Source organism: Acomys minous, assembly GCF_964271855.1.
Source record: "Acomys minous genome assembly, chromosome: 8".
NCBI classification, from domain to species: Eukaryota; Metazoa; Chordata; class Mammalia; order Rodentia; family Muridae; genus Acomys; species Acomys minous.
This window is the reverse complement of record NC_140489.1, coordinates 35,653,741-35,773,809: the sequence shown is the minus strand read 5'-3', so window position 1 is coordinate 35,773,809 and position 120,069 is coordinate 35,653,741. Positions and strand designations below refer to the sequence as shown.

The window sequence follows — 120,069 nt, the reverse complement described above, 5'->3', positions numbered from 1 at the left end:
TCTAGCTAAAGCAGTGAAGTCCTGGTTCAGCAAGAGAGCCTGTCCCACCAGCCCCCCCCAAAAAAACCTAAAGGGGAAAGTGATAGAAGAAGGAGACCTCTGGCCTCCACATGCACATATACATACATGTACACATGAATACGTACACAGATACCACACGCACACAAAAGTTTTGAAAGACACGATTTCCTTGAGAGGAACGTCACATGCCAGGCTTCATACAGTGTCATGAGCACCTTGCACGGAGCAGGACACTGTTGTCTCATCTCAGGCTCTTTATTCAGTCCAGAGTGATACTGTGTGTTAGAAACACAATGCACACCATCTATGTTTCCAAGGATCTAAATCAAAAGGTAACAGGAAATCAAGTAAAGAACCCCTACTGATAGATTCCATTAGTAAAGTAAAAACAAGGGCCAAGAAGACAGCCAAAAGCACTCGGTTGTAAATTTAGCAAAAGAAGGTACAGAACGGATGCTCCAAACACTATCAAACATGGCTGGAAGAAGTTAGAAGATGGCCAGATAAGTGGAACCACCTCTCACGCTGAAGAAACGAAAGGCTTCACTTTGTAAGCAGGACAAACATTTTGACCACAGTACTTCCCAGGCTGGCCTAAAGATCCAACACTGTTTCTATGATTGGCAAAATGATCCTAAAGTTCACATACAGGGTCAAGGAATCTAGAACAACCGATCTAAAAACAAAACCAAAAACAGAACAGCAGGGACTGAGGAGATAACTCAGTGGTTACAAGCATTCACTGTTCTTCCTGGGGACCCAAGTGTGGCTTACAACCAGCTATGATTTTGTTTTGTTTTGTTTACATTTAAAATTTTTTTTATTTAATTAATTTATTCAGATTACAACTAAACTGTTGTCCCATCACTTATATCCTCCCGTTCCTCCCTCCCTCCTGCTTTCCTCCTACTCCCCTCCCCTGGGTCTAAGACTGAGGGGGCCCTCCTCCTCCACTATATGGTCTTAGGCTATCAAGTCTCATCTTGGTAACCTGCTTATTCTTTCTTTGAGTGCCATCAGGCCACTCCACCAAGGGGAGGTGGTCAAATATGGGGCGCCAGAGTTCATGTCAGTTCCAGGAGAGCCGGTACTCCCTTCTGGCTTGCAAAGACATCTGCACACATCACACACACAGAGTTTCTTAAATAAAGGTAAATATTACTGAAAGGAATAAAGGACCCACATCTCCTGCTTTCAAAACTTACCATAAGGCTGTAATAGTGGAGACAGTGTGAGGATAACAGCCACGGAACAACAGAGCAATAGATCAACAGAAGAGAAATGAGAGTCCAAAAATAAGCCCTGACTTTTACGGTAAATTGATTTTCTACAAGGGTTCCAAGACAATCGAGAAAGTGGGGCGGGGGAGGGGGAAGGGGAATGGGGAGTCATCTCAACAAATGGTGCTGTGCCAGGTAATGGTGCAGGACCCTCTGCCTCATGCTACGTACAGGAATCCGCCCAACAAGGATTCCTGTCTTGGATGCAAGCGCCAGCATTACAAAATTCTTTGTGACCATAGTTAGATGATGGCTCTGAAACCCAAGCAACAAAAGAAAAATGACAAACTGGACTTCACGGAAAATTGAAATTGGACTTCAAAGGACACTTCCCAGAAGTGAGGGACCACAGAAGCGGGGGAGGCTGCAATTAATGTGTCTAACAAAGGCCCTGAATGTATAAAGAACTATGACACGTTGGCAATGAAAGACAACCTCATTTAAAAAGGGATAAGGGGGCCAGGCACGGTGGCACACGCCTTTAGTCCCAGCACTCGGGAGGCAGAGGCAGGCGGACCGCTGTGAGTTCGAGGCCAGCCTGGTCTACAAAGCGAGTCCAGGACAGCTAAGGCTACACAGAGAAACCAAACCAAGCCAAACCAAAACAACAACAAAACCACAACAAGCTACCGCTTTTTGCCCTTAGGATTAGGTCATCAGACAATTAACAAAAGGCACTACAGTTGCATTCGTTTACTTTCCTGTTTTTGCTTTTTGTTGTTGTTTTGGTTTGGGTTTGTTGTTGTTGTTTTTGTTTTTGTTTTCCAAGACAGGGTTTCACTGTGTGGTCCTGGCTGTCATGGAATTTGCTCTGTAGACCAGGCTGGCCTTGAACTCAGAGATCCACCTGCCTCTGTGTGCTCCACCACAGCCAGACTTCATTTACTTTTCTCGTCACTGTGTGCAAATACCTATCAGAAGCAACTCGAGGGAGGATGGGTGTACTCTGACCCCCACTTTAGAGGGTACAGCGAGTCCATCAGCATAAGAAAGACATGGTGGCAGGGCTGGCTCTGGTCCATGGTACCAGGAGCTTTGGGGATGCATTACTTCATCTCAGAAGATAAGGAAGCAGAGAGCTAGACCAACCTAGCACCCTCCAAGCCCACTTGTTCTCTGTACCTGCCCACTAGGCTCCACATTCTAATGGTTCTGCAGTCCCCCATGTCCCCTGTCTTACTTAGGGTTTCTATTGCTGTAAAGAGCGGTCATGACCACAGCAACTCTTGTGAAGGAAAACATTTGACTGGGGCTGGCTTGCAGATTCAGAGTTTTAGTCTATTAGCATCATGGTGAGAAACATGGCGGCATGCAGGCAGACATGACGCTGGTGAAGTAGCTGAGAGTACCACATCCGGGTCAGTAGGCAGCAGGAGGACAGAGAGACGCAGGGCCTAGCTTGAGCTTGTGAAACCCCAAAGCCACCCTCAGTGACGCATTTCCTCCACCAAGGCCACACCTCCTGGTAGTGCCACTCCCTATTGGGGAAGGCAATTTTCATTCAAACCACGGCCCCCTCCAAAGACGTGAGCCAGTTACCACAAGCTGTCTTCCCACCTTTTCACAGTTTCTCAAGTCTGGGTTCAAATAAAGCCATGTCTATTACCTTTGTAGGGGTAAGGGTTGAGCAATCACAGGTGACCCTGAGTCATGTCTAATTAAGTCCCTTGGGTGATTATTGGCAGGACATCCACACATAATCAGAGGATTCACAAAACCTGAAGTTCAAAACAGGGGTCCGTGGAGGACACTTTTCATATGTCTTGGAATGTATTCTTGGGAGACACCATGACCAATACAACTTACAAAATAAAGCATTTAATTTGGCGCTCGCTTATAGTTTCAGAGGGTTAGTCCATGGCCGCCATGGTACGGAGAGTGGACGCAGGCAGGCGAGCATGGCGCTGGAGCAGTAGCTAAGAGCTCACATCTGACCTGAAAGTTGCAGACAGAGAGAGAACGGGCCTGGCTTGGGCTTTGGAAACTTCAGAGCCCACCCCCAATAACTCACCTCCTCCAACAAGGCCACACCTCCTAATCCTTCTTAAACAGTCTCAGGGGGGGCGGGAGGACCACGCATTTCAGCCTATGGGACCATTCTTGTTCAACCTGCTGCAGCGCAAAAACTGTAGCACCCAGAAATTCCTCCTTGACTTCGTATTCAAGACACCTGAACGCATATGCCACCGAAGAAGTCCACACACAAATGCCCATAGCAACATTATTTATAGTAGCCAAAAAATGGAAAACCACCCAAATGTCCATAAAGTTACTGATGATCAATACAATATGGTTGAGTCACACATGATTCAGAGACGCTACTGAATGACCGTGACAAGATGCCTGGCCCCGCAATGCACCCCATGTCACATGGCTCCTGACTTACATGACATTCCCACAACAGGCAAGTGACAGAGACAAAAAGAGGTTGGCAATGGCCTAGAGCACAGAGTTAAGGGAGCAGAACTGGGATTTGAGGAGTGCGGGGATTTTTGTTGAAGTAATAAAAACGTCCTGCAATTGACTCTGTTGACGGCTATGCCCCTTGGCAAGCCTACTAACTAACCATGGAACTGTGTGCTTCCAGTGGGTGCATCCTATTTTTATGGTTGTTGTTTTCCTGCTGGCCTGGAATTTGCTGTGTAGACCAGGGTGGCTCTTGAACTCACAGAGATCCGCCTTCTTCTACCTCCCAGGCGCTAAGGCTAAAGGTGTGCACCATCATGCCAAACAGGACGTTTTCTCTTGATAAGACTGCTAAGATAGTTTAGCTAGCCCAATAGATCCAAAATGTTACTATTTCATTAAACAATCAATATTAAGACGTATATATTATTTAATGTTCTTTTCTTTAATTTTTTTTTCTCTAATTTTGTGTCTGAGTGAGTCTGAGCTCTTGACTGTTGGTGTCAGATCCTGTTGAACTGAAGTTACAGGTAGTTGTGAGATACCCAACATCGCCACTGGGAGCTGAACTCAGGTCCCTCTATAAGAGCAGAGCAGTACTCATTGTTAATCAAACCATCTCCCCAGCCTTCATATTCTCTCTCTCTCTCTCTCTCTCTCTCTCTCTCTCTCTCTCTCTCTCTCTCTCTCCTCCTCCTCCTCCTCCTCCTCCTCCTCTTCTTCTTTTTGTGATGTAGTGTGTAATTTACACTTAATAGTGCATCCCATTTAAACCAACCCCAGTGCAGATGCTTCCTGTTGCATATGGCTAGCAGCTGCCCCATCAGACAGCACAGCTGTAGTTCGTCGAGGAAGATTCTGTGAAGACGGAGCCATCACCAGATTACAGGGACCTTTTTGGTGGTTTTAATCCTGACTCTTCATGGAGTTCCCACCACTATCATGACCAGGCAACTCCAAGGATTTTCACTGAGGCAAGGCAGAGCTAAGACTACCGTTGGGGGAAAGAGGCCCTGGTCCATGAGCCTCCTCTATTGGCTCAGTGTTGACCCCACACAGCCTTTATAACTTTACCACGTGTATATCTCAATTAAAGGGGGGTAATCATAATTCCATTCTCATAGAATCTCTGTGAGGATGGCATGTGATAATAAATGCAATACACCATGTAGAGAGTAGAATTAGCTTTAGAATTAGCTAATTATAAACAACAGCACCGTCATTATTCTGCCTCTCAGCTTTAGCAGAGAGCCTGGCCCACAGCAGACCCCTGGGAAACAGCTACTTCCACAAGGGAATCTGTATGCCACTGGCTGATTCCTGGTTCCTAACTCCAACATGATCATTTCTCCAACACGAACATGGCTCACACCCTCCTACCCCTGGCAGGCATCCTCAGGAGTGTCCACTCACAGCCTGCCTTTGCCCTGCTCAGAGCAAGTGCCTCACTATGGCATCACAGTGAATAGTTAAAGACAGCCTCTGAGCTCTCTAACTCTTCTGTTTTCCTAGACTGTATATCCTTGGCTTCTTCATGTGACAGATTTTCCAACTCTAAGCCTTATTTTTCAGTGTTTTATTGTCCCTCTTAAAATGCAGCAGACTCAACAGGAAAGAGACTTTTATCATCCTGACATTCAGACTGCTTACATGCCTGGCTTTATGATCCAACCATGTTACACTTAGTTCCCGGTGTGCTCATAGCCCTGTCCTGCATTTATATTACCGACTTTTAATTACTAAGTTGTAATTGTATGTCCAGTAGCTGCTACCACCACCCATGCTTTTGCCTAGTGTTATTTTGGCTACCTGTGGCCACTGTGTCTGAGAATATTAAGTGGAAAAGTTCTTGATAAAAACTGTAAGTTCTAAATGGTGCGCTGACCCAAGAAGCATGGTAAAATCTCACACCACCCTGTACCAACCTACACAGGGCTCGAGGCATCCTTATCCAACATAGCCACACTGTATATGGCACCCACCCAATAGTAGCTATTTCAGTTATCAGATCAGCTGTCACGGTATCTCAGTGCGTGTGTTCTGGTGTCCATTATTACATATAAAAATGGCCCAAGGTAGGGGACCAGAGAGCTAACAATGTGTCCTTAAGGTGAAAAGTTCAAAGTACAACATGAGATCTTGAAAGGGACAGAGAGAGAAAATGTATGTAACTTTCATTGTTATAGTAAATTTATTACTGGTTACGATCGTTGTTATCGGTTATTGTTGAAAATCTCGTACTTTGCCTAATTTGTAAATTAGACCTTGTTACAATCACGTGTGTCTTGGGATAAACAGAGTTCAGCACTGACTTCAAAGCCAGGCATCTCTCAGGGTCTTGAAACATGCCCCTGAAAACAAGGAAGACTACAGTACTCCTTAACGCCCACCTCTTGGTGTAAAAGGATTCCATCCAGCACCAATAGACTGGTAGGGCGTCGTCCTTATCCTGGGAAGTCCTCCCACTGCCTTCCAGAGAGGAAGCACTTCTTGCTCTCTAACCTCACAGATGCCTTTCCAAGCATAGAAATCCCTGTGTGCAGAGTGACAGGGCACTAGACCTGAGCCCGCCATTTCGTTCCTGGTAAAGCACACTCTGATTTCAGTCCTTCACGATCTGTCGGAAGCATTTGGCTTCATTTCTCCAAGCCATGCCTAGCCTAGCTGTTGATGCCCTCCACTCTGTGCCACTTTCAGATTTGGTAATAGTTCTTTCTGTCCACAAAGAGCCCAGCTTAGCCAAGAAATCCCAGCTAGAGGAGGAGACACAGGAAGCTAACCCGCCCTGATAAACAGGCCGAAGATCTATGTGGATTCATTTATAGAGGAAGGAAAATGGCTTTCTTCTGCTCTTTTCAGTTCTTTGGCTGAGCTAGGAATTAAAGTGACAAAAAGCGAATTAGCTGACAGGAGAGAGCTCATTTTAATTATGCTCAAAAGTCCCAGAAAAATATGAGACTCTAGGAGAGAAAGTCTGGACTACAGAAGGAGGGGAGATTAGTGGCTGTGGGGACTAACTGAAAGGATGAGGGGAAGAAAGTTGGTGAAAAAAACATTGCCTTGTGGTGTAAGAGTCTCTCAGGTGATTAATGCTATCTAGGAACATCCCTTTAGTGATCCATAAAATCATTTTTGAGACAGAGTCTCTCTGTGTAGACCAGGTGGCCTCAAATTCACAGAGCTCCACCTACCTTTATCTCTTAAGTGCTGGGACTAAAAACCACACATGGCCCTTTAAAAAAAACAATGTGTGTATGTGCACAGGTGTGTGTGTGTGTGTTGTGTGTTGTGTATGTTTGTGGGTTTGTACACACAAGTGCAGTGCCCATGGAGGCCAGAAGAGAACATCAGACCCCTCTGTAGTTGGGGTTACAGGCAGTCATGAGTTGCCAATTTCGGGTGCTGGGAATTGAACTCAGATTCTCTGGAAGAGTGGCAAGTGCTATTAACCACTGAGCCATCTCTCCAGCCCCCAATACACAGCTTTAACTAATAAGTTAGAAACAAAAACCTTTGTTTGTTTTTTTAAAAAGTTTTACTTCATTGTGTGTGGGGGTAGGGGGTAAGAGGGTCAGAAAACAACTTTTGGAGGTTAATTCTCTCCTTCTGCCACGTGGGTTCGGGATCAAACCAGGTGTGCCAGACCTGTTGGCAAGGCTTTTACCAGGCCCAGACGCAAAAATATTTGAAGACAACTTCTCAAAGATACATTGTGTCTGTGGTTTCTCAAAATAACCATCTAATAACCAGTTGGCAGGGCTCCGTGTTCTGAGGTGCCATAGTCTGCTCACTTATGGTCGTATTTCAGGATGTGCTATCCTGAAAGGTAGCATATGGACAAGGGACGTAGGGGTCAAGATCCCAGCAGTGGGATGTGCACTGGGACAGGACAAGGCTCAGGACAGGGTCTGAGAGCCATACTAGTGGAAGATCACCCTCAGTGGAGGTGGAAGGTGGTTCCCAGGGAGAGAAGGGAGCACTCACCAGTCACTCACAGGGGAGTCCCCCACCTCCCCAGGTTTCCAAGATTCCCTCCTATTGTTTAAGCTTACCCTTTGTTTCACTGTTTGTTTTGCTAAGTCCTAAATAGAGTCTGGCAGCTTGTAAGGAAAAAGGATTTTCCTGGATTTAGAAGCTGTTGGGACCATGAAACCCTGTAAAATACCTTGCTCCTTCCTGTCAGGTCCCAATCGCAAATCACTGGGGTTTGGGGTTCAGGCTGAGCACAGGCAGGGGAGAGAAGACTGGGGACATGTTGGTTCTCTCAACCCTTCCGGAAGCACTCTAGTAAAGGTCGCCTTGTGGAAATGCTCCTTCAGTGTTTACTTTTTGATTGCATGTATTCACAGTATAGAAACTGCAGCTCTTTGAAAGACAGGCGGGCTTAGAGATGCAGGTGTCCTGTGACAGGAAACGGAAACTCGGATCTGCCACGTCTGGCTTGGACTCTAAGCTTGTAGCAGGCTACCTTTGTTTTCATTTTGTCTAAAGATGGATGAGAATTCTAAATCTATTAAAGTATTAGAATTATGCAGTAAGCATTAAAAAGAAAGAAAGAAAGAAAGAAAGAAAGAAAGAAAGAAAGAAAGAAAGAAAGAAAAAGAAATAGAGGTCCCGGTGGGTGAGAGGTGTGCCATTCCATTTTGGTGGTACCTGGATGGAACCAAGGGCCTCATATCTGCCAAGATGGTACTCCACCCTAAGCTAAATCTTCAACCCTAACACCTTCTTTAAAAGCCAAAGTTTACACCCAATTACATGGACCTGTAGCGTCTAATTCTTAAAGAGCTTAAGTGGAAGAGGCTGGGACTACAGTCCAGCAGCGGAAGACAGCCAGACCCTATGCCTCACCTCCTAAGAGAAAAAATTATGACGGATATGTGGGGAATTACTGAGTGACTATAAAGACATTTATGGTGTTGCCACCTATCAGTTCATGGTACCATATGCCAGCGAGGCACAATTAGCCATTCCCAGGCTGTGCGTCTATTGGCATGAATTACCATGCATAAGGACATTGGTTTGGTTCAAAGATAAGAGTAGACTTTTCTTTCTTGGCAGAGAGATTTGAGAGAGCAGGAAAGGACACTGATGAAGGCAGTGGTGATGGACAGAGAAGCTGAGGGTCAGGTGTCATCTCCAGTTCATAGAAGACTGGAACTTACAAGAAACTTCTATAATAAGGACATGAAGAGACTGTAAAAAGCATGCCGGTAGCATTTTGGTCAGAGACTTTGGTGTGAGTGAGGCACTGACTTGTAGCAGAGCATGTGGTAATATAGGTCACTGATGGCCCGCCAGGCTTGCCCTGAACATGCAGAAGGACTGGACTCCCTGGCTTTCTTTATTGCCCTCCTATTCTTTGCAACCACAGCTACCTTGTGGACTATTAAGCCCTGCTGTCCTAGCCTTGGGCCTTTGGGATTAACCCTACACCTCGACACATGGACACAAGCTTCAAAAGTAAGTAACCCAAGGCTCTTCTGAAAGAGGAAAGGGAGGTCCCATCCTAGGAACCCCAGGATCCATCCCTAGCACCACATACAAAGGAGGAGGAAAAGAGACAGCAGAAGAGGAAAGGGAGCTAAGCACATCCAACAAGCTAAAACTCTGCCACCCACTTTGCTCACTTGGCAATTGAGAATCTGAGGCGCAGAGTGGGTTAAGGAAGAAACGCTGGCCATCGACACAGCAAGGGCTTCCCTCACAGCCCTTCTGAGGATCATTGTACAGAGCTGCTGGGGGTTGAGTGGACTGGTTTACTGCATTCCCTGGCAGATGGCAATAGAGGAATTTGCAATACAACTATTAATAGAAGCTCTGCATTAGAGAATCGCTAGTGAGCCAACTAATATAGACATTGTCTGGTGATCAGAACTTATGCTGACTCTAGCTGATCCCCCCCCTCTCTCGTGTGTGTGTGTGTGTGTGTGTGTGTGTGTGTGTGTGTGTGTGTGTGTGTGTGTGTGAACGCCAGCAGTGTTTGTTATGTTGAGGACATGTTGGTGATATGCCTTTCTACAGCATTGTTCTATATTCAAAGACTCCTTTGTAGAGGAGCCTGTAGAAGCCTATCCCTGTGGTCCCAGCACTCTGGAGTCCAGCCCAGGCTACATATTGAGACCTTGTCTTTAAACCTAAGGAGGGGATGGGGATAATAATAAGAGATAATTAGCCCACTAAAGTATAAACTTCATTTAAAATTATAATGCAATCAGATTTTGTTTTGTCTGAGACAGGGTGTCACACAACCCAGGCCGTCGTGGTACTCACTGTATAGTCAAGGACAACCTTGAACTCCTGATCTTCCTGCCTCTATCTCCAGTGCTGGAATGACAGGCATGCGCCGCCAAACCTGCCTTATAATCAGATTCTTATATTTATTCATTTGCTCTCTCCCTCTCCGTCTCCCTCTCCCTCCTCGGCCCCCCACCCCCGTGACAAGACAGCTAGTAGAGTTGGTTTGTTCTTCCTACCATGTGGGTCCCAGGAATTTGAACTTGGGTCAAGCAGGCTAGACATCCAGGGTCTTTTCACTGAGGCATGCCTCCAGCCCAGATTCTGAGCAGCACCTGATGGCATTCTGTCCTGCTGGGAAGTGGTTAACACTCCTGAAGCTCCCCCCGCCCACATTCTAACTTTGATGTGCCATGAATCATCTGATGATCTTGTTAAAATGTAGATTTTTTTGATTCAGTCAAACTGGAGCAAGGCCCAGGATTTTGCCTAAGATGATCCCAGCCCAGGTAATGCTTGGCAGCTGGTCTGTGGCCTGTACCGTAACCAGGAGGGCAGACATTCTGCAGAGTCAGCGAGTTTCCAGGCATACACCTAATTCCTCCTTCGACAATATCCTTAGCTATCCATGCGTTGTTTCTAAATCACCTACAGGATTCTTAAGCGGCATGGAGAGTCTGGGGTTTCCACCATTCTAAACATCTTGTGAAACCGAGTAAAGACTCTGTACCACCTCAACCCTCCTGTTGGCCAAGTCCTCCTTTGTACAACCCCAACCCACCTCCTTCTAATCAGTCCCTGCAACCTATCATTTGGTTCTTCCTATTCCTCCCGCCAGGGTAATCCAATCCCAGCATAGGAAACAGCTGCAGCTGTCATGTGCCAGCCTGCGGTTTGTTCTTCTGGGTAAGCTTGTAAATGCCAATGTATGAAGTAGTTATTATTTTAACCTCCTTGTTACTGACAAGGCATTGAGACACAGTGTGTTAAATATGCTGCCCAAAGCTATGTGATTAAGTAAAAATGCCAAGAGGTGAATCTAGGTTTTCCTAACCCAAAACCCAGGTTCTTGGCCCACGGTAATAGAGGAAGTTGGGTCCTAGAAGGAACCTTCTGTTCTTTCTGGAATGACAAGGACTCTCCCATCTTCTCCTCAACCTAAATTATATCTGCTCGCTCTGGCTACTTTCACCTCTCCTTAGCCTGAACTAAAACTGCATTAAGTCTTAGACATCCCCATGAAAGGTGTGGCTTTTGCTTTGAGCACCTTCAGCACTTGAGGAGTTGGCCAAACTGGCCTCTTGAGATTCCCAGCCTCTCTTCCCCAAATGGAAGCCCAGGGGCCTGCCCCATTCGCTGTCTTCCTTTGCTCTCTAAGACCCTTGCCTTCTGCCTCAAAAGCTATTTTCAGAGAAAGCTGTGAAACCATTTATTAGAGTCTTGACATGCACAGCGGTTTTTGGGAAGCCTTATCCCAGGGAGCTGTGGTCTGAAAGATAAATGACTCCTACGGAAGGAAGCCGGGAAATGGGGGTGTGGTGTTCCAGACAGGAAGAAGATCAGGGTTGCTCAGTAAGTTTCTGCTGATGAGCCAATGAAGAGAAAGGTACATATAAATCCACTGGGGATGGGGAGAGAGCTCCCTGCAGAAGCCTCGGACTCTGTTACTGCCTTTTATGCTGCTCTAAGAAAAGACAGTTGAATATTTTAAATAAATGTTTAATTTATATTCTCTTCCTTCCTTTCTTAGCCCAATGGGTTGGTTTTACTTTTGGTTAGATATTCTTAAAGCCAAAATACTCATTCAACCAGATGACACATAAAAAAGAAATCTCTGGGGGTGGCGGGGGCGGGGGGGAGGCTGGCAGCGCATGCCTTTAACCCCAGCACTTGGGAGGAAAAGGCAGGTGGATCTCTGAGTTTAAGGCCAACCTGGTCTAAAGAGTGAGTTCCAGGAAAGTCAGGGATACACAGAGAAACCCTGTCTCAAAAATAAAACAAAAGAAAAATCAAAACAAAACCAAAGAAGGAAGAAGGAAGAAAAAGAAGAAGAAGAAGAAGAAGAAGAAGAAGAAGAAGAAGAAGAAGAAGAAGAAGAAGAAGAAGAAGAAGAAGGAGAGGGAGAAGAAGAAGAGGAAGAAGAGGAAGAAGGAGAAGAAGAAGGAGGAGAAGAAGAAGTAGTTGTTGGGGTAACTTGCACGGATTTCATCCTTCTGGCACTGCTCCACCATCCTTAGGATCTGGCCTCTGACACCAAGAGCACAAACAAGAATGGGAACTAGGACCCAGATAATTTATTAGATTAGAGACAAAAAAAATCTCTGTGTGTTATACCCAGGCTGTCTTCAAATGCTTCGATGACAGGCATGAGCCACCAAGCTCAGAAAAACAGGGAGTTTTTGGTGGTGGGTGCATGACTCTGTGTGTGTCGTAGTGGATCCACCATTGCCTGGGCAGCTCATTTTCCTGTCTGCACTCCCCTGGCCTGCACTGGGCTGAGGTATGGAAACCGTGGCTTGCTTTTCTAAAAGTCAGCAAGAAAGATAACAGCAAAGAAGCTTCAGAGGGAATTTTACACCCTAAGGAAGCCTAATATTGTCTGATAATTTTGCACCTTTGAATAGAAGTGAGAATAGAAAATAGAATAAAATAGAAAAGAAGGTAGAAGAGGGAGAACTCCCCTGAAGGCCAATGAATAGGGGTCAAGTAGGTGATTCTCTTTAAAAATAAGATTTATTTATTTTTTATTTTATGTGCATTGGTGTTTTGCCTACATGTCTGTCTGTCTGTGGGTGTCAGATCTTGGAGTTACAGACAGTTGTGAGCTGCCATGTGGATGCTGGGAATTGAACCTGGGTCCCTTGGAAGAGCAGTCAGTGCTCTTAACCTCTGAGCCATCTCTCCAGCCCCAAGTAGGCAATTCTTTCTCATCTGCTGAAGCATCCCAGTATCTCTTGGAGTGGAAACCAGAGCCTCTCGACTATGAAGTGTCTGTTTACACACAGAAAGAACAAGATAGAGGAGCTAGCATGGTTGTTTAGTAGGAAACGTTTAAGCTTTTATACAGGAAAAATATGAAATAAGAGTATGTCGAGTGTTTGAGCCAAGTCACTTAACCAGTATAGCAGCATGGGCTGGAGATGTAGCTCAGCTGGTACAGTGCGTCCTACTATGCACCTGGGTTTAACCCCCAGCACTGCATAAGGTCACATGGGGGCACACACCCCGAGTCCCAGCTTTTTGGAGGCAGAGACAAGAAGTTCAGGATCGTCTGTGGCCACATAGTGAGTTTGAGACCACCTGGGATCTCTGTTTCAAGTAAACAAAGACAAACAAAAAAAATACCACCACACACATACACACACACACACACACAGTATAGCATCAATGCTAGAAAAAACAGAGGTTCTTATCTACAGAACATTTCATAAGTGACCTGGATACTCTCCAGCTATCCAGTGACATGTTGAGTACACAGCTGTTAGTACATGTTTTCATCCCCGCAAAGGCGAGGTTGCATGTGTCTTGCTTACTCTTGCATCCTTGATAATAAGTCAATAATAACCCACCAGGCTCTCATCAGTCAGGAGTAAGAATTTAGGTTTTTTGTTTTCTGTTTTTTTGTTTTTTCGAGACAGGGTTTCTCTCTGTAACCTTGGCTGTCCCAGACTCACTTTGTAGACCAGGGTAGCCTCAAACTCACATCAATCCACCTGCGTCTGCCTCTGCCTCCCGAGTGCTGGGATTAAAGGCATGCGCCACCATGCCCAGCTTAAGAATTTAGTTTCTAAAGATTTATTTATCCATCCAGCCTACCTCAAAGAAGATGATGAGCAACAAAGAATCTTCTTATGGAGATGGCTTCAAATGTGGCAAACCAACCACTGGGCAAACTGTCCTGATTTCTGCCACAGGAGGAATTCTGTCTAAAAACGGGCAAGCTTGGATGCAGGCAGAGTCAGCGGCCAAACTCTACCAAGACAGGGTAAGCAAGTCCTCAATAGCTCCTGCCTCGAAAATATGTCTGTCAGATATATTGGGCCAGAAGGCTGAAGATGATGCTCCAACGTTATAGAGAGTGTTAGGTGACTGCTCAGGCAGTAACCTGTCTCAGTCATTTTTTTCATTTTGGACACTGCTAATCTGCACTTTCGGTTCACTCAGGTAATTAAGTTTTATTCCTTCTCAAGTCTCTAATGAGGTTGAAGACCAGATAGTTTAGTCTTACAATTAAGCTTAATTATTTAGGGGTTAAGATGTTTTTAGGTCAAGGTAGATTTTTTTTAAGTTAATAGAGATGAGATATGATAGATACTGGTTTTCATTCAGAATTTGAGACTTACCAAGATAGGAAAGATGTTTTCTTCAAGTTTGCCAAATACAAAAAGCCAAATGTCTATGAATGTAACATTTATATAATTCCTGCTTGTTTCATGGTTCTTCCTGCTGGATGTAGTTTATTTTATTTATGTGTAATAATATGAATGTATACGTAAAAAAGAAATATAATAAAAAAACAAAAACAAAACAAAAACAAAAATGATTTATTTATTTTTAAGTGGATGGTTGTTTTGATTGCATGTATGTCTGTATACAACATGTGGGTCTGGTGCCCTAAGAATGGAGTTACAGACAGTTGTGAGCTGTCAAGTGAATGTGGGGACTCAAACCTAGGTCCTTTGGAAGAGCAGCCAGTGCTCTTAACTGCTGAGCCATCTTTCCAGCCTCAGGAATAAGCATTTGTAATAAAGTTGAAGAGCAAGAAGCTGAATAGCTAAAACTGTTTTTTTACAAATCACCTGTCTGACGCTTAAGCTGAGGGTATTGTGTCTTATGTGGCCCTAAGAGAGCTGAGCCTTCCACAGCCCCATTGCTCTCTCTGCCTGTGTATTTTATCCATCTTATACCATCTAAGCATCACCACATTTGTAACCAAAAGCAAAGTCCCCAAGTGCATGCTAATTTGGAGCTATAACTCTGACATACTTTGCTCACTGAGTCCCAGTTGAGAAAAATTAAAACAAAAGCAATACATAGTATATGATGCTTTCTCTGAAGCCCCAGGAAGAGCAGCCAGAATATAAGTGTCTCTTGTGCATGGGTCACCCAGAACAAATGGCCTTACGAGCCACGGTTCTAGGTGGGAGCTATCCTATCTTTGACTTGCATGGAGCAGCTCCTGGACTCTGTGTCACCACAGAAAATAGTCCACAGCTCAGAGAGCTCAAATGGCTTCTTAACAGGCTCTTCCTTCCACTTGCTTGAGAATCCAAAATGTGCAAGTGAGGGGACCTGCTAACACCCCCAAAACAGACATGTTCACTTCTTCCCAAATGAAAGTGTCACCTTTCCCTTTGTCACTCATATAGCCCTTCAGCTGACAGAGAAAGACAGTTTGCAAGAAATGTGAGAGTAAAGCCAAGTGGGACACAGACACCGAAGGCCGTAGGTGTCACCTTCAGGCGTCACCTCCTCTGAGTCCATCCTCCCCACCGCTAAGATCAGTATCGTTGCTCAGGCTCAGAAGTTAGACCTGATGACAGAGGAGTGATGGATTCTCAAGCCTTGGCCAGGAGTCTAGCTCCAAAGCATCTCATCTGTCGTCATGTCACCTCAGCGACATGCAAGTCACCCATCTTTCTGGATAAATAGAACTAAAAGAATGAGGCACCAGAAGGATCTGGAAGCCAGAGAAGCAAATGTTCCAGATAATAAAACACGGGAGTGGGGAGGTTTCGAAGAGTTCCCATGTTGTGGCAATGGACCCCACTAGGAGAAACCAAGACTCAGGCTCGATTCAAATGTAGATTAAAGGAATTTATTCTTACGGCTAGCAGAAAGACAGCAAGCCTTGGAGCCAAACAGCATGCTGTGCAGAACGGAGGCTAAGGTGGTGTTTTAAAGACGAGACACCAGAACGGTGTGTATTGTAACTGTCCATGGAATCCACGGCTGAACATGAAAAGTGTGTTGCTTCCCTTCGTTGTTTCTCACGTCCCTGCTATATCATAATAAAAAGACCATTTCATCCTTTCCCACAGCAAGAAACAATTTTTACAGAAGCAAGGGCAGCTGTTGAGACCTCCAAAGGCAACCTATTAATGCTGGATTCAGCTGGTGCCTGTTAGGATCAGGAGGCAGAAAGTACCTTTGGTGGGTCCACTAAGAGCTCATGCCATGAAACAGATCTAACGAAAGAAGTTTACTAGGGGATAAGAAAAGCAAAAGGCTGACTTGGAGTGGGGGCCCGAGATGGGGGGCGGGGGGGAGGCAGACAGAGAGAATGAACAAGACAGAGAGAGCCATGGGACCTTTGACATGCGACATGTGTAGCCATGCAACTGTTAGCAATAGTGGAAATGCGTCACACCTGGCCATGGTGAGTGATAGCATAAACTGAGTCACTGAAAGGCAGGCTGGTGGGGCGTGCTTGATTCCCAGCAGCATCCTCTGCACAAACCCCTCCAATGACCTCTTCCTCTCACAGAGTAAAGGCTATTTTTTTTTTTTTTTTTTTTTTACTATTTCTACTGCTACAGCGTTCAACAAACCCCGAGCCTAGGAATGCTCTGACCTCATCAGATGGTCTGTCCATCTGCTTCAGAGTGCCAGACTCCTACCTCAGGACCTTTGCACTGGCTATTCCAGTTACCCAGAATCCTCCTCATCCTTCCCAGACACTGTAGCTAGCTCCATCATTTTGTTGGCAATGCCTTGAATCAAACATTGTGTGTGTGTGTGTGCGAGAGAGAGAGAGAGAGAGAGAGAGAGAGAGAGAGAGAGAGAGAGAGAGAGAGAGAGAGAGAGACAGGGCGCCTCCTTGGCTACCACGTTGAAAACATTAAAATTCACCCACCTGGCTGGACAGTTTATATGGCTCTTTCCCGTTTTATTTCTTCTCCTCGTCACTTTCTGGGAACACACATTTTACTTTTAAATTTACTCCCTTATTTTATTTTATTTTTTGTCTTTCTTTCCCATTAGAACAGCAGTATTTCCGTCTCGTGTCTCTAGCACCAGGACAGTATGTGGCTAGAAGAGAGGTCCTCAACAAAGCAAGAATAAATGAAGAGCCATTTGGGCAGTTACGCCTGTGACTCAGTAGCCCTACCCTACCCCTAGATGGGAACTGTGGTTCAGCAATCTTTCAACAAGTGGCTGTGCTTGCTACATATCAGCCTCTATACTTCAGGTAAAGTTTATATTTACTCATTATGAGCTAGATAATGTGTATATGTGTATATGTGTGGTACATACATGTGCGGGGGCACTCCCCCAAGACGTCACATTGGGACGGCTTCCTCAATAGTTTATTCTCTGCCTTTCTTTTTGAGGCAGGGTCTCTCACTGGCTGGCTGGTTGGCGAGTCTCTGGGTTCTGCCTATCTCTGCTCCCCAGAGTTGGAGTTACATGGAGCCATCTCACCCAGGTTTATTTGCAGGTCCTGGGATCTGAACTCAATTCCATGTGCTTGGACAATGAACACTTTCCCCACTGAGCCATCCCCCAGTCGCCACACTGTCCTGTTTTTACATGATCGCTGAACTGAAAGGCCACGTTCAAATATCTGTGTTCACTTCTTTGAGGATATCTCCCACAACGCATACAGGTGGGCTCTGCTGGCGTTCTGGCACTTCTTACTGATCCGGCCAAGGCAAAAAAAATTGGACCTAGTGGATCTGGTCTTCTTTCTTGAAAAGCAGATCAGGAAACAGACCTGTGTCCTCTCCACAAGGCCCTTTACAAGGTAATCCTGGAGCCCCCAGTGTCTAGCTGCAGGTGCCACAGGCTAGCAACTTCTCCAGTTGGGGGGCGACGAGAGCCATCGCTTCCCAATGTCAGAGAAGACGACACACCTGTGGTTCATAGCCGTGCACCTACCCCAGGTCACATCCCTTAAGGCCCAGCTGAGTAGCCAAGTCCCAGGTTTTATTTGGCCATCTCTTAGTTTTCCAATGGAATGGTCCATTGTGATTTTGATTCTCTCCTGCATGCTAGAGACCACTCCCAAACCTCATACGTGCTCTGTGTGTGTTTTACCACTGAGCTACAGCCCCAGCCCTAAACACTCTGGTTTGGCTAAGACAAATCAAGTAGCTTTCAAATACTTGTAGCCAAAGGAGTGTAGCTCGGACTGCTGAGGTACTGCCCTAAGGCCAGACAGCATGGAGCTGGGACTTACTCATTTCCGTGGTTGTCATTTCACTGGGACCTTTCTTTCTCGGGTCTGGTAAGGATGTGTGGGGATCCCCCACCTGATGTACTGTCTCGCTTCCACTTTTCCCACACAGCACATTTTCCTAAGGAAAATGAGGTCAGGCTAACATTCAAAGCAGCAGGGAAGATAAAGCTAAGGGTGTCCAGGAAGCAGAGAAAGGCTAGCACTGCTCAGAGGGTCAAAATGAGGCATCACGGAGTGAGTGCAAATCTTTACTGAGTGTAAGTTGTAGAGGGAACAAATTCAGGAATCTCCATAGTGACAAGATAAACAAACAGGTAAAGGGAGGGGAGGGGCTGGTAAGGAGAGGGGCTCACTTAACCATTTTTTTGTTTGTTTGGTTGGTTTGGTTTGGTTTGTTTGTTTTTGAGACAGGGTTTCCCTGTGTAGCCTTGCCTGTCCTGGACTCACTTTTTAGACCAGGCTGGCCTTGAACTCATAGAGATTTGCCTGCCAGTGCCTCCCTGAGTGCTGGGATTACAGCATGGGCCACTGGCTCGATGAGCCTTTTAAATGGGGGTTATCCATACAATTCCTAGATCCAAACCTTAACCCTCGTCAACGACACTGCACCTCCCAGGCCTGGTCCAACGATGCAACCCAGCCAGGTGAAGCTAAAGAAAAGTGGGTCGAAGTTTTCTCTGGGCAGATCCGTTCGCGGCAGCTGCTCCCTGGGAACCACTTACGGGCTGCAGTTCCTGAAGCTCTGTCTATTGACTCTGTTTATTTCTCTAATTTGTCAAGGACTGTCTGCACACTCCAGCCTGCCTCCTAAGCGCTCAGCTTCTGTTTCACCTCCCAGCCTTCACCAATTCAATTAGCGCACTCTATCCTCCCTCACTGGAGTCATTAATGAAAATACTGCCGAATGTGGAGTATAAGCCAGGTCCCTGGGGCCTCCCCTCCACCCCCTCATCTTCTAGCCTAGCTGACAATCCTCACTTCTGATCATCTTCACCCATTGTTGAAGGATTTTTTTCCCTGCCTCTCTTCGCATTAACTCATTAATTCAATCATTCGTTTGTTCCCTTGCTAGAGACTTCGCTCAGGATAGCATGGGCAAAAGGCGTGACTACTGCAAACTATTACTATGGTGAGGTGCTGTGGGGGGAGCAAAGAAGTGCTGGACAGACTATGGCCCTCAGCAATAAAAACAGGAGCAAGAATAACCTCTGCTGCCTATAGCATCTCTCCAGGTACCTGGCTAATATTGTACAAATAGTTCACAGCCCCTGTTGGGCGTGGCCTGTGCTCTTGAGGCAGCTATTGGTCAGGGTTATTAAAAGGACCGATTCTAAAGTCAAAGATTTTTATTCTTCTGGCTCTCTCATTTACTGGCTTCTCTGCCCTAAGTACCTCATAGTGTTGTTTCGGGGATTTAAATTATTCAATAAGATAATGGAGAAAAGATATTTGAAGTACTGCCCAGCATGTAATATGCATTCAATAAATGATGGCCATTATTATTTAATGTAACACAACTGTCCCATGTCAGGCATTAGAATCAGTGTTTGGCCAGCGAGGGGGTTGATTCTCAGACTGATTTACCCAAAGTTCTATGGATGACAATGAAGTAATGAAACCACTATACTAACTCAAGACTAGATTCCAAATTCTATTTTGCTTTATTATTGCAACCTGAAAAGAAAGAAAACATGCACAAACAATTATTTCACACGCTAGAAAAGCAAAGACGATTATAAGGCTCAGGATATTCTCACAGCAGAGCAGGTGCTTAGTAAAGTAGCAGGAAGTGATGATGAAGATAAAGAAGAGGAGGGCAGAACAGTCATGATGGTGGTGGTGGTGATGGTGGTGGTGGTGTTATTGGTGGTGGTAATGGTGGTGGTGATGGTGGTGGTGATGGTGGCGGTGGCGGCGGCAGTGGCGGCGGTGGTGGTGGTAGTGATTGTGGCAGTGGTGGTGATAGTGGTGATGATGATAAAAGCCTGTCATATTATAGCTTAACAGAAATCATTAAGTGCTGGTGATGGCGCATACCTTTAATCCCAGTCCTGGGAAAGCAGAGGCAGGTGGATCTCTGAGTTTGAGGTGTGTCTGGTCTACAGAGCAAGTGCAGGACAGCCAGAGCTACACAAAGAAACTTTGTCTTAAAAAAAAAAATCAAAGGGTGGGTAGGGAAGAAAAAGAACATGTTAGGGTGCTAGACGACAGAGGGGAGTTGCTTGTTTAGTGCATAGACAGGGGGTCACTCTCTGGCTCCGGCTGGAATTCTACTTCCATACCAGAAGTCCTGGGATAGCAGGTCTGTGCCGCCACGCTACACCTAGCTAGAGAGAGAGCTCACTTCTTAGCAGAGGAATAGGTGGGCATGTTCACGGAGACAGCAGCAGTTTCATAGTCTTTAAAGAATAGATGTGAGTTAGCCACAGTAAGAAAAGAGAGACACCCTATGGAGAGAAAAGAAATGTCACCAGCAGAGATATGCAGATAGGAAGGCTCGCTCGGGTGTGTGTTTAGAAACTTCATCTTGGCTCCTACATGGTAGGTGAAAGGAAATAGCTGGGACTGGATTAGTGAAGGAGTCATAGCCATATTAATAAACAAAGCCTTGGAAAACACACTGGTCAAGGCATAGCTATTTCTGCCAGTTATGAGTCTTGGGCAAGTTTCACTGCGGGAAGAACTTCAGCAGGGACAGATAGAAATGGGATAGGGTTTAATACCCAGCCTAGGGCAAGACACAGAGGTTTAATGCAACTAGGTATTGAGAGTGGAGACTAAGCAAGCAGCCATATGGCCAGTGTGTAAATGCAGACGGTTAAAAATGCTCAAGTGTTTTCTTCTGGTAAGTAGGACCTCCTTGGGCCCCTGAGGCCTCTTGCTCTGAACTACAGGACCTCCTTGACAGCCTGCCATGAAGTGACTAATTTTTGGCCGTGCTGATGAAAAGTATCTTTTGGCTAGGGACTTGAGGATTCTTTTGCTAGATTGAAAGCTGAGTGGATAGGGGAGTAGACAGATACAGCGTTGCTGATAGAGTGTGGAAAAGCAAACTGTGACCTAGTCAGCCAGCACACGCCAGCCTTGGCTATTGCTTGGGCAAGCTCCCTGCCAACAACGCTCTTCCTGCTGAGTCAACTAGGACTGCAGTCTGCTTGGTCACATGACTGACCTGTTGTGTGGGAGTCTGTTTCCTTCCTGAGCAGAGAAAGGGTCTAGATTGGGACATGGGCATAGCTACTACTTCAGATGCACATCTGCCCGTCCTTTTGAGTCCCTAGTTTTTCTGTGGCTCCTAGCATCTGTTCTACCTGGTCTTGTCGTGCTGTATAGAAAGTACCAGAAAATAATCCTTAAGAGTTGCTTCTTGGCAGCTTTTGCACAGGCGTGCCTCTGGCACCCTCTCTCCTCTCAGTACAACACCCTTGCACATGAGCTCAGACCAGGTGAGGAAACTTTGAGCTTCGGCAGGCCTCTGCTGTTATGTAACAATTCCTGCTCTAAGCAGCAGCCTCCATCACTCCTGCAGATCAATTTGGTTGCTGCCATTCCCCAGAGCTACCTCCTCCAACACACACTTCACGAAAGGTGTGGTCCCCAAGGCAGAGTGGAGTCTCTGATGAGAGCGGGGCCCAAGGCAACTTGCACCTGTGTGACTCTGGGGACCAGGGACATGAGTGATGCTCCAGAATAAATGGTGTCCGTGCACCCTTGGGCATGGACCCTGGGTACTGTCTAGAACTCTGTCCTTGGAGATGGCCCTGCTGTTGAGACAGGAGCCCAGGAAGGAGATCCTGGACCTACAAGTTGGCTTGCCTGCTGGATGAAGATATTATTTCTTTTTCAAATGAGATTTATTCGTTTTACTTTATGTGTGAGTGGTTTGCCTGCGCCTACGTCTGTCTGTGACCCACGTGTGTGCTTGGTACTCTGAGAGGTCTGAAGAAGAAGGCATTGCATACCCTCATATAGGTTCCAATTCCACCTGCCGGTCCTCACACGGGTCCTCTGAGCCACCCTCACACACACTGCCAGGGAAGCACATTTTCCCTGTGTTCCTTCTAGACCTATAGCCTCACAAGCTCTCTGCTGCCCTAGGTCACTAGCCTGGTGCTCCGCCCACAGCTCCACAGCTCCGCCCACACAGGACTCCCTCCCTGCCTCAGTTGTGTTCCTTGGCAGGTTGTTGCATACTTTTCTTCCCCAGAAAGTGTAGTAACTATGGCGTCATGGCGAGGTCTGCCCACCTTTCTAAGTCAGGACTTTCCCCCTTTTCTTCTTTTCTGCCTCTTCCAGCAGAGCTGTTCTTAAAGATACAGCAGACCAACTTATTTTCATGTAGATAACAACTTCCACAGTTTCTCAAGGGCTGGGCTAGTGTGTGCCTCACGCACACAATCCTCTCAGTAGCACACAGTGCTCAGCTCTGCGAGGTAGATGCTATGCTTAGTGCTAACGAATAGGCCGAGGAACCTTGAGTATGAAGGAGTTTAAAACGTAGCTGGGGCTTCGGGTAAGGAGGAAGGCCCAGATTCCAACCCAGGCTGTTGGAAGATTGGAGCACTTTCTCTCCCAAAACACTAAATCCAATCCTTTACCAAGAACAGATCATGGGACAGGTAGAGATAAACCTGTGAGGAGCTCTCAGGGGGTGGACAGCAAGGAAGAAGCTGTATTTTCTCTATGCTCCTGGATGTAGGGAACAAGACTAGGAGAAGTAGAAAGGGCAGAGGTGAGGAATGAGGGCTGGAGGAAAGGAACACAGCAAGACTGGCTGGAGAGAAGAGGAAAGGCTGATAGGGAAGATGGATGGGAGGGGCTGCAGAGCTGGCTGGGGGGCTCAGAGGCGCACCTCCCTCTGCATGGGTGACAGCTGCAGGGTAGGCTATTAGTGACAACAATTGGCTCAGGTTTGCAGTATTATTATTACTACTACTATTACTATTATTATTATTATTATTATTATTATTATTATTATTATTATTATTATTACTCAGGGTCTCATGGATCCCAGACTGGTCTCAAACTCACTTTATTGCCAAGAAAGCCTTCGAACTGCTGATCTTACTGCCTTGGCCTCTGGAGTTCTGGAGTTCTGGTGTGTGTCAGCACACCTAGTTTATGTGGTGCCAGGGATCCAACCCAGGGCTTTGGCTTCTTGCTTGCTAGCAAGCGCTCTTCCTGAGCTACATCCGCAGTCCCACAGACTTCTTATGGATTGATTTTTCTCAAAGGCTTGAGATGCCAGTGACCTCCCAGCAAGGCTACCCAGGTACTAGACTCTGCAAGGGGACTGGGAAGCCAAGCAGGAGATCAACCACACGTGCTCCTGCCACCCAGACTCAGGCATGACTAGAGTGCTGGATCTCTGGCAGATGACTGCACTGGCACAGGCAAAGGACCAGGGAAGGAGGGGGGGCCACCCGCAAGGCCCCAGGGGTGCCCTGTCAACAGGCAGTGCCCTTTGGAAATCAGTGCAGAGAAACCAGAGACAAAGGGTTTCCTTCCTCCTTCCTCTGTTTGCAATTCCCCCGAGGTTCTCTCGGGAGCCATGTGTTTGTCTTTAGAACGACCTTGGGCACTGGTTGAAGTTTTTAAAGGACCCTATAACCAGGACACTAGAGGGAAATAAGATTACAAAGACGTGTGAAGGTCTGATGCTGCAGGGGTGGCGTTGCTGCTTCTTGACACTGTGAACAAAGCAGAGGAAACACAGATTTTTCCATGTCGCATTTGACGGACGGGGGAGCTTAGACCAAAGGCTAGATGGGGGGCCCAGGGGGATACAGGGTGCGTGGGAAGGGAGGAGGAGGAGGAACTCGGAAAAATGGAGTCATCCTGACTTGTCTTCACTTTCCCTGCCTCTCCCTTCCTCTGCACGTTCATAGTCATCAAGTTCTTCCCCTTGCATTTATATTCTCTTCATTTCCTCAATCCCTGCCGCCCGTGTTCTAAGTCCTTCCTGCCTCTCCCCTGGACGTGACTCAGGGCGAGGGTGAGGGTGAGGGTGAGGGTTTAGGTGAGGGTGAGGGTGAGGGTGAGGATTTGGGTGAGGGTGAAGGCGAGGGTGAGGGTGAGGGCAAGGGTGAGGGTTAGGGTGAGGGTTAGGATGAAGGTTAGGGTTAGGGTTAGGGTGAGGGTTAGGGTTAGGGTTAGGGTTAGGGTTAGGGTGAGGGTTAGGGTTAGGGTTAGGGTGAGGGTTAGGGTTAGGGTTAGGGTTAGGGTTAGGGTTAGGGTTAGGGTTAGGGTTAGGGTTTGGGTGAGGGTTAGAGTAAGTGTGAGAGTGAGGGTTTGGGTGGTCTTCGTAGCTTCAGTTTCCCCCTCTCCAACTCATCTCTCTCACCACTTGTAGTTTAGCCTTCTAGAATGATTTTCACATCATTCTCGTACTGTGTCATTTTGTCATGACCCCCTGCTCAGCTCCACTTCTTACTTTGCTGTAATGAAAAGAGATGAACATTAATAGACTGGATATCCTTACCTCAGAACTGTTGATATTGGGCTTAGATAACTATTGTAGGAGGCTGTTCTGCACATGGCAAACCCTGTCTAGAACAACACAAAGATGCAAAAGTTACTTTGGAGTATTTATCCCCTCCCCCACCACTTCCATTGGCACAACCCCACATTTCTCCAGACATTGTCAAATGTCTCCTGGGGGCCCATAGTGTCAGTGACCTAGATACAAATCACTTCTTTGTTACTACCGAGTTCCCTTAGGATCATCACACACCTTTTCTGAACTTCAATTCCCTTAATACTAACACAGAGTTAAATAACACCTACCTTAGGAGCCATTGTGAGAAGTAAATAAAAGAATTCCTAGCCTGTGATAAATCATCAAACACAACACGGAAAAAAAAAATCTGTGTTTCCTCAGCTTTGTTTCCAGTGACCCATTTGCTGCAAGCCTAGCACATAGATGTTGAATGGATGGACAAATGAGCAAATAGATAGAAGAAATGACGCATTACCAAACTCAAGAAAAAGAAAATGTCCTATCTTTGTTCATTTCTTTGCAGACAGGGTCTCTTTATACAGCCCAGGCTGGCCTTGAACACTCAATCCTTCTGCCTCAGCCTCCTGAGTGCTGGGATCTCAGGCGTGCAGCACCCAACACACCTAGAACAATGCTTGCTGCTCTTCTTGATCTATTCGTCCATCCAAAAGGCCTTTGTCATATCTGTCTGTGCAGTACAAACCAGAGGCTCCTCCACAATTTCACCCCACCCTGGATGTATTCCCAAGAGCATCTATCTACCTATTACTACAAGTGATAAAATAACAGTGCCTTTGATAAGCCAGGGTTTGACAAAGGGAAAGAGAGACACCCAGACAAAGGAAACTGAACTGTACTCAACCTTTTGTTTGTTTGTTTGTTTTGTTTATTTGTTTGTTTGTTTAATCAGGAATGACATGAGTTTATTCTGGAAGATAGGACACTCAGTCCTTATCACCTGTCAACAGCTCACATCTGAACCAGAAGGACAATTAGACTTCAGTGGACACTTTGGAGAGGGACATTCAATCCATAGCAGGCTTCATATGAGCTTCTAGATGTAAGGGGGGGAGGAGGAGGGGATGCTGCACTGTCCCTAACTAGCATGGTGTGGATTCTCAGAAAATATTGATTATCTAAGGACTAAGAGATGAGAGAGGGGGAGGGGTGGAGGGAGGGAGAAGGAGAGAGAGAGCAGAGGGGAAGCGGGAGAGGAGAGGTGGCCAGATTTATCCATTGGATCTCTCGGGAACATTTTAACATGGATACTCCTCTTGTTTTTTTGTTTTCCCTCTTTTGGTTCTATATTAGTTATTTTTCTGTCATTGTAACAAAATGCCTGACAGGGAATTTTAGAATCAGAAACAACTTAAGAAAGTTGGTTTTGGGCTACAGTTCCAGAGGGGACTGTTCCATGGCGGCTGGGGAAGGACAGGCATGGCGGCAGGAACATTTTTATACACACAGGAATCAAAGGGAGTGACCAGTACAGTATGGTGAGGTCATATACCCTCAGAGCCCATTTCCACCAGCAAGACTCGTCTCCTAAAGGTCCCAGACAGGGCCACCAACTTGGGACCAAGTGTTCAAATCCATGAGCCTGGTGGGGTGAAGGGATGTGTTTCTTATTTAAACCATGACTTCTGTGACTCCACTCTCCCTTAAGGCTGCTCCCAAGGCCACTCCCCCCCCCTTTCTCTCTCTTCCCCCCCCCCTTTCTCTCTCTGAGTTCCTCTACCTGTGGCCATCTTTTAAAAAGTCACTATTGCTCAGTTGTCTCCTTCCCCACAGTTCCTTCCACAGTGACCTGTGTACTCAAGCACCGCAGCCGTTGCTCACAGTCTACCTGGCCCTCGGCTTCTGGATTCTGGGAATTTCCCTTGACTACGCGGCCACTTTAGAGAAGGGATTGGACTTGTCTCCTTCATCCTCCCACTCAAAGCCACAGCCTGAAATCCAAGCTCAAGCAGTGTGGGAGGGGAAAGCCCGGTCCTTCAGTGAGGGCAGACTGCATTATGGAGCAGACTAATGGTCCAGGCCAGGGCCCTGGAGCCAGGCTCCTCTGTGAGGCAAGGTGTCCTGTGGCAGGGTGTTGGAGCTTAGAGAGAGCTCAGTGTTTAGTGACACAGCAGAGTGCAGGAGGGGAACAAGTGTCCAGATAAAGGTAAGCTGGGGCAAGAAGAGCCTTTCTAATAATCTTCCCATCTCATCGGCACCACAGGCAACCTCCCCAGGTGAGGGCCTCTTCCAAGATGTTTTCAGAGGAGGGATGGGCTCATGAAGAGAAGGGAGGCAGAGCCTGCTGCAGATGACAGAGAGAGGCCAATTACCTTGGGTTAAACTATGTTCTGAAGATCAAGAGTCCTGGCTCTGACATCAGTCTAAAACGGACCTGATCCCTGCATGACCCTGAAAGGTGACTCCAGTTTTTGAAGCCTCAACTTCCTTCTTTGCAAAAATGAAGGTAAAAGGCCATTAAATAAGGTAATCCATGCTCGATACCCAGGACACTTCAAAACAGACACTGAATGAGCCCGAGGTTTGTGTTACTGATCACTCTTATCTGCAGCAGTTTTCCTGCTTAATTTTCATACCTCCTCTTTAAGCAAGGGACAATATGCACACAGTTACTTGCTCAAGTCTACGTCCATTCATATTTGACAATCTCCTTCCAAGGGTCCTGTCACTGTTCTGAACTCTGGGGACAGCACAGCAAATAAAGTCACCAAAACCTCTGCTCTCAGGCTGGAGAGTTTGTCGCGAGGTTGCCGGCACACGTTGCTCTTATCCTGCATTCGGTACCCAGCACCCACATCTGGCCGCTCAAAACTGCCTGCAAAGCTCCAGGGGACCTGACATCCTTTCTAGCCACCACGGACATGGCACGTGCATGTATGCACACATAACTGAAAGTAAAAATAAAAAGTTAAACAAAACAAAGCCAGGCAATGAACAGAAAGTATGCGTGATCATGAAATGCTGTGGACAAAGTCATGAGACAAACGATGAAGATAAGGCAGTGGGGGTGGGCAGGAGCTGCAGGTTAGAAAAATATGATCGGGAGAAGACTGAGCCAAGGCCCAGAAAGGCTATGGCACCATCGCATAGACCGCCAAAGAAAGAACGTTCCGGAGAAAGAGATGCCTGGGTGCAAAGGCTATAAGCATGAACCAAGTGCTGTTAGTTTCCATATTGGTGGGTTCTGCACCTTCAACTATGGATTCCAACCAGCTCAGATCAATACTGTCTGAGGGGAAGTGTGACTGTACTGAACTTGTATAGGATTGTCTTCTCATCGTCATTTTCCTGCAGCCAGGATGACAGCTAGCCACACAGCATTTCCCCTGTATTTGGTATCATAAATGAGCAAGGTGATTTAATATACAGGAAGATGTTGTAGGTTGCATGATGGGACTTGAGCACCTGTAGGTTTGGGGATCTTTAAGATAGTGTCTTGTAGATGCAGACAGAGGACTTTACCAGGGCGGAATTAGAGGCCAGAGTTGCCAAAGACTACAGGGAGGGGCCAAGGAGGTCAAGTATTAATGCACATTGTGGTGTTAAAAGCTGTGACCTAACTCCAGTTCTGCATCATCCCAGGCTCCCAGATGACAGGCTCCTGCTTCCGGGTGGGTCATCCAGGAAGGGCTTTGAGGAACTCAAGTTAGATACCAGGAAGGGGCAAAGAATTCCAGATGTTACTAATTGTTTTGTGGCTTTTCTTTTCTTTTTTCTTTTTCTTTCTTTCTTTCTTTCTTTCTTTCTTTCTTTCTTTCTTTCTTTCTTTTTCCTTTTTCAAGACAGGGTCTCTCTGTGTAGCCTTAGCTGTCCTGGCCTCACTTTGTAGACCAGGCTGGCCTTGAACTCACAGTGATCCACCTGCCTCTGCCTCCAGAGTTCTGGATTAAAGGTGTGCACCACCACGCCCAGCTAGTGTGGCTTTGTTTCCAACCCCAAATTAGAAAATGAGTTTGAAAAGTATATGATCAGGTTGACGAGTGAAGGTACTTGCCACCAAGGCTTACAACCTGAGTTCAAGCTCCAGGACCCACATGGTAGAAGGAGAAAACCAACTCCTGCAATATGTCCTCTGACCTCTACACACACACACACACACACACACACACACACACACACACACACACACGCACGCGCACACACACGCGCACACACACGCATGCACACATATACACACTCATGCACACACGTGCAAAGACACATACACAGACACACATAAATAAAGTGCTATTTAAAATAAATTTAAGTGCATGATCAAATAGAGCAGGCTGAAAGCCAGATGTAGCACACATCTGTAATCACAGAACTGGGAGGTGGAAGCAGGTGGACTGCGAGAGTCCAGCCCAGCCTGGATTACATGTCAAGACTCATTTCATACAAGAAAGTTTGCTATCAAATGGAATATCTAAAACCAAGAAACCAGGGTAAATATGTCTTGATTGCCCAAGCCAGAGAATGTCTTTAGCTGACTCTGACAGGTCCCTTCACTGGCCTGGGAATGCGGAAACTAGCCTTCCTGAAAACCCTCTACCTGCTAGGGCAGCGACAAAGTCCAAATGGGCAGAATGCAGGGTCAAGAGGTGGCGGGGGGGGGGGGGGGGTGGGGGGGTGGGGGGGGGTGTCTCCAGAGACTTAGCCCTCATTTCAGGTCAAGTTTTCTGCCTGCAGTGTACCCATGGCTGTCTGCCTTGGTTTCCCTCCTCTGGGAAGAAGGCATCCATCTGGCCACTCGTCTTTAAGAGTATTCTAGGACTGGAGCAAAGCATCTCTTGAAAGGGCTGCCTGCCACTCATATAATTACAGGGCGCATGCACAGGGTCGTTATGATGTCATGAGCCTGTGCAGGCAGAGCTGAAGGAGGAAACTGCTCACTTTGGGGGAGGGGCAGCACCCTTTCAGGTCAGTGTAGCATGCTAAGTGTCTTTGCCAAGGTAAAATGCTTTCCCAGAGACTTGAAAAGTAAACTTTGACCTGCCCTCTCACAAGGGATTTGGTTCCCCAGGCTACAAGGCTCCTCTTTTGAGTCCATGAAACATGAACAGCAGGGGCACACTTCTGACAGAAAGCAGCACGGAACCCTGGGAGCTTGTTAAAGGTGTTGGGGGAGGGGCAGGGGGGGCATATAAGTGTTGAGAAGAAAAATAGTTGTGCCAGTGCCAAGTGAGGGGTCTAGGGATCATTCTGGAAAGAGCTACGGGCCTGCCATCTAGGGTCTCTCATTTTCCAATACTACACAGCAGCTGAGTGGCCAGAGAAGTTCAGTTGATAAGGCTTGTCTCCAGATTTTGTGTTTTCTTTTTTGAGCCAGGGTCTTGATATGTAGGCCAGGCTGATCTCACACTCATTGTGTAGTTCAAGCTGCCATTGAATTCTCTATCCTCCTGTCTCAGTTTCCCAAATGCAGGGTTACAGGTCTGAGCCACCATTCCCAGCGTGTCCTCGGGCTTTTTCCAGAGAAAGAACATAGTTGTGTGTTCACACTCAGGTCTGTAGTGCTGTGGTTTTAAACAGAAGAGACTTCGGGGGCCTCAGCAGAGATGGAGGTGGCTCCTGCTGGAGCTGAGATGAGGTGCCTGTGTTTGCCATTTAGAAAATGCTCAGCTGGGCATGGTGTGCACACCTGTAATCTCAGCACTCTGGAGGCAGAGGCAGGCGAATCACTGTGAGTTCGAGGCCAGCCTGGGTCTACAGAGTGAGTCTAGGACAGCCAAGGCTACACAGAGAAACCCTGACTTGAATAACTAAAACATCAAAAACAACAATGAAGAAAGAAAATGTTCTACTGAATAGGTCAGTAGCAAGTGCCATCAAACCTGACCGGGCTTTTCACACGGACAGCAGAAAAACATCCTGAAGGGAATAGTTACTTACTCCTGAAATGTGGAGGTCTAGAGGTAAATTATACAAAGAGAGCTGCGGACATAGAGAACTCAGAGCCGGAGTTTTACTATCGGAAGACCATCATTGCATGCTGCATCAACGACTTGGTGTCCCAGGCCTTCCAGCTGAGCTTTTCTCACTTAATTACATGCTCACAGGGCTACAATTTCAAATCCTGGCAGCCATGTTCTATGCAATCACAGACTAACAAACAGGCTTTTTACTCGTGCCCCTAATACTCGGTTAGAGATTTTTGTGGCCATCCACCCAGCTCCCTGTAATACTTAACGCTTATACTATACCACTTCAGGTCCTTTCCTCAGTGCCTGTGAGTTACTGTCCAAATTCGGTCATGGTCAGGAGCCATTGACCACTCATGGCCCAGATGCTGTTCAAATCGATAAGCTTTCTTGTTCCTTCTTTGAGGTTGTAACTACCCTTCTACCTGCCCCCCAATGTTACCTGGGCTTGAGTAGGGATGCTGACTAGATTGTTTTTTGTTTTATGTTGAGTATGTACATCTGGGCACCTGTGGAGGCCAGAAGAGGGAATTGAATTACCTGAGACTGGAGCTGTAACAGCTGTGACTTGTCACTTGAAGGCTGGGAATTGAACAAGGACCCTCTGCAAGAGGAGTTGGCGCTCTGCACTGCTGAGCCATCTCTCCAGCCTTCATGACCGGATTTTGCATCTCCAGTGTCTTTCGAGAGTTGAGGGTGCCATGTCAGCATCCGACCAAGATTAGCCTTCGTTCTCTTCACTCTGCTGTGTTCTCTGCATGTCTGGGTTTTCAGTAATGGAATCAGTGCTTATGAGACACGCCATCAGCAGGCATCATCCAGGACAGAAAACCCCAACTCCGGAGCACTCGCTTTTCCCACCTTCACAAACCAAATGTTAGTTCCAGCAACAAGTTCCTATGAGAGCTCCTAGCAAGCTTGGAGTGTGGCCGGGCTTGAAGTGTAACACCTGTGCCAAAGCCTCCACTTTACCAGGCGGCAAAGGAGAGTTAAAGGGTGAGGTCGCCATGTCAAAACGTCAGCACAACCTGGACATTCCACTCCAAAAGAGTTTATTACTTGTCTCCTCTGTTTCCGATGTCAACAACCCAGCTCTAGCTGCCGTCTTTCTTGGGTTTCGGGTGGTCAGCGGCAATAGCCTCCCTTCCTAGTCTCATATCCAGTGAGGTGAAACAGCCTGACAAAAAAGCAATTTGATGGAAAGGGGGTTTGCTTTAGCTCACAGCTTCCCAGTTACAATCTGTCGCAACAGGGACATCAGGGTGGCAGGAACTTGAAACAGCTATTCATATCACACACACAGTCAAGAGCAGAGAGAAATGAGTGTGTGTGTGTGAGTGTGAGTGTGTGTGTGTGTGTGTGTGTGTGAGTGTGAGTGTGTGTGAGTGTGAGTGTGTGTGTGTGTGAGTGTGAGTGTGAGTGTGTGTGTGTGTGTGAGTGTGAGTGTGTGTGTGTGTGAGTGTGTGTGTGTGTGTGTTCATGCTCTCCTCCTGCTTATGCTCAGCTCCATTTCTCCACCCTAACACAGTTCAAGAGCCCTGCGTAGGGAACGGAGCCAGCTACAATCCTGCTCCCCACAGCAATGTCCGCAGGCCAATTCAGTGTAGATAAGTCCTCACTGGGACTCTCTTCTCAAGAGATCCCAAGTTGTGTCAAGTTGACGACTGACGTTATCACGCCTCCTATGGCCACAGTGGGCATCACGTCGCTCCAGCCAACCTGTCCCCACTCTGCTGACTAAATGAACTTTTCAAAACTAAGAGTAGATAAAGTCACCCCTGCTTGAGAATATTTGACATCTACTTAAAAATAAAAACAAATTACTGTGACCTACACACCCAGCATACTCTACTTGATAGTTTTCACTTGGAAGTAATTTTACCTCACAAGGGATGATTGACAACATCTGGTACCATCCTTGATTATCACAATGGGTGCTGAGCTACTATTGCATCTAGTGGGCAGAGGCCGATGGTGCTGCTAAGTGTCCTTAGTGCACAGGATGGTCCCCAAGAACAAATGATTGTCTGTTCCAAAATGTCAATAGTGCCAAGATTAAGAACCCAAAGCTTGAACCCACTTCCTGGGAATGACTCTACTCGACCACCTGGACCTAAAGTTGGTTCCCATCCTCTGATGTCCTTCCTAGTGCCAGCTACACCCAGATGTTCACTCAGGTGTAGTTAGCTCGCATAGCTGGAGATGTGTGTCTTCTTAAGCCTCGTTGCCTCAGCATCTTTCACCTCATAGATGCTTAGTAAGCAACAGTGGGAAGAAGATGGAGCAGAGGGGAAACAAACCAAAAGAGCATCCCCGTCACTCTGTCGGCTTCTCACAGCCACATTTCCCATCCCTACGTCATGTGGAAGATCAGCCTGTTCCATTTGTGACATCTTAGAGGACAAGCAGAGTGCGCTTTGCAGACTTTAACAGCTAGGGTGGGGGGTGGGAGGCTGGTAGGAGATGTCTCTCGGGATAGGCTTCATTTCTGCCAAACAAGGGCACAAGGCCGAGTAAAATCACGTCTGTTCCAGCACCAGCTGCCTCCTCAGCATCTTGCATAGTGCCTAGAAAGAGTGTGTGTGTATGAGTGGATAAATATCAGAGAACACAAGTACCATGACGCCCACTTCTCTAGCAGCCCAGGAACCCACTTCATTGAGCCAGCTCCCAGTTTTAGCATTTGCTCTTATTACCCATGTTCCCACTGGAAGTTCCTCACGTGAAGAATTTCTTTTCTGTCACCCAGAGACCTGGCCAACGCTCTCAAAATAACCATTGCCCACCAGCCTTCCTCACCCCAGCTACTTCCTAGGGCTCCCTGCTGGCTTCCTGCGAGCTCTGGGCCTGAGCAGCAGCGTCGAGGCATCTAGCACACACTCCTTCCGGGGAAGACTCCTGGAGGTTTTGCCTGGAAGCCCCAGAGGTGCATATCTTCTTGTCCGCACACAGAGTGGAGAAGACTCAGCTCTTTCCCGCACCTGCTTACTCGGCTCAGGTGCTTAGCTTGCGGGGAGCTTCTTTGTGGAACGGGCGTAGGTTTTGTCAGAAGGGATTGAAAAGAGAGCCCAAAGTCCAATACACCACTCGGCATAAATCACCTGTCTTCTTTAGCTTGGGAAAAACCTATTGCGTAGGTCTCAGGTCTGTCAGGTTTTGGGTTTTTTTCCCCTATAGAGTCTACAAACACCATCGCTAGTAAGAAATCTTATACAATAAATGTACCATTTCAAAGCCCAGCTCTCACCCATCTCACCCCCACTCCCCTTCTTTCCCTCTGCAGCCCCCCCACCCCCCCACCCGCCAAAAAAAGAAAAGAAGAAAAAAAGAAAAGAGAAAAGAAAACGTGGCTCTTTATTCTCATCAGCTCCACCTAGTGGTACTTCACATACTTAATATTCCTATTGTCTTTCTGAAGATTTCCCCTAAATGTACCCTTCTGTGCTGATTGTTTTTAATCTAGCCTACTCTAAAATCAAATAGAAATATTTTAAATATTTACCAATTCATTTCAAGATGATGATAATAAGCCCATTAAATGTTTAACATATTTTGACTAAAAAACAGTATTTTCCAAGGCAAAACCAAATCAAACCGAAACAAACAAACAAAAAAAAAAAAAAAAAAAAGAAAAAGAAAAAAAGAAAAGAAAAGAAAAAGAAAAAACCTTATGAAGAGTGGCATCATGAAAACCTTTGTTCCTGTTAGTGCTTGGTTTCATAAGAAAATACCTAAATTTTCATGTCCATTCTATACCCAGTCCTTTTCAATGTTCTGGTTGAAACTTATGCTTGGCCTCATGTAGATATGAAGGTGGGAAAGACAGAAATATTTTAATGCCTTTTCAGATAATCATGTGCATTCCTCTCTGATGCTACATCCAGACCCAGAAAGTTATAGTTTCCTGAACTTTAGTTGAAATGAAGAATTAGAAGCCATATCTACAAACATTTTCTACTATGTCATGATAAAAGCCACTAGACTATCTTAAACTGTCATAGGATCCCCCTCATTTTCATGTGTGTGCTGGGGATATGCATATATGGTTTTGCACATATGTAGTATTAGGAAAAAGCTGTGAAAGGTACCTTGGCGAGTTGGAGTCAAGGAATGCCACAAAGTCACAGCATGCAACAGATCCAGCACAAGAGCTTTATTGGGGGGGGGGGGGGAAGAGACAGACAGACAGAGGGAGAGAGAGAGACAAAGACACAGAAAGGAACAGAGACAGAGACAGAGCGGCAGAGAGACCAGGAAATAGAATGAACAAGAAAGAGACAGAGCGGAGATCTGGGGTGGCCAGGATCTTTTAAAGGGGGGTGCCTATGGCTATGGAACTCAAAAGGACTTGGCAGTGGGGGGTGGGCATGGGGCAGTTGGGAGAGTGAGGTTAGGAGGTTGGAGGGTAGAGGGGGCAGTGATATAAACTGTTGCTGCTGAATTAATGAAAGGCAAGCTGTCAGAGTGGCAAGTTCACAATACACAGGAGCGTGCAAGCATGTGTGTAAATATGCATGTGGAGGCCTGAGGTTGATGTTGGAAATCATCCTTGCTCATTCTTCCATCTTATTCAGAGTCAGGGTCTCTCAATCAATCCCAAAGCTTGCTAATATGGCTAGTCTTGCTGGCTTGCTCTGTTGGGGTCCCATGTCCCTGATACAGGAATTATGGGCTGGCTGCCGTCACTTGCACTCAGCATTTATGTGGGTATCTGAAGATCCGAATTCAGCTTCTCACAGTAGTGTGTGGCAAGCACTGCTACTGCCAAGCCATTTCCCCCAGGCCCTTCTGTAAATGAATCTTTTTTTAATGAATGATTTTGTAACTTCATTCACTGTTATTTGGACAATACTGGCTCATTTACTCATATGAATAAATATCGTAAATATTGAAACATTTCATTATATGACATCAAAAACCCTCATTAATGTGGTTATCAGTCTCATCTTAAAAAAAACAAAACAAAAACAAAACTCCCAAGTATCAAGAAACCGTAACTGTGAAGCTCATGACACATTTTCAAAAATTCTTATTATCATATAAAAGCTAAACTCCTATTACTGTTAGTAAATAGCTGTTTTACTTGAACTGGCAACCTTACTTCATTCATTTCTCTTCAAGAAAATACTTGCAAAATAATGGAGGCGGGAAACCTGTAGTTTGATTGACAATCATTCTTCTAAATAAAAATAGTATTCCGTGAGAAGCAGCCTTCAGGTCCACTTACAACTCTGCCAGTGTATGTGCATCCCCCAGACGCTCTTCCGGCCTCCATGGGCACCCACACTCACATGGCATCCACTCCACAGCAGTAAAACCAGCAACAGAAGCCTCTGCCTTCTTGCCATCTTGAATTCTGCACAGTTTGAGGGTTGATATGAACTTTCATCACACATAATGTTTAAAAGATGTCCTGGGGGGGGGTGTCACGCCATAATGTATCAGTTCAGGACTTGATTCCGTGCTTTGTCAAAGGCATTCTTAGGTGGAGCTGACATCTCTTTATCCACTGACCCTGTGGTGAAGCACACAGGAACAGTGTCTGGTTTGGAGCTGTACCATGGGCTAAGACTTCACCCACCATGTCAGCACACTGCAAAAGGCAAACCACTATTGAATGTGACTGGCAACATAGTTTTATGGGAAGAGGAGTGTCGGATACAGGGTCAAGCTAATTAGCCCAGGCTGGCTTAGAATTCATTATGTAGCTGAAGATAACCTCAAAGCTATAGCAAGCCTGTGTTCGCCTCCTAAAGGCTGTTGTGAAAATAATTTTCATGCCTGGTGTGAAAATAATTTTGATTCCACAGATCCCAGGGATGAGTAGCCCAAACTTGGAAAGCTGCTGTTGTAAGGCAAACTCCTAAGATGGATTGTGGGGGGTTACGCTATGACTTTAAAATAGTTTGCTCAGAGAGGGGAACAGGTAAAAGGTCCACTGTGTCTAGATTTGATTTCCTTAGCCCCTCACTACATACATTTTCCCATGATTCTCTCATGGTAAAGGAAAGACTGGCAGATCAAAGAACCTCTCTCCCATGAGGAATTCCAGATGACAAGAAGGCAGAGTGCGCTCTCTCTCTCTCTCTCTCTCTCTCTCTCTCTCTCCTCTCTCTCTCTCTCTCTCTCTCTCTCTCTCTCTCCCCCTCTCCCTCTCCCTCTCCCTCTCCCTCTCCCCCATCCCCCCCCCCCCCGCGTGTGTGTGTATCCTTACAGTAGGCAGAGAATTTAAACCCATGCCCAGGGCTGCCCCCAGTGCTTAGGGTCATCTTTGTCACCAGCATCCAGAGACTCACTCATCTTTCAGGTATTAAATTAGAACCATGCTTCACCTGCTGTCTGTGCCTCCTCCCACACCCACATCTCCCTCTTCATAGAAATGGTAAAGACGTAAATATAAATCTAGGCACATATGGAAATTTAGATTCAGATCCTCATAGTGCTATTATTATTGCCTTACCTTATTTTCCCCACTATATGATAAACTCGAAAAAGGCAGTGCCTACTTTCTGTCTCCTTCACTTTCACAACTCTGTGTAGTCTTTAAACAGAGAAGACTACCTGTCTGTAAGCATACATTTTCAGGCAAATACTTTTACAGGGGGATGTGCCTCTCCATTCAGCACCGTCTTCAAGGCCACTGTTTATCCTGAATACCTCCCTGCTAACCTACTTTATGTTTGGATATGGAAAGCCCCCACCCCTTGCAGGCTTGTGTGTTGCTTAGTTCCCAGACGATGGTTTGTGGTAGAAATGCCTGGAGGCAGGAACTGGCTGAAGGGAGTGGCTCACTGAGGGGGTGTGTACCTTTGAAGATGACGCTTGGTTCCAGGTTACGCTTCCTTCCCTCTTCTTGCCTGCCTTGAGGTAAAGAAGATCCCTCACCACATACATCCTTTCACTGCCAAGTGTGTGGTCAAGAAGCCATAGAACAAACTCTTTGAAACTGCGAGCCAAGATAAGTGTTCCTCATCTTAAATACTTGTCAGGTATTTGTCCACAATGACAATTAACTGACAGAAAAAGAAATTGGGACCAGAGAAACACGATTGGTGTTGTGGATCTAACCTTGACCGTAAGCTTGGATTTGGGAGTTTGGGGTATAGGCTAGAGAAAATCTAGAGTACAGCATCAAGAAAAGCCTCATGAGTGGCTCTGGTGGGAGTCTAAAAGGCCAGAATACAAACAGAAACGCACACAGAGAAAACCAAGCTTGTGAAATCTCAGGTGAGTACGTGGATTCGATCAGCGACTGGATTAGAGGCCATGTATGTCACATGCTGGGAAAGCAATTAGTCTGCATTTTGCTTGTGTTAAGAGACTCTCAGTGAGGCTGCATTTTAAAATAATGCACCAGTTAATGTGGCAGAGAGAAGGTTAAGACAGGACAGCCTTTAAGCCTTGACATGGTTGTTGTTGGCTGCTTATAGCCAGGTTTACAGTAAGACCCGGCATCAGATTGCAAGCATAAGGACTTGAAAACGTATTGCAGAGTCAGAAAAAGGAGCATGTGTTTAAAGTTGTTAGGTTACTATCCCTAAGAGGAAAAAAGTACTTTGCATTGGAACAATGGGGAAAAATGCCTTAAAGGCATCTCAGGAATTGGCCAAGCTCCATCATCAATAGGTACAAGTAGGGAAGCACAGTAGAGCTGAGGGCATGGGTGAAGGAAAGCTGGCCCCAAGGACATGAAAGCAGGCGAGCTGGCACTGCCCCTTATTGGTTGTGGCATTGGGTTAGCTAGCCAGGGCAGTGCTGGAGAGCTCCCTGGGGTTGTAGGGGTGTAGGAGAGCTGGTGGGGCTGACCAACCTAGCTACCACCCAGGTCCAGATGCAGGGCTTTGAGTTGGACCACCCCAACATCTTCCCCACCTATGAACTGCTGGAGTGAGCATGTAAGGGCTGGTCCTGCTGATCCAAAGCTGCACGATCTCCATGACCCAGGGCAACAACAGACTATCTGAGAGGAGTCTCAGTGAGGATCCAGTATTGAAGCCAGAGGCCTCGAACCAGACCAATGACTCATTGCAACAAACATTTGCAATTGAAGATGTGTGGACAGAGGGCTATACTGTGGGACACACTGACACACTTCAGCTTCCACGATGAGATGTTGCTGTTGTAGTGGTGGTGGTAGTGGTTTGTTGTTTGTTTTTGTGGCAGATGTTGCAAGGACAGAGGGGCTGATACGAAGGGTTTAGGGGATAAATGGGATAGGAGTGCGTGGTGTGACATTCATAAAGAATCAATAAAAAGTTAAAAAAAAAAAAGGTCCAGGTAAAGTTTTAAGTCTCCTGAAGGACTTGGCTCTGAGGAGAGAGAGCCAGGGTTCCCTGTTTGCATAAGGTCTCCTAGGTAACTACTTCTCCAGATTCATCTGCCACCTTCTCGGGTCCAAGAGGACACAGCCACCCTTTGAGGTGGTAATTGACTTTTCTCCATGTGATGCTGACTTTTGAAGACATTTAAGAGTTATGGGACCACAGAGGTTTCCACAAGACTCCAAAGGAAGGCCTGGCAGGACAAACAAAGCATATGGCAGGATGAGGCTCGTTGCAGGCAGCAGAGAGGATAAAGCATGGATGGGTGAAGGTGAAACCAAAGCCTCAGTGGAGATTCTGGGGTGCTGAGGGTACCAAACACGTGGGTGTTTGTGGAACAGCATCCTCCAAACGGAAACATCTCTCCTGGAGGGAGGGTTGTTAAGATACAGGGGGTTCCAAATTAAACTTTCCTGAAGTTTTAGGAAATGAACAACTCACAAGTCTCAGAAGTTACAAGACTCACAAAGCGCCTTCTTCTCCAATTACAGACACAGCAAAGATGGTTGAGGGAAGAGGGGACTCTAATCCTCTGAGCTGTCTGCATGCCATACAGAGACCTCCAGAGATACAGCACTGTGAGTTGGACCTTAATCTGCTGTTGGCTTTTGGGAGATTCAGCAGTGTTTGAGTCTTCCATGCTCTTGTGAGTACAATAAACTCACTGATTCACCAAAATGGCCTTTGGTAGGCTCTTTTTTTTTTTTTCTGTCCTTGGTTTCCTGTCTGTAGTAAGAAGTTTGTTCACATCTTTCCCAGAAAAGTTGCACAACAGGAAAACCCCGAGCAATGAATGGAGACCTTGTGGACTACATGAACACCACAGGGCGGAGCTGCCTGCCCCTTTGGGAGTTTATGCCATGCTACTACACACCCAACATGCTGTAAAGCTTCATATCTATCCTGTTGGACTTTGGTCTTGCTTTGGCTGGATGCTTCCATGTTTTCCTCTTATTCTTCCCTTTGGGGTGGAAATGTGACCTAGTCCCATCATATCTTAGAAATATGCACGTCCTTGAGTCTCAGAAGAGACGTTCACTTAGGACTCTTGAACAATATTGGAATTGCTAAGACTGAGCTCTTTTGGACATAAATTGTATTTATTCCACATCATGAGATGGGTGAGACCCAGCGGGCGGGGGGGGGGGGGGGGAAGGGGAGGCGGGGGGGGGGGGACCCGGGGGATGGGGGCGGAAATGACAGAATGTTATGGTATGTGTAGGAAGTGTCCTCAAAAGGCTTATGTTTGGGCTGCTCTTCAGATAGTGGCGCTATTTTTGGAGATGGAGGAAACTTTGGGAGGCGGTAGTAGCAGACATAACAGGGAACTGTGGCACGCCGTTGGAACTGATGCCTGGTCCCCAGGCCCTTGCTCTCTCTCTCTTCTTCCCAAACACCCGAGCTGCAGCAGCTCCTCAACGGTATGTTCCCACAGTAACACTATTCTACTTAGGTACATGGCGCCAGCAACGCAGGACAGAACCCTCTCACACCACGAGCCGTGATGGCCCCTCAAGTTATTTCTCTCAGATAGTCTGTCACAGCATCAAGAAAAGCAACCAATAGAATCAGAGTTGAAACTGCCACTCCCATGGCATCCCAAACTGCAGTGGAGAAGTGAAGAGCTTTCTTTCAGGCACGAGGGCCTGAGTTTAAGTCCTGGCAGCTATGTGCAGAATAGCCAAGCATGTGAAAAAGTAATACATGTTTGCAATCCCAGTGTTGGGGAAGTGGACACAGGAGGATCGCTGGAGCTTGTTGGCCAGTCAGTCTATCCTAATTGGTGAGCTCTAGGTTCACTGAGAGACCCTGACTCAAAGGAGGTAGACAGTAAGGAGTGACAGGAGTCCTGAATGAATATGTATTATTGACGTACATTATTGACATATTGACATAGGGCATAGCCATAGCAAGGATCCAATGCTTCAGACCTATGGGATTGGCCAAGCTTTACCCCCAGGGGAGGCTCAGAGGAGAAAATCTTTCTCTAGTCCAAGTGCAAATGTTGACAGTCTGTGAGGAAAGCACCCACCACCCCTCCCCCCAACACACACACACACACACACACACACACACACACACACACACACACACACACACACACGGAGTTCGTGGCCTGAAAACTACTCCCTTACAGAGATTAGCTATGCCCCCTCCTTGTTCAACTGTTTATAATAACCCCGCCTCCTTGTTTATCTTTCTGTAGTAGCCCTGCCTCCTTGTTCAGCTGTTACACAATGATCCTACCTCCCTGCTCAGCTGTATATAAAAAACACACTGAGTTTCCAGGGTGCTAGGGCTTCTTCATCTCGGGGCCCAGATCACCTAACCCCAATTCCGTGTGTCTGCCCTTTCTCCATCCCCTCACCAGCTACCTCTAGTCAGGGTTTTTAGCATGCAATCAATGCAAGCATATGGAAGTAGGTCCTCCAGGATGACACCCGGCCAAGATTGTTCTCTGGACTCCATGCGCACCTAAACACACACATCAGATGGTCTCAAGCAGGAAGATCAAGTACAGCTTTAGACATGGGAAAAGACAGAAGTTGTGTTGGGAATTGGGGAAGGTAGGTTGGGAGAGCCCCACAGGTCATGCCTGAGGAGTACAGATCCATCCCTACAGACTCTGGGTGTCATGCCATTAGATGTGACCTGTCCCATATGTCCCCAGGGCTGATCCGATGTCCTACTCCTTTCTTCCAAAGGAGTGCCCAGTGCCTCCCACAGCAGGCTGTCCTGATTGGATGGCAGCGGACGGGTGATCTGGACAGACACCTACCCTGCGTCCCACTACTCTTCCCTGGGCTAAAATTTGTTCCTGCCCTCACTTCCCTGTGCCCAAAACGTGTTCTCCAACTCCAGCCGGTTGGACGAGATCGGGTGGGGACTGAGGGCTCACAGGATTAGCCATCACTCTTGAATGAAACACGTTCCCCAGTCAGGTAAGCAGGGTGTGGTGGAGGTGGGCCCTGCCCAGCTTCTTTCTGGAGGGCTGTAACCTTAGGGCTGTCCTAAGAGCTTGCTGTCAGCCCATCCAGTCCCTGACGTTCCTGCACAACACTTCCCCTCCTAGAACTTTCTCTGCTCAAACATCCTCCCTAGGTACTGCTTCTACAATTTGCTAGTGGCTCACATTCTGGCCACCTCTCCTTTGGGAGGAGGAATAAAGAAGAGTGCTCTGGCTCTCTGGACATTTATCAGAAGGATTATCTCCAAGCTACTTTCTTTGTAATTGCTCTGCTGGATATAAAAATAACATATATTTATTGTAAAAAATAGGTTTACAAAGTTCTAAGAGCATTCTAAAATCACCTATGTTACCTTTCCACAAACATCATAATTGGGTTTTTTCCCTAGTCTTTCTGGTATGCCTGGAGGGAGGGTGGGAAAGGGAAGATACAAGTGGGATAACAATCTGGATATAATCTGAATACATTATAATAAAATTTAAAATGTATTTAAAAAATCTGGATGGACACACACACACAGACGGACAGAAATTGGGACCAATTTTTAAAAATGTTTTTGTTTCACTTGTTTGAGACAAGTATTTGCTATGTAGGTCAGGTTGGCCTCCAATTTGTGAGCCTCCTGCCTCAGCCCTGATGGTGGGGTTATAGGTATGTACTACCTGCATTTTGCCCTTGAAGGTTTTTATGGCCTGTCGTTTAACTTCCATAGACACTTGCCGTTTCCTCATTATTTCTTCTATGGTCTTAGTGGTTCTTTAACAGTGCAGTCAGTGATACAACCAGACTCATGAACTAGGGTGAAGCAGGGTTTCCTTGCAGAACAAAGAGGGGGCAGGAACATGGCACTGCTTGCTTGTAATCTCAGCACGTAAGAAGCTGGGGCAGAAGTCTGAGGCAGGCAGGGGCTACACAGGAGGCTCAGCCTCAAAAAAACAAAAGAAACAAAGAGATTAGTAAGAGAGGAGGCCAGTTTATCGTTTCTTCCCTCTCTCTCTTTCCCATTTGTGTATGCACGTGTACACAGATCTGTATGTGGAGGCCAGAGGAGCCTGGGTATTATTTTTCAGGTGCCAGTGCCATCTGCCTGTGCCTCCCTTTAGTCTCTCACTGTCTTGGATCTTTGGATCTCACCAAGTTGGCCAGGCTGACTGGCCAGCGAGCCTTGCCTATCCCTGCCTCCCCAGCACTAGTGTGACAAGCACACACCACCACGCTCACCTTTTCTTGTGTGAGTTCTGGGAAACAAACTAAGATCCTAGTACTTGCAAGTACTAACTGAGCTGTTTGGTCAGCCTCACTTCCATCCCTCAGGGCTCCCAGAGGCATATCTATGATGTTGGCTGTATGTCACCAGCTCAGGTTCCATCCAGTCCACAATGCCACCACAGCAGCCCATCACAGCGCTAAGTGTATTGTATTAAATCGATTTCTTTTCGTTGGTGAGATGGTTCAAATAATAAGGGTACTTGCTGCCAAGCTTGATGGCCTAAGTCTGATTCCCTAGAACCCAACTGGTAGAAGGAGTGAATGGAGGCATTTCTACTCCCCTGTACCCACACAGCAAATGCTGCCCATCTGTATCCCTCGTTTTCAGGAGTATGACTATAGGGTCAGTCTGAGGTCTCAAGGGCCCTCAGAGGCCTCTCACCCATGGTTTTTTTCTACACAATCTTATCTCTGTGTACTCTTTCCCTATGAGTCACACTTCCCTGGAACAGCCAAATCCCTTGAATGGCTGGTTTAATTAGAATAAGAATGGGACCAGAGTAAACCAGGAGTGACCATCATGACAGTTTTATTCAAGTCTCTGAGAGCTCTGGTGTGGGGACCAGGCTGATATCAGTAATACAGTGGGAGGCTCAGCCGCTGAGCCAAGCCCGCTTGGCATCCCCTGTCAACAATATACAGTACCTCGAAAGATATGGGGGGGGGGGGGAAGCCAAAGAAAGAACCTGATAATAAGCTTCCTTCAGGACTCTTCCATCTTTAAATATTTCTGACAACACACAATAATTTAAATTCCAAAGCCAATGGGGGCTCAAGGACACACAGAGAAGGGGAGACACTGGCACAGGAAAGGAAATGTGTAGTTAAATACTGAAGGACAAAACAAACTTCACTTTACCTTCTAGACTCAAAGACCCTAAGGAGAGAAAGCCCCAGACAGCTTTTCCAGAAAACTAGAAGCCATCCAATGCTTCTCCTTGAGACCTTGAACAGAACCTCAGACCGATGTCTGTGGAGAAATGTGAAGAACGGGGGCCATAGGGGGCAGACCGTTAGTGAGCTGACCATCTCCCTGATAGCTGGGTACCAAGGCTCGAGCTGACAAAAGGGCATCAGCCTGATTTACCTAGAAGACTCGTGCTAGGATTGGCTTCTAAGCCCAAAGGAAAGTGGACTGACAACGAGGAGCAACATCAGGGAAGCTATGAATGGGACAGGGGAGACCCAAAGCCTTCTGTGGTGCTGGGAGGAGAGCAACAGAACAGACAGTCATCCCAGGGAGATCAGAATCCCTGCAGAGCTGAGAGAAAGATGAAGGAGAAGGAGCCACCATCAGCAACAACGAAGCTCGCTGAGCTCTGGTGAGATCACAGGCCAGCCAGGGAACACAACTCCTTGGGGAAAGGGGTGATTTCAGAACTTACACGGGCCCAAAATTGCCAAGTTTCACCTCGAGGTTTTTCAACAGTGGTCTAGAAATCTGCATCACAGGTTAGAGACATGCCTTAGAGCAGAGCGATCAATTGACAACTTGCTTCCCAGCTCTGTGACTCTGGGAGTGCTGTAAGGAGTCACAGAATATATGCGTGTAAAGCGGCAGACAGAGCCTCCTTATGAGGAAGATTCAGTTGATTCTGAAGATTTACCATTCAACTCCATGTCTGGGCCAGGATAAACCCACGTCTCCTTCTGACAGCAACGAGGAAAAACAGTGACATGTCTGTAATCTCAGCATCCGGGAAACGGAGGCAGGAGGATCAGGAGTACAAGGTGGCTCCTCTGGCAAGTTTGAAGCCTGTCTGGGCTATATAAGACCCTGTCCAAATAATAATAAAAATAATAAATAAAAGCCGTAGCAGACGTGGCCTTGGAACTGGAGGTAGAACAAATGACGCGAGGTGAAATGACGATGGATGGAGGCGGCGATGGCAGCGAGCCTGACCCCAGTGGAGGCTGTGAAGGTACCACTCAGAAGGCGTGGTGTGGAGAGAGGGGGGCGAGGACTACCATGCTGGACATCTAGCGGGGTAGAAGAGCCCCTTCCACTCACTCCTGAGATGCTGGCAAAATGAACGAGGTCCATTCACTTCTAGAATTCCCAGAGAAGTGTTAAGTTGAGAATCTACAGGCTTTTCTCTCCATCATCACTGGAGCACGCACAAACACCCAGAACATGGCCTGTGAGAACCTGGAGGCACCCAGAGATCAGGAAGGAAGGAAAGGTCACCCCAGCTACAGTGCCAGCATGAAGAGCTGGGTGCTTCCCCCATTCTATTTTCATGCCAGCGCGCTGCCCGGGGATGAACGTGCAGCGTGGGGTGGTAATGAGAGTAAAACAAAGCCTATGCCAAATGCCACAGCTCCATCTGGAGATCCAGGAGACAGGCAGGCAGGGCCCACACCGTACCATGTTGAGGAGAATGAGGCACTTGCATTGGATATAAATTTCAAGAGGATGAAAAAAGAAATCGGTAATGAAAGGCTAAACCATACTTCAATATAATTTTCTAAAATGCTAAAATTAGTAAGAACATCCATGACCTGACCAGGGCTCAGCCCCAAGGCTGTCTGTGTAGGTATTGAGGTGTGAAGGATTCCAAGAATGAGGGCAACACAGGACTTTTAAGCCTGGCAGGGAGGGACTGCAAAGCAGGTCACATCATTTCACGGGGTCATCACATGTCAGTTTCCCTAACAGCCATTCTGACCTGAGTAGGGCTTCCACCCCTCCTGTGCCAGTAAGAAAGGCTGGTCTTTGAACACTAGATTTGTATTCGAATTTCCCATCCTGAGACACATCTAGCTGTCATGTTAACGTCTGACAACCAAAGGGCGGGCGAGCGAGAGCTATTTGAGGCAAGGCAGGCAGGTTTTCAAAGGATACCAGAGCAGCATGGAGCTCCCAGCTCAGGGAACCTTCCTCAGTCCCAAGGAGCTTTTCTTTGCCAACATGAGACACAAAAGGGATGCAGGGAGCAAGGCAGTAAGAAGTCAGGAAGGCCCAGCCAGTCCTAGGGCAGAGCTCAACAGGAAATCCAGTGTTCTGAAAAGGAAGTCCAGGGCTTCCCCAGCAGCTTAGGGAAGTCCAGGTGCCTCCAGGGGCCACAGCCAGAAATGGACAAAGGTGGCAAATAGGAACACCCAGAGACAGCTTGGGAAGAAATAAAAGAAGCTCATCTAGCCTGCAGAGCCAACCAGGAACCTGGAGTCTGGGCTAGACTAGTTAGATTCGTGTTAATTAGCTTCCAGCTCCTGGTTCCTGCCCTCCACCTCAGTACTGGAGACGGGAACCTCCAAGTGGCAATGCCAGGGAAGAGTCCAAGGAGAAGGGCCATCCTCCTTTTATGTGGATTTTATTACAATCTTTGAACTAGGAAAATATTGTTTTGCTGTCTGGAAATGTTTCCAACAACAACAACAACAGCTGTATCTGGACAAGAAGTCATTCTCAGGTTAAGCCAAGGACAATGACAAGTGATACATGATGGAGCCATATGAAACGGCCAGTATTGACCTTTGACTTCCTATCACACATACCTTCACACTTTTCTCCACCGAGGGACGCATTTTTACAAGGTGAAGCTACCTGTGCTGGACTTGGAGCTCGGGTAACACACAGTTAAGAGACAGGGTCTTGTTATGTTGCCCCAGACTGATCTCACACCTGGGTCTGAAGCAATGCCCCCGCCTTAGTCTCCTGAGTAGCTGGGTTTCTGAGTATCCCCAAACCTAGCTAAGACAGTAGAAGGGCTTTAAATGGAGGGGGGGATTGAGTGGGCATCAACCCCAACTCATAGGAGGGTTGTTGAGGGCCAGATATTGGCAAATTTCTACTTGAAAATAATAGTTTAAGTCACCAGATTCTTGCTACCCACAACTCCCTGAGGGCCACTCTTGCCTCTGCCCCAATTCCATGGTCTAGACAAGTCCTGAGTCCAGTATTTCACCAACAAATAGGACCTGCCTCTCTTCCCTGGTCTTCTAGAGGCAGAGATGTGTGCTCCTGTCCTGTCATGTTGTGTCATTCCTCAAACACCAATCCAAAGGCACATGATCAAATAAACATACGATAAAAAGGTCTGGGGTTCTGCATCCACGGTGAGGCACCACTGGACAGATGGACACTTACACCCTGAGTGTCTACTCACAGTCACCCAGCCACCAGGGGACACTGCTCTTTAATATCTTAAAAGCTTGATATTACTAGGCTCTTGCTTAGAATACGGGAGACCAGGCTATGAGAGTGGGTGAGTTGGGGTGACGGAGGCCAGAAAAGGAAGAGCAGAAGAGATGATCTCAGGAATTAAGAATGGTCCATCTCACAGGGCAAGTGATGTCTACAACACAGAGCCTGTATGGGCAGAAGCATGGAGCAAGGGTCAGGTCTAGATACCCTGCAATGTCCCTGAGCAATAACTGAGGGTAAAGGGGTTCTAAGAGGAGCATCATGTCATAACCTATATTTCCCATAGCTTGGGGGCCCTTTCCCCAGAGATTCTTCCAGAACTGGCCTGGCTTCAAATTCTTACCAAATCTGACCCAGGTATAATCCTCAAAAAGCAGAGATGGCAAACTGCTGCTCAGACGTTGCTACCAAGCTCCTGTGTGAGACACAGAGGGTAAGAACAACCAGCCAGCCAGGTTGAGTTGGGAGTGGGGGAGGGGAGGGAATTAGAAAATGATGCTATTGTCACTTGGGCTCCCTGATGTGGTAGAAGAGCGTGTGCCTGGCCTGGGTGACCACTAGTCATGTTAAGTCAACTCCAAATCACTCATCTTCCAGAAAGCAAAAGATAAAACCAAGGCAAGATACCCTGAGGCAAAGGTGGTGAGAACCGTCCTGTCTGCTTCAGCACTCATCCTGCAGGAGAACTGCCCTCAAGCTGGAGGAGCCACAGGGTTTCAATGCCCTTGCAGGAGAAACATACGATGAAAGCTTTTACAAGGAGACCTGAGAGGGGCCAAGCCACAGGACCAAAGTCATGCGATAAAAGCAAAACAGAGGAGTAGGGCTAACTTGTGTGGTTTCAGAGCCTGGTGGCCAGACTCAATCATCTAAACAGTGTCTGTCTGCCTTCTGTCTGTCTGCCTGTCTGCCTGTCTGTCTGTCGTCTTCTTCTTCCTGTTTTTGAGACAAGTGTATGGAATGTGAAGGGGAATGATGTGATTTTGTAGGGTTAGAAGGAGAGGCTGGCCCTACTCTGAGTTGTTCAGATGTACGCTATCGTTATTATGATGTCTACCTGAGCACAGGGATGCCGACGAAGACCAAGTTAAGAGCATCCTCCACAACTTCCCAGAGATAGCCTTAAGAACAGTTCCTAGCAATGGTCTGGATCCCTAAGGATAAGCACTGGGAACTGAAAGCCTGAGGAGACACACAGAAAAGACCAGTATCTGATCTTGTTAGTAGCCTGAAGGTAACAAACACCTGTTCTAAGCAGACAGCCAAGTCTTTGAGGAAAGTGAGGAAGTGAGAGAAAAGGGAGAAGCTGGCTACTGTCACTCAAGTGGATTTATTCACAGCTCCCAGGCCTGTTCCTAAGCATGGCCACAGATAAGGAAACCTAAGTCACACAAACTGTGACTTCCTAACATTCATTCCATCTCCAGGCTTGTACGAAGTGTGGCTGACAGTGGCTCAGCGCTGCACAGGCTTGGAGAAGGTAAACAAGAAATCCGCCCCTGCCCCATCTTAACCCATGCTCACAGCAACATCTTCACACCAGCCTCACCTTCACTTCTCTCAAGTACAATTATTTCCTTAGCAAAGCCTTTCTCTGTCAGGGGAAAAACCCTGGCTGGGGCTGGAACATGGGCTGGAGCAAGCTGCAGCCTACCTTAAAGCCTTAATGCAGTCAAGGTGTGCAGATGTCTTTGTGGCCTGGAACAGCGGTTTCTGAAGATCCAGAGAAGGGGCACACAACAGATCCTCCAGCCCTCATCAAGAACACCAGCATCATCACTAGGTTGGCTGGAACTACCGAGAGGGTTCACCAGTTCACCCCTCCTATCTAAGGGGTCAGAGTGTGGGGGCAAAAGTGAGCACCTCCATTCTCACTTCACAGAGCTAAGAGGAAAGATGAGATATTCAGCAAAACCCTGGCTGACACCACCAGCATGGCTTCCCTGTCTGAAACTAGCGCAGGGGGCCGAAGGGTCGCGACAAAGGGCAAATGAGCTCCTAAAAGAACAAACTTGTGGAAACCAGCATCGTCTCTTTTAAGAGCAGGGTTTCTATCAGTTACAGAGACACGGCAGTGACAGCACCTGTGGATGTGTAGCGCTCTAACCCCTCTGGGCATCCGGGCAGCAAACACAGCCAGCCAGCAGACTGACTCCAACACCACTGGGGGCTGCAAGCCCAACCAAGCTGTTACTGTCACATAAGGGCCACAGTGCACCTGCATCACAGAGGGATCTGAGGATGTGGACAGTGAAGAAAATATGTGAGAAAGCTCTTGATGAAGCACAATATTCAAGTAAAAGAAACAGACCCCAAACAAGTGACCACGAGCCTCTCAGTCTCTCCTATGCAGGTCATGGTGCAGGGCCCAGCCAGGGCTCTCTGTGTAGAGACTTTGTAGCCCCGGTCAGTGTCCCACTGAGCGCCTGAAGAACTGTACCATGCTACTGCCTTCCTGTACCCAAACATTATTACTAAGGGTTTATTTCTTTCAAGGGCATCATGAAACAGACAGTTCCACACCCTCAGGGTCCAGGACCCACCCCATGTGCTATTCTGGCACACTTCAGGTGTACCTGTGAACCACACATGACCTAAAACCCACTGATGGCAGGAGCTGGAAGGAAGAACAGAGGCCCAGCAAGAGAGACAAATGCAGGCACTGCCCCTGACTTCCGAACTGGAGTCAGTGAGTGTATCTCCCGAACAGCTATGCCTGAGATGAATATACCTGAAACTCAAACCTGGTGCAACTGTGACCTGAAGCCATCCAACAGGTACTAATTTCTGCCTTTGTTTCTAAAACTCCAAGCCAAACCAAACTGAAGCATGACCCTTTCCCCTCCCCACGCAACCTGACTGTATTTTCCTTGACTGTCTCTCCTCTCCTCCTGCCCTGGACCCTTGGTTCTCATTGAGATTTGAGCAGGTAGGTAGTACCAGGTCTGTCAAGCCCTCTAGTTCTCCTAAGGCAAACCTGTCCCCATCAGCTGTCACAGGACACTCATCACATACCAAAAGAGACACTGGGAAGAGTGGAAGCTACGCCAGACCAACCAGAGGACACCAGCATTGGTGTGTGAACAGGTGCAACTATGGGCTGACAAAGAACTCCAGGACAGCTCTGGCAGAGAAGAGGCAGTGGATAGAACTGGCTGAATGACTCTGCAGTGTCATCCTATAGGTGAGGAAGACCAGAGGGTGGGGACGGGCACACAGCCTTTCCTTCCCTACACGGCCAGAGCTGACACAGCCCTTCCAGTGAAATAGGGCAGGAGGCCCTCTCGGGTGGCCCCGCTTCCATCCCTTCCACCTTCAAAGTGCATTCTCAGTGCAAGGAGGAGGTCTGGGTCCTAGGGGCCCTAACCCAGACAGTGTTGTGCCAGCCAGCCAGCTCCCTCCATCTCTTCCGGATTCCCCTTTGGCCACCCTGACCCTTTTTACACTAAGACCAGAACTCCTGCTGGATCTCATAAGAGGAAGGCCCATGTGCGTTCAGTTCAGCTCTGCATAGGGGCACAGTGCTATCCTGGCTCTGGCCCTCTGCGTCCAGGTCCAGAAGCGTCCGCTCAGCAGGAGGCAGTGGGCCTGCCTGTAAAGGGAGCAGGGCTGGAAGTCCAGGCCGCTCTTCTACGGTGCTGCTGCTGCTGGCAAAGCAGGAGTCCAGGTTGCTGGGTGTCTCTGTGCTGGAGCTGTTGGCTGGGGAGGCGCTGCGGGCATGGCTGGGAGACACAAACCACCAAGGGTCTAGCCGCTGCCGGTTGGCAGAGGGACGTGGCCGGGGCAGAAACTCCAGGGTCTTAGGTCTCTCTAAGGTAGAGTCCCGTTGTGTGTTCCAGCGCCTTGGAGTTGGGGGAAAGACCACATTGGGGTCAGGGAGACGGGGGAATTCACCTGGGTCTCTGCTGGGACTGGGAGTTTTCAACATTCCTGGTCAAGGAGACAATGGGAAAGACATCAGTCGATGGCATCATTATTTCCAGGGGAGATATGCACCCATCCCAGGCTTCTACATGCTGAGGCACATGGAACAAAAGGGAATAAACTCTCGTGTACAGAGCCTCTGCTATGCCATGCGATGTGCTGGGAGGTGCTGGGGGTGCCATAGTGACTGGGAACCAGTGGCCTTGGATCAAATAATGGTAACAACATATTGTGTGTGGGGGGGGAGCGCACATTAAACAGTGAACTAATTTAAGGTGAAATGTGCACTTGCATTTGTAAATAGTTTCCTGGGACACATTTTGGATACGCTCTGCAGCTGCTTCCCATCTATAGCAGTGTGGTTGGATAGTTACAGAAAAGGGCTAGATAACCCGCAAACCCACAATGTTTACCATCTGGTCCTCTCCCAAGACATTTTGCTGACCCTTGATTTAAGAGAATGCCTGCCGTTCAGCATTCATCTATGTAATACCCTTGACAGGAAAAGGAGCTAGGCAGCAAAAACGTAAAGATGTCTCTATTCACAAAGAGGTCACACGCCTGAGTGTAACAAACAAACCTATAGGAGGAAGAGTCAGACAAATGGTGTGATACAACTGTTGCACACACTTAGCACCCAAAAGGTGCACCCGCCTTTGCCTCTCACTGGACATGGGGATGTTTCTTAGCCTGACTCAGGGGCAAGGAATGGGGGCAGCTAAGTCCTAGGTTGAAAGTGCACAGTCACAGGAGTGTCTGGGGTCAGAGGCTGGAGGCAAGCTCGTGCATGTGTACAGCCACCTACTGGACACATCTCAGGTGTGAACGGGTGGGTATGACTCAAGGATTAGTAATGGAGAACGTGATGGATGGATGGGTGGCAGCTGGCCTCAGGTGTGTGTCTAAACTAATGCTTTAATAGCAGGGACTCAAGTATGTGGCAGAAAACACCCTGCCTAGGTGTGGCGAAGACACCTTCCTTTAGCTGCAGGATCTTTAGGGAAGAAGCAGCTTGACCGCTGCCCTTGGATGTCAGAACCCTGAAGCAGGGTGTCCGCGTGCCGCTGAGGCCCATGTCTGGCCTCCTATAGCCAACCCATCTCCTTTCAACAGTCAGGAGAAGATGCTCATCATACAGGGCAGAGAGAAGTCAGGCAACTCTGAACACCCTGCCAATCCCAGATCATATTTCTTGCATGGTTGAGCAAGAGAGAAAGAAATGGGGCTTATTTGAATCCAGAATTAGAAAGGAGAAAATGAGCCACCTACAAACATCTTTATGCCCTGAGGGCCACAAAAGAAGCCAGGAGAAAAGAGGAAGTGGCCAGAACTCACCTGCTCCCAGACTGGGACTCAGGCCATTGCTGGAGGGGCTCCTGCTGGCTAGTGCTGGAGGGGCTGCCATTGGCTTAAGAGCCCCATCGGAAGGAGTCCTCCTGTGACAACTAGGCTGCGAGGGCGTTGTGAGGGTGACATGGGTGGGAGTCAGGGACTGGTTGGGGTCTCGCTTGAAGCGCTCCACTTGGACATTAACCAGGGGGTTGTGGGTGCATGGGGTTAGGGGTGGAGCTTCGGCTGGGCTGACTGGCATTTCATACACCACGATCTCATCACTGTCAGAGCGCAGCAGGGAGCGGGTAGAATTGCATTCAGAGATGGAGGAGAGAGACAGCAGTGTCAAGGAGGCAGAGGGATCTCCCAGCAACATCATTGGCTCTTCCTTCTTGAAGATCTTCCGGGATGGGGGGCTGGTACTCCGACGAGGACGGCTGGCCCTTTGGAAAAGACCCTCTCGTCTCTTCTTCTCCTCTCGGGCTGGTGGCTCAGGCTCCTCTGGGGGAAGCAATGGGCACTTGCCAGCTTCCAGTAAGTCAAACCCAAGGCCTGTGGCTGCCAGAACAGCTCCACAGCCAAGCAGAGCCACCTCACAGCGCCGGTGGTGGGTCCCACTGCGTTTGAGGCTGTTGGTTGGCGTCAGCTGCGGGGTACTGGTGGCTGAGTTGACGGGGGTGGGCTCCTCATGAACACCATCACTAGAGGGGCCATCCCCATCCTCTCCACGAGGAAATGGGATACAGAGGTAGGACTGGTTGGGCGAATGCTGTAGATGATTCTCTCTACTTCCTAGGCCTTCACTATCCTCATCCTCTGTGAAAACAAGAGAAATGCACAGAAATATGGAGTGATGAGTCTGGTCCTTCTCCCAACTCTGGCTCCTCTGACACCTCTGACTCCGTGTCAGAGATGCAGGATATAAACCTGGGCATGGAGCCACCAGGGACTGTTTTCTACCACATTCAACTGAGAACAACATGGGAAATTATTCACCTGCATTCCAGAGCCCAATCCTCTACTGCAGGAAAGGGGATCAGCTAATCTGCTCCCTCCTTACGGACTCCTCTGAGGGTGTGTACAGTGCTAGAGACAACTTCATCCACGCTAGGCAAGTGAGCTACCACGGCTATACCTTTAGCTCAACAGGGACTTTTTACAAGAACATGCAGTATGAATTCCTAGAACACTAGATAAAAGAAATGTTTCTAATATTCTTGTGCCTTAGAACTGGAAAGGCTTTGGATTTATAGCATGATGCTTAGCAAAACAACTTAAGGCTGGTCTGCAAAAGAAACCAGAATCCTCTACATTGGTGAAGGCCAATCTGTTCTACTGATGGGTCTACTGTGACTTGGAAATTACAGAGAAAAGGACACTGGGGGAGCATCTGAAGAGCTCAGCCACCACTCAGTAGCCAGAGAGTAGTAACACTGGAAAGGCTTGGAAAGGGGGAAGTCCTCATCCTTGCACACTGCCCCAGGGAGATCCTTGCTGAATTCTTGGGGCATGAAACCAAAGATGGGTTCCATAGCTACAATAAAAGAACACTATGGTTTAGGAAGACCTGATAAAATGGAAGAGTGAGAGCAGGGGATCGGAGGTCGGGAACAAAAACAAGACAAATCCTATAGATAGTATTAGGAATCCTTAAACAATTCTGGAAGTCTGGGCAAGAGTTCTCTAAGGAAACGGGAAGAAGCCAAGGCAAAAGCTATACTTACCTATCTCCATAAGGCTGGTAAACCCAGGCAGGGCGGGGCTGCTCCGAGGGCCCTTCCCCAGGTTGGGGGCACTGGATGACCACTGTTTGTATCCATCTACCAGGGACCTGAGGCTGAAGGGATACGGAGGAGACCTGTCAGGACTGGATGTTTCCCTTGCCCTGGCCTCCATGGGCATTCAGAGACTGTCTACTTAATCACACTGACAAGCCTTGGGGAGCAGACAGGTCTTCCTGACCCCTCCTACTTCATGGACAGTACAGGTGCTGGGGGATGGAAGTGGTGGTTTAACCCAGCCCCTCACATGCTGTGAATCATGGGAAGATTGAGTGGGTAGGTAGGCAAGCAGACAGAGAGTAAGGGCTGAGCTTGGGGAGGGTCTTGTCTGAGCCATTCTTAAGGAAAGGCAATCAACTCATGGAAGTGAACACAAAACACTCGTAACATCACAAGTATTTCAGTGCAGACACCTGCAGTGCAAGGCAAGCACGGGGCAGAGGAGCCAGCAGAAATGGCCCGGGCCACTCCACTCATAATGTTTCTCAGCGTCTCGTTCCAAGCGTCTATCTCGCATGCTTAAGCTTCCAAAGCCATTCACTCTTCAAAAGGAAAAAAAAAAAAATCAAGCAACAAAGCTGCACTAACCCAGTGCACTCGGGACAGACCTCTATGGGGAAGACACTATGTGGTGCTCAAGCCCTTGGCTTGTCTGCGCATGGAGATAAAGGACAGCAGCTTGATTTCAAATCCCTGCTCACTGGGCAAGCCTGGAAACTCTCAGGATAGAATGGATTCCCATCAGCTCCCTTACAAAGAGGGATCTGATCTCTCCCTGGAGAGCAGTAAAAGGGAGCGATGAGGAATGAGCATGCTATGGTGGCATTGACAATCTAGCAGTCAACCAGAGGGGACTCTTGTTTTTAAATGCTAAAGACCCACTCGTGCAGAGCCTATTCGCTCAGGGTCTCAAGCCACCAGAGTGAGAGAGAAGGCTCAACTTTCTCCTTGGCCTCAGAAGTGTGTTTTAAGTGCAGTCAGAAACACTGACAAGTTGAAGCACAGAACTCAGAGCTAGAGAGAAGCCAAATCCACAGCCTGGGACTTCCAGCTGCAATGTTACGATATTTCCTCTAGTCCTGGGCCCCAAGGAAGCCAGAACTGCAAATAAAAGCCAGTGCTCAAGGATACACAGTCACGTGGCCTTCACTAGAAACACTGTGCAAGGAGCATCCCAGCAACTGGGGTGGGTCAACAGAGGGATTTTCCCAAGGTGCACTGCTCTTAAAACAAAGCAAAACCAAACCAAACCAGCGTGTCCCTTGCAGTGATGAGGAATGAGGACAAGGAAATGGAAAGGCTGCTAATACAGCTTGTGGATGGGTGGAGCCCAGACTCACCCCAAGTGGAAATGTGGAGACTCTGACGGGGTACTTAAGCCATTAGTTTTTTCCCGTCTCTGGGGGGATCTTCAATGAATAAAGAGAGTCAGCAAATGTAGTGGACACCACAGTCAGCTCACCCTCCCCCATAGTCAAACTGCCCCTGCTGGACCAGCTAGGTGGCCAGCCGCCCTCCGCTTGTCCAATCAGCAAACCCACCCCAGGAAAAGACTGCCACATCAGAGCTCTGCAGGCCCAGACCCTTCCAATGTAAGGAGAGCCAGAGGGTAACTTCAGTGGGCTGGGAATCCAAAATGCCCAAGCTGCCAGCAGTGAGCTGCACCGTTAGAGGAAGGGGAAGGTGGGAGTCACTCTACTGAATTCGAGGGTTTTGCCATTATGAATTTTCTTCAGTCAACCGGCACTAAAATTAGAAACACTATCATGGAGAGATCTCTAACATTTCTGATATTAAAGAGATACAGACTCAAGCTTGTTAGAGTATACTTTTATTTCTTCAATGAGAACTGAGAATTAAAAAAAAAAAAAATCAAGGCGTGTGCTTCTTAACTATCTCAAAAGTCTACAAGCACAGATTTTTATAAGAAGAAAAACAAATACAAAGTTAACATTTTGTTGGTGTAGCAAGAAGGTTAATTTACTATCAAGACCAACAAAACAAAACAAAAAAACATTAAGTGAAGCAGAACCAGAAAAAAACCACTAGAATCCTATTTGGGGAGAGGAGGGAAGCAGGGGGGGAGGGGGGGGAGGGCATCGGGGGAGTAAGAAAAGCTATTATGATCTTTATTACACAAATGCCACAGTAAAACCCGCTACAGTGTATGATCACTGAAAACTTAGTGTAAAAAGACTAATCCCCAGACTCCACAGGTAGGCTGGCTAACCCTAGACTTCATGCCTACGTCAGAAACAGCCAGTGATTCAAGGTGACTGAGTTCCTGAGAGCCAGGCCATGGAGGGCAGAGTGCAAGGGGCTCCTCCCTCCTCTCCTGAGTTCTGCACGTTTGCTGCAAACCTCCCCCCAAACCAAGGCCACTCGTGCTGCATCCACACACAGCACGGTGGCTTTTCCTACAAGTGTACACTCTCTATGCAAAGGAACTTAGTGATTTCAAAGTCTTACTTGTCAGTATAGATCAAATTTTTAAATAAATTGTTATTTTCCTCTTGAGCTCAGATGGGAAGAACAAAGAGTTTGAATGTGAATGTTAGTACTCAAAAGATTACCAAAGCTAGCTTGACAGGTTTGGAGGCTCGAGTCAGTGACCAATGGGATGTCACTGAAAATGATGACAGGACCTCCATCCTCATACTTAGAATAGCCAGGACATATTCTAAAAGAAATACAAACTATGACGTCACACTTTGGGTGTTAGTTAGATGACCTGGAAGGCAGAAAACAATCATCCCAGTTGATAAGTACATATGTCCACCATGAGCCAGCTGACTGACTTCACAAAGATTAACTCAGCCAACCCTTACATGCACTCTGCAAGCTGGGTGCTAGTCTTATGCCCATTCTGTAGGTGAGCAGACACGAGCTTCCACAGCTATATGTGGAGCTGAGCCCACATCCAAGACCCTCTCTGTGACATCCGGTGGCCTGGCCTATGAAGAGTTTGCCTCCCAGGCCTCAAGCCTACAAGTGAGGATGCAGCATATTTAAGGCACTAAGACCCTTTGCCTAGGAGGGCACTAATAGGTGTGGTTAGGGGTGCAGTAGGAAAACAGCCCAGTGGGTGCACAGCATAGTCTAGGGCACTACCAGGGCTGAGGTACCGGGCCTGCCTCCATTTCAGGGTAAAGCCCTCGCTCACCCTGTTCTTCCTCCCTTCTCCTCTTAGCAGACACTTACAGGGAAGACTCAGGTCTAAGTGGAGCACCTGGCCTGATTTCCTTCATCTCTGTCATCTCTGGGCTACCGGCTGCTTTGAGAAGAACATTAGCAGGAGGCAGCAAACAGTGGGCTGAACCTAGCCCTGCCCGCCACGTGTCTCTGTGAGTCTGACTGGAACACAGCTAGATGTGCTCGTTCATTTATGCGTTACTCAGAGTCTGGGGCAGCGTTTGTATTTCTCTGGCACCATGCACAGCCACAAGCCTGAAATGTCATCTAGCCTTTCCTGGAAGCAGCCTGACAGCTTCCGCCCTGTGAAAGAGGCCAGGATCGAGGAGAAGTGGGCAACTCTCCAGAAAGCTCAAGAATTGCTCAGTGGGAGCAGCGCCCACCTGCAATTCCAGCACTCAGGAGGTGGAGGCAGGAGGCTGGAGAGCTTGAGACGGCTTCGGCTAGTCTGTTTTAAAAAGTAAAACAAAACCTTTATACTTTCCTAGAAAGTATTAAAACGCACACGAGAGAAAGCACTTCTTGTCACATCTGACAGCGCTGTGCTGGTCTTTAGGTGAGAGGAACTTCACATCAGCCGGCTCTTACCCTTCATCTCCTGAGGGGAGCTCCTTCTGCCCAAGTGTTCCTGGTCCCCACGTCCGGCCCTTCTTCTTTGGGGCTCTCTTCTCCTCCTCTTCTTCTTCTTTTGGGACAACTGAGCTCCGGCCCCAGGTTTTACTACTTTCTCCTGGTGTCACTGTGAATAACAAAGGTTAAGTAAGATAAGTATCTCCAAAAATGGCAGAAGACAACACACACGCACACGCACACGCACACACATTTATTTTAAGCAAATATTATAGTAAAAATAAACTAGTCCAGGTTTGGTCCACGCTGTGGCTTTGACAAGTATTCCCAAGGCCTAGGCTTTGGAGAACCTCAGCTTGGAAAGTAGGGCAGATAGTGTGGAAGTCCTCAAGGGGGACACCAACCTGCATCTTTATCACACCAGTCTCCAAACTGCTTACAATTTCCCGAAGAACTTTTTATACCCATAATCCCCAGTGCTGATATCTGACTAGGGGTTAAAGGTGGAGGAGATACACAGAAGTTAACGTGGAGACACAGAGCAGGAAGGCTAAGGGTCTGCAAATGGACATGCATGTGGGTACACATTGTCGGAGAAGGTGGCAGATGTTATGGCTGGACAAGCCTGGATTAGTCAGTGGCTGAGCAGAGCAGGGGACAAGTGGCCCTGGTATGTGTGGCCTCAGGTTTGAAAACTGTCTCACACTGGATGGCTCGGAGGCGAGGGATGATGGTGGGGCTTGCAGGGGGGCTCGACCGGTTGCTGATCAGACTCTTCCTTTTATCCATGGTTGGGGAGGCCTGCACGGTGAACTTGTGCTGGAAATCTGCATGGGGAGAGACAAACATGCGTGTTACACATAGTCAAATTCATTCAAGAAGTCTGTGTCTCCTGGTGGACCTGAGGGATAGACCTAAAAAGTTTTGCTTATCTGGGAAATGTTTTCTTTCAGAGCCATCCCTTCTTCCCAAAGGGACACATGACAACATGAGCACACTGAGGGCAGTCTTCATAAAGCTCTTGGTTTAACAGACACAGATGATGTGATTACGGACTGAGAGTTGCTTTTCAATGCATGTCACCATGTAGATTATTCTAGGAAATGCTACTTGAAATTATGTTTCAGATGATCTGTCACCGTGCACGTCCTTTTTAGGTACCAAATGGGGAGTGTCTGACGCTCCTCTCAAAGTGTAGGCAGAGCAGGGTGTTAAGAACCTGCCCATGGTGGGAACTCAGGGAGGCAACAGAAATGGGAAAAGGACCCCAATTCTTATACAGCTTAAAGGCAGCTTTGATACTGCATGAAGAACATGAAGCCTCCAGCTCTTAAATTCTGAGCTTCCTCAACCATCAGAGAGGCACTGGGTCTCCACTAGATTAACCGTTCCCTGCACACGGGAATAGTAACTTCATATCCACACTAGTAGTTCATAGCAGTGTCCTGGAATACTCTAGAAGCTCCAAATGTACCTAAAGATACCACACTATTTGAAAACACACACACACAGACACACACAGACACAGACACACACAAACACCCCAAACAACAGCAACAAAAGACAACCAAATTATATGTGACAAGGGTGTATGATCCCATGAGCACATTCTCTCAATTTGATGACTTAATTCCCTTGGCTGTATCTAAGCCATCATCCCACGCTTACAAAGATCAACCGTAGCCACTCTGACTGTGTCATTTTTCTTCGTTTCCTTAACTTCTAATGAGCTTGCTTCCTAAGGCCTTAGGACTAGGATTTTTTTATCTATAGAAATACTCACCTTCCCCCATGGGCACAGTACATTCCACCAAGACTCTAACTCACAGTTTCTTATTTCTTTGGATTCCCCCAGGGGAATTCAGTAACAGTACTGAAAAATGTACCTTTACGGAGCCAATGTGCCTCTGAGAGGCTGTTGATGAATCTTATAATAGGAAATCTTTACATCTTAACCTAATGTTAAATGCACTGAGAACTAATTACTAAAAGAAATTTGAGATAATTTGTACTTTGTAGGGTTAAGACTTCTTATATATACCCAGGGTGGTGTTGCACACCTTTAATCCCAGCACTCGGAAGGCAGAGGCAGGAAGATCACTGTGAGATCAAGGCCAGCCTGGTTTACAAAGCGAGTCAGGCCAACCAAGGCTACACAGAGAAACCTTGTCTTGAAACCCTGCCCCTCCCCAGAAGAAGACTTCTCATATATTAACACCTGAGAATCCCCTGGCCCAACGATACACATCCACCTTTTGTTTAAAGTGGAGTGTGCCTTTGCGGGCTGCATGCTTTGAGCAACTTGGGCCTAGGGGGTTGGTCATCACTACATACTCTGCGGTCACTCACAGTGAACAGTCCCCCAGAAAGCCTGTCCTCCACTGAGCGACATGGACCATTCCAACAGGCTTCACTTTGAGAGTCATGGTCTGTGTCTCCAAGCACAGCCTGACTCCACCAACCCCCACAGCAGCTCCCGCTCCCGCGCCCCTCTGCCGCTGACCCGAGGGGAGGCTGATGCGGTTGCCGTCCTTCAGCTTGAGCCGGCTCTTCCTGAACTTGCCCTTGCGTTTCTTCACCCTGGGCTTCTCCTGGCACAGCTGGTGGATGATGATGTTGAGCTCTCGCTCCAGGATGTCGATCTCCCGCTCAGCCAGTTCCTGCTCCCGGCGTCGCAGCAGCTCCTCCTGGGTCTTCTGCTGGAGAGCAGCCCGGGTCAGCTCCTCCTCCCAGGTGCGGAGCTCCTACAGACAGGCAGAGCCAGCCGAGGGAAGAGCGGGAGTCAGTGCAGAAAGGATCTGGGCTAAGACAACCCAGAGAGCTCTCCCATGGTGCCCAGGAGAGAGAGAACACTCAGCAGTTAGCCGGAAAGGGAACACTCGCCAGCACGGTGTGAAAGGAAAGTGGAGCCCAGCCACAATGTGAATACAGCCAGAGAGGCTAACGCCATAGAGCAAGCCTGGAGACATGACGTGTCTCCTTATCCTTGGGGAGTATGTCCAAGACCCACAGGGAAGGTATGAAGCAACGGATCCTTCTGACCTCTCTATGTATTGTGCATCTTCCTCTAAAATGCCTCCATCTTAAAATTTAAACTCTAAGTTAGGCATTGTAAGATATTAACAACTAATAGTATAATGATAACAATATATTACATTAAAATCACCAGCGTTGCTACTCTTGTCCTTTGGAACCTTTATTAAATAAAATAAGGGTTGCCTAAACACAGAACTGGCATCTCACAGTAGCCAGCAAGAAACCCAAGATCAATACTATCAAGTGTCAGAAGGATGACTGTCCCCAGGAAGGACAGAACAAGACTGCATGATGATGATGCTCAGAACAGCATGCAATTGAAACCATGAAACTGTTCACTTCTGCAATGGTCCATTTAATACTCTTGGACTGTGGTAGACAGTGGTAAAGTCAAGCCATGAAAAGAAAACTACTGAAACTACTTGACAAGATCAAATTTTCATTTTTCCTACTGGCTTGTGTAATATATAAAGTATATTACGATTGTAAAAAAAAAAAAAAGGTGGCCAGGAGTTGGTGATTTAGCAATCTTAACAAAACCCAGCCACTGCAGACACTGTAGGGCTCCTCCTAGCTGGAGGAGTAGAAGTGAAAGGAGCTCCATCATCGGCTCATTCAGAGGGACCCTAATGATCTGCTACTAGCTCCCCGCAGCCGCAGCCACTATGGCATGTTAATTGTGTGACCTGCCAAACGATACTCTGCTTAGGATCACAGTGCTGCAAAGGAGACTGGCCTCTTGGAATCAGATCCTGAATTTACCTTTAAACCATCTGCGTAGGGACAACAGTGGTATTGCAAAGAACATAGGGCTGGGACTTAGGTGGCCCCAGTTCAAGGTCCTACTTCCTCACTTACTAGCTCCGGGAAGGTGAAGCCATGGGCCCTCAGCTGTGAGACGGAACCAGTCACTCCGGCCCCACATGCTATCATACTTGCAGGACTAAGAGGTTTCATTAGGCTTTTCAAGTGGGGAAAATAAAGAGAAACAGTAAGTTATACAATTTTACATTCTATTATTATCACACTGCTATTTATTTATTCATTTAATCCTTTGCGACAGGGTTTTATATTGTAGCCCAGGCTAGTCTTACAGTCACTTTATAGCCCTGGCTGGTTGAACTTAAAATGTACTACAATTTGGTCTCAAACTTGCAATCCTCCTTCCTCAGCCTCCTGAGAGCTGAGATTACAGGCATGTGCTACCATGTCTGGCTATCACACTATTAACTCCACAAATTTCTACAGTACGGAGTGAGAAGAGAAAAAAGGAAACTAATCAAGACTATATGACCACCTCTCAGGCCCCTGCATTTGGCCCTGCCCAACTGCACACTATCAGTTTCATATGTGTGAATGCTGACTGCTCGGGCCGTACCACAGAAAAGGAGAGGGCTGGGGGAATGACTATTAAACCCCAAAGCAGAGCTCCGGCAAGCCAAGAGGTGCTAAAGTCCCCAGATGACTTGAGTTTGGAATGCTTCCCATAAAAACACGAAAACTGACTGTTTCAGGCTGCTACCCTGTGATGTGGATCATCACGCAGATCCCACAGAGAAAGGCACTGGTGTGAGTGGGTGGGCGCACCAAGTGCAGGAGCCCCAGGGAGGCTTGCCTGCTGAGACAACGCATGCCTTTCCCTCCTCTCTACCTTTTCCTTGGCCCTGAGTTGATCAAACATCTCCTGAATCTCATGTTTCCAGTCATCCTGCAGGCAATGGAAGGAGTCCTTGGGCATCTCAAAGAAACCAGACTCTTCTATAGTCATCAGCTGGTCCAGGATGCTTGTAAAAGATGGACGTGAGTGGGGGTCTGGATTCCAGCAGTCTGGATGGAAGAGCAAGAAAAGAGGGAAACGTGAGTGGGCAGAGGCAAACGGAAGCCTCGGGACACTGCATGGCCCCACTTACCGGAAAACGGCCTCAATTTCTCCTTCTAGGGATGGAGGGATGGCTCAGATGTTAAGAGCACTGGCTGCTCCTCCAGAGGACCCAGGTTCAATTCCCAGCACCCACATGGCGGCTCACAACTGTCTGTAATTCCAGTTCCAGAGGATCTGGCACCTTCACACAGACACACATGTAGGCAAAACATCAATACACATAAAAATAAGTAAATCTTAAAAAAAAAAAAAAGAAAGAAAGAAAGAAAAGAAAGAAAGAAAGAAAAGGAAATAGAGCCCTGAGTTTAGGGAATCACCAGACAGTGAAGCAGACTGTGTCATCATAACCACGACGAGGGGACACCAGAAGTCAAACGCTGTGCCCTGTACACACCATTGAGTAAGCCAAGGAAAACAAGAACAAAGCTTCCTGTGCCTGACGCATTGCCTGATTACCCCTTACATGATTCCAGTGGGCCATGGTGACTGTGCCCCAAATTCACACACACACACACACACACACACACACACGCACACGCACACGCACACGCACACGCACACACAAGCTACTATCCCCTAATCTCAATGGGAGAAGAAAGCAAAGGGAAAAGCATCAGGTTGAGACAGGAGGAGTGAGTTCTACACAGTCGCCGCCCGGCCGGCAACACGTAGGCACATTCCCTCTTGGCTTTGCTTAGCTTTGTGTTCCTCGTGATGCCAGTGACCTCATTTAGAGCCCCTCTCTTCTAGATGACCTTCTGTTCTACACACAGGATATGCAGGTCGGGGAAGAGAGCAGCTGCAGCTTGTTTTGTACTGCATCATAAGATGCAGGCTTCAGTTACTAATTTCTACAGTCCCTGCAGAAAGGAACCTGCTTTGGCAGGGTGTAGCCACTGTCTAGAAACAGCTCTCCCAACTCCTCCTTCCCCCTGGGTGGCTAAGATTTCACATCCCCTTTCTGCAGCAGACATCATGACATTTGGATGTATCTTCCGAGCGCTGCAGAAAGGTGAACAGCCACCAGTTTTCCTTGGGCTGGGAGTTGTTTACCTTCCATGAGTTTGGCAAAAGGTTCTGGACACGTAGAAGGAATAGGAAGGGCGAGTTTGTTCATGGCCACTCCATAAGCCACTGCTAAGCCGTCAATGCCTCGGAAGGGCACCTCACCAGTCAGCAGTTCCCAAAGCAGCACTCCGTAGCTGTAGAGAGGAAAAAGACAGAAATAATAGCTCCTACCTCACCCAAACAGCTACCGAGGTTCTTCCAGGCACCCCATGTCATCCTCAGTCCACAGGAAGGCTGGTGAAATAGCCACAGCAATATAACGGGGAGCCACAAAGCCTACTAGATTCAAAGCACAGACTCTGGAGCCAGGAACATCCGGTCTCAGTCTTCTTCCAGCAGCCCCCACCTCTGACTTCACGGTCAAATCACTTTGTTGTTTTGAGTCTCTAATCTCTCCTCTGGAAGGAGCAATGCCACTATCAGTCTCACAAGTTGTCATAAACCCCAACGAGCCTTTCAGAGTGTAAATAAGTATTCAATGGCCATATCAGTTTTATTGTTTTAAAACAAGGTCTCACCACTTAGCATAGGCATGGCCTGGAACTCATAATCCTCCTGCCTCAGCCTCCCAAGGGCTGGGATTATAGGTGTGCACCACCATGACTCACTGCTATTGTTAATGAAATACGCCTGTAGAAGAGATGCTCCCAAACAGAATCTTCCTGTTTTTAGAAAACTTTTGTTCTGGTTATGTTTATTTTTAGCTTTAGAAAAAAACCAGCGAGCATCTATTCAACATGGCTTTTGCTCCTGTAAAAGACGTCTTTAAATGTCTGCTAGGTGAAACACATTTCTGATTCCAGATTGGTACGAGTGGGACCTCCACAGAGGCCTCTGCCTAGCTCTGTTGGGAAAGCTCCACAGGGAAGACTGGGTCAGCAGAGCAAAGCAGCACACCAGCTGGGAGAATTCCAGTGTCTCCTACCTAGCAAGTTCAGAGAAACGGTTCTTCATCTCCAGTCAGGGAATGGACACAAAGCTTGATGGAAGAAAGAGTGTCCATGGATCTACAACCAAAACCAGGAAAACCCACCCAGCATGCTGTCGTTCCCGGAATAAGTTAGGACAAGAAAACATAATGCTGTGAACACCCAGAAGGAAGGTGCCACACTGCCTTAGTTTACCGTAAAGCTCCTCACTAGTGTGCAGCTACAACGAAGGCCATATAAATTAAATGCTGATAACAATGACGATGGGGATCTCTCAGTGGTTAAGAGACTTGTACTCTTGCAGAGGACCCAGGCTCAGTTCCTGCATCTACATGGTGCCTAATAATCATCTGTAGTTCCAGTTCCGGGGGATCTCACACCCCCTTCTCACCTCTGTGGACACCAGGCATGCATGTGGCACACACATATACATACATCCAGGCAAAATGCTCATATACATATATATATATATATATGCAATTTAAACATTTTTGTAAAGGCAAAATAATAATTAAGAAGAAGGAAGAGGAAAAGGAGGAAGAAGAGGAGGAGAAGGAAGATGAAGAAGAAGAAGAGGAAGAAGAAGAGGAGGAGGGGGCAGAAGAGGAGGAAGAAACAGCCCAGTGTGTATTTAACAGGAAATCTTATTTGTTTAAAGGGCCTTGCTATGTAGCCCAGGCTGTTTCAAGCTTTCTATCCTGTTGCAGTTTTCTGAGTGCTGGATAGCAGGTTTGTGCCAGCACTAGACTCTGTTTTCCTTGTATTTTCACAATGCTGGAGACTGAAGCTAGGGGTTTGTACATGCTAGGCAAGTATTCGGCCACTGTGCCCCTCTGCCAGACCTATCAATGTGTTTTCTTGGTTTGGTTTGCTGTTGTTGTTTGTTTGTTTATTTGTTTTCAAGACAGGGTTTCTCTGTGTAGTCCTGAGTTTTCCTGGAACTTGCTCTGTATCCCAGGCTGGCCTCAAACTCAAGAATCCTCCGGCTTCTGCCTCCTGTATGCTGGCATTAAAGGTGTGCTGTTACCACGCCCAAAGCCTCTCATGATATTTTATATGTGTAGAGAGTACAGCATTTTTCATCACCCTGAATCTGTGCAAGGATGTAGGCAAGTATGAGCACTATTTCCCAAGTGAAGAAAGTGAAGTCTTGGATGGGTTCGGTGGTCTATATAAACCCTCAGCTCCAGTCACTGTGAAGCAGGGTAAAAGACATAGGTCATCTACATAGAAATTAGTGAGAGGCACAGAAAAGGCAAAACTAGAATGCGGAGATGAGCCACCACAGACATATTAGGGCACAAAGAAGGAATCCCTAACAGACCAGAGCAGGAAAAGCAAGCAACCTTTGAGCTAACTCCTGACGGCTTAGGGAAAAAGGAAAGTCAGGGTTCCGAGGACAAGGCTCAGCACATAAAGATGAGTGAGCAGGCTGCTCCAAATTCACTCATGACTCCAAACAGTGCACCAGCCTACGTGCCAACGTGCCAGGGCACTGGGCTTGGGGACCTGCATCTTGGGATGATCCAGCCATCCTGCCTTTACTTTATTAAGGCTTCAAGATACTGTCACTTTCTCTATGTATCTTGACAGGATGTGTCAGTCATAGAACTTGTCTTGTCTCTCTAGAGGAGTTGAATTTCAGACACAGTAAGCCTACCATGGCCTACTAAGTTTTGACTGCCATGCACTGTAGTTGTTTGTTTGCCAATCTACAATTCCTAAAGAGTGGGAATAATATTACCAGTTTTTAGTCTTCACACTCTCCGGTTAAAGGTTACCTCTCACTCTGTTAATAGGTGTGTATAGACAGATTACTACAGCTCTCATCTCTCAGCAAAGAATCTTCTTTTTGCAACAGGTGGAGACTATTACAGAGATCATGTCAAAATGCAGAGTAAATGACCGTAGGGTGTTCCACCCCAAGTGGTACATCTCCAGTATAACTGCTATACCTAAGACTCATGGGAAACTGTGAAAAAGGAGGCAGAAAAATCCAAAGATTCAAAGGTCCAGGCCCTCTGCTGCTAGTAGTGTCTTTAGACAAGACAGGGAGCTGCAATTGTGAGATCTCAGTATGGCTGTCCACACGAGACCCGCATAAGGACACCAGGTGACGTGCTGAAGTGGATGGAGAAAACCTCATGGGGCCCCGCTCCTAGGTAAAGAGCCACAGTCAGTCAATGTCTGCTGAGCGAGGGGGAATTGGTTTTGCCCAGACAGGTTATCCAGTCCCAAGTGGTCAGCCCTAAACACATGTATATATATAAGCAACACTAAATGAACTCCGCAGGCTGGGTGTATATAAAGCAATAATAGTTTAGAAAGAGGTCATAAATTTGAGAGGGGGTGGGAGGGACATAGGAGGAGTTGAATAGGAAGGGGGTGCTGAAAGGATGTAACTACCGTACTCATGTATGACATTCTCAAACAAAAAAAAAAAAGACATATGGGTTGTTGGGCAGGTGCAGGAGATGAGTGCATGCATGGTCAGCTGCTCTTATAGGCTACCCTGCGCGTGCTCCCGTAATCTCTGAACACCATTAATTATACTATTAGAGTTGAGGATGCGCTTCAGCGGTGAAGTGTCTGACTAGCATATACATACATACATACATACATACATACATACATACATACATATATATAGCACAGTTTCCACCCCCAGCAGCAGGGTGAGAGGGAATGAAGGAGGAACAGGACAGGCTAGGAAATAAAAAGAAACTATACTTCTGCTAAACCTTGATTATGACTTACCTAGACAGTGGTCACACTTGGAAGCTTTTACCATGCAACTTCAAAGAGCCCTCAGCACCCCTAGCCAGATTCCTAGGTTAGAGCTACTCCCATCCTCAGTTGACTGCTTTCAGTATCATGCCCATTTCTACACTAGTGGTGCCATAGACCCTTGTCCCCCATCCAAGCAATGATCATTATCTTAGCCCTAAATACAGAGTGTTACAAAGACCTAAGTGTGTCCTGTCTGTGTCCCAGCATCCCTTCTCTAATGGTTTCCCACTAGGCCTACCTAGGTAACCTATGACGATATCTCAAGCCACCCCCATGAGGGGAAGAGTTGGGGCTCTCCCCTCCACAGCATCGACGAGGGAAGCTCTGCCACACTGGGCTTGCTGGTTTGTCTGTGATCTGGTCTGCCTGGAGGCTTAAGAGCTGAGGAGGAGGATGGAGACTGTGGCCTGTGCATGGCTCATAGTAAAGATTCAATAAACAGCACATGCCAGCGTAAAAGAATCACAAGTCATTTAGATCAGCTTTCCACAGGTCCTAGGCATGTGTTCACCCTCGATGGGAGCCCTGCTGGATCTGAACTATGGTAGGCCACTCATTCTGAAAGAGGCTATCTGCCCAAAGCACAGGAGTGGGAGTGCAGAGTTGGTGACATGTTTCTAGGGTGTAAATATTTCTGTATGAATAGATGTTTTCCTCTAGTAAAGACAGATATTTTGGAGCCATTCAGGGCACGCTTGAGCGGTGAGGGGTGAAGGTCCATATAAAGGAGTCAGTAAGCCATGTCTTCAAGAAAATGCCACAGCATAGGAGCTAAGAATGCTGGGAAAAAGCAGGTGCATTATGTTTTCAAACTGCAGCCATCAACCAAACAGGGCCAAGGGCTTAAGTCCTAGGAACATTTTATTATTTAAAAGGATTTTTACTTAATTTTTTTAATTACAGGGGAGAAAGTGCCTCCAGAGTCCTGGCCAGCATCGGACCCTCTCCAGTTACAGTTACTGGCAGTTTTAAGTTGCTCAACACTGATGCTGAGAACTAAACTTGGATCTTCTTGCAAGAGCAGTAAGCAATCTTAACCACTGAGCATCTCTCCAGCATCACTGGGAACAATCTCAGCTAGAGAGTCACTGATTGTGCTGACTAGTTTAAAGTCAATTTGACATAAGCTAGAGCCATCTGAAAGGAGGAAGCTTCAATTGAGAAAATGCCCCAAAAAGATCTGGCTGTGAGCAAGCCTGTAGGGTATTCCCTTAATTAGTGATGGAGGAGGGCCCAACCCACTGTGTGAGGTTCCATCCCATCAGGGCTGGTGGCCCTGAGTTCTGTAAGAAAGCAGCGCCCCTCCATGGCCTCTGCATCAGCTTCTGTCTCCAGCTGCCTCCCCTGCTTGAGTTCCCGTCCTGACTTCCTTTACTGACGAGCAACGATGTGCAAGCATAAGCTGAGTAATCCCTTTCCTCCCCAACTTGCTTTGGTCGTGATGTTTCAGTAGAGGAGCAGTAAGCCTGACTAAGACACCGGTAGACCGTATTTTCCGCTGATCTGAAGTTCATCACTAAGCTGTTCCCGTTAGGGAACCAAATGGTTTTATTGGATGCCTCTCACTACAGCTCCTGCAACTGGCTTTCAACACTGACTTTGGAACAAGACCCAAATCTTAGACTTGTAACAGGATCCTGCTCTTTCCTGACTACCACTTCCTGTCACTTTAAGACCCTAAATTAGGTGTTCACATTCCCTTCCCACTAAGAAGAGGAATGGAACCTGGTGAGACTCTGTCCATATCACATCATCACCAGCAGAAGCAACTGAGAAAAGAACAGAGCCTCAGAGAAGTGAGACAGGACAACAAAGCAGGTTAGCCTATAGAGAAAGGGAAGGGAGGGAGAGAGTGCCCAGCGGCTGTGACGAAGGGGTAGGAGGGGGTATCTCCTCCAATCACTCTCTCCCTATTCCTGGGAGAATTTTTATTGGACACACAGTAGCTAAAGTTGCATTTGGTGTCTCTTCAGGCCCAAGTGGAAAAGCAAGTGCAGACAACGGGACAGAGGAGCTGTGTAGAACACACAGATGGTCTCCAGAGCAAAGGCAAGCTTCTAGCCACGGATAGGCTTGGTGTCCTTTCCTGCAGACTGTAGCTCAGAAGTACTGCAGCTCAGATTAAACCAGCAGGACAAGGACAGTGGGGAACCTGGAGAATCTGAGTCCCATGGGGCACAGCTGTCCTGCCAGCCTGGGCTGCCTAGACTGCTCCTTGAAGCTGAAACGCACTTCTCTTAAATAAGCATCCACATCGGTGGGTCTCCTTGTAATGCCAGGTTAATTAATACATCGACGAGGCCTAATTAGTATCAATCTCACTAGTGTGTGATGAGACACTGCAAGTGTCAGGCCACATAGAACTGCTCTTTTTACAGAGCTATAGCAGTTGACTATCAGGTCAAACATTTTCAAGGAGGAAAACATACTCCGCAGTCGGCACTTCATTCTGTAGCTAATATATGGGGAGATTAGAGAAGACATTCAGAATAGGAACAACACTGAAAGAAACTAAAGGAATGAGAATATCTCAAACTTATGGATTAGAAAACACAATTATTACGATGTGTTACACATAATTCACAGAGCAAACACAATTCCTCTGGAGATCCTAGGTGTCGTCCTAGACGGTGGCACCTATAACCCCAGTGCCTGGGGATACAAAAACCCGGAGGACTGGGAAGTCACGAGCATCCGTCCCTGTGTATCAAATTGGAAGCCAGCCCGAACTATAGGAGATCAGTCTTAAAGCAAAACCAAACACCTCCAGTTGCTTATTTTCTAAATTAACAAAATGATGCTAAGACTTCTTCTGTATGTGAAGGTGTCCCTGGTGTCCTTCAGACAGGACAGTCTGTCCTATAGTAGCTTATCCTCCTTCAATGGCAACATGATTATTTTTTTAGATCTATGTCCTTGTGACCTCTTAGGTTGACACTTGCTAGTAGAGATAGCTGACCATGTGTAGTCTGTAACTTCACAGTTCTTAGAACCCGCTAGGGACCCATCTATTCCCATTTCTAGATAAATGTCCAACACACACACAGCCCTGAGTAAGAGAATAAGCAGATAACTGGGAAGGACAGTTCCAAGTTATCAAGAAGAAGACAGCACAGAGAGGACCCACTGGCTCAGCAGCTTACAGGGAGGATCCCGGGTTAAGTCCTCCCTGCACTGAGCAGTAGGAGCTCCTGAAGCCCAAGCCAGGTGCCTGAACCAAGCTACTGCTTGACATAGGGTGATTTCCCACCCTACAGGTCAGAGATGGAAGTGCGCGGTGCCCCGGAATCCGAGCTTTCCTGAAGAGCCAGCCATCTAGGGCATGCCGTGCCTGCACGGATGAAGCAATTGCCACAGCATTCCTTAGCAACACTAGGAAATCATTACAGAGGCCGCAGACCTACGTGGGGTGCCTTGGGTCTATGCAACCTCAGGTCCAAGTCCTGAAGTGTGCAGGCAAAACAGACCTGGGAACTCAGGGGCTGCACCTTACCTCCACACATCGCTGCCTTTGGAGAACATGGAAGCACGGATGACTTCCGGGGCCATCCAAGCGTACGTCCCTGCCGCACTCATCTTGGTGGTCCGGTGCCATTCCCGAGCCAGCCCAAAGTCAGTGATCTTCAGAATCTTGTTACTCAGGTCTCCATTCTCCACTTTCTGCAGGATCAATACTGAGTGAAGAAAGCAATAGAGAAGAAACCAGGTAAGCACCAGTCACGGGCCTCTGCGCCCACCTGCCTTCTCCTGCAGACGCTGCTGTTCCGCCATCATACACTGACAGCAAAAAACACCATCTCAAGCCCACAACAGTTCACTCTGCACACTATACTTTTGTTGACACCTTCTCAAGTCTCTGCGATGCCCTTACAAGGTAGGCATTGCAGGCCGAACATCCTTATCTAAAAGCTATTTAGAGGTCAAGCTACACAGGTGTTTACAAATCTAAAAGGACCCCAATTCTGAAACTCTCTGGTCCCACAAACATAGGATAAGGGGCACTCAGCCAACATGGTGTCACTCTCCAGGCAGCCTGACTTAGAGCCTGATCCCCTGCTGCAGTGACAGAATTGCTATGAGCCACACAGACCCTTATGAACAACAGCCACCTGGGCTCCCTGCATCAAAGCACACATATATTATACCCACTCACAGGTCACTGGAGATGCATGTTGGATTTTCAAAGTTTCAGTGTCTAGACAACTCTGTGACCCCATTACAGGCATATCCCACCCACCTTCTGACACTGTGAAACTGACACCATCACAGTGCAAGAAGGAAGGTTCCCTCTTCACCCCGTGAGGAAGAATACATGTTCAACATGGGATACAAAAATATATATATTGGAATAAAAAACCTAAAACCAAAAGAAAACCACAAACCCAAAAACAAACCCACGAAAACAACCCTCCCCTCCGTGTTTTAAATAAGTCTGCATTTAGTGTTGGACCACATCCGTAGCGACCTTAGATACTTAAGGTCCACATGCTGTGGGTTGGACATCACTGATACTCTTGGACTCTGGAGATTTTTGTCATACTACAGACAGGTCCCCCAACCAATTGAGACTGACTGATGAGATGTGGAAGGTCAGAGACACACACTTGCGCACACTTATGATATCCTCAGTGAGCACGCTCAAGGAAGAGGAGCTGGTGCAGCGGTGACCTCAAAGCACTGCAGTGTGGGAGGCAGCCTGGTGTGCCCAGGATGGCAGCTGAGGCAGCCACCACACCCACATGGTGGTCCCAGCCATAGGTGTAAGCTGGCAGAGGACAGTTCTAGCTAAAAATCACCTGAACCAAGCTGTCTAAGACGCCATACTGTAACAAGGAACTCTGTGGAGTTAGGGGACTAGAAAGCTACCTGGATAAAGGCAGGACAAGCCTCCTTGTCCCAAGTGGAATGGTTCAAAAGTTTTGTGTGAGCATAGCCTGTTTAGCAGGACATAGCCTTGCCTGAATCTGTGTAAGTGGAGTTCAGAGCAAGAAGGAAGGTTCTTTCTTCACCCCTGTGAGGAAGAAACCTGCTACAGACAGTATAGCAACTAAATATTAAAGGAGATCAGATAGGCCCAGAAAAACAGTAAAAGGTGTGGTGGCACACGCCTTTAATTCCAGCACTTGGGAGGCAGAGGCAGGTGGATCACTGTGAGTTTGAGGCCAGCGTGGTCTACAAAGCGAGTCCAGGACAGCCAAGGCCACACCGAGAGACCCGGTTTAAAAAAAAAAAAAAAAGTAAAAATGATACAAGTTAGCTCTCAGCCCTGTGTGGCAGACCTAGAGGCTCCTGGCTAGCCTCCCTGTACTATCTGACACAGATGTCTTACTCACATTGCAGCCCCTGAGAGCAAAGACTCTTCAGTTAAAGAACAGATGTTTTAGGGCACAGCCACACCCTCCTTCTCCCCCACCCTCATCCACTGAACTGTCACATCTTGAAGGGATGTGGCCCAAAAAGCTCCAGGTCCTACCTGCCTCTCAGAAAAAAGACTCTGTGCCAGGATTACCAGCAGCTACAGAGCTGCAGGCTGGAAAGAAACAACCCCACCAGAGACCTAATGGGCTCCGCCTCCCTCCTCCTCTACACACTACTCCAGACACATCCCTCCCCACTCTGGCTTCCCCTACCCAGGTGCTTGAACAGACACAAAACAAGAGAAGAAGAAGGAGGGGAAAAAAACCTTCCAGAATCTTCTGAGGCAAAAACAACACGAAAGCAGACATTCAAACAGCCAGGTAAGTGACACTAAGGAAATTTCCCATTCCCACTCCAGAAGCCACCAAGCCACTGACTGTCCAGAGCAGCCCATATATAAGATCCCTGAATATACACTGAGTGGGGTGCAGTCACCCAAAGCTCTAGGTAGCTGGGACAGGGTGCAGCCAGGAGAGAGAAGTCATTCCATATTAGTCTGTCTGGATGTTTAAGATGCATGACTGACGGGGCAAGAACCCACCATGCACTGTCTGTGTGCACGGGGTATACAGCCAGCCACAGGTCAGTCCCACCTGCTCATCACCATCCCACCCACCTCACACTCAGCTGACCTCACACAATTGCCCTTTGGACCCCATGACCTAGGGACCCACCCTCATCAACAAAGAGGACTATAATCTGAAGCCAGTCGGCTACCTCAGCAGGCAGTAGCAGGTCACAGTGTTCTGCATACTGGTCTCCCAGCACCAGTGCTTGTGAAAGCTTTGCTTTACATTGCTATCATACACCAGTTAGTTGAGACAAAATATGAGACACACAGTCAAGCACTGTACAGCCAACATCCGGTAGAGTGTAACTCATCTACAGTGCTGCACAGCTGCCACCACTGCCTGTTTTCAGGACATTTTCATCACCACTAAGCAAATATCACCCCCTCCATTCTTCTCTCCTTCCAGGCCCTAGCAAGCCCAATGTGCTTTGACCCCATGGAGTTACCTCTAGTGAATACTTCACAAAACAGAATGCTGTAGCATGACGTCTGCCTTACTTCACTTACTGTGTTCAAGGTTTGTCACATTACAGCTTTTATTATTCCCACTCCTTCCTGTGGCTAGTAATATTCCATTGTAACGAATTCCTGCTGTACATGAAGTAGAAGGCCAGCTACTCGGTTTGGACCACATGCTGTGTAGCTGAGCATGGCTGCTTGCTGGCACATCCTTCCGAGTCCTTTAGGCATCTCTGAGAGGCAGGATGACTCTCCCTGCCTCACCCATTTCAAAAGAGATGTGAAGATCGGTTGGGTCAGTGTCTGGTTGGTGAGGGATGGGGATTAGAGTAGAATCCTCACCTCACAGCCTTGTTCTCCACATCTGTGCTACATGATCCAGAGTTGAGAAAGAAATTCTGTCTTTAAGCTTAACTCAGTTTCCTTAGTGCTGCAGCTGACTGGCTTGTCTACTCTGCTATCCCACTGTTCCTCCTCAGCAGCCAAAACCAACTGCACACAACCCAGCAGTTCGTATGCCTACACAGTGCCTACCACCTTTCCCTCTAGACCGCCATGGGACCTGACTCCTTCTCTTCCAGAACCTATGACATCTTGCTCCAGGAGCCATGCAGGAGGCCAGGCTCTCAGCAAGCACCGCCTCCTGCCTGGCCAGTTACTGACTGAGGTGCACCTGCGCATTTTCTCTGCCGATGGCTTCCCTAACATTAACGTTGACAAGTACTGGGGGATGATGACACAAAGCGGAGCTGAGTCAGAGGGAGTGATGCATCAGCCAGGCGACAGTTTTATCCAGGTTCTCTGTTTCAGAGGACCTCAGTCCACCACAGTAAGGAGGGCACAGCGCTCACTGCAGAGGATCGAGTGGTGGCGGTGGTCCTCATGCTACTGCCCCGAAATGAGCTACAATCTTCCAAATCCTGCTCTTAGCTACCTACTTCTGTCAGCCAGGCCTCGTCTCCCAAAGGTCCTACCACCTATTCGTCTGGTAATGGGCTTCATGAACTAGTTCTCCAGCATTTAAAAAAATTAGAGTGTGTGTGTGTGTGTGTGTGTGTGTGTGTGTGTGTGTGTGTGTGTGTGTGTGTGTGTGTTGACATGCTCATGCTAACAGCATTGAAGTGCAAGTTGAAGGACAGCTGTAGGAATCAGTTCTCTCCTTCCATGTTGGTCCTGGATCAACCCAGCCCATCAGTCTTACTGGCAGGCACCTGAGCGCTCTAAGGCTTCTTGACAGCCGCTCCAACTGCCTTCTCTCTCCTCATTTGCTTTTTCCATATCCTTTCCTTTTCCTTTCTTTTCTTTCTGGGTTTTGTTGCTCTGTCTTCTGACCCTTCTACTGTGTTTTTATTCCCTATCATGGTTTTCTAAGTTCATTTGGGGAGGGGAGGGGAGAATTACAAATGCTCCTGGCAGCAGCTGCTTCTGTAGGATGGGCCTAATGTCTCCTCTCTGCCTTTTTGTTTTCTGCCACTTTCTTTTTTTTTTTATTTAAATGCATTATTATTTTTGTTTTGTTTTGTTTTGTTTTACAAGATGGGCTTTCTTTGTGTAGCCCTGGCTGTCCTGGACTCATTTTGTAGACCAGGCTGGCCTTGAACTCACACCTGCCTCTGCCTCCTTTTGAGTGTAGGGATTACAGGCGGGTGCCACAGAGTACTTTGCTGAGTCAGGCTCATCCTTGGCTCTCTTCTGTGATTCAGCACATAGCTATGCTTGTGTTCAAAGGGGTACTCCTTAAGTTTTAAAGATACACACTGAAATATTTACATGTGAATTGGCTGTTGGTGGTTTCCTTCAAAATAGTACAGGATGGCAATGGCCAGAGTGATCGAAGGAAGAAGAGCTATGAGCTGGTAACTGCTGAGACAGAGTAGAAGCGGTGCCATTCTCCTCATATGGGCGTGTCTTCCATAGGAAGAGGAAGAAAAGAGGGACAGACAGGGACCTAGGATGCCGAGTCCACCCCAGTGCCACCCCTGTGAAGCCCTCTCCAGGACTCTACCTCTCTACCTCTGACATTCTTAAAGTCTGTAGTTCCCTGAAAGCGTCATCAGTCTTCCCAGGCCTCAGTCAAGCTCTGCCAACTGTCTTGAGGTAAGAATGGAAAAATCCAAAACCCAAAACCCAAGGGTAAAGATGTTAGGGGAAGTGACTGTGCCAGAGGGAAAGCAAAAAGCCCATGCCCTCCCACTGCAGCTTTAGGGTACCCAAGGAGACATTTGTGATGTTTCATTTCTGCACCCAATTGTCTCTAAGGAAAGAAGAGGGGTGATCTAGGACCCCAGCTGCAGCCAGGAGCTTTGAGTGCCCACAGAGCCATTGCTAACATGGGGGCAGTGCCTCTGCACTGACTCAGCAAGAGCCTAACAGGAAACCTGGCAGGGGCCACTGCCAGGCACAACAGTACAGCCAGCCAGGGCGCATCCCCCAGCTCTCCCGGCCTGGCCCTCTGCCCACTCTATCCCTTTGGGCAAGGCCAAGAGAGAGCAGACTTGCTTACTGGGCAAATGATTCACTGCCTAGACTCCCTGACTCCAGGCTCCAGCAGAGGTGTGGTGCTGCCTGAGCATGGCCGGGAGATGCCAGCAGTAGCTGGGGCCCTGGCTGGGTTCACGGCAGCAGAGTCTCACCAAGTTCCACCTGCACAGCCAGCAAAGCCGGGCTTCGTCACAAGCACGCAGGCCTATGGAGGAATGGAGAAAATGGAGCCTTTGGGCACTAAGGATCCACCTCCTCTTGAACTAGACAGACAAAGCCAGGAGTATTCAGGACAGGAATCTTTCCCTGGTCTCAGCTAGTGCAAAGCTGAGCCGTAATGGCCTCTCCTGTGTGGAGCACAGGATACTGGACAAATGTGTCTTGACTGAGGTTGGGTTTTTTTGTTTTTTGTTTTTTGTTTTTTTTTTTAATCAAGGCATCACAGAATGCTTCTTTTAAATCTCTTCGGGCACTAGGCTGCAAATACTTGTTCTAGGGCCCTCCATCAGTCACTGAAGAAACTATCCTAAGGGTCTCTAACTTTTAAAACTATGTCCTTTCTGCTTTAGGAAATGTCTTTATGATGCTACTTAAAGTTATAGTGAGCACTGACTTAAAGAGAAAACATACCACAGCTAGTGGTCATGGCCTTGGTGAGTTACACTCATCGTCATCTTTAATTCTCTCAACAAACAGGAAGGCAAGTGAATTACTAAGCCTACTTTCAAACATGTAGCCTGAAACTGAAACAGGATGGTCCACAGGAAAAGCAGAAGCTAGACATAACTGAGTCCTCAACCAAGGCTCCAGACACCCATGCTGTGGTGTGCAGCCAAAGAGAACACTATGGGTGTTTACACTTCATCAGTATACCACCACCTACCCACATCTGAAAACCAGAAGAAGAAACAGCCGCACTTTCTGTAGGCACATATAGCCAGTCAGCAGCACATCACAGGCCCTAAAGCAGCCACCTGCCTGTGGCCTTTTCCATCCACACCAGCATCCCTAGGCCTCCAACTCCAGGGTGCTAGCAAATGAGAGGGAGGGAGGAGGGAGAGGAGGAGAGGGAGAGGGAGAGGAGGAGAGGGAAGGAGGGAGGGAAGGGAGGGAGGGAGAGAGCTGTAAGTAAGGGTTACAGCAGAAGGTTAGAGTCAGCACTGTCGGTGAGAGAAGCCAAACTGAAAACAAAGCAGAAATGGCCTGTGCAGCACTAGCAATGCTGGCAGCCTGTCATGGAAGGACTGAGATTAATGGCAGGAAGAGCCTGAGATCTGTGACCCACTGTTGGTCACCTCACTTGTTCTCTCTCCCTGCACAGTAACAGATCCACTGTACACAGTTCCAGAAGGGCACGGTGACTTAAAGCACAATGCAGTAATGCAGTCAGTTTTTGTTGCAAGGACAGCCAGTTAACAATCAGTATTAACAGTTACTTGGCAGTGGTATGCGGCTGGGGGCCCCTGAGCCTTGATCTTCACCCATCCCTACACTGTGTGGCCTGGAAGAGGAAAGTGACAGCTACCACCTCGGACCATCGAGCCGGGACCACACCAGAGTCAGCAGAGCTGTGAATGGCAGAGGTGTTGCGCCAACCCTGTTAGGTTTCTACTGTGATAAACACCATGACTGAAAGCAACCCGGGGAGGGAAGGGCTTATTTCATCTTACAGCTCATGGTCCCTGATGAAGGACCGGGACTCAGGCAGAAACTTGAAGAGAGACCTTGGAGGGGTGCTGCTCCCTGGCTTGCTTTTCATGGCTTGCTCAGCCCACTTTCTTATACAGCCCAGGACCGCCTGCCCTGAGGCGGCAGCACCCACAGTGTGCCATGCCCACTAGAGGTCAATTGGATGGAGGCATTTTCTCAATTGACATTCCCTTTTCTCAGACGACTCTAGCTTGTGTCAAGTTGACAAAAACACTAACCACCAAAGTAGACTTTGTTCCCCTCAGAAGCACCATGAGACAGGCCTGCTGTCTGCGTTTCTACCTGCATCCTAGTCTTCAGAACTGCCACCAGAGTACCCCACTAAGCTCTGCTTGCAGTATTCGACAGCTTCAAACCCTTCCACATCCCTCCCACAAACCAGTTCCAAGGGCCTGAACTAAACCACCAGGCCCATCATGGCAACAGCTCTGTCTCTTGCCACAAATGTTCTGTGTCGCTACTTTTCTCATTGCTGTGTCAGAATACCAGGCAGAAACAACTCCTGGGGGAAGGTTTATTCTGGTTTAAGGCCTCGGGGGTTGCATCTCACCACAGTGGGAGCACAAGGCATGGGTTACACAGGATTAGCACTCAAGAAACACAGAGCTTGGGCAGGAACCTGGACTGGGTTATAACTGGGGTCTAACCCCAACCCCGCGGTCCAGTTTCTGCCATCCACTTCCATGTAGCTTCCCCAGACAGCAACCCCCTCCCCACAACACCTAGGCCTCCCCGCTCTGTCACCCATCCCTCTCCCTTCCCCCCCCCCCAAGAACCAAATGTTCAAACCCAGGAGCCTGGGAGGGACACTGCACATTCAAACCACCACATACATGGATTCCAACTCCACAGCTACACAGAAGCAGCATCCCAGTGAGCCAGCTCTCAGAAGAGTTCTGCAGAGCCCCTCTGTGCTGCTGTGAAATGAACCAACCTGAAACATATGCTTCTGCTGTATATTTTTAAAGTATTATGTCACATTCTATAATAAGTTTTGATATAAACCTTTTTACATGAAAAAAAGTGTATATTGAAAATCCAAATGAACCAGACTCCACGCTAAAGGACTTAGTGTTGAAAAAGAAATTGAACTAGGACTCACAAAGATGTTTAACCAGCCAGAAAAAGCATCAGAGACCTTCACTCTCTATTATTAGTCATGTATATGCTTTGGTTCTCTCTAAGTCTCCCTCTGTTTTTCTGAAATAGGAAGCATGCATCCCTGGCTGGCCTTTACTCACACCATGTAGCCAAGGATGGCTGCGGTCTCCTGTACTTCTGCCTCTTAAGTACTGGGATTATAGGCATGAATTGATATCCCTTTTTGAGAAGGTCATTCACTGTTAACCAGGAAACACTATCTAGCTTATGAAATCCTCCTGTCTCAGACTCCCAATTAGCTGGGAATACAGGTGCATACCATTGTGTCTGGCTACACTTCTGTTTTGCCTTAAAGAGATTCCACCATTTTGAACTTTACATTTAATTACATTAACAGATACCTGAGCAACAGTGACCTGCTTTGTCTTTTTAACCTAGGTCATCTATGTGATACTTAAACTTCTTTCACCGGGGATACGCATGCGTCTCAGTGTTCTAGCACTTCTTTAGTGTGCATAGGCCCTGAGTTTATCACCAACACAGAAGCTAGTATAGTAGGGGCTGTGGAGCTGGCTCAATGGATGAAAGCACTTGAGGGCCTGAGTCTGAATCCCCAGAACCCACGAAAAGAGAGACACAATAGAGCGAGCCTCTATAATCCTAGGGCTCCTGTGGGAAGATGGAAGGCCGAGCCAGGAGGATCCCTAGAAGCTCACAGGCCAGCTGACCTGCTCAGACAGTAGAAAAGCAGCAAGAAACACTATCTCAAATAACGTGGAAGGCCAACTGACACCCAAGGTTATACTCTAACAAACACACATGTGCACCAGCACCTGCATGTGCCTGCATTTACTCATACAAATGCAAACACACACACACACACACACACACACACACACACACACACACACACACAATATACTAAACAGTTTAACACTATCTGTTACTACATTATAATAAAACAGTAGTCTGCAAAATTAATAGTTCAATTTAAATTTCAGCTATTCTATCTGTCTTCTGTCACATGGAAAAAGCACCTGAAAGACATATATGTTAATGCAAACACTAAAGATCTCTGTGTAGTGGGAGTCCAAGTGACAGGTTTTCTTTATGGTCACCTAAACTGTCAAACTCATTATATTTCTACATGTAGTTAATAGCTTAGTAATAGCAGTGGCTACTGTTTCTTGCATGCCTTCTATATCTGTTGCACTACAGGGATTCCACACACATGGTGTCTGAGCCACTCTTTCTGGCAGCCCTGCAAGCTGCATAGCATCACCATTTTACCCACAAGAAAACTGGGGCTCAAAGTTAAACGGCTTTTCCATATCTAAGAGGAAGAGGCAGGCCTAGAACGTCACTCTGGCTTCTCCAGCACTCCACAATGCCCCTAGACACTGGCCAGATGCTGAGCAATTTTGTCTCTATGCCTTCTGTTTCTCTACAGCACTGAAGCCACCTTCTTGTCATGGGACAGCCTCAGATTGTATAAAATTGAGCAGGAACCTCCTCTAATCCTATGTTCTAAAGTTTAGAATCTAAAGAAACTAGTGCATGCATCTCTGCTGGACACACCAGCACTCGAGGTCGCTTTCTGCATGGCACTGTCACAGCACTGACACAGCAAAGAAAGAAATCCCGTGTTTAAAATGAAGAGCACTAGGAGAGATGCTACCAAAATTACTACCAACACTAATTCTACTCCTGAAGGCAAAGCTCCTTCCATTGGAACTCAGAGGGGGGCGGGGGTATCTTAGCCTAAAAACAAACAACATGAGTGCTATTCTGTAGCGGCCTTTGATTCCTAGATTAAAAGCAAGCACCTGGGGATCTCAGCAGCTCATAAGATCAGGACAGCTCTGGCCAGGTGTGGTGGTAAATGCTCGCTGGCAGACGTTTCTTCAGTCTTCCAGGCACAATCCAGGACAAATATGTGCTGAAAGCACCAGGGTCAAGACAATACATTAGCTTGAGAGTTAAAACAACAGAGCTATCGGGCAGGACAAGCAACCCTCTTACCCCAGGTATGAAGCCATTATAGAAGATCTGAGATTGGCCATTGAGTGGTGCGGCCTGCCCCTGCAAACTGCACGAGATGCTCCACCTGGCAAATGCAGGCAGAGCATCAGAACATCAGGCTTGTGCTAGCTTCCAAATCTAAGATGCTCACAAACACAAGGATAAGACTGAAGAAGCATAGGAATTCCTAGGACCCTGAAGGCCTGTTTTCCCCTAGGAGAACGTCGCTCTCATAATGGGAATGTGTAACCTCCAGGCCTAACACAGCTGGGGATCACAACAGACATTACCAATCCAGCACCTTCTCTGTCTCAATTTCTAGAATCTTCTCCCATCAGTTCTTCAGACTGTAGGCTATTAGAACTACAAGACAAGCCTGATCCATCTCTCCTTTTCTATTGACCTCTAGGCCCTGTGGCTTCCTCAGTTCCTACCCTTTCCCATCACACTGTCCTCTGAGACCCATAAGAAATCATCATCAAGGCATGTCCCACAAAAGTCTTCACTTACCAGGAGATTGGGATAGATGTGAGGACATCCTACTGGGACTCTAGGTAAGAGAAATATAGGAGATGGGGAAACAGAAGGACCCAGAGGGTCCTAGAAATCTACAAGAAGAATATCATGATGGGTGGATCGGTGCCCAGTGGGGTCTGCTCAATTATTGCACTAACCAAGGACAATACAAGTAGTAAACATTAAACCCCTACTCTGATCTACCCAATGGACAGGACATTCTCCACAGTTATGTGGAGAGCGGGGACTGACTCTGACATGAACTCTGGTGCCCCATATTTGACCACCTCCCCTTGGTGGGGAGGCATGATGGCACTCAAAGAAAGAATAAGCAGGCTACCAAGATGAGACTTGATAGCCTATGACCATATAGTGGGGGAAGAGGTCCCCCTCGGTCTTAGACCTAGGGGAGGGGAATAAGGTGAAAGCAGGAAGGAGGAATGGGAGGATACAAGTGATGGGATAACAATTTAATTGTAATCTGAATAAATTAATAAAATTAAAATTTAAAAAAATCATCGAACTACCTGTTATGTTCTCTTTTCTAGAATGTTGTATCTTACTCGGTGACTCTACCTTAGGACAGCAGAACAGTTTCCAGAGAGTGGTGACAACTGCTAAGACTCACACAGCACAGATGCCAAGGGCAAGTGTCACGTCGCAGACCTCAGGACTCCAGCCCCACAGTGCACCAGCAGCCTGAACCAACGCTGGAAGAAACATCACCCACTGCCCACCCACCCCAGGAAAAAACCTCCTTCACTCCTCCACCTGAGAGGTTCCATTCATCAGCTCCAAAGGAGACTCCATTCCCTCAAATTCTAAAAGGCGTAAGGACTATCTGTGGTGCCTACTAGCATTCCAAAGCACCAGGCCCCCTAGTATCACAAGTACCTACTACACATTTCTTTTTTTTTAATTTTTTATTAATTTATTCTTGTTACATCTCAATGGTTATCCCATCCCTTGAATCCTCCCATTCTTCCCTCCCTCCCATTTTCCCCTTATTCCCCTCCCCTATGACTGTTCCTGAGGGGGATTACCTCCCCCTGTATATGCTCATAGGGTATCAAGTCTCTTCTTGGTAACCTGCCATCCTTCCTCTGAGTGCCACCAGGTCTCCCCATCCAGGGGACATGGTCAAATATGAGGCACCAGAGTTCGTGTGCAAGTCATACCCCACTCTCCACTCTACTGTGGAGAGTGTTCTGTCCATTGTCTAGATCTGGGTAGGGGTTTAAAGTTTACCGCCTGTATTGTCCTTGGCTGGTGCCTTAGTTTGAGCGGGACCCCTGGGCCCAAATCTGCCTATCATAACCCTACTACACATTTCAAATGTGAACATTCCATGCTCACATCCTAGCCGCTCTCACCTCCAGCTCATGGCTTCCCTTCCCCCAGCCACTCATTCTCCTCAACCCTGCTATGTTGTCTATATAGTCTCATATTCACTCATTCCCCCACCTTTAGCCATACCATGGAGCACTCAATGACAGTTCACAAGAAACAGTTCATTCACAAGAAGCAGATTTCCTTACTCTATCTTGTTAGGTCTCAGAAATCACAGCAGATGGCTGAGGTGCCTATTAATTTATCGAAGCTGATGCTGGCCAGTTCTCCCACTACCCGTGGCTCCTCCCAGCTCTCCCAGCACCACCCACTACCTGTGGCTCCTCCCAGCTCTCCCAGCACCACCCACTACCCGTGGCTCCTCCCAGCTCTCCCAGCACCACCCACTACCCGTGGCTCCACCCAGCTCTCCCAGCACCACCCACTACCCGTGGCTCCTCCCAGCTCTCCCAGCACCACCCACTACCTGTGGCTCCTCCCAGCACTTCTCACCTGAACTCCTACCTTAACCTCTCTCCAGGGGAGCTAGGCTTCCACTTCCCTTCCCCAAGCCTGATCTCTATATAACTCATCCATTTTGGCTACCCTGTTCTCTTGCCTCTTGGCCCAGGCCACCTCTCTTGCTCTTCTCTCCGCTCTCATGGTCCGGTTTAGTCTGCGGGCCGTGTTCAGCATGGACTCTCCCCTCTGCCTGCTTTCCTCCTTATGCCTACAATAAAAATCTTCTCCATACTTTTAGGAGTAGCCATGTCTTCCTCCTTTTATTTCATTTTTTCATTCACATCCCAACCCAAGGTTGCCCTAGTCACCCATCTTTTCTCTTTTTCCTGTCATATATTTTTTCCTCATGCTTTTACCCTCCTGAGATATTTTCATCTACCCCACTCCCTCCCTCAAGGCTCAGGGATCTAAGTTGAAGAGTAGGCAGAAAACAGAAGTGACCAGGGTGGCTAGGTGCAGCCCTGAAGTAAGAGGCCCTTCCTCTGCCCAGGGAGTCGCCTGCCTGGCATGCTGGAACATCAGGCCCCACCTGCCTAACTGCAGTGGCACTTAGTTCTCTGGAAGGAGTCGCTTATCAATATTAGCCCAGCTACTGTTCCTTACATCCTCTTAGCAACCCTGAAAACTGCATGGCAATCTCCTTTTTACCCACGAGAAAACTGGGGCTCAAAGGGCCTGTGGTTAGCGAGAGCCTCTAGAACACAGTCCCTATTCAAGATCAGAACGAAAACCAAGAGATAACTCAGGCTCTTACTCCAAGAAAGTAAGGCTCCTCTCAGACAGTACTCATGCCTGGGAAGTCAAGACCTCAGCAAGTTAAAAACCCAGCTGTGCTGACCCCTGGACGGTCAGCAGTAGGCACAGGAGGGCCGGCAAGCGGAACCTACAGATGACCCCTACAGGAAACAGCAAGAAGCGTGCCTTGTTCTCACACTGCTTCGCTACCACAGTGGCCCTAAATCACTGTTTACTGAGCACTTACCCCACATCAACCATCTTACTCATGTGAGCACATTGTAAGGGATCTTCCTAAACTGCATCTGTGCATGAAGCTGTGGCAGTTACTTCCCTGAGTGTCATGAGCAGGGAGTCATGAGGTAGGGTGCCCTGCTGCTCTCATGAGGTTAGTGGAAGGTACTGAGGAAACTAAACGCGGTGATAGGGAGAACACAAAGTTGTTAAGAAAGGATGGGGCTCGATGCAGGGAAGAGAATCAAGAGAAAGCTACTCTGAACCATCAGAGGGAATCACGTGATTCCAGCCCACTTAGTAATGTGAGTGTGAAGACGTCCAGGAAGCGATCCCATGCAGCTAGAGCAGAGCTTTTGTGAAGAAGAGAGGCGGAGCCCGGAGGTGTAGACCTGTAATCCCAGCTACTCAGAAGGCTGGGGTAGGGGAGTCACAAAGCCAAGACCAGCCAGAGCAACAAGGAAAAGCAGGGCTGGAGAATACAGCTCAGTGCAAGGCCCTGGGTAGTGGGTGGTGCTGGGAGAGCTGGGCGGAGCCACGGGTAAGTGGGTGGTGCTGGGGGAGCTGGGCGGAGCCACGGGTAGTGGGTGGTGCTGGGAGAGCTGGGCAGAGCCACGGGTAAGTGGGTGGTGCTGGGAGAGCTGGGCGGAGCCACGGGTAGTGAGTGGTGCTGGGAGAGCTGGGCGGAGCCACAGGGAGTGGTGGTGCTGGGAGAGCTGGGCGGAGCCACGGGTAGTGGGTGGTGCTGGGAGAGCTAGGCGGAGCCACGGGTAGTTGGGGTGCGGGTCAAAGCCATGGGTAGTGGGTATGCTGGGAGAGTAGGAGGTAGAGGGGAGTGAAGCACAGGAATAGGACTGTGCCAAGGAGCTTAGAAGTACAGAGTGGTATGAGTCTTTACGCAGGGAAGAGAAGTGATAAGATCTGTGCTTCAGTGTAGCCACTATGGCAAGAGCGATGGACAGGTGGGAAGGACACAGTATGTAACCTGGCATTGTCTAGAGAGGAGACTGTTGGTTTGACTGGACTCACAGTCATCTAGGAGACACGCCTCAGGGTATTTGTAAGGTTGTTTCCAGAGAGGTTAAAGTGAGGACACACATTCTGAATGTGGGCGGAGCCATCCCGTAGGCTGGAGAATCCTGGACTGAACAGGAAAAGGGTTTAAAATAAGCTGGGCAAAGCCGGGCAGCGGTACTGGCGGATCTGCTTGGAGACATTGCATCCAGAGGGCTCAGGCGCCCACTGCCACAGATGCAGCTACTCTTGCGGCCATGCTGCCCTCAGAGTGAGCCAACAAACCCTTCCTTCATTAGGTTGCTTCTGTCAGCCATTTTGTTTCATCAGTAAGAAAAGCAATTAATAAAATGGCTGAGGCCAACTACCAGTTGAGGATGGGGCTAAGCAGAGAAAGAGACAGAAATTAATTTCATACACAGAGATCAAGCTTCCCAGGGCTTACTTCACAAGACTTAGATACTGGGGCCTCAGCTCACACGTAAGGGTTTCGGGGTTCCATCCACTCCCAACTCAGGAGAGTGTTTATACATGTGGATCAGAGCAGGGGAAACAAATCAAAGGAAGTGCCTTCATCATGTGCACCACCTGTGCTTGCCACGTGATTCAACAGCATGACGTGGATTTCCACAGCTTACTGAGCTGCAGGGCGGGAGACAAGATAGGGAACTGATGTATTTATAGGTGGTAACTCATCAGACTTGAAAAGTGACACTGGCCAGCCCCAGCTTCCTGGGACTTCACTTTCATCTCCTGCTTGGCCACTGTACCCCTTCCCATGGCTCCCACACTGCTGAGAAAAAGCTGCTTGTGGTTCAAACAGAAAAGTCGGAGTCAGCTGTCCAACTGAGTCTCCCAGCACGCGTCTCCTCTCTCACATCCTAAAATATAGCTGCTTCAAACGATGTCAAATTAGACATCTACAGTCATTGCCACTTTGTGTAAATTAAGCCCAGATAACACAGCTGAGGCTTGAGCCCTGAGCCCAGCTAGACAGAGACATCACAAGTAGGAAGCAGAAAGCCAGAAGCAGGCCTTCCAGGCAGCCGCTGTCTTAAAGCAGAAAAAAGAACCTCAAGCACCTTCCTGCCCTGCTTCCTCCTCCCACTTTACCAGCTCACACTGACCAGGGGCAGCCCAATTATTCGGGCCTAGTCACACCCAACTATAAACAGGATGAGAATAACTGAGAAAGAGGAAGTAAACTGACCATTGGCGGTTTTGTCAGCATGTTCCTCTTTCCCGAGATAATGACACACACACAGAGTGTGGCCGCTGCACAGACGCCTCAGGATTTTGCAACTCCACGCTCTGTCTGCTTCCTTGGTGAGCACAGGAGAATGCATTTCCATGTTCACACACCTCCCTCCCTCAGTGCTTTCTCCAGAATGACCTCACTATCTCCTCGGAGAGGTGGGTCTGTCCTCTGCACTGGACCCTGCTTGCGCTCACGGCTCCCTATGCAGTGTGTAGAAACAGTACTGCACAGCTTCGAAGCTACCTCAGAAAGACGGTACAGTTTCTACCTTGTTCATGGGTACACCTTTGCTTCTGCCTTGAGCTATCACAGAAAGTGAAGGGCCTTCAGTGGGCCACGGCCATGATCACTCAAAGCCTCCCAGACAGGAAACACTCTTCAGATGGACGATTATCTACCTGTGGCCTCACTCTGCGTCTTTGCAGCTAAAGCCCAGGACACCAAGAAGTAGACATCCTACTGAGCCCTTTACAAATTCCTGACCCAAGGACCTCTGAGCATAATAGAAGGTTCTTATTCTGGCCAGCTGGTTGTGAAGCAATGGTAATGAAAACAGTAAATGACAATTTGAAAATTCAGTCCTATCTGAGGCTCCTAGAGAAGCAGCTGCTCTACTTGGTTTTGTTTGTTTGTTTGGTTAGCTGGTTTGGTTTGGTTTTTTGAGTTTTCAAGATAGAGTTTCTCTGTGTAGCCCTGGACCAGGCTGGCCTCAAACTCACAGAGATCCACCCACTTCTGTTTCCCTGAGTGCTGGGATCACTGTCGTGCATCGCTGAGCAGGCCAGGCATTACGCTAACAGCTTACACCCATAACTTCATTTCCTTCCTATTACAATGCTGAGTTAGCAGGTTTGTCCTCCTTGCAGGGGGAAAATTGGGGGAGAGGCCTCAGAGTTTGAGGGTTTTGCACAAAGCCAGAAATAGGCCACACAAAGACAAGCTGCCTACATGTGAAGTGTCATGCCCGTGTTCAATATTTCATGTTTGAGAGCTTCCTGTTTTGTGGCATGACATCAGCGGATACTTGGCCCCATCATGGTAGGGGCCTGCTGCCTGTTGCCTACCCACCCTATGACCAAAACCTCCTAAGTCTCACGCCAATGTTTTTAAGACCTAATTCTTCCACTAAGATCTTGCTTGGAATTCTCCTTCTACCAACTCTGAGGCATATATCCTTGGCAAACTGTTCTATACTGTGCTACATAATTTTCGGATTGTCTGGGGTACTGATGTAGTAAGCCTCCAGAGGACAGAAGGAAGGAGATGAGAACGATGTCTATGCTGAGTAGATGGCAGACGACACACCACATTTCCTACAACATTGTAGCAACAGCAAACACACCCCATTTTCATGAAGACTTACCAGGTAATCAAACTGGTTAAGAACCATAATTCACACACAATGCAAACGCTCCAGGCTGTCACCTGCACATCACCCAGGACATGGAGAAGAGAAATGATCTGAAGGCTACAGAAACAGTACCATATACCACAAATACCACAGACCTCAGGGGCAAGGAGGCCCAGATCCAAAACACTGGGAGGTATCACTCAGAACCACAGTGTATTTTTAATGGCTGTGGAAAGCTGTGACATACCGAATAATACTTCCTGTGAATCATTCTTAACCTCTCTAAACAAGAGCAAGGAAAGTCAGTAGTGGTGACACCCACCTTTAATCCCATCACTCAGGGAGGCAGAGGCAGGTGGATCTCTGTGAGTTCGAGGCCAGCCTGGTCTACAAAGCAATTCCAGGACAGCCAAGGCTACACAGCAAAACCCTGTCTCAAAAAAAACAAACAAAAAACAAAACTAACTAACAACAAGGAGACCAACCTCAAGTTTTGCTCACTCACTGTCCTTCACACTGTGCTATGAAGGCTTTTCTGCCTTTTCTCACATCTCTATGCCTACCAGGAAGAAAGATGAAACTTGTATATGTACCTTTCCAGTCTCCCTCCAGACATAATTCTTACAAGCTTTCTTCCTCAGAAGGCAGTCCCTGGGGTAGGGAGGGCAGGCCTTGAGTATTGTGGAGCAATCTGCTTCCTGATTGGTGCCACGTCCTAAGTAACCAATATGTCCAACTAGCATGACCGGGCAAACTCAGAGTCACACTGATCCCTAAGGTGGAGTGTTCAGGGCAGAAGAAGGAGAATCCACCCTTTTCTCTCAGTGTGGATTGCAAGTAGGCATATGGAATGCAGCAGACATACTAAAAAATGTTCTAATGCCTTATTCCCTGTCAAGAATGAACTCCAGGTGAAAGGGTTTTTTTTTAATCTTTCTTTTGGAGATAAGGAGATGAGTCACAGAGGGAGGTCAAATAGACTGAAAGATATACATATGAATACATATATATACATACATATATATACACATATACATATGTGTGTGTATATATATATATACATATATATATATTCATTCATAGGGACAGTAACAGCATAACAAGAGATTCCCAGAGGTGCAATAGCGAAGCGCTTAACTTGGCATAACCAACAGGTATTAACTACACTTAAGGACTTCTCACTCGACAGGAGGGAAATCATTTCTGGTCCTGGAAACCCAGTTAACCACCTGAGGCTAATGATGCCATGGATCTCTGAGAACCCACTGCTACCACTTTACTAAATCAGCATAACTTTTAACTGCATTCTACATATGTATCCTTATGTTCACAGGCAAACATAGCTCCCATCACTCATCAAGAAGCTTTTATAGCACATGGAGACCACTTCAGAAAACTACAACTGGTCCAAGCATAGAGAACAAGTAACTGATCCTGGGGTACCCAGCCCCAGTAGCACAACTACAGCACAACTCCTGAACCTAAAGCTCAGGCAACGTCTATGAAAAGAAGGCGGGAAGATTGTAAGAGCCAGAGGACCAAGAAATCGGCTGTGAGACTGGGCCTCCTAGAAAAGGCAGGGAAGCTGTGCTGATACTATCTAAATAATATGGCTGCCTAAACAAGACTCAAACAAGGTCAGCACCAATAGACATGCCAATGTGGAAAGAGGAAACCTCACCAGGCCCCGTTCCAAATACTACAGGCGACTAGTGACTGCTGAGAGAGAATAAGTCTTTCCCAAGATGAGCCCTGTAATTGGTTATCAATATCAATACCATTCCTGAACTAAACAGACTCAGCAAGTGTTATTTTTATATGTATGGCTGTATAATAAATGTGTACAGATTGTGTGTGTGTGTGTGTGTGTGTGTGTGTGTGTGTGTGTGTATTAGAATCATTAAAGGAAAATGAGGCCATAAATTTGAGGGAGGGCATGAGAAAAGTTGGAGGAAGAAAAGGGAAATAGATCTTTTCAAAATGTCGTAACAATATAGTCCTTTATAACACAATTGAAAAAGACACACACACACACACACACACACACACACACACACACACAGAGGGGGGGTGGCTGAAAGTCTCTATTATAATGCTTCCAGATGCCATTGATTATTTTAAAAGATTCCAATACCAGGCATGGCTGAGGAAGTCTTAGTGGCTCCTGCCATCCCTCTTGGTAACTCAGCAGAACTAGACAATTAGATTCTATTGCCTCAGACACTATGCACTCTGACTGCAAGAATAAAGGAGTCAGGCTGGGAGTGAGACAGAGACTTTCTTCCTGCTGGCTGGCTGTCATAGTGCCAGAAGATACTAGGAAGCTGCTAAAGGAGAAAAGATGTCAACAGTCTGACCCAGCTGTGTACCCAACAACCTACAATAGCAAACGGACAGCAAGCCATGCACAACTACACAACCTACAATAGCAAACGGACAGCAAGCCATGCACGACTACAAAAACTACAATAGCAATTGGACAGCAAGCCATGCACAACTACACAATACTGGCAATAACTGTTATGGAGGTAACCAATCCCTCTCCGATTGGACTTAAGGCCTGGATTCAGGTTACAAATCCATGCTTGGATTTATGAACAAACAAACAAGACCTGCCTACTATATATGTATGTTTACACCCACAGACAAACGCTACTCTCAGCCTTAATCAGCAAACCCTTCTTTCCAGTACAGAGTGGATGCGGAGATTCACGACTGCTCAAGGGGCTCACCTGTGAATGCTGACTGCTCAGTCCTAAGCAAGACATCTAGAGCATCCCTCCTATGGCTAGGGAGCATTGCAGAAGAGAGGCCAGGGAGAATCTAGGAACTGGAAAATACAGAGAACAGCTGTAAACCTCCATCTTCTGGGCAAGGCACAACTGCAACTGTGAACTCACAGCAGCTGCAGCTGCCTCATTGGGCCTGCACAAGGCTGGGCTCACTGCCGGTCGGGTGTGGGTTCAGGAAGAGCTCAAGACGTGGATCTCCTTGAGGATGAAGGGTAAGGGTAGATTCTGGAGTGTGGGGAATTACTGCCTCATCAGTAAGGCATGGTGGTATGGCCACACACACAGTCCTGGTTAAAATCAGTGGGTCACATAACCCAGTCAGGTCTCAGCTAAAGGTTCACGTACAAGAACCCCAGGGCAGAGCTATGTCCAGTCAGAAGGGGAAGACATTTTAAGGTAAATTTGTCTGACTCTCACTTTTCCTCAGCATCCAGAGCAACAGGGCTTCAAATACTCCCTTTCAATCCCACGCAGTGTCTTCACACAAAGGAGCTCCTCCACTACCTGCTCAAATTCCTTCTTACAAGACTGTCTCTGGGGCTGGCTATGGCCACAGCACCTGAGAGGAGGCCCAGGGTTCAAACCCCCAAACGCACGCATGCATGCACGCATGCACGCACGCACACCGAGTCTCTGCCAAGCCAGTTTTATAGGACTGCAGTCACTGTCCCCTCTCTTTTCCTTCCACTACATTAAGTTCAAAAGTTCCAGAGCAGCGGGACCAAGATTCTCACAGTGAGCCACGGTGAGCCACGGTGAGCCGAGCTGAGCTGAGCCGAGCCGGGGAAACAGCTGGGGATTTCCAGGCTGCCAGCTGGGTGCTGTTTCACCAGCAACAGGCCCAAATGGAAGCATTAGGAATGAATGCTGGAGTCAGTTTTCTCTCACAGTATTAATCCAAATTAGCGTGAGTGGGCACTGCAGGGCATGCTCGGCTCTCCTCCGTGCGGCACAGGCGCCCTGGCATGACACTCAGCTGTAGTGGCACTGCTCCACTTCCTCCCCGCGCTCCACAGCTGAATGACCTCAGGCTCTAACAAAGGTGTCCAAACTCTTTTATATTACTTTTTGGTTTTAAATTTTGTTTAATTCCATAAGCAATTATCTGACATATAGCTATACTCTCTTGGTTTAAATAAAGGCAAAACTACAACACAAACTCAAATGAAAACAAGAGCCCAGTAGAGGAAGGACTTGTACGTTCGCGAAGCTTTTGGAGAGCTGTATGCAAAAACTATGTTCGGTCAGGAGAAATGTGAACGAAAGCAAAATGAGATTCGTGCTGCGCTTTTGGAGGGGCCTGGGCAGAAGGGCTGTGAGGGTTTGCACTTCAGGATCATGAGGTCTGAAGGTGGCAGAGGTGCCTGGGTAGGGGAAGAACACTCGTCCTGCAGTTCCTGACGTGGAAATGACGAACCCCACAGATGGCCCAAGACCAGGTTTACAGTCGGGGTCAAATACATTATACTGGATGCTGGTGTCCCGCAGAGTGCTGGATGCTGGACAAGGTCTCCACTGCAGCTTGTTCCCAGCGCATAGAGTAGAGAAACTCCACCCAGGCACCCGAGGGCTCAGGGCTCAGGCTCTGCCACTCTCCAGCTGTGTGCTCTTAAGCAAAGCATTCAAGCCCCCCGAAATTCAGTTTTCTCCACTTTAACATGAGGGAACTGCCATATATCTTAGTGTGAAGCATTTTTGGTATTGTTTCAAATAAAAATGTTTCTGTTTGTTTGTTTGTTTATGTTTTATTGGTGCTCTTGCTTTGAGATTGGGTGTCATGTAGCCCAGGCTGCTCTGGAACTTGCTGAGGTAGCTGAGGATAGCCTTGAACTCCTGCCTCTGCCTCTTAAGTGCCAAGACTGCATGCATGTGCTGCCACACCTGGACGTTCAAGTAAAATCCTAAAGAACCAAATACAAATATGGTTATTCTTCACCCCATCTCCAGGCCACCCCACTTACTGTTGTCTGTGTGACTGGTAAGCTAAGGAAAATCAAAATAATATCACATCATCTGAAGGAAACTTCTATGAAGAAAACCTGCCTGTGCAGCAGGAGTTCTGCAGCCAGCCTCAGTATGATGGGTCCCTTTCTTTTTTGTCAGCAGTTGTGCAGCAGGAGAGCAAGCTAGTCTTATTACTAACTGCAATTAGAAGGGCAGGTCTCCAACCACACTTACGAGGGGAAGCAGCTCTTTATACAGCTGAGCCGGCAGCTGAGAGACAATTACTCCTCTGGCCCTTGAGTACAGGTAGCCAGGACTTGAGGACTCGACTGCCTGAACAATTAGAACATCTTTTTTTTTCCCACAAGAGCAATAAGCATCTGACCCTTCCACAGAGCACAATAAAGAAAAGGAAGAACTTTGTGTTAGTATCCAAGGACACATACACTTCATCCCCATCACTGACCTTGGCCTTATGTGGCCTTAACATCCTAATTCCTCAGGTGGGGCACAGATCCTCTTTCCAGTATCATCAGCAACATTTTCAACCTAGCTGTGCTCCGGAAAAGGTGACAGGACTGTGACGCCCAAAGAATGGAGCTAGAGCTCAGCGGTGAAGAGCTCACCTAATGCTGCAGCTGGCACGGGGCAGGGTCAGCTCTCCTGCTCTCCTGAAGGTGGCAGGCGAGAGAGCTGGCCCTGAGGTCAAGAGAGCAAGAGAATTGTCTCTGCCCCTCACTGGCTGCAGCACTTGGGAGAGCATGCCCTGCACCTTGTCTGGGAAACACGGTAGAGCTGACCCTGGTGGCAGGGGTGCAGGTGAGGCGCCCCAAGGGTGTGAGCATGGGAAAAGTGGTGGGCTGATCAACTGAGCTACCTCTGAGGCCCAGATGCAGGGCTTTGAGTTGGTCCACCCCAACATCTAACCCCAACTATGAACTGCTAGAGCTCATGAAAGGGCCAGTCCTACAGATCCAAAGCTGCATGGTCTCCATGACACAGGGCAACAACAGGATATTGGAGGAGAACCAGTGACATTCCAGTATAGATATTGTAGCAGGAGCCAGAGGCCTCAGAATAGACCAATGATTCATTTGCAAGAAAAGATGTGTAGACAGAAGAGTATACTATGTGACACACTACAGCGTCCAGGACAAGATTTTTTAAAAATTCTTCTTTTATTTTCTGTTGCGGGTGAGAGGAGGTTGCAAGGGTGGAGAGTGGACAGGGACAAGGAGATGAGTGGGATTGGGGTGCATAATGCGAAAATCACAATGAAGCAATAAAAAGTTTTTTAAAAAAAGAAAACTTGATTGTAATTTGTTTCTTAGAAGTAAAGTTGGAGTTTAGGGGGGATGGTGAGTGACTTCTTTGAGTGTCAATTTTTTTACTGCCTTTTAGCTGTGTGTAGATTTTTTTTTTTAAATCTATAGTGAAACTAGAAAGATCACACCAAAGCACAGAAAACCCCAAATACAAGACAAAATTCCAAAGGCGCCAGCATGGGGTGTGATCTAGATGCTGGGGAGCAAGGGCAGCAGCTGAGGGACAGGCCTGATGGCCAACAGGAGCATCAGGGACTGCCATGAGCTCACCTGGGCAGCTCCACTCAGTCCTCACTCCCATTCTATAAAATCAGACAGGTGATGTTACAATTATTCCTAGTTCACATCTACAGAAACAAAGGCACATGGACTATACCCCCCATACAAGGTCCTCAGCTGGCAGAGTCAGAGGGGACACAAAACCAGGTTCAGGTACAGTTCATGTGACTCATCTCCACAGGAAAAGGGGCCTCACAGGCTAAGACGGGGCTCTAAGAAAAACGACAAACTTGAAACAGTCCCTGCGTGGAATGTATACAGGAAAACACACAGGACTGACTCTGCAGTGCTTAAAGCCATAAATATTTCTGGGGAACCTAGTAGATACTGTGCACCATAGGCTTGGGGAGCACGTATGAAGTAGAGTTCTTGTACGCACAGATGGAAGTAAGCAGACACATTAGACTTCCCTTCCAGATAGGACCACAAAGCAATGAAAAAAACAGAGAATTTCAGCCCACCCCAATTATTCCCAAGTTGTCAGAGGCTGTGGAGCAGGCTTAGATGGGGTGTGAGAAAAGGCGCTCTCTTTGACCTCAGCAGCAGACAACAGCAGTGAAGGAGGGAGGGGGCGGCAGAGAAGAGATCCCTGCCTTCCTCCTGGAGTGAAAGTATTTTTATTATCAACTGAGGGTCCAGCAGAGCCAGCAACTGGCCACTTGTCCTACTCCATTGGACAAAAGGTCCTAAAAGACAAGATGGGTAGCATTTTCCAGGGGACCAAGGCTGCGTCCAGAAGAAACAAGAACCATGATGCTTTTCTGCAAGAGGACCTTGTGCCATCATCAGGAGGTTGTGGGATCTAGCACATCACGTGGCTTCCGAGGAAACAGATCGGCTTGTCAGAGGTGTGACAGTGAAACTAAACCCAGCCAGCGCAGAAGGGAGGCGGGGCCTGACTCCAGCAAAGCAATTCACAGTCAGGTACAGCTACACCTGTGTCTACTGAAAATGATCAGGGATGGGGACGAGCTTCCCCTACCTCTTAGAAAAAGATAAAGTCAAATAGAACAATTTGCTGGGCATGGTGCCTGTGTTGGGTTCAGTCCATCTTCCTCCACATCGCTGCCGTCTTCCGTATTGGCCACAGCTTATAGGTAAGATTTCTGGACGGCACTAGGTACTTATGTGAAAAGATCTGACCTGCTCTTGTTTGTTCTGTTGCTGTGATAAACACTGTAGCCAAAAGCAACTAGGGGAGAAAAGGCCCTTGGTCCCTGTCACAGCGGATCATCAGAGAAGCTAGAGCAGGAACTTGAAACAGGAACCTGAAGGCAGGAACTGAAGCAGAGACCACAGAGGAACACCACTTACTGGTTTGTTCTAGCCATGGCTTGCTCAGCCTGCTTTCTTACATAACTCAGGACCACTTGCCAGGGTGATACCACTCACAGTGGGCTGGACCTTCCCACATCAGTCATTAATCAGGAAAATGCCCCACAGATGTGTCCAAGGGCCAACTCTGAGGGAGGCATTTTCTCCACTGAAGTTCCCTCTTCCCAGACAGCCCTGGATTCTGTCAAGCTGACCAAAACCCAACCAACCAACCAACCAAACAAACAAAAAACCAAAAAAATAAAAAAATATATAACAAACAAACAAACAACCAACAACAACAACAACAACAAAAACTAACCAGGATAATTCCAAATCTGTCTGGCCCCAAGCCATTGTTCTTTCCATGGAAACCTCCAAATCTCCCACAAAGAGGGTGAAGCCTGGGGAAGCAGGAAAGGGAAGGAATCAGCAACTCAGCTTTTACTACATCTAACTCCTGTTACTCACACAGGGCCCCAGGTCCTCTGGAAATTATGTTGGAAAGGACACAGAGAAACACAACACGATGTATATGGTCTTGAGCCCCGTGTGAGGAAGGCCTACTTTGACTCAGAGTGCAAAGGGCAAATATAAGTCAAAGCAAGAGCTGAGTTGAGCCACTGCTGGCCCTTGCTTAGTTCCAAGGACAAACATGACAGCTAACTGTGTCCTGCTTTCAGGATTGCAACTGTCCTTGGTCTGTTGTAAATCCCATCATGATTCATGTGACCAGAGCATCTTCTGTCTCTGCAAGGCCATCTGTCACAGCCTCAGCAGCAATGGGGACAGAGAAGCGCACACTGGCTCCGGTCAACTGTTTCACCATTAAACAATTCGGCAAAGGATCTCTTTCAGGGGATCCCCTGAAAGAGGGGAGTCTGGGCACACTGCAGTCAGCTGTACATAGATAAAGGGTACTCACTACCTGCCGCCAACAACACTGATGCTTACCTCGAATGCTGGGAAGGACCTCAGACACGGTCTCATCCAAAACTCTCGTTTTACTGAGGAGGAATTTAAGCTCTCCAGGAACTTTGAAAGGTGCATTCAACAATGCCTAGCCAGCTGATCTCAAGGGCTATCCCAGGGCACCTCTAAAACAGATGCCCAGTTTAAGATCTCTCTAATGATGATCACTTGTGACCATCTCTCATACTTGTATCAGTAAAACCTGAACCTTCCCATCCTAAAACAAACCTAAAACTGCACAGGTCTGGAGTAGACCGGCCCTATGTTAACAATCTGACTTAGTGAGAGGGACAGAGTGTGGTTCTACAGGAGGCTTCCAGGGTCCCATAGGGACCTCCGTGTAAAGAGCTGTGCTCTCTGGGCCTACAAAAGAGGCCATATTTTTCCCGCGTGCACCAGACAGCTGACCTCATGGCTTTGTGTTCACAGGCAACACTGAGGCACATCACAGAGAGAACAAGGTGAAGCGCCAAGTTAAGGAGAGAAAATTGTCCAAGAGACGCAAAGGAAAGGAGAGAAAGGAGCAGGCTCTTATCTTGCTGTCATCTTTACCTTGAGCGATGACAAGACCGTAGGCCATCTGAAAATGTTGGCCACCACTACCTCCTGCCTGCTGTGTTTACAGAGACTATAGGGATGGGCCGGGAAAATAATATGCTTAACGTTCAGGGTCGTCGTAGCTTCAATTTGAAGTCAGGGAGGCAAGGGAAAGGGTTTTAAGATCCTCCTGAAATCAGCACCCCAAATCACAGCCCAGAAATCCCTTCCATGGTCCTCAACACAGGCAACCTTCTGCCCTGACTCCAGCACAAGCTCTGCTAGTGCCTAAATGATGCCCAAGCTACTCCCTGCCCAAGGTCTAGAGCTACTCCCTGCCCGAGGTCTAGAGCTACTCCCTGCCCGAGGTCTAGAGCTACTCCCTGCCCAAGGTCTAGAGCTACTCCCTGCCCGAGGTCTAGAGCTACTCCCTGCCCGAGGTCTAGAGCTACTCCCTGCCCGAGGTCTAGAGCTACTCCCTGCCCGAGGTCTAGAGCTACTCCCTGCCCGAGGTCTAGAGCTACTCCCTGCCCAAGGTCTAGAGCTACTCCCTGCCCGAGGTCTAGAGCTACTCCCTGCCCGAGGTCTAGAGCTACTCCCTGCCCGAGGTCTAGAGCTACTCCCTGCCCGAGGTCTAGAGCTACTCCCTGCCCGAGGTCTAGAGCTACTCCCTGCCCGAGGTCTAGAGCTACTCCCTGCCCGAGGTCTAGAGCTACTCCCTGCCCGAGGTCTAGAGCTACTCCCTGCCCAAGGTCTAGAGCTACTCCCTGCCCGAGGTCTAGAGCTACTCCCTGCCCGAGGTCTAGAGCTACTCCCTGCCCGAGGTCTAGAGCTACTCCCTGCCCGAGGTCTAGAGCTACTCCCTGCCCGCGGTCTAGAGCTACTCCCTGCCCGAGGTCTAGAGCTACTCCCTGCCCCAGTGAAGAAACTGCAGAGAGGACTCTGAAGGGTGAAGTAGAAAAGGGGACAATGGGGTCCACAGAAACAGGCGAGGGCCCAGGAGCTCAGGGTCCCTCCTGAGACCCAGAGGTTCCTCGGCTTTGCTGGTCACAGCTAAGAAATGAAGTAAAAGAATCCAAAGGGAATGCCAATGATGCCACTTGCCTTCCTAAGGCACAGTCTCACATGGGTGTGGGGGGCTCTCTTTCTGGAACCTTCTCAGACCCCTTTTCTCCCCACTTTCTAGTCACTGAGTGCTCCTCAGATCACGCACAACGCCCGTGTTGAGGCATGTGCCTGGATCATCATTCTCATGTCCCGACCGCCCTTCCTGGCCTTGACTTTAAACTTCAGTGTGAGATTGTTTTAATCAAGGTCCTTCTACCCGATCCCACAGGGAACTCCTGGAGGGCAGAGCCTAAGCCTGTGCTCTAGCTGACTGCTGTACTCATAACACCCAAAGAAAGCCAGGGAGCTCAACAGGACAGTGCAAGCCATAGTCCTGAGTTCTGGCTCCAGAGCTACCGAAGCAAAGGGGAAGGAGGACAGGTAGGGAGGCTGGATGGTACAACAGACAGTCAGGAAGGATTGGAAAGGGAAATCAGCACCCCAAAAGTCAGGCCTCCGGCCACACTGTTTTCTCCTGCAGAGTCACGCTCACCAATCCGGCTTGTCATTTGCTTCACTCTGGCTTTATTTGATTACATCTGTATTTTGGCTACGGAAAGTACCTCCCATCCACCGAGCACAGTGCTCTGGACATGGCTGGCAGCCACTAGCTAAAATTCCACACAGCCTCCTGTGACTGAGGCAAGTCCAAGTTAGCTTTTTTGTTTGTTTCTTTTTTACTATTTGTATACTTTTCCCCAGTAAAATCTTAAAATCTAGTATCTTCTGACTCTTTAAAAGAAGGATCAACCGGGCGTGGTGGCGCATGCTTTTAATCCCAGGGAGGCAGAGGCAGGCTGATCACTGTGAGTTCAAGGCCAGCCTGGTGTACAAAGCAAGTTCCAAGATAGCCAGGGATGTTACACAGAGAAACCCTATGTCAAGAAAACCCAGAAATAAATAAATAAATAAATTAATTAAATTAAATTAAATAAAAGAGGGCTCTTCAGTGTAGCAATGAACTCCAACAAAACTGGAGACAGAGATCCTGAGCACACGAATGCGGCCACACTGGGGGGCCTCTCAGTGGAGATGTGCTCTTTTGTTTTGTTTCTTAAGAGTTATTTGCTTATTTATTTATTCTAGACCTCTCTCTGTAGACCAGGCTGGCCTTGAACTCAGAGATCTACCTGCCTCTGTCTCCCCAGTGCTGGGATTAAAAGCATGCGCCACCATCCCTAGGCTTTTAAGGGTAATCTTCCTCCTCCTCCAGGGAAGTGTGAGGCCACACTGGCCCTGTCCAAGGTGCCTGTGCCTGTGCCTGTGCCTGACCTGTTCATCTACAGACAGGAATGTGACCTCTCTGCAATATATGCTGGAGTCAAGTCTACTGGATCAGCCAGCAAACTCTCAGCCATGGAAAACCCTCCACAGAACCGCAGGCAGAGACTTTGGCTAATGTCTGGTCCAAGTACACACCAGGGTAAGAAAATTCAAGGAAGCCAGCGTGAGGCCAAAGGGAAGATGGCAGTTGAGTCCCCATGCTGTAAGAAAACTCATCTTCAGCTCCCTGAGCTTGTGAACCCTAAGGAAAGTGGCACAGCACACACATGAACACAGGAAAGGGTGTGGGTGTGTGAGCATGAACTTTGCATTGCAAGAGAAGCAGCCAGTCCAGACAAATAACACAGTACAGACAGGGCGGCAGCATGAAGGGCTGAGGCTGGCCAGAGCAGGCTGGAAGCAATTCTAGTGACACAGTAATAGCAGCTGTTGCAGCAGGCCCTGGCAGCCAGTAGCTGACTTCCATGTAGACACTGGACAGCAGGTTAGCCAGGCTGGCACTTGGGAGGACCTGGACACAGGAGGCAGAGGCAATCAAGAACAGGGATGACTATACTGCATAATGCTGCCCTGCCAGGAGCCATCCTGTCAAAGGAGCGCATTAGGCATGAGGGCTCTCTAGGAGGTGATCTGGTATTTTACAAGGTCTGTACCGTGATGCACCCCCAGAACTGCTTCCAACCTCTGACAACCCTGTCAGTTGTGCACTGCTGCATCTCTCTAAAATCTGGCATTAGGGCTGGGCGTCATGGTGCACGCCTTTAATCCCACCACTTAGGGAGGCAAAGGTGGGTGGATCGCTGTGAGTTCCAGGCCATAAAGCGAGTCCAGGACAGCCAAGGCTACACAGAGAAACCCTGTCTTGAAAAACCAAAAAGAAAAAAAATCTGGCATTGGTGTGAACTGTCACTCTCTGGGTGTTTCTGATTGAGCAAACTTCCTACAGGATCTTATTAAAGATGTACTGCTGCTCAGATGAATTAATCCCTGACTATGGAATTCCTGATTTGATTCAAATAGTTTTAAAAGTTAAATTGTTTTAAATTCTCTAAAAGAATTTTAGAGAGTTTGTGGATGTAATTAATACCTTTGTGGCCCTCCAGATGCCTCAATAAGGGATAGCCTTGAAGCAGATTTGTGGCCTCAGATAAGCCTTCATTCCAGATGGCAGCACAAATCCTGATATTCACCATAAATATAGGCAAGTTGGTTTAAACTCACCATGAACCCAAGATATAATGGGGCTACCTAGAAATGTGGAAATTAATCAGGGACCTTAATGCCCAAATATACAAACTGTTCTGTTATAATTCCTTATACTTTGTCACTTTGTAGCATCGTATGCTGTCATTTTAAGTTTACTTTGTTTCTTAGAATGAAAGACAGATAAAATTATTGTCTTAAACTCACTATGAACTAAGAGAGAGCTGGAAAATGTGTAGCCAGGTCAGTCTTAATTGAAAAGACATATATTGTAACTTTTAGACCCTGTTAACCTTTAGACCCTGTCAACCTTTGTCACTCTGAACTCACTATGAACTTGGGTAATGGATACACAGATCCAAAATGTTTAGTTTGAAAACATGTAGCCTGTTGTATTTTAGAATTCATCTGTTCTGTAATTAATTGCCTTTTTTGGCTATGAGGTAATTCTCTTTTCTCAGGAGTACAGCGACCAACAATAAACAGCATTGAAATTAGGATGCTTGACTTCATCCAGGTGAAACTGGGAGGCTTAGCTTCATCTGATTGAAATTAAAACGCTTGACTTCATCTAGTTGAAGTTAAGATTTCTAAGTTCATCCACCTTTTCTCTTGAATGTATATTGTATATGTGTGAGACTGGTTTCTTTTTTTTTTTTTTTTTTTTTTTGGCTGTCCTAGACTCACTTTGTAGGTCAGGCTGGCCTCAAACTCACAGTGATCCGCCTGCCTCTGCCTCCCAAGTGCTGGGATTAAAGGTGTACGCCGTCATACCCAGCAAGACTGGCTTATTTTCTATCTCACCACTATACCCTGTAACTTTTTATGGAGCTATTCAACTGTGATTTTGCTAAATGCCTTCATGCCAAACCTCCTATGACACAAAAACCCACCTCCCTCCAAAACCGAGATTTCCTTTACCAGCCCATCATCCTCCAGTGCCTCCAGTAACATGTAACTGGTCTCCCCATTTGAAGCAGACACAGATCCATGTTTATAGGCAGTGGCTTTTTGCAGGTATTTTTAAGATGTGATGTTCAAGTCACTGATGTACTACTGTAAAGAAGTACAAGCCATTAATCTTAAAAGCAGCCTGGGTAACTTCCTTGGCTGTGATAAGGGTTTTCCCTATACGAAGCCACAATAGCGAAGGCTGCTGGCTGCCTCTTCCGTGACCTGTTGCTCCTCTGTGGTAACAGACCCTGATTATTAGTGGGGCTCCCTTTCCGAGCCCCTTCTTCAGCTAGCACATCCTGGGCAGTTAATACAAAACACGGGGCTTCTGGGCAGCGACTGGGTAGGGACTCAGCTGAAGAAGACAGATCTTTTGCGCTTCTGCTTTTCCTCCTTCTTCAGGCCTGTACCTCAGTCAAATAAAGGGAACCCTTCACTGCCGTCTTGGGCCAGGAGACAGTGAGGATGGAAGCCAGGTCTGGGACGATGATATAAGAAACAGGCGCCTAGAGTGCCAGGCACACTGTGCAGCTGCCCTGGAAGCCTCAGGCTTCTTTTCAAAGGCAGCTGAGGGGATCTCTCAGCTGCTGCCATTCACAGAGTCCAACCTACACCCAATGCCAATTACAGACTTACAAAGGACAGTCTCCCCCAGCACATCCCACTGCCAGTAAATGGCAAATGACTGGAGCGGGCGGCCCAGGTAATAGAACAGTTTAATCAGCTCCTTGTTACTAAGACTTCATAACAGCCTGATGCCTACTACTACTTTCTCTTTTCCACACACACAGCCATATTCTGTCCATGACTAATTGAAACTCCACTAACATACACTTTCTGCTATCCTGTCCTCATACGGCAGTGGCCAAAAGTCTAACCCTCTGTAAGCCCTAATAAAAGCAAAAGAACACAGAAGAGTGTCCCCTTGTCTACGAAACACGAAGAAGCCACAATCCCCAAGACGGAGGCAATGAACAAAGTGGTAGCATACCATTTCTGAAATGATGGCCATGGGGCGACAATGATGCTGCCACTGGGCTGGTATTAGCATGCACAAGCCCAGGCAAACACTTGCCCACAAACTACAGGGCACATGTAAGATCTACAGACTACACTGCCATCGGCACCAGCAGGGCTATACACAGCTATGTCTTGACAACGTCCTTTAAGAGACTCCCTGTGCAGAAGCCCACCCCTTCCATGAAAGCTCTCTGCTTTCAAGGACGGACAGGACCAGATCCCTGGCTCCTGGAAAGAGACATGCAGTCTCCTGCCCTCTCCTACAAACAGCACAACCTGTCGAGGCAGCGTCTCCTTCACAAAAGCCCCATTTCCACAACAATCCTGAAGAAGGTAAAGCTTCTACGTGTAGCTTCAGAATGTGGTTGAAGATTCAACTTGACCAAGGAAACTACTGTAAACTTTTACACTTCCATTATCCTGGATCAGATTTCTCAATGGGCCAAGTTATATAACATTACTGCACCCTGCCCAGCTCTCTCAGAATGGTAAGGACATGAGAAAATGTTAAAGAAAATTCAGTTTCTCCATCACATTTTCTATGCATCTGCTGCCTCTTCTCCCACCACCCAAAGCAACCTCTGGGCTGAAATCAGTCACCAAAAGTTTCAATTCAGTTAATATACTTAAAGAACACAGTTTTCAAGAAGGGATAAACAAAACATAAAATCACAGCAAAGAGAAAAGGGGAGGTAAGATTTTACCTCATATAACTCAAATCTTTTACACTCACCATCAAAGTCTATACCTAATTGTTTATATTCTCACAAAGAGGAAGTTTTCTATTATCATGAGGAAAAGAGATCAAACTGAAGGGATAAAGGAAATAAAGGCCACTTTAAAGCAACTTCAAAGTACTATATATATATATATATATATATATATATATATATATATATATATATATATAATTTTTTTTTTCTCTCTACACACACACACTTCTTAAATGTCTGGTAGGATAGGCCAAATCAAACACCTGACCTCAGCTGGGCAGGTGGTAGCACACACCATTAATCTCAGCACTTGGGAGGCAGAGGTGGGCAAATCTTGAATTCAAGGTCAGCCTGGTCTTAAGAGTGGGTTCCAGGACAGCCAGGGCTCCACAGAGAAACCCTGCCTTGAAAAACCAAAAAGGAAAAAAAAAAAATACACATTCTCAATAAGGAAAAGAATTGCAAATTGCAAAGAATTCTATTGTGTTTTCTAATTTTCTACAACAAGCACTACTTACACAATTGCAAATGCATTTTGGAAAGCAGACCCACAACAGAAAAATAAGCCATGTTAGGAACAGCTCAGATAAAAAACAAGGTCTGAAACAATGGGCTCAAGGCGGACAGATGCAGAGGGTAGCTCCAAGAGCCTATGTCACCCCCAAAGTTCTTCGCCTGAAATACCTTCCTCTCAGGAAGAGGGTATTTCAGGGCACACAAATACCATTAGTCACTAGCACCCTCTCTGCAGTCAGCCTGGACAGAGAGACACCAGGAAGCGTATTCCTCGCTGTTCTGCTCGCCCACACGGAACACTCAAATCCCTACTAACTTACCTACTTAATTATACCTAACCCCGACTTTACAGGCCAGTTTACGGACTCCATGTATTTAACACACAGTTACTTCTCGGCTCCCTGCAATTACACACGAGTTATGGAACTCATTAATAGCACCCCTGGGCTAACAAGAGGTCTAAAACAACACTAGACAGGTCACACTCTCCAGACTGACACTGCCACCTGCACAGGGTCCCAGTTCAACGCACACCCCTTCTTCCGATGGCTCCCTCTCCAGTGAGCTGAGGTGTGGAGGTAAAAACGTAGACAGACTGTAGAGGTCTGCCTTCTTAGCTGCTCCAGAAAGGGGAAATCTTCTTTGGGGGGTTACATGCACATTTCCCACAAGCGGGAAATAAATACATCAGACTCAAACACTGAAACTCTGCCTGTGGTATCGACTCACAATTACCCTGGACTGCTCAGCTGCCTCGTCCCTCTTTCCCCATGGCGAGCCCACGCCCACCGAAGCCGCACGGCGAGGGTGTGGCTGCTCTCCATACTCACTGTTGCTGGACTTAAGGTCTCGGTGAATGATGGGGACGATTGCCTCATCGTGTAGGTAGCTCATCCCCCTGGCGATCTGCACAGCCCAGTTGACCAGGATGTCCGGGGGAATCCTCTTCCCAGACAGCACTCTGTTCAAAGGCCCTCCACGGGCAAACTCCATGACCAAGCAGAGGTTGGGCTCCTTCAGGCACACCCCCCTGAGGGCAATGATGTTCGGGTGCTTCAGCATGGCAAAGAGCTTGGCCTCCTGGCGAACATTCTCGATGGTCTGGCTGATGTCCTCATCAGGGTCATGACGAGCTGCTTTCACAGCGACCTCATCACCGACCCAGAAAGCTCGGTAAACTTTCCCAAAGCCCCCAATACCGATGATCTCCTCCAGGGTCAGCTCCGCAAAGTCAATCTCTAACACTGGAAGAAGAAAACAGGAAGTCAACAGTGTACTCTGAACACCGTATAACTAGCCACACTGCCACTGGATGGGCAAACACAGCCATGCTAGGTAAATGGGCCTCCCTGTCTCCCCACTCTAAAGTGAACCCCATAAGCAGTAGGGACTGTGGTTAATTTCATATATATTATTCTTAGCGACTAGCAAACAGTCGAGATGCTCGATGGGTGTTTACAGTAAAGTAAATCCTACTTGGATTATCAGCAGAATGTTGTACCAAGGCTACCCCATTTTAACTCAAGGGAATATCGGGGGCAACCTTTTCTGAAAATCGCTTAGGTTCATTTGTTCTTGGTAGTGAGAAGCCACAACCCAGGGCTAAGCAGACACACAGCAGCTACAGTTTGGTTTGCAAACAGCTTCTGTAGAAATACGACCAATGAATACAGAAGGGTGGTGTGATGTGGTGAGGGGTGAGTGAAAAAAGAACATGTGAGAAGGGCCTGAGAGGAGGAGTAGAGGGGAATCACATCAGACAATTATGGGATGGGGTAAAAGACAGAGAGAAGGACGTGGGCAGTAGCATGGAGTCTCAGGGCACATGACATGTAAAGGACATCAGGAGGTTCACAGCAGCTGGACTGTGTGTACTGGGATAAGAGATAAGACCTGAGCCTTGTTGGGGGTGACAAGGTAGTAATAAGCTTTTGAGCCATTCTGAAGGACTTAAAGTTATTCTATAATCAATAAGGGCCACGTATGTTCCATTCGGAAGAGGAGTTTTATGGTTTAAAAAGGACACTAACTCTGACAGCCATGCAGAATATAATGGAAAAGACAACCTAGAGTGGTAATGCTGCGACCCCTTTAACACAGTTCCTCATGTTGTACTGACTCCCAATCATAAAATTATTTTCATTGCAACTTCATAACTGTAACTTCGCTATTGTCATGAATAGTAATGTAAATATCTGATATACAGCAGAGCTGATATGTGACCCCTGTGAAAGGGTTGTTTGACTCCCAAAGGGGTTGAGACTCATAAGTTGAGAACTGCTAGTCTGAAGCAAAGAGCCATTAAGGGACTGGGATGCATCCCGGTCAGTAGTGCCCAGCACGCATGAAGCTCAGGGTTTAATCCACAGCCTGCATAACACAGTACATGCCAGTGATCCTACACTAAGGAGATGAAGACAGGAGAATCAGAAGTTCAGGATCAACCCAGGCTCCAGAGCAAGTCTGAGGCCAGCCTGGTCTAAATAAAGACCCTATCTCAAAAGAAAGACCCATCAAGGAGGCCCTTGCAGTGATCCAGGCCTGCCGAGCCTCAGAGGTTCTAGACATGGAAAGAACTGAGCCGATGTGAAAGACTTCCAGGATTCGGTCCTATGAGGATCTAGTTCCCGAGAGGTACAGGAAAGGAGCCTTGTGAGGAACATGAGCGCCTCAGGCCAATCCCTGACAGTCACCTCAACCGTTCATTCTGCTTCTGAGATCTAGAACTGGAGCCTGGGGTACCTGAAATACCTTCAGCAGTGTCTGAACAGCTTTCACAGACGATCCCAGCAGCTACAGGCGATTGTAAGCTTGGGCTAGACAGGATGTGAAGAACTGGGCACAGCCCCGTGTCCTGTGTCTCCTAAAGCCCTGGTCTCGGTTCGCTTTTGACTGACTCAGACTCGTCCCTCGCATTTGAACTTAAACGCCGGTGCCATTGAGAAACGTCTGACCTCAAGACCAGACAAGGGCAAGCTCGTCAGACGCCTTTGCAGTTGACTCCACTCTGCAAGATGCGCCCAGGCTATCCCTAGTTAAGTATTCATTAGCTGCTTATCACCTGTGACACTACGACAACCACAGGACAGAGATTCCGTCTGCCACCGCTGTGCTCTCTGTGCCAGGTAGTTAGTGGGTGACCAACAAAAGGAATTTACCTCAGTAGGGCATAAAGAAATTTAGATCTGTTTAAAGGAGGGGGTAGTCAGGACCTCTGGAAGAAAATAACCACACTCTACCAGGAAAAAACAAAACAAAACCAAACCCTAGGAAAACAAAGATGTATTTCTAGATTTCTGGCAAGAGCAAACTGGACGGCTGCTCTTCCTCACGTGGCCAGCCCCACCACACCTCACGCTTCTTTTAGCTTCTGAGGGGCCTCAAATTTTTGTTCTTTCTTAATCCTAGCACTTCGAATCTTCCCCAGACCCACTGTTCATTTGTGTTTAGCAATGCAACTGCCAATCTGCACCAAGGAAACTCTCAGGAAAAGCCAGGTGGGCTGTCTTTATGCACACAAGAAGCAGAGTCCACCTTGACCCCCAAAGTTCCAGGATGCTAACTAACTAACCCCTTGAGGACGCAGCGCAGCTCAAGGTGCAGCAGGCAAAGCACAAGCTCAGTATTTGAGTAGCGCTGGTTTTAAACTGTGACACCATGAAATAAAGAAGAGAGAGGAAAGTCATTGTCTCTCAAGGAGAGGATCCTCCTGAAGTACAAAGGACATGGAGGAAGCTGTAGAGCAGCAATCAGCACTTATCCCAATATCCTTCTAGCACCTCATCTCCTTTCAGTACCAGAGGCTAGAAAACTAAGAAACTACAAGTCCCAGGATCCCTTAGAGCAAAGGTACTAGAAGTGGATTAAGTGACACACAAGATTTGCAAAACAAAGCGAGATAGAGAATATTATCTGGCTGCCCCTTCTGGCAAGTATGGCTGTCTGCAGCAGTATGCCAGTGCCCAGCCATGAGCTCTGTGGCTGTGCAAATGAATGATCCATAGTGAAGCTGCTTCCTACTCTCCGGCTGAAGAGACAACAGGGTGTTCCTGAAGCTCCCATCTTCCATGGCAGCTCCAGATGCTCAGCCTTGTCTGTAAAAACAATGTCACCTCCTTGGTGGTTCAGGCCTGCATTGCCCAGAGCTCTCCCCATAAGAGCCTCTTCTCCAAGCCAACAATTCTGCAAGCACCCAATTTCCTGTGCTGAATCTATTTCTTGCTTAAAATAGCTTCAATGTTTCTGAGTCCTAAAAATGAATCCTGACTAATTACTAACTTTTGCCTGATGTCATCCACATGAATGAGAAAACATGCCTACAGTAAAGAAAGGCTAGAAACCCTTCTGAAAAATACATGTCTGCGTGGTCTTTGCCCTTACACTGATAAAAAAAAAAGCTCTGTTCCTCTTCAATGAATTGTATTGATCACCCTATTTCTTCAACAAAGTCTTTGAATTTATTAACTATAGTTTTGCTCTTATACTCATTCTCCGATGCTCAGCTCTGGAGCATAGCTGTCAACACACAGTAGGTGTTCACTGTTTACCTAACCGCCTGAGAGTGTAAGAGACAGACAAGGCTCTGGTCTAGGGTGCTGAAAGGGACAGCTCCTCCAGCAACTGTACTGAGACAGACAGACCCTTGGCGTAGAAGGAAAAGTAGTGATCTCTCCGTGTAGAAGCTGAGATGTCAGCTTTCCCCCACTAAGTTAACACCATAACGAAGCCAGCCTGCAAAGGAAGTACAGAACACAGATTTCCAACAGACAAAACAACCTGGAAGGCGAGAACTTTCTTTTTCTCTCCCTGCTAAGACGTCCCTTCCATGGGCTTCCCGGGGCTAGACCTTCGGCTGCAAAGAGCATGCGGGCTCTCCTTTCCTTCTCTGCGCCAACAAGATCTGGTTTTAAGCAAGAATCAGGTCAACTTGCATTCAGCACATTTTTTTTTTAATTTTTTTTCCTGTGGGAGCCTATTTCCAGGAATATCAACAACAAAACCTTATTTCATGTTGGAGTCAAGATGTTATTTCCTCCAGATTGTATGCTTGGAGACCAATTGCACAGGCCCATCCTGTAGGCTTGGAGCAAAGGGATGGTATACTGTGTTCCTTTCCGAGTGTTACATACAGAGCCAAGTGAGAGACACACAGCTGTGGTCCCAGTACCCAGGAGGTACGTGCAGGAAGAGAACTTCAAGGACAGCATGGGCTACATAGTGAGATTCTGTTTCAAAAGGAAGAAATAAATGATTTTTAAAAAGAAAATAGGCTCAGTGGGAAAGAGAGCTGCTGTGCATGTCTGGGTTTAGATTCCCAGGACCCACATGAAAAAGAATGGCATGTAATCTCAGCACTGGGGCGGGGGGGGGGGGGACAGGGGGAGAGGATGAGGAGGAGGATAGAGATGCAAGCATCACTGGGACTTCTGGTCTAGCTGAAAATGATCCAGGTTCAGTGAGAGACTGACTCAAGGGAATAAGACAGAGATCATTAGAGGACACCCAGCCTCCTCCGTGCATGGGTACATGCATCTGCACACACACACACACACACACACACACGCACACACACACACCATTCATACATACACGCACAAACACATACATCACACACACATACAAATCTTAGGCATATCTAAAACTATGTCCTTGCATTTGTAGTGAATTCAGGAAAAATGGAAATCAATAGTGACCTTAATTCTGTGTTACAAACAGACTAACACTGGTATAGAAGAAATGCTTTACTAGTCGTGTATCTCCAGGGTGACTAACTGGAGCTTCACATTTTTTCACTTTTTTACAAAACAGATGAGGGAGGGCCCAGATCACATAGATGTGCCATCCATGGAGGGCCAACCACTGGTACCTACAGTGGAGGGATAAAAGCAGAATGTAAAATGTCTTATGATATCACTAATCTGTTTTGTCTTGACAAAATATTAACAAAAAATACTAACTTCTCCTTCTGATCTGAATATGGCTTGAAGCAAAATTTTCACTTGAAAACGATACTATAGAAGCACATCTAACTCTGCCTGCTTGACTGGACTTAGGCCTTCCACTCGCAATCCTGAACAGATCCCATGCTGCCAACTCCAGAGGGGAAGTTCAAAAGTTAACTCTGAGGAAGTGTTGTCAGTGGCTTTACTATTCCAAGTCCAGGGGGACAAGGTTTGTCAATCACCTTTATTGTCTGGGTGACACTAGCTCAGCCGGTGGGCAGAGCTCCCAGGTGAGACATTCCTGTCTTCTGCTTCTATCCCTTGATATTTAACACAGTAGCCGCCGAGCATTCAAGACCGAGCTCTTCACTGAGGCTTGGGGAACTCTCAATAATAATGCCAGTCCCAAGTGAGGTGAAGTTAGAGGACATACCAGAACTTTCCGCACCACGCTCCTCGGATGAATTCTTTCCACAAGCACGAGGTCCTCCCACCTGGGTTCCAGATCCAGGAATCCACTCTAGCCAAGGCACTGTCTACTACAATGGTGAAGTCCTGGCCACATTACAAGGACTCATCTCCGAACGAAGCACACTGTTGCTATGTCTGATGCTCAGTGGAAAAGGTTCTTTTAACCTAAGTCACGTTTGCTCCTGATGCTATGACAGCCGGAGCACAAGACACTGAGGAAATGAGGAGAGGCTGCTCATAAACGTCACTCTTACCTTAGCTGTCCCTAAAGACAACAGCACAGAGCTCCACCCACAAAGAGCCTCAAAATCTCACTCTTAAAACCACACTGTGGCCAGGCAGTGGTGGCGCACGCCTTTAAGCCTTTAATCCCAGCACTCGGGAAGTAGAGGCAGGTGCATCTCCAAGTTCCAGGCCAGTCTGATCTACAGAGAGAGTTCCAAGGCAGCCAAGGCTATACAGAGAAATCCTGTCTCGAAAAACCGTATCAACCAACCAAAGAAACACATTGTTTCCTAATATGTCAGACTGTCCCTTTCAACATATGGCCAAGTTCATCTTCAACACTAATTCCAAACACCGTGCCAGGACCTTTGACTGGCCTTCTCCTCACCACTACTGCAAAATATGACAAAAATGTGTAGCTCTTAGAAACAACCTAAAGTGTTATCAACATCAAAATGCATAAGGCAGAAACTCGGAATGGAAGGGAGCACATCTGAGAGAACTAGAGATCTGAACAATTCGACTGTCAAAAGGAGAAGAAGAAAAAGAAGCCGCGATTGTACCTATAATTCATCTTAAAGTAATGCAAGTGTCCGTGTAAAAATAAGTGACAGTTAGAAAGATAACTATCACAGATGGAAATTTAAAACTGAAATTTCAAAGTTAGCCCTCTGTGATGGCTTTTAATTCAGGTAGGGTGCAAAAGTACACAAGTATATAGGACAAGGAACAAATGACTAAGTATATGGTTATAATGCCTTCTAACTAGACTTATGGAAACTCTTAAATGCTAAGCTGCACTTGAAGAGATTCCCATCTTCTAAAATAACCAAATATACAAGCGGTTAAGGCAATAAAATGGCAATTTAACTCCTTTTTTAAAAAAAGAAAAGAAATTTTCATTAGGGGCGTGGAACAGGAGGTTCCTGGGAAATTGGTGAAGATCAGGACACAGAGAGAAAGGCCCTGGGAGGGAACCCTGGGCCTGCCCCTTCCCCCCAAGATTTGGCCAATGGCAAAGATAGGCAAGGATCTGGGGTGAAAAAAAAAGCGTTCTCTGAATGGTATGACAAGGACCTAGCCACTGTACCTGCTGATTCTGAGCTCCCGCGAGGGACAGGTATACTTTCTCCCTCTAATTATTTCTCCTCCACTCACGACTTTGCTGCCCCCTCCCCCAACACACACACCTTTCCTAACATATTATTCAGCGATATTCCTCAAGGTACAAGTTTGAGACACAGTACGAGAACCAAAGAAATCAACACGAGATTTCAAAGGCACCTGACTCTTGAGTTCACACAAGCTTCCGGGACTTGTGAGCCTGCCCAGACAGGCGGGAGACACCTCCACTTCTCCCTGGACAAATACCTTTAAGAGGCGGGGACTAGCCACAGAAGAGGTCCTCCAGGTCCTTGATTGGGGAACTAAGGTTACTGATGACAGTAACCACCTGCTCTCCAGAAACCATTCCAGACCATGAGGGGCACAAGGAGGGAAGGGAAGGGGTTGGGACATCACTGAGACTCCTGCTAGGGTTTCAGGAGTTGCTACTTGAGCAAGTCGGATGAAGGTGAAGATGCAGAATGTTCCAGGCAGGGCCTGCGGCTCTGGAGCTTCTCCATAGCACCAGCTAAAGCCCCTGCAGCACGCGTACCCACCTACACAGGGGCCAGTCATTCCCTGACCTCTCCACGTCCAACCCAGGCCTCACCCTCCCCTCCCAACCGAGCTCCGGTGCCCGCCTTCTCCTTACGCTGAATGGGCGGGTAGCAGCTGGGGTCCTCCGCACCCGGCTGGCAGCGGCTGGAGAAGGCGCTGCGCGGGGTCACGTAGTTGCTGGGGAAGATGCCCACCCGCTGGTTCAGCTGCCCGGTCCACCAGCCCTCATCGCCGGACACCTGCGAGTCCTTGGACAGCACCTCTACCACATCGCCCAACCGCAGGGTCAGCTCGTCCTCTCCCGCCGCTTCGTACTCGAACACAGCCGTCCAGTAGGGCAGCGCGGCGTGAGATCCCAGCTCGGCCGCCGCCTCCTCTTCGTCCTCCTCCTCCTCGGCCCCTGCGCCCGTGGCATCCTCCCCCGGCGGGGCGACAGCGGCGCTCGCCAGGCAGCCGAGAAGCGATCTGGAGGACTCCATGGAGCGGCCGGTCCATAGGGTGCGGGGCGGCCGCCCGCGGGAGCCGCCGCCGCCTATTGTTCATGCGGCTCGGCAGCGCTGGGGGCTCCGCGCCCCCGACGGCCGCCGCAGGTAGGGCCCAAGCAGGCGGGGCGCGCGAGAGCCGAGGACGCCCGGTGCGCACCGCGAGCGCGCACCGCGGACAGAAGCGCGGCGCAGTGCCCGCCGCCTGGCGCCCCCGCGGGCGGCCTCGCCCCTCGGCGGCTCCCACCTGCTCGTGCCGCCAGTGCCCGCCGCCCGCTGGACGCTCCCTCCCCGCCCCGCCCCGTGCGCCCCGCCCCCCGCACGCCCGAGACCACCTGACGCGAGTCTGGCTCCGCCCCAGCCCTGCGGACCAGGGGGCGCGGCCTCTGAGATGGGCCCGCCTCCATAACCACTCCGTCCTCCCATTGGCCCGCTGCGGCTGTCCGTTTCCTGAGGGAGGCCGAGGCCTTATTGGGTAGCTACCGAAGGTGAGACAGCGTGCTTGTGGACGGTCAGAGCCGGCTGCGGAGCCCTCTGTCTTTGTCTGCGCTGTTTCATCTTACGAACTGCGCCAGCTCCCGGTTGAGATGACCAAGCTCTTGGATCTACTTCTCCTCTGGTCGGCTCTGCGCTTCCGTCTACTCTCGCCTCCACGCACACACTCGCTTGGATGGAAGAACTCTTTGGGTTGCTCTGCTGGCCTTAAGGAAGACTGCAGACATCTCTGTGAGATGAGGTTCCAGGCCATCATTGTTAGAATTCCGAAAGCGGAGGTCACCTAGCGGGGTTTCCGCAGTCTAGGGAAGTCGTGCGGAACCAGCTGGTTTACGCTTGCCTTTTGGAGCTGGCTGTATGGAGGACCCTGGTGACTGGCTACACAGATCACATCAAGGACCAAAGCAGAGTAAAGGCTGGTGTTGTCACTCTTGGGCAAGGGCTCACCGATGCTCTGCCCTTTTGTTACATGCCTCACACACACAAGATTAAGAAGGAACAAGAAGACCTTTACCTATCTTAAATGCTTTTTTAAGCCTATCATAGCGATGGTTTCCGTATTCCAAAACAGCCATGATGTCTACCAGACTGTATTACCTTTTCCAAGACAAGAATAGATGTGATTTCTTTAACCAGAGTTAGGACTCCACTGTTTATTTGTTCGTGTTTTTGAGACAAGATCTCACAATGTAGCCCAGACTGGCCTCACACAATCTTGCTGCCTCAGCTGCCCTAGTACTGGGATTACAGGCACGTGCTATGAACTATTACAGGCATGAACTCTTATTTGGTTTCGTTTGAATTCGAGGTTTCTCATTAGGCAAACTGGAGCAATTTGGAAAAAATAGCCAGGCAGCTACATGACCTTTGGCCGCTGCTGCCGGCTCACCCCTGAAGGGCGGAGCACAGAGGCACAAGTCTCCTGTGTTGTAGGTTGGCCATGCAGTGGTTTGCAGACAACTGTGACTACGCCGTAAATGTAGACACCTTGCCCAGTTAAAGTCTTAGGAGGGAGATGAGACGTCGCTGTTCAAAAGAGAATCCAGAAGGTCCTGAAGATGGAGTCTCAGAAGTCAATTCCCTGACGCGGTCAAGTTCGTAGGAAGGTCTAACAGGCTGAAGTCTAGGGAGGGTCAGTGAATGGTAAAGCGGGAGTCTGGGAAGGTTCTCTAGTGTTAAGATGAAGCCACTCACCTGCATGGGGGTGCTCGCTCCTAATTCCAGCACTTAAGGAGGCAGAGGCATGTGGAGTAGGCCAGCCTGGTCTATATAGTGAGTCCACGAAAGCCAAGGCTACACAGAGAAACCCAGTCTCGAAGGAAAAAAAAAAAAGTTAAGTCACTCCACCTACAAGAGGAAGAGAGGGGAGAAAACCATTAGTGTTTTAACAAATACTTTAATATTTTATTTAATAAAATTTTCATATGTGTGAAAGAAAGAGTTTTCCAAAGTAGGTGAAGAGACCAAAAGAACACACTAGCGGAGCTGGAGAGGTGGCCAGCGGTTAAGAGCACTGGCCGCTCTTTCAGAGGACCCCCGGCTCCATTCCCATCCGTCACTATGGCAGCTCCTGTAACTTCAGTCCAGGGGAACTAACACACTCTACTGGCCTCGTGGGCCCCGGGAATGCACAGGGTGCACGCATACGGGCAAACCACTCACGCGCATAGAATAGTTTTACAAAGAAGAATGTCAAATGCGGGACTTCAAGTAGTGGGATTAGGAGTAATGGGAGCTTTTTAATTTGTCATTTTGCTCCTCTACTTATGCATGCCCGTCTCCACACCCCACCTCTCCCTAGAGCAGGTGAGAATAAGAAAACGTACTCCCTGCTCAATTTAAATATTTAGTGCTGCAGCATGTACCCAGAGCCTCACAAAGAGTCACTCACCAAACATTCCAACAAGTCACTCTGTAAATATTTGTCGAATGGATAAGTGCTAAGAATCCAAAGAGGGAAGATCCTTCAGACCGCAGTGGCCTGGCGGGGCCTCATGGTAGAGGAGGAAGCGGGGTGGAGCAGGAAAGGGAAGAAGGAGAGAGAGGTGGGACATCGTGGTGGGACGGTGAGGCATGTTGATGGCATGAGCGGATAAGAAAGAATGCTGGAAACCTATTGAGACCGGATTGCAGAGGGCTTTGTAATTATTTGATTCACATTAATAATTACTTAATTGATCATTTGAAATTATTTCATGACAAAAGTGTTTGCCATAAGGGCCGGAACCGGTCTGACTTGTTCCTTACAGCTTTCCTGGCGTCTCAGAATGCCTGGCACATAGCTAGTCGCCCTCTCTGGACACAGTCACACCTGATGGCTGACTTGGCTATAAGCCTAGGAAGTCTGGGCTTTGTTTAGCAGACCAAGGTTATCACAAGGGCAAGGAAATGGTTCAGTGGGTGGGAGTGCTTGCTCCACAAACATGAAGACCTGAGTTCAAATCCCTAGCACCTATATAAAAAAAAAAAGCCAGATTTGGCTGTGTGTGCCTGCAACCCCAGCATTAGGGAACAGACAGACCTCTGCTGAAAGCTCCCTGTGTGGCCAGCATAGCTGAACCATAGGAGGTTAGGAACAGAGCTTTGAGGTAAAATGACTGAGATTTTGCCACCCTTTAGGTTCCTCAGCAGGGGGTTGATAAATGTCACCCAGAAAAGCAACATTTTTCCCTACCACACTGGAAAGAACAGCACCAAGCAGAGAGAAGATAAGTGTCTGTCAGTGACACAGTTGGCACTAGACTTACACCAGATTGTGGGCTATCCTGACTGTATCCTGAAGAGGTCTGACTTTGTACAAGACAAGATTTTATTAATTTATTAATTATATTAACCATATATTTATTGTGTTAATTATATATGTATTTTATTAAATAATTATATATGTGTTTCATTAAATAATTATATGTGTGTGCCATTAAACATGTTTCAGGACACTTTTATACTTGTATATAATATATTTTTATCATCAACTCCCATTACTCTCTCTTGCTCTCTTCCCACTCCCAACTAGTCCTCCTCCCACATTTTTGTCTGTCTGTCTGTCCATCCCACCGAGCCTCATTAGAGTTGCTTACAGGAACATGGAGGCTATTTGCCGAAGCATGGTCGCCTTCCCCCTGGCTATCTCACTGAAGAAAATGGCAGGCCAAGTTTTTGAAGCCGCTTTCCCATTTGTATAGCAGCAGAACATACTTTGTATGGATGTTATAGAGTTAAACAAGACAAGACGCCCAAAGCGTGCTATTTAGCACCAGTGGCCATCTTTCTTTTGCTAGGGTTCTACACTCGGACACACCTTTAGCAGCACCTTAGAATGTAGCGGATCGTGACTGGGGGCTAACCTAGTGTGGCTCTCAAAAAAAAAAAGAAAATTAAAATTGTGAAATAAGGAAGGCAGGAATAAGGAAAGGAATGAAGAGAAGACAGAGGGAGGAAAGAGGAGGGCCAGGAAGAGAGTGAGGCCTTGAGTTTGAATTCTGATTGATGCTTACAGGCAAGTTAAACCCCCTGTATCCCAGATCCCTCGTGTGAAAATCAAGGATAATAGCATGGTTTCTCTGGCCTCCCAGACTGACTAAGGGACGTAATGTATACTTAAGTGAGGAGCCTAGCACCTAGTCATCACCGCTGATCCTAGAATTCAGGTTAGCAAGTGAATGCCACCCTCCCCTTAGTCTTTTTTGGGGAACATTTTATTTTAATTTTTACTGGTATATATTTATTGTACATAGCAGCGGGCTTTGTAGACGTCTGTTTTCAAATGTAACATTTACCTTTGACCATGTCCGTCACCTTCACCCTCTTTTCTCTTCACTCTTCCCTCCCCTCTCGTTTTCCTTCCCCAACTGCCCTTCTCCCTCATGGTATTTATAGGGTGTGTGTGTGTACAAGTGTGTGTGTGTGTGTATGTGTGTTTATACATGTCCAGTATGACATATCTATATAAGTGTAGGCGCCACAAATGAAACAAAAATATGGCTACATTTGTCTAAGCCTTCCAGCAAATGATGTAAAATTTTTAAGGTTTTATTTATTGGGGTGTGTGTGTGTGTGTGTGTGTGTGTGTGTGTGTGTGTGTGTGTGTATAGGTCAAAGGACAATTTTGTAAAGTCTGTTCTCTCCTTCCACTTTTATGTGCGGGTTCTAGGAATCAAACTCGGGTCATTAATTTGTGTGGCAAATACCTTTACCTACTGAGCCATCTCACCAGCCCTGAAAATGACCTAGTTTTGTCTCTGGTTTAATTGAACTCTGTTGTGTGCATATCCCACACTTTGTTTATCCATTTCCCTGTTGATGGACATGTAGGCTGGTTGGTAATTGGCTATGGTGAATATGGTGTAACAAACAGGGTGTGCAAGCTGCCTGGGTCACGGCCGCAGTTCGACTTTCAGTTCTGTGAGGAACCTCCATGCTGATTTCCTTAGGGTCTGGGCCGATTTACATACCCACCAGCAGTGTGTACTGGGAGGGGCTTTTAAATGAGTTCTTCAATGCTTAAATCCCTCTAGCAGACACTGACCATTTCTAACAGTCAAAGGTACATCCCTCACTCCCCATGTGTCCTCACCTTTGAGAACGAGCTCCTAGCTCTGAATTCAGACACTCAGCTTGTATGACACCGGCTCAGACTCCTCGCTGAAGAGGGATGAGTCCAGTGAGGCACTTCCCCTGTTTTTTTTCATTATTTACAAATCGTAGGTATATAAAATAGGGTTTCTGTAGATCAATGATTCTCAACCTTCCTAATGTTTCGTCTGTTTAATACAATTCCTCATGTCGTGGAGATCCCCAACCATGAAATTACTTTCGCTGCTACTTCATAAGTGTAATTTTGCTACTGCTGTGAATCGTTATGTAAATATCTGTTTTCCGATAATTTTAGCGGCCCCTGTGAAAGGGTTGTTCGACTCCCAAAAGGGTCGCAACCTGCAGGTTGAGAACAGCAGCCACTGTAGATGAATCAAGAGGTCTCCGAGCAGTGCTTATAGGTCTCGTTGTAATTGACAGTGTGTCCGTTCCTATCTGCTGAGAACTAGCACTGCTGCACCATCAAGGTGGCAACAGAGCTCCCCTCCCCGCTCTGCTCTCTCCTGTGAAGATCCTGGCTCAGAAAAGAAATGGACTACAAGAGCTGTCTTACTCGCTCCTTCTGCGGAGAGTCCCTTCTTACCAACGATCAGAGCCTTTGTGCTTCACCCAGGATCATGACAGAGCCAGCCCTCAGATCAGCTCTCTGAAAGATAAAACTCTAGGCTTGGAAAGACTTCATGTCAGATGGGTCCGATCAAATGGAGAGAGCGGCCAGAAGAAGTCACCCCTATAATTAATCATAAAGAAGAGTAAGGCCTGAGGGAATAGTCACACAAAGAGAACATGGTCTTTAAACGCAATAAACCCAGAGGAAATATATTCCTAATCTTGGGGAAAATACTATTCATCAATACTATTGAAAGAAACATATCCGAATGTGAACTGCAGCTGCAATTCATCTAGATAAGGGGGTGAGAAGCAACCGTTCTCCTCATTCTGCCTTATTCAGCAGTTTCCAGGTTAAAATGTACAAATTTTCTAAGTAGGAAGGTGTGCTAGACTCTGAAAGGCACATCCCTATGTCATCTCAATTACATGTAGATTCGGAAACAACTCAGCTCCTGAAACAGTAAAGTGATGGGAGGCTGGAGGATGGGGCCAGAGGACCAGGGCTGGAGGATGGGGCCAGAGGACGAGGGCTGGAGGATGGGGCCAGAGGGCCAGGGCTGGAGGATGCGGCCAGAGGACCAGGGCTGGAGGATGGGGCCAGAGGACCAGGGCTGGAGGATGCGGCCAGAGGACCAGGGCTGGAGGATGGGGCTCGAGGATTAGGGAGATGCTGGTCAAAGCTCACAAGATTTCAGTTAGAAAAAAATGAAGCAATCTACTGAAATGCAGGGTGACTATTAGTTAATAACAATATATTTTATTCTTAAAAATTCTTGAGTATGTTGTGTCCTCACCGGTGGGAAGTGTGGGTGCCACATTTACTAATTTGATTTGCCCTGTCTATAAGTGCTACAAATCACAAAACATGCTGTTTATTTCAAATGTGTATGCTTTTGTCAATTGAAATTGTAAAAAGAGATGGGGGCTGAAGAGAGATCTCAGCGGTTGGAAGCTTGTGCTACTCTACCACTGAGGAAAACCAGGGCTGGGTTCTCAGCTCAGGCAACTGGAAGGCTCACAGTTTCCTGTAACTCCAGCTCCAGAGGATCTGACACCCTCTTCCAGACATGGTGGGCACTGTGCCCTTGTACACACTCCCCTATCCCCTCAACACACACTTTTAAAAACTAATAAGATTTAAAGAGGCTGAACA

The 120,069-nt window shown here is 47.6% G+C and overlaps 1 protein-coding gene and 1 long non-coding RNA gene across 6 annotated transcripts; one reads left to right on the top strand and one right to left on the bottom strand.

Annotated features, from left to right (window-relative positions):
- Positions 1-43,614: 43,614 nt before the first annotated feature.
- MAP3K9 (mitogen-activated protein kinase kinase kinase 9) lies at positions 43,615-116,561 on the bottom strand. Of its 5 annotated transcripts, XM_084792996.1 has the most exons (12): positions 112,829-116,561; positions 105,265-105,678; positions 71,247-71,427; positions 64,020-64,168; positions 62,736-62,911; positions 60,552-60,792; positions 58,753-58,875; positions 58,067-58,217; positions 55,627-55,695; positions 54,230-54,342; positions 52,509-53,321; positions 43,615-51,179 (listed from the first exon to the last, which is right to left on the bottom strand). In XM_084792996.1, the coding sequence occupies exons 1-12, from the start codon at positions 113,211-113,213 to the stop codon at positions 50,695-50,697; spliced, it is 3,300 nt and encodes a 1,099-aa protein (XP_084649122.1). In that variant the 5' UTR covers positions 113,214-116,561; the 3' UTR covers positions 43,615-50,694. The 5 variants fall into 5 exon arrangements, with proteins under 5 accessions (XP_084649122.1, XP_084649123.1, XP_084649125.1 ...); XM_084792997.1 differs by lacking the exon at positions 55,627-55,695 and having other exon boundaries at positions 112,829-116,560; XM_084792999.1 differs by lacking the exons at positions 55,627-55,695; positions 105,265-105,678; positions 112,829-116,561 and adding exons at positions 54,700-54,828; positions 83,570-83,667.
- Positions 75,013-82,923, top strand: LOC311603810. Its single transcript, XR_014781268.1, has 4 exons — positions 75,013-75,189; positions 76,119-76,298; positions 81,925-82,069; positions 82,580-82,923. It is a non-coding gene; the product is annotated as an uncharacterized lncRNA (long non-coding RNA).
- Positions 116,562-120,069: the final 3,508 nt, after the last annotated feature.

What these genes read in the sequence shown, in the direction of transcription:
- MAP3K9 (XM_084792996.1), bottom strand. Translation starts at nt 113,213, where the DNA reads ATGGAGTCCTCCAGATCGCTTCTCGGCTGCCTGGCGAGCGCCGCTGTC. An exon ending in TCTCCACATTTCCACTTGGG is followed by an intron (nt 54,343 to 55,626) that starts GTGAGTCTGGGC and finishes GTATCCCTTCAG; the next exon opens with CCTCAGGTCCCTGGTAGATG. An exon ending in TACCAGCCTTATGGAGATAG is followed by an intron (nt 53,322 to 54,229) that starts GTAAGTATAGCT and finishes TTGTTTTCACAG; the next exon opens with AGGATGAGGATAGTGAAGGC.